Source organism: Bombus vosnesenskii, unplaced genomic scaffold, assembly GCF_011952255.1.
Source record: "Bombus vosnesenskii isolate JDL3184/JDL3185 unplaced genomic scaffold, Bvos_JDL3184-5_v1.1 scf7180000013309, whole genome shotgun sequence".
NCBI classification, from domain to species: Eukaryota; Metazoa; Arthropoda; class Insecta; order Hymenoptera; family Apidae; genus Bombus; species Bombus vosnesenskii.
In genome coordinates, this window is record NW_022882958.1 from 16,761 (window position 1) to 156,742 (window position 139,982).

General features: G+C 35.3%; 8 protein-coding genes across 14 annotated transcripts; 5 read left to right on the top strand and 3 right to left on the bottom strand.

The window, feature by feature from the left end:
- The first annotated feature begins 579 nt into the window (after positions 1 to 579).
- On the top strand, positions 580 to 92,731 carry LOC117234793 (synaptotagmin-6). Its single transcript, XM_033496332.1, has 10 exons — positions 580 to 1,028; positions 26,584 to 26,939; positions 82,079 to 82,142; positions 82,855 to 83,098; positions 83,990 to 84,226; positions 84,567 to 84,662; positions 86,044 to 86,317; positions 86,945 to 87,178; positions 87,519 to 87,683; positions 90,832 to 92,731. The coding sequence occupies exons 2-10, from the start codon at positions 26,673 to 26,675 to the stop codon at positions 91,015 to 91,017; spliced, it is 1,767 nt and encodes a 588-aa protein (XP_033352223.1). The 5' UTR covers positions 580 to 1,028; positions 26,584 to 26,672; the 3' UTR covers positions 91,018 to 92,731.
- Positions 92,732 to 93,892: 1,161 nt separating this feature from the next.
- Positions 93,893 to 97,058, bottom strand: LOC117234803 (caseinolytic peptidase B protein homolog). Its single transcript, XM_033496344.1, has 10 exons — positions 96,429 to 97,058; positions 96,293 to 96,345; positions 96,044 to 96,233; positions 95,693 to 95,943; positions 95,523 to 95,613; positions 95,229 to 95,436; positions 95,002 to 95,134; positions 94,709 to 94,921; positions 94,331 to 94,628; positions 93,893 to 94,255 (listed from the first exon to the last, which is right to left on the bottom strand). Exons 1-10 carry the CDS (start codon positions 96,778 to 96,780, stop codon positions 94,113 to 94,115), a joined length of 1,932 nt encoding a protein of 643 aa, XP_033352235.1. The 5' UTR covers positions 96,781 to 97,058; the 3' UTR covers positions 93,893 to 94,112.
- Positions 97,059 to 97,766: 708 nt separating this feature from the next.
- On the top strand, positions 97,767 to 107,160 carry LOC117234768 (97 kDa heat shock protein). Of its 2 annotated transcripts, XM_033496296.1 has the most exons (12): positions 97,767 to 98,110; positions 99,246 to 99,444; positions 99,840 to 100,196; positions 100,331 to 100,652; positions 100,754 to 101,009; positions 101,097 to 101,227; positions 101,311 to 101,576; positions 101,954 to 102,061; positions 103,325 to 103,450; positions 104,543 to 104,782; positions 104,869 to 105,159; positions 105,248 to 107,160. In XM_033496296.1, exons 1-12 carry the CDS (start codon positions 97,995 to 97,997, stop codon positions 105,434 to 105,436), a joined length of 2,601 nt encoding a protein of 866 aa, XP_033352187.1. In that variant the 5' UTR covers positions 97,767 to 97,994; the 3' UTR covers positions 105,437 to 107,160. The 2 variants fall into 2 exon arrangements, with proteins under 2 accessions (XP_033352187.1, XP_033352188.1); XM_033496297.1 differs by lacking the exon at positions 101,954 to 102,061 and having other exon boundaries at positions 97,768 to 98,110.
- A 98-nt stretch (positions 107,161 to 107,258) lies between these two features.
- LOC117234770 (vacuolar ATPase assembly integral membrane protein VMA21 homolog) lies at positions 107,259 to 108,516 on the bottom strand. Its single transcript, XM_033496299.1, has 4 exons — positions 108,375 to 108,516; positions 108,116 to 108,276; positions 107,920 to 108,025; positions 107,259 to 107,485 (listed from the first exon to the last, which is right to left on the bottom strand). The coding sequence occupies exons 2-4, from the start codon at positions 108,128 to 108,130 to the stop codon at positions 107,346 to 107,348; spliced, it is 261 nt and encodes an 86-aa protein (XP_033352190.1). The 5' UTR covers positions 108,131 to 108,276; positions 108,375 to 108,516; the 3' UTR covers positions 107,259 to 107,345.
- A 236-nt stretch (positions 108,517 to 108,752) lies between these two features.
- On the top strand, positions 108,753 to 110,738 carry LOC117234769 (ragulator complex protein LAMTOR1). Its single transcript, XM_033496298.1, has 5 exons — positions 108,753 to 108,895; positions 109,137 to 109,213; positions 109,290 to 109,379; positions 109,513 to 109,711; positions 109,789 to 110,738. The coding sequence occupies exons 1-5, from the start codon at positions 108,851 to 108,853 to the stop codon at positions 109,876 to 109,878; spliced, it is 501 nt and encodes a 166-aa protein (XP_033352189.1). The 5' UTR covers positions 108,753 to 108,850; the 3' UTR covers positions 109,879 to 110,738.
- A 962-nt stretch (positions 110,739 to 111,700) lies between these two features.
- On the top strand, positions 111,701 to 114,668 carry LOC117234804 (nuclear transcription factor Y subunit alpha). 6 transcript variants are annotated; one of them, XM_033496345.1, is made up of 7 exons: positions 111,701 to 111,856; positions 112,624 to 112,933; positions 113,006 to 113,142; positions 113,351 to 113,524; positions 113,610 to 113,701; positions 113,812 to 113,956; positions 114,029 to 114,668. In XM_033496345.1, exons 2-7 carry the CDS (start codon positions 112,642 to 112,644, stop codon positions 114,098 to 114,100), a joined length of 912 nt encoding a protein of 303 aa, XP_033352236.1. In that variant the 5' UTR covers positions 111,701 to 111,856; positions 112,624 to 112,641; the 3' UTR covers positions 114,101 to 114,668. The 6 variants fall into 6 exon arrangements, with proteins under 6 accessions (XP_033352236.1, XP_033352240.1, XP_033352241.1 ...); XM_033496349.1 differs by having other exon boundaries at positions 113,815 to 113,956; XM_033496350.1 differs by having other exon boundaries at positions 113,006 to 113,124.
- Positions 114,669 to 115,607: 939 nt separating this feature from the next.
- Positions 115,608 to 117,727, bottom strand: LOC117234788. Its single transcript, XM_033496324.1, has 4 exons — positions 117,500 to 117,727; positions 117,174 to 117,294; positions 116,895 to 117,102; positions 115,608 to 115,817 (listed from the first exon to the last, which is right to left on the bottom strand). Exons 1-4 carry the CDS (start codon positions 117,725 to 117,727, stop codon positions 115,631 to 115,633), a joined length of 744 nt encoding a protein of 247 aa, XP_033352215.1. The 3' UTR covers positions 115,608 to 115,630.
- A 4,387-nt stretch (positions 117,728 to 122,114) lies between these two features.
- On the top strand, positions 122,115 to 130,365 carry LOC117234862 (U8-agatoxin-Ao1a-like). The gene is made up of 3 exons (XM_033496444.1): positions 122,115 to 122,330; positions 126,978 to 127,056; positions 128,391 to 130,365. The coding sequence occupies exons 1-3, from the start codon at positions 122,249 to 122,251 to the stop codon at positions 128,551 to 128,553; spliced, it is 324 nt and encodes a 107-aa protein (XP_033352335.1). The 5' UTR covers positions 122,115 to 122,248; the 3' UTR covers positions 128,554 to 130,365.
- Positions 130,366 to 139,982: the final 9,617 nt, after the last annotated feature.

Below are 139,982 nucleotides of genomic sequence, written 5' to 3' on the forward strand. Positions count from 1 at the left end.
AGGCTTTTGTGTATTAAACAATTTTTCAAAATTCTTGAATACTTTTTCAGTTTCTAAAATATGATCCGATAGTTCTTATTTGCCACAGGTCAGCTTGATCTTTTTAACTAAATTGAAAAGAAAAGGAAAATATGAGAAAAATGAGAAATTGTTTAAAATTACTAGTTAAAAACGAACCAGTATGCAGATGGCAAGTTAAATATATTGAAATACTATATTACGTGAAATACTATATACACGTGTAATCTGTTTGTGATTCTGTTTGTGAGCGATGATGTTCAATTAGTTTGAACTAGCACAAGACGTCTGTGAAGGATTTTAAAACGATAGTGTATTCTATATGAGTATAAATAATTTATCAAAATTCTGTAAAATAATACATAAAATAAGTCTTATTCGTATGTGTATAATTGAACAACGTGCAATTAAAAATCATTTTTGTTCGGTTAACGATTAATTTATTTATATTATATTTTATATCTATATTCTATATTAATATATTAATCTAAACCCCACTCGTTTTCCTTCCACCGACCTCTAGCGAATCCGCAGCGTCGAAAGGTGTTCAGTTATCGGCGCGCCGTGATGCGAGCAGCAACTGTTTCGCATTTCGAGTAACTCGCTAGCTCGTTTATCGATACGGTTAATAAATTTTTCGCAAATTCACAAAATCAATCTATAAACTGTTCTCATTTCAATTCGTTTCAAAGTAAACAAGTCGGAAGAACTTTTTTATTAATTAATTTTACTCGTGATTAAAAGACGTGTTTATTATTTCTCTTTTTACTTTTCATTTGTTTCTTCTTTTATTCCTCTTTTCTGAGAAATTGAACGACCGAGTGGGAACTAATTGTGAAATCGTAGAATAGTGTTTGGGATTTCCTTACTGAAAGAGTTGCCTAGGACTCAATTTTCGTAAAAGGATTTATATGCGCGTTCGTGCACATTGACAAACGGATTCAACATCGGCGCGTTCCTGCGATTTCGTTAACCATTTGCCGCCCCTGGAGTCTCTACGAATTGTAACTGTGGGTATAATTCATTTTTAAAACGTACAAGCCGTTTGAAATAATTGTAAACTAGCGACATAGTAGATAAAATTCTTATAAATCATACTCAATCACGCAATGTATAATCAATACAACGCATTGTATAACGATCAACCTTCGATTGTTTCGATTTGTAGTCTATTTATTACGTAAAATTAAGAAACCATACAATCTCTAAGACTGGCATTACATTAAATAAAAGTTGTAATTATTAAACATACACGAAGTGGACTTTGTTTCTTATAATTCCTATAATTTCGTTTCATAAATAAAATTTGTCTGTTTTTCAAGAACGTATCTCTTCTACAGTTCTTCAAGCATAAACATCCAAGTATGTCGTTGTTGTTGTTGTTATGTCCTGAGGCAATTCTCGCGCGATCGTATGAACTACGCAAGTAATTGCGCTCGAGAGTGGCAGCTGTATTTTGAAATACAAGCACTAGTTGGTTACCTCTCTCAATCATCCGATCGTTATAGGAAATAGCAATGCGTTGTGAAGATAGCCGATACCGATGGCACAAAAGCTTACCAAGTTGAACTGGGCGATATTCCGATAACAAACCGTGGTTTGAGGAAAATTTTCACGCGAATCAATACTGCTTATCGAGCTCGCTGTGTAAACGGTTCTAATCGCAAGTCACAGCTTTCCGAAGGGTAAATTCTAGGGTAAATTCTAATACGCGGGAAAAAAGTGTTATTGTCCCATTGAGGCGTTCATGTTTTTTTAAATTGTTTTCACTTATCACGTAAAATTTCTCTTTTTGTCATGCATGCAGACAGTTTATAACAACATTTCAATTTGTCTCACTCTATTTGTAATTTCGTAGCACACAGTACCTATATAAAACGGGGGTGAATATTTGGAAATTTTAATATTGGCGAGATAACAGGATACGATTCAGATATCGCACATTTTTATGAAATTCTTCGAGGTTTTCGGCGTGCCATTGCTATGTAATGAGATCAATAAAATGCTTTCTAAAGTCATTATTAGATTTTGAGAATTAATATTGAATTTCGGGTAAATAACTTTTGCGAATGCTGAAATATTTATTTATGATGATACAATTTAAATTATTTTATTGAAATAATTTGGGCAGATTAGAATTTTAATATTTTAATTGTTTGTAAATGTTTATCTTTTTTATTATTTCATTTGTTTAGAAAACAAACGTAGGCATCACCGCAAAGGAAAAATATTTCGTCATAAAATGAGATAATTCATGAAACATGTTGATCGCGATGACAGTATTACTAATTTCCTTATCGACATTTAATACTTTTACTATGCAAAATAAATATATTACATTCGAAAGCAAAATAATATAAAATTCAAATAATAAAGATTGCCAGTAGTTTATATTATTTTATCTTGAATGCTCGGCAAAAGCTTTCACTATCGTGAAAGATAGAACGGTAATATGTAGAATATGTCGAAATGTCAACGAAGTTGCATAACAGATAATTTGCATATTGTATTTCCGCGGATTTTAATTTCTGATGTTTCTAGAGCAAATGTAAACTTCGCGAAGCCCAAAGATTCTGGAATTTATCATCGTGAAATTCCATAAAAAAGTAACTAACGACTAATGCAAATTGAATTTTTTCACAACTGACATATTAACATCATTTTAGATTTGTTCGTCGCTGCGAAACCTTTTCCCCTTTTTTTTTCCTAGTTCAGGCCCTACAGATATTGGACAGATTTTCAACGAAATATTAAGTAAACCATTGCCATTCCACGAGAAATTTAATACTGAAATTCTGAAGTTATTTCATGAATCTATTAAAGTCAAGATACTCGTTACTTCATTGTGCACTGTGTTATTAATATAGAATTGTTTTAAAGCGAAATATTGTTATAAAGTGAAAATACTATGACAAAGACAAATCTCGATACGCATTTTGTGGAGAAACAGCATGTACAGAGAGGAAATAAAATTTGAAGAAGCTATGATAAATTAGTTTACGTTGCGAGTTTCCAACGCAATTATAAGTTTTTGAATATGGGTATATAAAAATCTAGTTTGACGTTATTTCTTTCTTTCTGTTTTGCTTCCTCTCTGTTTAATATAATATTTAATACGCATTACTTTGAAACACGACATCGTTTCATAAATCATTATTTTCACCGACAAAGTTATTAATCAGGAAATTTTCTTTGATTTTATTTTAACAACTCTGATTTTTCTCCCTTCTTTCCTTTTCTTATAAACTGAAGTTAGATTTTCCAATCACGTTAGATGAAATTTGAAATTACGTATCTCAGAATTAGAAATTTCTCGCGGGAAATATTTCTTGTGAAGATGAAATCATAAAATCAGTGTCCCTTCTGGCACACATACAATATTCTTCTCTCAACAGTGATTTATCACCGACTCTAGTCATTTGTCACAGTCTAGTCATTCTGATATAACGACAAAATATAAGGACGTAAATGGTTCGAAGGCCGGTTTAACGTTTCAAGTGACGGAAGGAAAATCAGATTGTATTTGTTATCTCACGATATGTAAAGCTGTATAATATTAAACACAAAATATCTCAAATTGTATCGTACCGGTGTTAAATTTCTCAAATGTTTTGGACACCTTTATCACATTTCGTATTTCCAATTTTACTTCTATATTGAATATAGATAGGTCTAATAGCTTTTTCTTTATTGTGGCAATAACATGTACGTTGAGTGAAAAAAAAAAGAAAATTCTTCAACATCGTGTCTTTTTATTGCATAAAATGAAAGATGGCTTTATGGAGCATTCGACTGTTCATACGATAAATTCCTTTATTTACAACGTAGAATGTATCTGACTTTTTATTACGTTGTAATTAATGATTAATTAAGATGATTAATTAAGTGATTCGTGGACATACATGTTTAGATAAAGAATAGGTATAATATTCGCATAAATATTATACAGGTTTTACATCAACAAATTTATGAATATTTCCGTGCTATTTATTTGAAAATAAATTCGGGAATAAGGAATTTCGTGAATTAACAGAATTCCGCCAATTTTATGAGATCTCTTTACGAGGAATAAAAATAGGGCGCTAATAAGTATTGATCTCTGTGATTAATCAATCAAATTATCGAGAAATGCAGCAAAATTAAATTTGCACTCACTTTTATCTCGTCGTTCACAGAATTCGCAATTAGAAATTTCAATAAACCTCGTTAAAAAACATTATCGAATAACAGTCTCGTTATAAGTTGCTTCAACAGTTATTGCCATTTCTGTTAACGGCGCAACAAGGGCCGGTCTCCTCTATTTTATTGCTCCTTTTTTATGCTTTTAATTTACAAAAGTTAAATGCCAATGTAATTTCACTATAAAATCACTTTAATAACAATTGTTAAATCGAAAGATTATAGAAATGTTTCGTATAAAAGCGTTCAAGTTTAAAATTATTACGTAATTATCTTTTACGCCAACTCTAGCAACGTTTTCACATTTTTTTCACCATCCATGGATGAGCAATGATCTGTGTAATTGATGTACGTCATGTACAGCGTGAGTTGCAGTTGACACCGGAAAAAAAACGAGCGGTATTGGTCATATAAAAGAGAAAATGAAAAAAAAAAAGATACATTTTATTTCTCTTCTTTTTCATGTCTGTGAATCAAATCTTGTTTCCATTTTCAGGTGAATTTTCGTGGAAAGATCAAACGCATAATTACCACATGGAACGACGGACTATCGAGAAGAAACAATATCTACAAATTGATTTGCTCGATTTGTTAATACGATTGCGTGAAATGATTTAATTAAACCCGAACGATTGACGGGTAAATGTCAGATAATTTCGTGTCATTCAGATTTTATAGCCCGCCTGTTTCGAACTGTTTCATAGCTGATTGCGGTTATTTGTTACATCAGTGATTATTTACAACAAGAGCATTATTACTGCGAATTAACAACAATAAAATTTGTCTTTTGAAGTCGATATCAATTTTATGAAATTAATTAATTATTTAATTAATTTTACTTCTTAACTTTATTATTTAGATGTCAGTGAAGTAGAAGTTAGAGAGTTAGAGAGTGAAGTATGAAAGAAACAGTGACGATCAAATTGACTGTAATAATGGCTTAGTTGTTATGTTCAATTCTTCTCACTTAAGTATTTCTCTTCTGGGCAAAGAACTTTTTCTCTGTAATTTAACTCTCATAATTACTGGCTATGTCGACCCTTTAACCATAAAATATTGGATGTTTAAGCATAAAGTGAACTTATACTAGGTTCTCCATCAAAGAAAACCGCCTATTTTTATCAATCACTTGGAAAGCAACGAGCAGAAGTATTGCCGGAGTTACTTTTATTTCTTTTCATTTTTGGCAAAGTTCCGATATTTTATCAGAGAACAGAATGGTTTTGCTTGAATTCAATAAGAGTCGCTTGAGAATTTTCGACATCGAAAAAATCGGAATAGGTTCGACTTGATAGGAAATATCGAAGGGTAGAAAAATGAGCAGAATTAGTTAAAAAAAATTAATCAAATTCCTTACTATTGGTTTATTCCTTAAGTCCGAAATCCGGCGAAGTTATATTTTAAATATTAGACAAATTTTATCGAAGAAAAGATTATTTCACGGCATCAGCTTTCTTTATAAGATAGATACTTTTAGGGATTGTTTTTTTTTTTTTTTTTTCTTAAAGATTACTCTCCTTTTGAATTTCAATTGGATTCTTACACGTGTGATATTTTAACCTTTGTCTGATCATAAAAATGTCATGTTTATTCTAAAAGACGAGCAAAGGATGCAGTTTATATTCCTACGTTGATTTTAACCGATGAAACTTTAACTTCAACCGATAATTTTAGAACGCTTAGGCAGCATCCCGAAGTGTTCCTAAACATATTACGTTTTATTTAGCCAAGACCTCCTTTGGGAGCAGGTTGCCCTCTAGCAATCTCGAGTAGTTTATAATCGTCGCTAAGCATCCATATTTGTCATTTAGCATCGTTACATGAAACTAACGTAACCTATAATAAATATGAAGGAGTGTGTGAATTTTTCTGTAATTCTGGATTCGAGTGCCGTATTTACATTTTCTACGTATGCATATGACAAGAGTAAGGTTTGTCTTGTTTACATTTAAAGATTATAAATACGAGAATCGAGTTATTTGACATTAACTATGCCAACTCAAAAAAAAAAAAGATCATTTTTAAAGCTTTAAATTAACAGTTTTCTTTTTACTTAAGTTGAAAAATGATCGGTTTCTTATAGAATTTTTTGTTTCTTGAAAAATCGAAGTACTTGCGAGACACATCGTATAGTAGTTCGCTCCATTTTTCATGCAATTCGAAATTCATCGTTGCTCATAAATGAATAAGGCTTTGCATCGAATATTATGAAAATGAGAGAATTATCGAAAAAGCTAAGTGAAATGAACAATTGGCGGTGAATTTAATGGGCTTCCATTCCTGGTACACGGAGTTCGCGTTAATGGCACGGCGTTGGTAAAAATTCGTTGTCGTTATCCAGAATTGCATGGTCACGATCGTATCAATTTTGCATAAAAAGCACAATTTCGCCTCTCTTTCTATTGCTATTATACGCTGTGGCAAATTAATTTTGAAATTGCAGTAACATTTAATTATTTCCTTAAAAATTGTTACGTGTATAATACCGTATAAATACAAAATGCGAGAAGAAATCAACGTTGATGTAAAAGTAGTTTGAAGCGCACGTTACGAATAATTAAAATTTAAGAGAACGTTTTATTTCACTTGGGTGACATACAGCACACGTGCAATGCTGACTTTAGCTCGTATCTCTAGTCGTGACTCGAATTAGCTGGTAGGTATCGCCTAGAGATTATGTGAGATTATGTGATGCAAAGTAAAATATTAAAGACATGCACGGATAAGGCAAATTCTAAAACAACGATCCATGTCATTTGCAAGCTGCAAAAGAGAGTTCTTACGAGGCAAGTCGCGTTGAATGAAAGTTTCATCGAATACGTTCAGGTTCAGCGTTTAACGATTCGTTTGTTCCATTTGAACGCAGTAATACTGTAAAGCAGAACAAAGGTTATGTAAAATATGATTTTTTCGCGAGAGGAAACGAATCTACATATTGTCAAATTCAGTTAAGTAAAATACGATTCGATTTAAATTGAAAACGGACGAATCTGAACGTCTTCTGCGAACCTGTTTGTGATACAATTGAAACAAAAAGAGGTTAAAGAAGTTCGTTTATAAGAGAAATCCGGCAGTTTAGCTTTTTTCGGAATTATCAGTAGAAAGAATAATTGGAACGATCACGGGATCAAGTGCAGAGGTGGAAACATTAATAACTCGAATACTTTTACAACAGTTGATACATATATTGGAAGTCAATCGTTGCGATAGATACGTACTTACACGTAGACGTATTTTAGTGTGGGATTGAATTTCATCGTAACCGTTGTCAAGCTCGAGAACATCGGTCAATCTTACGAACCACGGCACTTTGGCAAACGATACGGTTGTTCTTCGGAGACAATATGTTGTCAACGTCGTCTAAAATTGATACATGATATGATACATACACAATGTGATACACAATATGATACATGTAACTGTCGAGAAAATTAAAAGCTAGTGGAATAGCTAGATTAATATGTTTAACCAACAAGTAGATGTTCAGTATCATCTTTATGGGAATTAAGATATTATCACCGGCATTATTAACGTCGAGGATCGATAAGGCTTAAATGTCTGACAGTTTCCTGCCTCTTTCCCTTTCATTCTTCTTACTTTTTCAGTCACCGATCTTGCGAGTATCAGCGATGAGTGTTGGGCAAAATTTTATTTACGTATTAAATAATAAATAACAAATTAAATAACAAATTAAATTTCAGCTGCGAATAAGAATTTAATTTCTTATTTAAATAAAAATCATTTAAACTATGCCAAAAATAATTTATTTATTATTTCTTACTCGGAAATGAAATTTTATTTTTCATTTGGTTTTATCTTATCTATTTTACTTTGTACACTGAAAAAATCGCGAAATTAATATAGTCATTTTTTATTTTATTTTATTTTAATTTAGTTATTTTGATTTTAATATTACTTGCTTTTCGAACAAGTTGTCCGGAAGTTTATTTGATTTTGGGTGCATTCATCATAGCTAAATGTTAACGCTATTTAAATATTAACGCTATAAACCGCATAAGTGCGTGAGCACCTTGTGGAAGTGGAGTCCTTTTATTCTTCTTTATTCTAATTTATTATTAAATATACAACGACAATAACTCAAAACGTAATTGATACGAGGTTGAAACGTGATAGTTTAGAGTTTGGACGTTTGATTTTTCTTAACTTTCTTAATAACGTCGTGTTACGAGGGTGCGTTCGACTTCTATTACTGAACATTTGGCAGATTGTCGTGTTGTTGCAAACTTGCAAATTTCGCCCAACCACAGATATTGTAGTCTAGAAATCGACAGTAACTACTGTTAACAACATCAAGTATAGCGATTTATGATGTTATTAATGGGATTTGTACTATTGTTCAGTTGACAAAGTTGTAGGCAATGTTTCTCTAAAGTCTGTGTAGATTTTGGGGGTTTAATATCGAGAAAGCTCGACTAATGCAATTAACAAGCAAAATATATTTTAGTCGTTTTATTTTCCATGAAATGTAAATAAGTCGTATTTTCCTTAGCCGAAGCTCGAGCTGTTAAACTAAAAAAAAAATAATAAATTTTATTAATATCTAGTCTGTACGTAATTACATATTTATTACATTAAGAGAAAGGAAGATCGTGCTTCGAACTACAATGCGCGTTTTTTTTTTTGCATTGATATTTCGATACAACAGATAATTATATTTAGAATAATACAAAATAAAACGGCTTACCGAAGAACTATTACGGAAATTTGTTGTACCACGTTGAACGAATAGTTTTGAATCGAAGTAAAAAGAATAACGATGCTCGATACTGTCCTCTCATTTCCGAAGTACATAATTCTTATTCGGGAAGTTTCATCCGCTCTGCACACTTTCGTGTTCTTTGTCGGCGAGAGATACGTAGTTAGGAAGGCACTTCAATTTCTTGAAACTTTCCCAAGGGTAAAGTATACGATGTATTCTATTCGTTCTCAGTTCTTGTGGTAATCCTTCTGAAATAGTACTTAATCCCACTGTGCAGTTGCTCGCATAACTTGCAACTTTATGCAAGAACCTCCCTGTGGCTTTTGTTATTTACAATGATGAAATCGCCATAAATGCCATTTTCCCGCCATAAATCCCGCTTTGAATGAATTAACCATTTAGAAGACATTTTGTTAAATAATTATATTTCCAACATGTGTATCCACAATTACAATAAGTAAATAGTTGCTTCTGCTATATCTTTTTATTTAAAATAGGATATTCTTAATGCTAATTGATAGAACTATTTATGAGTTTCATTACAGCCTTCGTTTCATATTAGAACAAAGGTATGAAAACAATTCTAAGAAATATTAAAATTAAGAAATTTTGCGATTAAAAGTATTTTTTTCTTAATATTCAATCCAGTCGTTTCATCATTTTCAAAGATTCGTTATATATCTTAGTTTATAAATCCACTCATTAATTACCCTTCATATCAAAGATCTTATTTACTCGTTGGAATATTGCGATTAAACATACATCAACGTTCATGATTAAGTCGCAAGTTTCCGTTTTTCTTTAATTGGCGAATTTTATCGATTGATATAAAGGCATAAACTATCATACAGGAACGTCTTTCTTATTTCGCTGTACAAACAAATGTATTTTAATAACTCGTTATCGCAGTTTCTTTTTACAATCAAGTCGATTAAGCGACACAAAAGAAAAACCGATAAACTCGATTAAGGGACCGTTGTGCTATTTCCGGGCCAGAGTGGATGAACTATCCGAAAATAGAATGTTGTAAAAGCTTTTATAATTTTGTAATACTCTGACTAAATCTTCCATTGTCTCGTCCAATTAATATCTGGGCAAAATTTGTCGTTCCAATTTTAAAACGGAAAAATATAAAATCGAAAGTCTGATAAAAAATATGTGCAAGCGTCACGTTTATGTCAAAAGAATCATAGAATTTTATACTTTTTTCACATTTTTAATATACATATCCGTGTATACCTATATTAAAAAGATTCCATCTCGTGGAAGTAGACAATTGAGTATACAAACAATTTTTTAACGCAAATATTAAAATACAGCTGTTAAAAACATAAATGCACAGCAATGGATTTTTTGTTAGATTTTCTACACTTGTTAGATTTTCTACATGACTCGGAAAATATTTTCATAAAAACGCTGCAGAACATTTTAATTCGAGGAGAAGATATGTAGTTCGTACATTCTAAACCGATTACGTGCAGTACTTTCATAAGTTTACGGTATCTCGATTTATATTGAGAGTGCCAAATGCAGTCGAAGCAACTCTGAACGTTAATCGGTGTGCGACAGTCACGTCCAAATTCTCAACGATCGATATGCAAATCAAAGATGCAAAAACCACACATAAACGTTATTCTTAATATTCTTCGGTATTATCCCAAAATCTGTGTCCCTTAGATTCCTATCCGAATCTATTAGCTTATTACACATCCTACGGTTGGTTTTCGTGTATAATTAGATCTGATCCTTCTATAGTGCCTCTAATTACGTGTTATACTTTAACGTCATTTGCAGGGCAAACTCTAAGCCACGTGTTAGCTCAAAAGCTGTTCCTTACAGAAGTTAATCTATCATGCTTGTCGTAAACAATGCAAATAGAAATTGTCGATTCCATCCTCGTCCTTGCCTAGACCATCCATTAATTTTTCGTAACTTCGATCGAGTCGAGGAGGCTGTTTACAGGAGCAGGACTATTTACACAGCCTGCCTCATTGGTATTCAATGATCACAGTCGTAGAAGCTGTCGCCCACACGTTATCCATCCACTATTGTTGTGATACTCGTTTCTTTCAAATCGGTAAAAATATATCTGGCAAAAGAAACTTTCTTATTAGCAAAAATTCATTTTATTTCTTCTACATATACGACAAGCTGGAAATCATTGCGGCGTAAATTAAAATTTTGAGAAAATTTTTTTATTTAATCACGTAGTACCGTAGTACCGTAGTACCTTTTCATGATGTGATGAAATATAAGGAATTGTTTATAACGATAAGTACAGAATACTATTTTATAAAAGATAAACGTAAAAATGGAACGATTTAAATCACTATGATTCTCAGCCAACCATGTAACATATAGATATTTATATATATTTTTCGATGACGGGATCTAAAATTTACAATTAATTAGTTCGTTACACGAGCATGAAACGAATTGGCAGTTCGGTTGAATATCGCATTTGGTCGAATCGTCGTCTCGTTTTTGCCCCTTGTAACTGTCTAAGTTACACTTGAGAGACAAAGGAAAGGGAGAAATTTCACGTATATACGCGGGTGATTTCAAATTGGATCGAAGTTCATTCACCTGGTTCTTATAATTAAACTGTTAACGACAGTAACTTATGGATTAATGAAAATGATTATAGCAAATTTGAATCACATTAACAGGTATCGATGCGACGAATATCGATTAGAGTGACGGATTTAGACTGCAAATTCCCAAATGCCAAGAAGTTACCGAATTAACTTAACGGGTTGATTGGTTTAATCAGCTACTGATAGACTGATACGCCTCTGATCGATATCTTATTCCACGGAACTACTTGTAGGTTTATTCGATGAATTAGATGACAGAAATAAGCTAAAATGATGTCCGATGTATCCTGTTATAACAATTGTTTGTATTGATTTCTGTATATTCTCAAGCGGTCGAGAGATTTTGCGCTTTTTTTTATTTTTTATGTCCATCTATGCTATATGTAAAATATGTAATTTATTAAATATAATTAATGGCAATCTATTAATTAAATTAACGAAGTTTATTTGGTTTTGATTGAATTAGGAAAGGCATGGCTTTGAGGATTTTCAATATCGAAGAAAAATCTGGAAAACGATTTCGTCTTCAACTATTATGAACGATTTTTGTTACAAGTCATTCGAGTCGGTTCAGAAACTTCTAATTTTTTTTTTTTTTTTTTTTTGAAGATAATTTATGGCATGTTATTGATTAAATTCACTAAGTATTGCAGGATTTTGATTGAAGTAGAGAGAACATGGCCTTGAGGATTAATTTCTTAATTTTAATTGAGAAAAGAGGTAGGAAAATTGTTTCATTCTTAACTATTTCAAATAAATTTTTAGGATAAGTCATTGAATTTGTTTTAAGAATTTCCAACATACTCTTTGATGTGTGTACGATAAATAATCAATACATTCTAATTAACGTCTTGCATATTCGGTATACTTACTCCCAATAGTAGATGTTTGTATTATAACTTGCGAATTGATAGCAGACTATCGATCGAGGTATTTACAGATTTAATTGGTTTCAAGGAAACCAACGTACTGATTTTATTAACGTTACCAACAACGTAATTCGATATTTAAACACTTATCAATGTGTAAATATGTGTTTCCAACGAAATAGTTAATTTTCAAAGTAGTGTAATTACCTGTGCAATTAAAATTCGTGTTAATAGTTTGAGAGCAAGTGGAAATTCCGTCTATTAGCAATTAAGTCAAACTTAGATCCGATGAGAATACACAAAATTCGTGGAAAGAAAGGCTCTTAAAGTATTTCTTTCAATGAAACATGCTTTGAATAAAATGAAAAAAATGTCGATTTCGTCCCTTGACTTTTACGTAGTATCAGTTATACATCATATATTTTTTCGTTTCATATTCTTACGCTCGTATTTTTTCCTACGACCATTTCCCATCATGTTCCATGAGAGAAACGTCTTGTTATTTCATCTTTCTAAACATATTAAAGCTAAATAGCTAGAAAATTCTCTTTTCAGATAGTTGAACTGTATATGGATTTAATTACAAAAGTATTACAATTTCAGTGAAATTTAGTATACCTTTGTCGAGTACTTTTAATTTATTTAACATTTCATATTTGAGACAGAATTAGAAGCCAATGAATGTAAAATAGAAGAATTTTTATTCGCATCATAGTGAACATCGTGTTTGATCACTTTCTATGTATCTGTTTTTTGGGGGTTGTTCGTATTCGGCGCGCATCCAGTTTGTTCTCTATCGGGAAACTGATTACACAACGCGTTAATTACAGAGTGATAACAGTGAACGAACTTTCGATGTATTCGACTGAAACGTACCCGAGACACATCGATGCTTGATTACCTGTCTTTGTGTTTGTAGACGGCTGATAGTTCGTTTCGTAAGTTCATCTGCCGAATACCGTAATTGCATTAATTATATCTCGCGAACACCTCACTGATAACGCGTCGCTCGTTAAGAGTAAAATATTGTAATACGTTTGATACAATAGCTGTACATACAATAAAAGCGAAGACTCTAATTAGGACAAACTTAGACATCTGAGTCTTGAGACATCACTGTCTCGTATTCGCTTTCATTACGTCATTTGCTTAGAGAATGGTTTCTAGGAAAAAGGACGATAAAGAGGAGGAAAGAAAAGAAGTTCCAAAGGATAAGAAAAGAGAATAAAGGAGAGAAAGAGAGTTGATGACAAGACGAGTATGAAGAATGGGAACGTAAAAATGAAGAAGAGAAAGGATAATAAGCAAGGAGAGAGGATAATGAAAATATGGAAAAATTAAAAAATAATAGAACAAGGAAATTGATATCTTTGAAAATAATAAAGATATAACAGAAGATAGAAGATAGATAAAGTTGAAATCTATAAAAAGTCTATGTCAAATGTCAACTGAAATCTGTAATTTCATCTGCAGATCAATTAGCGTCGTGTTTTACTCGCAAATTTCTAATTTTCGAAGTTCGTGTTTCTTCTTATTCGATTACAGTCGTCGGCTTTCAACCCCTCGCCACGGTTCGTTTTCTGGGAATCAAACTCGGTTATTCGGAATTGAAACGTGTCCTCCATTCTTTTGCCTCTTTTTCGTGTAACGAGGCGGCGCATGTTCACCCTGAAAAGTCCTTGTTAAACGACAACACAGAAATACCGATTTGATTGATTGCTCGGCTTGATTAATTGATTACAAAATCGATCAACTCTGGCTAGAACAACAAACAAAAGTTATTTGCCGCGTTAACGCGTAGTATTTCGTCAGATGACTTACTTTATCAAGATATAAAAATTCGGCATAACAGTATCGTTAAGTGCGCGAATTATATTGGACACAAAAGATGATTTTCTAGTTTTTCTTGATGCTTTCCTTAAAAGAAATATCTGCTGTATCGCGTACTAGGGTTAGATGTTCGCCTACATTTTCAGTTTTTGAAATAAAGTGAAAAATGTAAGCAACAAATGGTGCGTCTTAGGTGTCCTTTTCACTTTCATCGTTCTTCAAACATATTTAAATGTTTAGAATGCAATAACAATACATATCATTTTATTCGGGGCAGTATATTGTATCGATAGCTGTTACTGTAAAAGCACAAAACATCCGCAAAGTTGAGAACTTGCAATTTCTTTTTCAGAATTGATTTTTTCGGAAATTGTTGGTTCTGGGGAAAAAACGTTTCGCAAATTTGTGTTTGATTCACAAAAGTCTACAAAAATTGTCTATCGGAGGTTGCAAAATTAGATACGTTGTGAACAGTGTAATTATTCATCGAGCCAATTCAGGTTTCAAGGATTCTGGTTCTGGTTTCAAGGGTTGAAACGGATTTTTACATTTCTCTGCATATATCGAACGAGTGAAACATATCTGGCAAAGAATATTTGAATAATAAAAAGAAAATTTGAAAAAAGGTAAAAATGAACAAAGATAATTAAATTATAGTTTCCGTTACAAATAAAATTAAAGTACGCAAGTTCGAGGATGCATGTGACGAGATCAATTGCACGTCATGATTAGATCAAAAATCAAATTAGTCTCGTAGTTTGTTGTCGCTTATCATTGTTTGTCGCGGTTTTGATGGGACAGATAGCCTGGAATTTCGGCGACGAGAGACAGCTGAGGTGATTGATATATTGCTAAATCGATTAATGCACTTGGGCAGCAGGCGTGTTAGCCCAGGTTTATCCTTCATGAAGTTCCAAGAGAAACGGCTAAGTGGATAGGTACATACTCAGTGTAGCTATCGGCTCGACACTTATGATGGAGATAAACTCCCCGTTCTGAAACACCATTAATCCGAGGAAGAGAATGATCTGGCATCTCGCGAATGAGCCGCGGTATTTCGAAGACATTCTGTATGAAGCGTATTCCATGACACACGGAATATCAGTATTCCACCTTTTGCAATTCTAATTTGAAAATTTCCTTATATCATTTTTATGTTGTATAAATTATAGTCGCGAAGAAGTTAATGCGCTCAACAAGAAATTAATGTCTGCTAACGTAATGCGCCGTGAAAGCATCAGAGAACATTTTATCGATTTTTAAACAATTTCCTAGAAATCCTTAACGGGATGAAAAAGGTTAAAGTTCGAATATCACCGATGAAATCTTCGAATTCCATTTACGAAGCTTTAAGCGCATAGATGAATCTTGAAGAAGAATTCCGCTTTTATTATTCTATCATACGTTTATTATAATGTCAAAACGAAACAAATTTTAATTAAGGAACGAAGACACTATTCGTAATACCAATAGTTAAGACAATAATAAAAAGATTCTAATTTGATTTTAACGCTATCCTTCGTACTCTCAATCGTGCTACGCTACAATCGTGCGACATTTGCCAATAGATTCTCCTGTTCACGCAGGAGTTGCGTTTTTAAGATGTCCTTAAAACGTTCCATTTCCTTCGGATTCTTCATTGTACAACGTATGAAAAGGGCTTGAAAGTCGAAGGAATTTTCTTCAACATCATTGCACAGTCGCCCAAAAATTTACTACTTTATTTGCTGCGATAGATTCTTTTTCTCTACAAAGCTCAGTCTATCGAAAATTTAGAAATACGTATCGTTTCTAGTTATTCTAATTTTGTCGAAACCGATATCTTCGATACCGGCGAAAGACCGGGAATTTACTTGTTTCTTTGGTCGTCCGAAAGTTTCGTCCTTAGTTTGGTATACGTGTATAGGTATTCCACGAGGGATGGATTTCGGAATGGATGGTCTTACTTGTAAAAGAATCGTTCTCTTTTCGTCGTAGTAAGAAACTTTTCGACTTTACGGATTCATCACGGTGCAGGATTAAGGCGGGATTAAAAAAATATTCAGCGTAGAAAGTTTGTATAACGTAAGAAATTATGTTGACGACGAATGATGAAATATTTAGCATATTTAAAATTGATAATTTAAACTCTAACGTAGTCGAAATGATTAACTTCGTTTACATTTCAATTGAGAAAATATATGGAGGAAATAATGTAATGCTAGTCGTTGCTTGGAAGATCGTTTCGTCTTTTGTCATTAAACGATTTCTTAAGTTTGAAGAAAAATATGAAATAATCTTTATTAATATATAACACACGATTTATTGTTTCATATGTTGTTATCTATCGAAAGAGGGGCGAAAGTGGGATATGAAAATTGGATTTAAAATTAATTTTAAATTTAATTATTACATAATAATTAATCTCACTTTGCATCAGAAACCTCTGCACACACATGTCGGCAGAATTTCTTCGTTTCGAGATTGAGTTACGAGATAAAGTGTGGCTGGGATATCCAGAAAGAAATTAGATTTACTTCGTCGTGTACACACGAGTCTCATATCTTTAGAAATCCGTAACTTTTGATAAATCAAGAACTTTCTACCCTCGTACCCATAGCTCTGATTTTTCTCATCATTTGCTTTCAAGACACGCTATCGAAACGATCAGACCCGCTATCGATCGCCGAATTACCGATGGAAATGATATTGTTCTTTCTAGAATTCTTCAGAACCCAGCCACTCCTACATTCTAACGAATTTTGCTATTGAAACGAACAAATCGTGCCTCTGTTTCTCATCTCAAATAGTCTGTTCTTTGGAACAAGAAAAGAAAGAGGAAGAAAAAGGTTAAAGGAAGTTTTATGATAAAACTGCAAGGAATATCATATGTAAGAATATCAAGAAATATTTTCCATTTTTTAACAGAATATAAAGTAGAGATAAATGATATTGATACATCCTTTTTTAAATGCCTTTGCATACTGTAATGGTCTTTTTTTAATGCATACTGATTTTTCGATGCATCAACTACTAACTGTTTAATTACTGTGCTGTAACTTTGAATAGGAAATGCGGCAAATTTCAGTTTGATTTTTTCTTCCATTTAATTAGCAAAAACCTTAAAATTCACTAACATAGAGACTTGGCATGTTGGAACGAAGAAATTTGAATTTAAAGCTCAAAATTCGTTCGGGGAATTTTAAAAGTCTCAAGTAGGAAGAATTCGATTTTGCCTTGTTTGTTTAAAAAGCAAGTACCTTATATGACATACGTTAGAATGATTCGGACGTAACTTTAACTTTTGAAGATATAATATACGGAAGACGCTATGGAGAAGCTATGTGTTTTCGAGTTATAAATAATTTTACTTTCAAGTGGTGGAAAGGAAAGGAAATAAAGCCAAAGGAAATAACGAGATCAATGAAATCTCTATTTAAATCTCTCGAGAAACTTCTTGTCGATACTTCTTGTCAAAGTAGGCGAAAGCTGGTCACTAGAATACAAAAGAAATTGAAATAAAATAACAAAATGAAGTCGAATAAACGCCTAACAAAATACAAACGAATAACAAACTCTATTTTTGTATCTATAATAATTTCTGTGCAACATCTCAGTTGTATAGAAAATTGATTATAGTTGAACGTTGGTCGTCTTCCGATGAGATATCCCGTCTTTGAGTTTCATCAGTTCGTGAGTTTCTTTAAATAACGCTAATGCTCGGACAACTGTCGAGAAATCCTCTAATCTTGGTATCTTCTGACAGAGAATCCCGTGCTCGAGAGTACCTTTCTCATCCTCCATCTTGATTTTCAGTCACGTTGCGAATACGTAATGAGTCGATCCCTCTTAATAAGTAGTTTCCCGGTGCAAAATTGAGCGGTGTATAGCGACTGTGATATCGAAATTAAATTCTCCGGAGGAATATTAATATTTTGAATATTTTTGTAACTGTAGTTATTCAGTCACCACGGCGTTCCGTGATCCAACTCCAGTGGCGAGCGAGAGGCGGCAGTCCCTGTTCGTGCTAGATTTCGACATCTCCAATTGATGAAAGTGCAATCTTGGTTTGTAAATTGGTTCCTTAGCTCTTTGTGTTCTTTGTTAGGAAGTGTAAAGTAGTTAGACTTTAAAATGAAGATAAAATATTTAATCCCATATCACTGCGAAACTATGGTTCTGACAACGTCTCCAACGTTAGTCCGGATTCGACTATCATGGCAAAAGTATTATAGTTTGGAAACCATAAAAAAATAGTTTTCGGAAGTGAAATTAGCTCAAATGAAGATTAACTTGATTTTGAACTGTTGAAAAATGAGGTGAATTATATTCAAGAATGCATATTGGTGAATGCTTTATAAATTATCATACAAAAAGAAATACAGAAATTAATATTATAAAATCATATTTTCAAATATTAAAAAATATTATATTCCAATAATTTATCTATATTTACAATTGTTTTTTTACTTTTTGTAAGTTAATTTGAATATAAAATCATTTTACGCTAGCTGTAAGACACGCGTCACGTATAAGCTAAATCACCCGGAGTAGCTGCTACGCCCGACCGAAAAAGTCCTCGAGTGCAAAGAGTTAAGTTATCTTTCCCGTCGATCATTTCTTAAGAATATAGAGTATGATAAAAACATGAAGTACGTGTACGTTATATTGAGAAATCATATAAATTATATAAGTATTACTGTATCGGCACATAAAAACATCCATTCTAACTCTTGTCGTTTTTAAATCTTCTCTTTTTTCTGAAAAATAGTATATTTTGTATGTAGTATATTTTTAATTTTATTCCGGTCTTATAGTTGTTCTAGTAATACAATATCTTATATATATGTAGTAAATTAATAATAATTTTAATAATGCAACAAAAGGGTTCATTTTAGGATTCATTTAGGGTTCTTTGAAGATTGTCATTAGAATCGCAGATACCACTGAATTAAAGTTACGTATGTTTGTAGAAGATCCGTGTCACGATCCGTTATATTATACTACTCTGAACATGCTCCTGTCAGAGTAGATGTTATAAACCCATGATCCGGGCAGTGTTTCGTACGTTAGGTACGTGTTTTGATTCAGAGATGTTCCTTGCTCAAATTTTCTTTTATGCACAAGTCGTCGCACATGCAATTCTATAACGACACTTGCACAAGTTAAATACATGTACAATATAGACATTTACGTTCCCTATAACCGCGTCTTTACATTTCTCAGAATAATAAATTTCTCATCAATTCGCTTCATCTCTTAACGTTATTACTTCTTGAAATAATTTCTTCCGTTCAAATTGTTTAATTACTTTAAATCTAATATAATCTCGGTGATTGGATATTCTGTCCTCCCAATCAATTCCACATCGGTACTATTTTTCCACTTAATTTGGGACTTGAATGAAAAGTATTGATAACATTAGTTATATATCAAATTTCAGTCGTGCGGACAAAATTTTAGTTAATTTGCGCACACCATATAGCAGCGCCAATGTTAATTATCATCCACTAAGTTTCTTCCTTGGTGTAATTTTTTAATTTCTCGAGATGTTTAATCGGGGGAATTGAACCGGGGGAAGACAGAGGGGATCCAGCCTTCGGAATGGATTATTCGAGATCGAAGGACCGGGCGTGAGCGGCCACAGTAATTAACGAAGGATCAATACATCTTACTTTACGCGCTTGCAGATACCACCTCGACGAGGCAAGGACGGAAATCTCGAGGGAGTAATCATTTCTTTCGCGGACGATTAAATATCTGAATGGAGTAGAACGTGGAATCGAGATTAGGCAAAATAATCAAAGACGGCTGTCCCTCTGTTCCCAGCTTCCATGCTTCCATTAATTTTACTCTGTTTGGCTCGTTTACTCTCGCTCAGAAACTCACTTGCGTCACGCGAAAATCATACCTTTTCCCTAGCACTTGGCTTGTTAAAATACTTCTAATCGGTAATTATAGAGAAATCCTAAAATAGCAAATGGCAAGTTCCCCTAATTAATCCCATAATACCGATTACCGTGGCATAGTTAACACGAAGCCAAATTTTAGGATAGTAATTTTCATAATTAAGAAAAAAATGAGAAATTCTTTACCCCTTGATAATAATAGAAATGCCCATTTCCTTAGGGTCATTGACTCTATTATAGAATTAGATATAATTAGTCTATCTGTATCTACTTCAGCTATGAGAAAACATAATATTACACGAACAGCCGTGAACAGAACTGAATATCACGATTATTGTCCACCGCAAAGTAAACATCCACTCTAAATTGTGACTGCGGTTTGTGGCAACGATACAATGAATTTCAATTTACGACAACACGACAATTGATTCGTGTTGGTAGTACGATAGTTAATTCAATATCATTAACGCAGAAGGCAATGGAATCTTTATTTGCATAATTTATTTTTCTCCAGTTATTATATACGTCGAATTTTTACAAACAATCGTTAAACCATTGTAATTAAAAATAGCTTTAAAACAGCAATCGCGCGATAATTTAATTGGACGAATGGAAAAAATCTGTAAAAGTTTTAACTCGTATCGACAGTCTTTTCCTGTGCATATTTCCACGATCCAAAATACCGTTTGGGAAGCCTTTCATCGAAACAATTTCGTGATTGTTTCCATAACTTTGTAACGATGTGAATTTCAACTTGCCGCGTATTTTCCGCGAACACATTTTATTCTAACTGGTGCGTGTTACGTTTCCTACACTTTTAATTTTCAATTTATTCGTATCAGACGCGATCGATTTATTGGCTTCATCCATTTCATGTAGGAAGAACACGTTTATTTATATATGTTAGGAAATCTGAAACTTTGAATTAGCCACTCTCGTCCGCGAAACGCAAGTTCGGTTATCCCTCGCTATAAAAGCAGCTTTATGATCGAACTGCGTAAATATCAAGCTAAATTGGTTTTGATTACCCTCGCGATAAAATTGACATTGACGTCGAAGCCTCGGAGAAAACGTTAGAAACGTCGGTGACAGAAACGATTCATCGCCTGACATAATCGGCCATTGATAAATTAATGTTTCAAACATTTCTCGATTAGCGCCTTTAGTCTTTTTCTCGTGTTTAACTTGTAAGCCGTTAATTCGTAGTTGGTGCAACTTTTCTTTCTAGATTTGTGTATCTATTTGTGTGTCTGTTGTTACTTTCACGTTGACCTGTATGAATTCGATTGCGATGCAATCGACCGTGCAAATCGTTATTTCCGTGACGGTTCAATTTCCAACAAGGATGAACGTTTTTTGTGACGATGAACAAATCTCGTCTGCTTTTCCCTGATGGAGCGAAATCACACGTTATTGTGCACTACCGAACACGTGTACGTGATTTTATTCGCGGAATTACATTTTAGAGAATAATTGTGATATTTAGTTCTTTTGTTCGCGCTCGTATGGAGTTACACAATAATAAATACAATAAACAAAAAATATAAATAGATAAATTACTCGTATTAATGAATTAAACCAAACAAGAATGAACTTTACTCAACGCTCTAATTACCAAACAAATAATTTTCATACAGAGCTTATTGCTATATCATTAAAATTTTACATATGTGCTACACATAGATTACTATAAAATTTTATACCAAACTCGCTCGGTTTTTTAGTAGTATGTAAATCAATATCAAATGTGTATCGTCGAAAATTTCTAGGTTCAAGATTTTCTAATATTCTATCAATGATAAGGATATCATTATTAAGGATAATAATCGTGCGTTTATTTTGTGAAATATTTTTTCGTGGTTTATTCACATGCGATTTCTTCAAAGAGAATCTAATAAATATATAGATGCTTTTAAATGAAAGGCTTGCAATATGCAGACACGTGGAATTATTTTCTTCGTACAACAGAGTTACACTCACGTTCGTATATATTATTCATAAAAGAAGAAATCTAATGAATATGGATGATGCATTTGGGAAATAAAATTCTTTTCCCACAGAAAAATGAAATGTTCGCCTATTTGTGAATAGCCAAAGACAAAAGAAGTTAAGAATATCGCCATATTATCCCTGAACAATAACCTTCTCACTTTTCGTCTCCACTCGGTGCATTTACTTTCACCGTTGTCTTATTGCATTTTTAATTATCACAGGCCACCTCGTGTTGTTTGAATATTACGTTGGCGTCGAACAAAGAAACGACTGATGGAAAATTTTTATTTCGCGCTTCAAAGTACACATATTCAGTTTCAAATGAAATTTAACATTTCAGATATATTCTATGTGGGCAATTAATTATGCCACTCAATCATTTAAAATCTAATCCAATAAATGCTTATATGATTATTTAAATACACTTTTTAATTATTATAAAACCCTATTAAGTATTACTTCAATAAAGAGCTCATTCCGACATTTAAAGAGGAATGAAAGACGGAAAGAAATTAACACGAAGCGAAACAGTTGGGTATTTTATAAATCTTACAAGAAAAAGATTATGTTTCTTCGATGATTATCTTGAACGTTTACGTCTCCTGATTCTTTCTTCATCTCCATCCTTTTTCCACGTTGTAATTCCTGTTTGTGATATGTATCGTAATAAATGTTCTTGCAAATATTTTGCCATCAAAGTTGGCAAGAACCTCGACCATTCTTTTTCATTAAGTCGAGAATCTCGTTGATGCTCAATTTCGACCAATCCCTTTCGATCACGTTTCTCCAATTTCTCCCCTGAAGAAATTGTCTTCAGAAAGAACGTGTCTTGCGCAATCGCGTGTATACATTTCTTTATTTCTTGCAATTCTAACAAGATTATAATCCGATAGGCATCGTCTGCATGGTACGCGTATCTAAATTCAAACGAATCTCATGAATTTGTTAAAACTGTCTTAAAACTGTCAGGAATATCGAGCTTCGATTAATCGCCGCTCTTGCGCAGTGAATATTAATCACGTTTATGAAAACGCAGAGGAGAAGGTAGATTAAAATTCACATACTCTATCAAAAGAAGAGGAGAACGCAGATAAGATAGATTAAAATTCACATATTCTAGCAAAATTGATCGTTCTTAGTGTAATTCTATCTTTGAAAAGATTAAGCCATATGGCTATGTCGGCACTATACGGTGAAACTGCATTTATATGATCGAAGGTCATATACATATGGCAGGAATCTATGTTCAAACTGATTATTCTCGCTATCTATATTTTCTCTTTCAAATAATAGGATTTATAGTTATGTTCAGACAAACATTTTCATCAGCAAGAATTAGCCTAATTCCGATGAATTACTGTCCTGATTCTACTGTCCATTTTTACTGTATTTTTACTATATTTTTAAAAGACAGTAGCTTTTTGCTATCTATATTTTCTGGGAACATTTTGACATGGAAAGATTCGAGTTATTCGATAGCATCCAAACTCAATTTCCACTTACTTTCATAACACAGTGATAGAGTCGCATATCCATAGATATAGTTTAATTTGGCGTATCATAAATGACATTGAACTTCTCTTGCAGCCCCTATGCAATAATTTCCCTTGCTTGGCCTTAAAAATAGAGAGTTGAGCACATTCGAAAATATGCATATTAACAACTGAAAATAGGTCAGCCCGTATTTGTGTAGCCCCACATCCTATCGATTTCACCAGCTTCTCATTTGTTAACAATTTGCATCCGTGTGTATCACAAATACTGAAGTTATCTCACCGCGTAAAATATTTCACTTTTGGAGAACAATATTTTGGAAAATCGAAACGTGTTTTGATCAATCAATCAACAGCTTTACGTGACAAGTGAAAAGGTAGGATGATTGCGTACGATTCATTGATCATGTTAGCATTGTAATATGCTTCGCGATAGCGAAGAAGTGACTATGTAATCACCGCCTCGATGTAAACGTGAAAACGCGGCCAATTAAAGGATTAATCGATGAGAGGACTCTATGGATCGTACGATCGACGCTATTGCATATGCATGTTAGTCGATCGGATCGTGCACGTCAACAGTCCGTACAATTGACTTAATGAATTTTTATTCACTTTTAAATAACGCTCAGTTGTTTGTTTCTATCGTTAAAAAAGTTCTTCTAAAATTGGAATTTTTTTTTTTTTTTTTGTTTCGTTCAAAGCTAGATAAGACATTTTATATGTCCTGCTCGAGTGTCTCCTATGTTCTTCGATCAGTTTTTAAATTTTTCCTCTATTCCAGTCTATTTTATTCTTTCCTTCTATATCTTCCTAGATTCCACGATCTTCTTATTCACGAGATGCACCATTTTCCTTTTTATTATCATACGTTGATTCAGACTAGGCGCCACAGTAAGATAAGCCATCGCCATAGCAACTGAATAGATTAATCCACGGTATACGCATCGTGATGCAGGAGCAAGATGTCAACTTGAAAGTTCAACGAGCTTGCCAAAATCCCTGCGTTGTCGAATTGTGCATGTGCGTGCTGGACGAAGCTGTTGGTTCTACTCGACTGGGAAATTGCACGATGAGCGTCACGATTCAATGACGAAAATATATGGTACGAGATAGAAGCTCAGATCCCTGAAGTTCGAACGATAACGAGGACACGCTAATTTCCACGCTAGTCCCATAACTTTTAACCATTTATACGATAATTAAATTCATACAATGATCGTGAAATGAACGGCTAGTCAAAGACATATATATATATATATATGTATGTATATGCAAATGTATATGTCATATACATATATATACATACACATATCATTATAGACGTCTGTATAAAATTCAACAAAATTTTTCTCTCGCGAAGAATTTTCCACGTCTGTCATTCGGTTTCAGTTTTCATAGGTTTTCATAGGAGAGAGAGAAGAAAGACACCTAAGGGTGTCTCCTTCATTCTTTATCGAACCGTCGACTCAAGCGAGCATCGAAAGAATATATGTATACGTATACATACACTAACAATATTAAGCCTAAAGAAATTCTTATTAACATTATTGCGCGTTTACAGTTGTTTTAGAGGATTTAACTAAGCCGTAATTGAAATATCAAAACTCCAGAAAAATGGATGATATTTAAAATTGAATTACCTTCGCTAATATAGCGCATCAATTAACGCATAAAGGGCTGTTCTCATAAACCAATGAGCAGCGTATTGAGACAAACAATGATACTATATCACGAAATCTATTAAACATCTCGAAACTCTTCTTCAGTCGCAATTTATTCGCGCAATTTGTATCACTCTCCCCGATTATGATCTTATTAATAACACCGTAAAACAACGACATAATTCTGTTCTTCCTTCCCTTCTCGTTGCCTCCTCGACGCGCAAATTCGGTTTGCGTGGCAAATAAAAGCAAACAAAGAAAGGACGGTTCATAAGATTCCTGTCCAAATCGACAGGGTCGGGAATTCACAGATCCGTTGTCTGCGCACCGTTCGTCGTTTTCCTCCATTCGCGTTAAATGGTCGGCCGCGCATAGAAGACCCTCGTAAACGCGATCGTAACGCAAAGATTACGGCGAAATGTATAATATGTTGGCAAGCGTATTAAACTTTTTTCATCGTTCTTGCTTCTTTCTTTTTTCCTCACGTAGTTGATGTTGACCAATAAACTTTGACCTTTGGAGCCTCGGCACGCTTCGGTAATTCCCATTCTATGTTCATTCTTCCCCGAAGCAAGTTAGTAAAATGAACGCCGATCATTCGGACGATTCCAGGAACAACATGGAATAAATATGCATGAGATTGAAAAGTTTAAAAAGAAATATATACCTGAATACGTGTGGAGAGCAGTAAAGTAGCTGGGAATATTTTACAGTGATTTAATTCATAGCTGCTTAATGATAATTTTAAGTGGGAAACCGTGTTCCACCCTCTTTATCCTTTTATTATCCGAAGCTTCGGATACTCTTGCTAAATACACAATGTGACGCGAAGAACGCGTGGTGCAAAATCAGTTAAAAATGTAGAGCATAATTTTTTAATTGATCCCTCGTTTCCGCGAAAATTGAACGTGAAGATTAATTCTTGGCAAAATACCTATGAATTCGTTCAGACTTTAAGTGAAAGAATTTTATCGTAGATTTCCAATTTGTATTTGGACATAAAATAACTTTCTATTCGCTAATGCTATATATCATATCGTACTATTCAAACCGTATAAATATAAAACTTTAGTATCCATTCAAATGATCCCAAATCATTCTCGAATAAATAGACTTTCATCTTTAAAATTGCAAGAGGCAGGAACACGACGCCGCACGTGTCACGTAACCTCACAGAAAAATCTCTTAAAAATGTAGTATGTTTCGGTTGCAATAATGCCAACGAATTTCCAGAAGGAAAAATAGGGAAAGTATAACGTGACAACGAGTACGATCCAATCAAACTAATCTTGGAAGCTTCCTTTTTTGTTCTAATGGGACCAACCTTTTTCAGATCTCAGGCTGAAGAGAATCTAACTGGCGGCAACGGTTCAGAAAGGAGGAAAAATCGAGCGAAAAGTGCGATAAGAAAAGAGGGAGGATATGGTTTCCTCGGCGATCTTCGGGGCAGCCGCTGGAACTGGCTTGGCCCTGTTCGTCGCAATGACGATAGTGGTGTATCGATATTACGCGGTGAGACGAAAGGGTAAATATTGGAGCAGTCTGGATCGTTGGCCAGATCCACCGGGCACGAAGAAGTCGGAAACACGACAAGAAGGCTGTTCCGAGCATTGTCACGACGCCTCCGCGTCACACGTGCTCAATTGTTGGCGAAAACAGCAGAAGAATTACCATGCAGTGCAGACTACGGTATGTAAGATATGCTTCTCTATATGAATCGCTATACGTGCCTCGAATAAAAATTACGAAGTTGCCTTATCATATAGGAAAATAGAAATTTTTTTCCAACTCTTTTATTTCATAAGTTTTATAAATCGTATGTTTGATTTTATAAATATTTTTATCGCGGGATATTCGTTCGTAGATTAACGCAATAAATTAAAAAAGATGTTGCGCACATTCTTCCGATTTGAATCATAGTTTGTTACAATATTAAAATTTTGTAGTAATTCGCTCTTGTAAAATTTAGAATTTCGGACAGTTTTATAATTTCCTTTTGCTTAAGATTGATATTTTTTTTTTAGAATGTTCAGTGAAAAATATCGAATTATTAATCGATATGAAAAAGTATAATTTGTTTCGAATATTTAATTCTAATATCTGCGAAATTATTAGTGAGTAGTTAATTGAAGCAGCTAATTTTTATAACCGTCTATTCCGCTTGATTAAGATTTATTCTGATCACATGTCGAGGTATTATAGGTTAGCTATACTCTATATGTAAGTTTGATGCGATCTAGCAGGTTAAATACCACGCACAAGTTTCCCCTAACTTATATCTATGCCACAAAATTGCGTGGGATAGTTTTATAACTATGTAGATGCTATATCGCGTAATTTGAAATATTACTTCAAGTAATGCGAAATTTCATGCCCTTGAGACAAAACTTAGCTTAACAAAAGGATCGAAAAGTATCTCTCCCTTTTTTTTTCTTTTTTGTTTTTAATAAGAAATAAGAAATTTTACTTCTTTATATTATTGTATGATAAATTTCCGAGAATATTTGTCAATTATATTTTTATATAATTCTCGTAATTTTGTAAAAGAAAGTTTTAAAATACCACGTAAACTTTCAAGTTGATAAATCTCGTGACCAGCCAGACACAGAGCTTCATTAGTACAATTCTTCTTAATCTTATTTTCCACTGCTTACGTTAAGTCTTAAGTAGCCTGACGCGAAGCTTCGTTAATACAATTCTACTGTAAGTAGATAAGCTTGTGATTAGTCAGACACGGCGTTTCGTACAATGGTACAATTCATTTTAATTTCAGTTTCTACTTACTGCTTTAGGTAGACAAATTTTATGGCTAATTAGACAGAAATACTTTGTGAAATAGTTTTCTCTTCTCCGCCCAATCTGCAGCGAATCAATAATCATAAAGTACCGTTAATAAACATTATAAAAATCAATTAGTTCTAAATGATAGCATTAAATTGGTATTTTTCCATATCCAATTTTATATTCTTTTTAATTTCTTCTTTAAATTTAAAATATAAATCGCGCTGACTTAATTAGATATAGAAAGATGACTGAAAGTTTCGTCAACTTATCGACCGATCGATGAGTAATAGATCCTTAATGACACTGTCCTTAATTCACTTGCAGTTAGATCACTCGACGTGCAAAAAAGTTAGCCATTAATTAATGGTCTCGGTATTATTTGACCAACGTCAACATACTTGGAGCCGTCCTGAACCGTTGCGTAATTACCCAATTGTTTATATTAGCTTAATAGCGTGAACCGTTACTTTCAGCGCAGTAATACAACCGTATATTCTTTGTCCGGAACACATACACATCATTACATGTGCATTATAGTTTGCCATATTCTCAAACGCTAACACATCGATCGACTAACATACTGGATGTATGAAAAATTAGCTTGTATCCATAACATTCTAATTAAGTTTTTCCCGTTTCTACAGAAAAATGGGAAAACGTTTAATTTGTAAATTCTTCCAATTCTTTGTACATTAAATTTTACGATTGTGTTATTTTTTACTTTTATTTAAACATTTATATATATGCAGTGGAATAATTCACGACTCGATAAGAAATTATTACCTATGCGAATTTGATAATAATGATTCGTTGCATAGCGCGTACCATAACTGTTCGAAATCCTATTAGTAACTGCTATCAGTTGGAACTACATGCTCTGCTAATTACTTAACAGTCGGCTATTAATTTAAGGAAAATTGATTGTTTCCGCGATGCGAAGGTATAATTGTTTCAATGCCATGCCGTGCGCGTTCCATTTTAAGATCAAAGGTATCCAGGATAACACTTGCTCTTTAAAAATCGCTGTGTTTGATTGATGCCGGATGGTTTCTCGTATTCGTACAATTTATTCGTGAAATAATTTTTTAATTATTTATTGTTGTTAGTTATAAATTGATAAAAGTGTCTTCGCTTTTAATATAAACAAACATTTAATTTAATATCGTCGATATTGTATAATATAAAATTAAATGATATAAAGGTACCAATATTTTGATCTATTATGGAAAAGTATGCTTAAAAAAGAGAAAAATAGAAAAATATTTTACTAAACTGCAACTATATTATGTTTCTATAAAATAATGATGAAAAAGGAAAACGATCGTGTAATAAAATAAACGTGCGTATGTCAATTGATTTATAAAACTCGCAAAGAACGTTTTTCCGAGACAGCGCGTACGGAGGTCACTCGTCAAAAATAATTTTTAGACTCGTTAGTAACAGCCACGTGGCTGTTGTGCACGTGTCAGCTTGTTAGCATGTAGTTTCGTTATTACAGAGAAATCCACGTATGTGTCAGCGGAAAATCTCGCTTGTAGAGCATATTTATCTTAATCAGTATGTACATACAGAAATGTAATTGAAAAGAGCATCGCGAATGCTTTAATTGTGATACGTATTTAAATATGAAATTTTTAGTAGAATTATATCACCTTTGATTCTAGGCATTCCGATAATTTTTAGTTTTTCAATGTTTATAGAATTCTTGATAAACAATCAATGTTTAATTATTTTAATTTGATTTGTATCCTTTAATTCTGTTTTAATTTTCGTTTCATTTTTAAAATTTAATTTTCATTTCATTTTATTTCATTCTTCGTTTTATTCTGTGGATAAAGTACAGGCCTATAAACCTGTTTAGAAAAATACCGACAAAGCAGAGTCGGTAAAAATTTTAAGTAATCGATAAGTTCTTAGAGAGAACTAGTCGTTTCGATGTAGGTAAAACAGATTGTCAGTATTTTATGTTGTTTCTCTAGTGATAACGTTGATATCCTTCTTATCACTTATTGGTTACAAAGTCTACCACTGTGAGAGAGGACTGTCTTGAGGATCGAAGGCACAGACGAGGTAGAAAGTATGGACTTACCATCTTATGGAACTTTATATTTACCATTGACTATCTAGCCTGTGTTTTGTATTCCATGTTCTAAAATACCAACGATGAATAAGAAACACATATTCCTCATCTTCCCTTCTCCCTTTATCGATGATCGATATTTATTTTTCGACTCTGGATAAATTTTATCACGATGGGTATATTACAACAGAATTTCTTTATACAATTTAACTCAAAATACATAAATTCTCCATCTATCATTCTACTTGTTGTTAATTATTAAAAATACCATACATTTCTCATATATTTGAAATGGATAAATTTAACGGAAGATTGAAATTAAATTTTCTTCTGCTACCTTAAACTCTCCGCAGCTTAAAATTCTGCTAATAATTCTACATTCAAACTAACAAATCATTATAATTCATAATAATAATAATAATAATAATAATAATAATAATAATAACACAAAATTCATATAATAATAGGAAATAAATAATTATACAGGAATTTCAATAATAACTAACACCTTTTAATTGCTTCTTATCGCATAAGGATTATTTTCTCATCGAATCTGAACGAAAAATGATACTCCTTGCCGTGAGACAAACGAAGTTTCTGTTCGAACGATCGATCAAACGACAGTTGTTCACGGCATTTAATGGCACACCAAGGAAATCCATGTTCTCGAGGCAGTGAGAAACAGAGCAACAATTTACTGCTCGCGTTGCGTCCATCAGTTTGACGCTGAAACTTCTCGCGAAAATCTATTAACTTACGCTATATTGCGCTCAATTCATGGAAATTTCGCACGATAAACCGATTAAGACTCGGTCGCTCGTGCGCAGTTTACGTATGACCTTCCGCTTTTCGATTCGACAAAGTCCGCTTACAAGTACCGATCGTTGCGAATGTAACTCGCGAGAATGGACTCGGCAGAGATACAGAAAGATAAGCGCGGGGAAACATAGTATATCGCCATTGCTTTTATTTTTCCCTGGCTTTAAAATTCACCCGGTTCGCTGTAGAATTTAACGAAATTCGTAATCTCCTTTATCGTGTCTACTACCTGTACGCGCGCAGATACAGAAACTGGCCGTTCCAACCGGGAATCCAGAATATGGAATGTGGATCGATACAGCGCTCCACAACGATAGATATCGTGCCTTCGAAACGCCGCGTACACAGTACAAATGGCGAAAAGGCGGCACACAGGGATTCGCCTGGCTCGAATAGATTCCGAAATTTTTATTATTTCCTCGATAGCTCCATCCGTGATATTGCCTTTTGACAAAAAACAAGGAGAAAATTTGTCAAAAATATATAGTCTTGCAGAGCTTAGTCTAGCAAATAGCAGATTCTAGGTTTCTATGCTACGAAACTAACGGAAGTAACGGTATTTCACGTTTCATGGAAATAGACTCTCGATATGCTGATTTGTACGAAATGCAAAAGAAGATACAAAAGGAATATCGTTACGTTAATTTAATTTTCTTCTTCTACGAATCTTCACCATATCTATACGTAATCGAAATATGTATCAACGTGAACGTGTTTCAGCTTAAGTCAATGGAAATTTGAATTTCGCCCAATGGTGTATTGGTAGATGTATTGGATTGGCAACTAAGTGATTGTGGATTTTGTCATTAGATGGTATTGACAAAATCCGCAGTCACTTAGTTGCCAACCTAATACATCCATTGGAGGATGTTGCGTTTAAAAAATTGACGCGTGTAGGTAGCCGGCGTATCTCGTGGAATTTGTATCGTCGAAGCTGCCATGTTTCCAGGTATTAATAAAGAATCGCGGCCAGAAGCATATCACGTACGGGTGCTCGTACACAGACATGGTTTTATCGGGCGTAATATTTTTTCTTTTTTCTTTTTTCTTTTTTTTTTTTTTTTATCGTTGTATGATTCTGATCGTAACTCTGTTTCTGTAGTAATACGTTTACAGTTTCTTGATAGCACGTGGCAATTCTACGTTCTCGTTTCACAAGCTGACACAGATGATCAGAGATATTTTAAAGTTGGCTCGGTTAGATAGAAAAATTACAATTTCTTTACTTTTTTACTAATCTTTGCATTGATAATTTTATAGCTGTACGACGAAAAAATCAAACAAACTCGGTATACGATATTTCAAAATAGACAAGCATTTCTTCCGCTCTTATTTACGTTACATCTTATTATATATTATTTACATCTTATTTGCAACACACATTACAGTTATGATAACAAGGTCTATTTCGATACCTACGATGTTGTAAAAATTTTACGACGTGTAGAAAGAAATAAAGTGGCTGAAGAGCATTTTACATGTGCCTGAAAGAGGTAATCGAAATATCGATATCTTAGTGTCTATAGTCGTTTCAAGGCTATAATGCCATAGGTCATCATAGGTCGTCTTGTATCGAAGATAAATGAAATGTTCCAATTTAATCGAGACGCCCTGTCTATCTCGTAACAATTAACATTGTATAGAACTGGCTGTTGTATACCGATAATATCAATAACCTAATATCGTAAAAATATGTTTATTAAAAAATAGTTGAATGTATAATTGGGCAACATGATTGCAAGATGATCATTTGGGAAGCGTGAATCGTATAATTAAAACAGAATATACGGTTTTATATCGTGCGGTTTATTCCATGAATTTCACTTCATAATCAGGTTAATGTTTCGCGTAATCTGGCGCTACCACTAATAAGAAATTACTTGATCCTTGCTACACCAAGGAACCTCGATTCACTGGAATTTGCATTTTAATCGGACCCGGTGCTTTTTCTTAATCGGCAGAGAACAACACAATAAACCTTGTATAAGCCAGATTTTAGCTATATATACTCCTATATACACGTATATATAGTTGATATACGAGTAATTCGAAATACCGAATGAAATATCTTGTTTGTATTATAACTTAAATGATGCTTATCATTAAATCATTAAACCAGCAAATGTACGTACGTGTACTTTTATGTAGTTTCTGCGTCTTAATTTTTGCTTCATAATCTGTTTGCAAATTATAACTACCGATTAAAAGAAAAAAAAAGAATAATCTTCACCATGGTTGCTTCATATCAATTAGACTAGGAAAAAAAACAAATTAATTGATTTTTTTTGATATTTTATTAATTAAGCAAATAGAATATGAAAATAGAATAAGAATTCGTCCAATGAAAATAATTAAAGTGAGAATTTATTTACTTTTTTAATGTTATTTATAGAAATAATTTAATTATTTTATTATTATTATTATCAAGGATAATTATATTATGAAATTATAGATATAGAAAACATGTTCGAATATTATTTAAAAGATTATTTAAATTATTTATCATTTTATAAAAATGAATAATAAAACAGGTCACACGTTGCATTGCTATTGAAAATGATATATTAATAAATAATGTTGAAATTCCTTTAAGAACCAGTGAAACGTTTCTTGTTTTAGAATCAGTGGGAATAGTAAGTAGTACGGTTCTTTTCGTAGAAAAACATTTTTCATTTATGATCTGCTCGTTCAAACACGTACTGGACTCTCTTCTCGCGCTCTTGTAACTCCACTAGTTGCTTCTCGCAACGAACGTTCCGATAGCAAAGCACGCAAATCGTAGCCTGAAACGTTTCGATGCGGAGATGTAAAAGAAGCAGTGGAAATGAAAGCGAAGTGAAAAGGAATTGCACGGTGAACTTGTTTCCACGTGTTCGTATTTACTTTTCTGGTGGTCGTAACCACAGGTCATTCAACGCGTTTTTTACCGATTTCTTTTTTTTTTTTTTTTTGCCATTTATTACCACAGCATCAGAGAGACAAACAGAGTCGTTTCCTCATAAATCTTTTATAAATGAACGATTCTTATATTCTATAAATGAAAATGAAAGAAAAATTGTTTGACGAAATCAAGCTACTTTTACGATGAACAAGGAAGGAATAACGATATAATAAGATAGCAAAGATAAACAGAGTTAATCGAGTGGATAGTTGATATAAATATATATGTCGAGTTCTCATTGATGATATTTAACGATTATTGCAGCATTTGACAAGCAACCGTGGCGATTAGATACTCGAGATGCTAATGACAGTGATCTTAGGTTCAATACCGAATCCACGGTCAACGGGATAGCAAATGCGTTTTCTTCCAAAGTCTAAGTCGAACTGAACTTACTTGTCCACGATTCAAGTGTAACTCAACTTACTTGTCCACGGTACAAGTAGAACTTAACAAACTGCCCTCACTGTCCAAATGGAACTGCACTTATATACTCTTCTCTGTACCTCTCTATACCCCCCGGGTCAACTATATTTTTAGGGAGAGCTATACAACTCTACTCCATACTTGTGTTTGTTAAAAACGTCCATCCCGCGACCGTGGCTATGTTCAGCGACCAGATGTGTCACCTCGAGCCCAAGCCTACTGTCATATATCTCGGGCAAACATAATCGGATTAAATCATAAACAACTACTTCTAAGTTTTATTATTCAAGTACAGCTACAATAAAAAGTCTAGGCGAATGTATTGAGGATTCTCCCAAAATTTCAAAAGAAAAGCCCCGATGTTCTTTCATCTCCGACATATATATAGATTAGGAATCGATTCTCATTTGCTATGAAAATATGTGTTCGCCAAAGTTGGACTAAGTTTGCAACAAAAGGAAACGCTGTTAGCGTCTAATGAGATTGAAGAAACAGACAAAAGTATCCTTTTGTAGATTCCTTTTATAAATATATATTACGAAAGAATCTTTATATTCTACAAGAAAAGGAAAGAAAGAAAAGAACGATGCCAATAAAATTCAATTACCTTCACCAAGAAAACAAATACAAAGAAAAAAAATTATTAAGCCGATATATAATTTATCATAAAAAAAAAGTCATCGACCAAAATCAGTGGATTCTTTTCGCAAGAAAACGACATTTATTTAATAAAATGGCAAGTATCGATTAAAGACTGTCGTTCGTTCTTCTAAAAGTAATGAAATTTTCCAGTTTACGTAAAGAACCTGACCAGGGATAACAACATATCACGTGCATGCAACACGATCGTCTATCAAGAACCGAGTGGATCCGCCGGGAACTGAAGCAAACTTCGCTCTAAATTATTATTATTATTATTATTATTATTACTTATATATTTATTTTTTACGTAGGATCAGTCGTCGCAGTATCCGGCGAAATTTATTTATATATTAGGATGTTCGAAAAGTGTTTTTCTTTTACAGCACATCTTTTACAACGACGCATATCTGTAGAAGCATGAAACCTAATCTGTAGAACGTTGTGATTTTTATCTCGATAGAACATACGAATGGATCATACGTAATTCGATGAAATAATGTAAAACGAAAAATGTGCATCCATTATTTCCTTATAAAAAGCGAAAGAAACTTATCTCTAAACGTCGCATCGATAAGAAAAATTGACAATTCCGAAACCGTCTACTTTGCTTCTTCTACATCTTCCGCTATCGATCGATGAAAAGTTGAAAATGCAGATTACGACAGGGCCGTGTGACGGAAGTTTCTCGTTTAAAATTCCACACAACAGAGTAAGTACGACGAGACACGATGATCTATAATGCAAAAGCGTAGTTGGGAATGAGGCGCGAAAGAATCGAGACACGGCATACCACGCGTAAGCATGCACAGGTTACACGTGAAGCGCATACATTGTGTTGCGCACCGGAGCGGAACGATTCCGACTGAGAGCAGGATCTTTCTTTTTCTGTTTGCCGTAGAATCGATCGAAGAAATTCCTGGTCTTTCGATCGCAATCGTGAAAATCAAGGAAACAGGGTCGTTCGATCTTAGCGTAGTCGATTTTAGCAAGTCCGCGAAGTCTCAAGGAGGATTGAAAAGTTGTCCGGTGGAAAGATTGGTCGGATATATGGCGTATTTATTACGGAAGATTCCTTCGCTGTAATCTGCCATTGACGTACTATAATTCCAGCAAGGAAGCCAAAGTGATTTTTATACGCGTGGATTTTTATTCCGATGAATGCTATTGGATGTTCACGTGTTTCGCTAAATTTAATATTGATTCCTAGTGAAGTAGAAGTAAATTACCCACCTTAATAAAACTTGTCGTTTATTGGGAAGAAAATTTCAGGCTTTTTGCCAGAGCGTTTAATTCGTCGCGACCGGTCTCTGGATTATCATTGAACAGTATACTCGCGAAGAATTAAAACGTACATTTTTTCTGTTAAGTACGTGTAAAGGAAACTCGACTGCGATCAAATAATATATGCGCTCCATGCGAGGAGTAATTGTTACAGAAAGTTATTTCTTTATTGAATGTCGTTGTTTGAAATTTTTCGTTTTCATGTACCGATTATGTCACCGGTTGAAGTACGCGGAACGTTTCAAGCGGTGTTTCGCGTGCAAGTTAATTTCAGTAGGAAGATTAAAAACGTAGAAATTCAATGGTAATTTCTTTCGAGTTTCTCAAGTAACACCTTCTTCTACCGTTTCAACAGAGTCATTATGTTTCCGCATAATACTGAAAACATGTTAATACCGTGAACTTTAACAAGACAATGTTAATAATAAGCCAGATTGGAATACAAACTTTGGCTGTGCGAAACTTGGATTACGTTGAATATTTTGTCGAATTTCCCAGCTGTAGTTTCGAGTTCTTTATTGCGAGCCATAAAATAATTAATAAAAAATATATTTAGTCAATGCCATACGTTCATGCAAAGATTTATATATTTTAAACTTTTCGAAAAAAAGCATAAATCCCTCATGAAACAGATTATGATTATAATTAATATTACAGGAAATGTAGTTAATTTAACAAGTAGTAAAATAAAAAGTAATCGATCAATTTTGCCAAAAGGGCCATTCGAATACCTTCAATAATTGCAAAAGCAGAAGATGAAAAATCAATTTGCCATTCTGACGAGTTAAAAGAAAGTTAAACTCTCCGAAAGCATATACTTAATACGTAGAAAGTTAGAGAAACTTTTTCCAACTTATAGAATTAGTAAATCAGAGTTGCCCCGCTACAACAAACATCATCCCCGTGTCAAGAATTTCCAGAGTGGCAGGATTTTGCATGATACCTCTTAATCACTCTATCGCAACTGTTTCCAACTTCGTAATTGAAACGAGAATGTTTTGAGCGATACAGTTCCGGGTAAAAGGACGCACGGGGGCCGATTATAAAATTACCAGACGAACTACCTATCTACGTTCCGTTACTCTCGACTGCTTCGTCAAAAGTGTTGTCGTTCGAGCGGAACACAGTTGCGAACACGTTTACGGATTGCCGCGATGTTGCTTGAAAAATCGTTTAAACTGATCGTTGCCAGCCAGATAAGTGGCTCGCGAAATTAGTGATAACTTCTGCGAAGAAATTTTCGAGTCGCCGGTATTGCGGCCTCCCTCTGTAATTTCCCGCGAGGTTTAATAACTTTATCCTCTGTTGTAAACGAAGCCGGAACGAGCCGAAGAGAGGACACGACCTTGACGCGCTACTTTGCTCGAGCAGGAAAGGATGGTTGACTCGGTCCCTTGACCTTCGGATCAATCTTTGCTGGAAAAATGAAATTTTCTTCCTGGTACCGCGGCACGAAGATTGAAAGTCACGAGAAGGGCTTGTGTGTTCATTGTTCGTATTAAAACATTCAATATGCGACCCGACTCTGTTATTGCTTCTCAAAGCCATCCAGAACCGGTGTGATATTCATTAGGGAAAATTGGTTTACCAGGCAAACTTGGGCTGATTTTCGAAATAAAGTTATTTTTCGAAATATTCCGTATAAACTCGGATAATTATAATTAATTTGTTAGACCGTTTCGTAAGCTCCATCGTTCGTTTCATTATCTAGCTTCGGTGAAGCATCGTTCCTTTGTACTTGTCGAAACCATATCGTTTGTTAGTTGTCCATTCTCTTAATTGATATTTAATTCTAATTCTTTGATAGCGTGATGATAAAATAACAAAGAATAAATTCTTATTCTTCTTATTATTATTATTATTGTTATTGTTATTAATCTAAAGACTAAGCGATTTAGGAAATTATCGTTTATTTATCGCCAAAATTTCTCGCGTTCCTCGTATCAGATATATAAGATACATAATTTGAACTCCTTGTGGAAAATAAATATGATGACATTGAGATGTGAAATTTATGGTACTGTATTTGATACAGTTTGATAGTTGCCCTGAAATCTGTCTCGCGTTGCACAATGAGATTTAAAAAATGACAGGATGGTAGTCGAAAGCTCGAATTAAGAACACCATACGCTTTACGAATTTCGTAAAAAATTCGTTGAACGGGGACATTCGTTGTTCGTTTCTGTTACATCTAACTTTATTTACAGATCGTTTTATCTCTTCTTCTTAAAATAATTTTTCTTTTTCATTAGATGATTTTAGGTGATTTTTCATTAGATGATTTCGTGCACTCGCAACAGGAGAAAATAAACTTTCGTTATTTTCGTAATAATTAATACGGCGTCGTCGGTGATAAACGAACGAACATAAGCATACGTAATTAAACGTGCATTGTGAGCGCAGTAATGCTTGGTAAATTATGAAACTTTCAGCAGGGCGAAGCATTCGACAAGGCGAATGTTTATTAATCGATGATAGATCTGGCAAGATCGACGTACGATAGTTTTTTCAACTCTGGAATTACCAGAACTCTTCTATATTTACAACGATGCATTTTTAGAAATTTTATAGTAAGTCATTTTTATAAGATATATGGACAGAAGTCCGTTTTTCCTGTTTCATATATTTATCGTCCATTTTGATTCCTGTCATACAAATCTCGTACTTTATAGATTCCAGTAGTTTAAATAATATAACGTAATTCTTCATCTTCCACTCTCGATAAAATAAAATAAAAAGCTTCATCGTTCTAATTATGCTCCCAATATATATTAGATATATATATATTATATATTAGATATATATATATATATAAATCATATTTATATCATATATATATAAATAAACTGTATACGCTTCAAGTACAAGACGTTAAAGGATTGATCGTCGCTCAGATCTTACGCAGTGATTCGTGTAAACTGAAACGTAGAAACGACCGACATTTCGCACTTATGTATACGTTTCGACTTAAGCGGATTATACAGCGTAATAAACATTCATAAAGGCGAAGTGCTACGGAGGGAAATCTTCGACGACGGAAGTCGAGGTGCTCGTATGAAAATTCAGATGCGAATTAAGCTTAATGATCAACTGGAAAATTGGGTTACGAGGTTGGGTTACGTGAAAAGACGTTCATCAGCCAGTAGAGTAATAAATGCCCATACAAATTCTCGTCAAGTTCGTTATCCAGCGATAGTTGGATCGATATACGCGTATTCCAGGACGATGATGTTCGATATTCAATGAACAGAAAGTCAAATTTCTCGATCGCCATGTATCTTCGTCCTCGTCGTCGAGAGGAGATTCAAGAAAGAAATTAGAAAAATCAGACTGATTTTATATCAGGCTCTACCGATCGATCTTGGTCTTTATCAAAATTTAACACGAGAAGCATGTAAACAAAAATTCAAGAAGAAACAGCTAGTAGACGTAAACTAAGAGCGGATTATTTAGTTTACTTGGATACTTTACTTGGATAGTTTACTTGGATTGTAAAATATTTTTCAGAAATTGCATTTGGGTTACTTCGTATTCCTATAATAGATCGTGTTTAAACAAACGTATTAATCGTTGTATGCCTCGACATATGTCGCGGCTAAAGCTGATGCTTTCAAGCTTGCCGGTGTTCCGTGTACGTTAAAATTTCCAGAGTCGTCGTGAGATCGAAGCACACGCACGAGCACAAAGGCAAGTAGGCTAAGGGTGAGAGAAACCGTGGGGTAGATAAATAAATAGACGAAAACGTAGAGAACAACTTGCGGGGATATGTAATCCGGAACGAGGGTGGTTGAAAGGAGGAAGAAAGAAAGCCAAGGGATGAAAAGAGAAGGAGGCGTTAAGGGTGGAATTTGAAGGGGATTGGACGAACGGGTGGAACGGCGAAGCGATAGCAACTGGTGAAAGAGAAGGATGGAACAAGGATACAGCGAGAATACGAGGAGAGAAGGTCGAAGAAAAGGCGCGGTGATAGAGAGGGAAAAAGGGTCGAGGAGGATTCCAGGAGCGTATCGAAGGGGAGAGTAACCTGTTGCGACGCACGCATACTCGCTCTCTGTCCTTCTTCGTTTAACCTCGCGGTTCACCCATTACACGTACACGCGAGAACGCACACAATGTTACTGATGGCGAACACTCGTACATACCCGATAGCTTTGTCTTCGTCTATCGTTGGAAAAACGGAATAGATAGCTCTCCGTCTTGCTTGTCGATGAGCGACTCCGTTCACCCTACCAACGGGATTCGACCACCACCCTCTGTCTCTGGCTACGATCCACGAATCGCCGTTTTCTGGTGGCAGACGAACCCTGGCGTAGGGAGCGCATACACGGTCGAGAGTAGTTTAGTCGCAGCCAGGCCACTACGCCAGTAGAATCGAGACGACGAGACTACGACTACGCACGATAAAAGAACGTTTAGAACACGCTTAGAACACGGTTAGAGTGGCGATATATCGGAAAACAGAGACAAGTAGTACGTGGTGAACGACGCACGTATCAAGCGCACGAAGGAGGAGACACACACACACACGCTTTCCGTCAGATAGAAGAAGATCCAGTCGCTATACCACCGGTTGATATCGAATCCAGCTGACCCGGTAAATTGTTTCTCAATAGTTGTTTATGGTTTGTCGGCGTTCGATCGCGTGATTTCAACATGTCCCGATCTTATTCGAAGAAGGCAACTCGCGAAGTAGTACGGCTGGACGTTTGGTCGGACGAAGTGGCCGCGAGCTGCTTTGATCGGATTCGCGGAACATTCTGAATTGGATTTCCGTCTCTTTGTTGGAAGTTTCTAAAATGGATATTGATATTGATTCTAAAATGAATTTCTGGATATTGTCGATTTGCTGCGTCGTATCGTTTCATCAGTGATGGCTTTTCCTTAAGTGCGTGAAACAGTTTTATACGCGGATAGGCGTTTTAGTAGAAGGAGACGTGCCCGGGCGGACAGAAGGTCGAACGTTTCGGCAGGATGTCGAATCAGCAGAGGGTTACCGAACCTCGTGAATCTGGTCGGTGACTGTGCTCGATTCGATATAACGCGTTATAGTTGTTCAATGTAATGCGAGGACGTTTTATTCAGTTACGCTCGACGCGTCGAATTAATTGTGATTTCCGCTCGGCAGCAGAGAGAGTCGGCTGAGAGGAACGCGGCGTTCATTCGTCCGCGAAATATACACGTATACGCGAGATGCGCCGATAAAATTCTGAATCGAGCTTCGTCCCAACCGAATCTACCGAAATTCTAACTTGGATCGAGTATCAAACGGAATTGTTACCACGGCTTGTTGTTCCAATTGTTTCCATGGTTTTATTCCAAATTCATCGTAGCTTTTTCGTTCTTTCTGTGCTCTAAAAAGTCTCTCCCTATCGTTCCGTATATATTTATCGTATCCTTTGATGGACGGAGAACCAAATAGTGTAGCATTGTGAATTGTTAGGCTATTTAACCTGTTAACCGGATCCTTCTTTGACCAGAAACTTCTACAGTCAAGAGGTCGAGAAGACGAGAGAAACGAAACGAAACGAAACGAAAACAGAATAACGTAATTGAATAAAGAGATTACTATGTACAAATGATTGACAATTCGAGTGGTGAATTCCTCGGTTAACAAATTATTTGATCGATTAATTGTAAGTTACGTTAGATGTATACTCGTGCAACATACTCATACGTGGCAATCATATTTGTCGAAATTTTTATTTAGATCGAACATCAAATAGAAATGTTTGGGTGGTTTTCTGTGGCCTATCTATCATCAAAAAACGTCAGTACTCGACGATATATAAATTTATTGTATCCCCTGGTGTAAAGAAAAGCAGCCTTGTCAATTGTACAGGCATGATTGAGCCACATAATTAATCGATTAATCGTGAATTATTTTCTTCCTACGTTCCAGTGGTGTCACGCGCGATCGATCACTCTTATCAGGTTTCTTTTTGCTCTGGAACAATCGCTTCTTCCATTGGGACGCTTGCCAACCTGGAACATTGATTGTACACGAGATTATCGATGGTTATTAAGGAACATGCACGTACAGGTGCGAGATGACGACTTCGCTAGGAAAGTCGGTAGATAGAACAGAAGCAACAATTGAGAGTAAATATCGATTGTGACCAGGTGGTGTGATCGGCCTGGCCATTTTTTACTCCGACTCTCCAGTAGGAAAACAATTCAGCGTTGTTTGACATTTCTCTTTCCGTCTTTGATACTTCCATTTCTGTTTCACCGATCGATTAATCCTTTTCGTTGTACACGCCACGACATATACACAGTGTCTTCCGTTTCTGCCAATAAGCGGAAATTATCAGTGAAGAGGGGAGAAAAATACTAATTTGACTATAAGCATAACGATGAATTTTGTTTTATTTTTTATTTTTCTTATGATCGATTACAGTGATCGATTATAGCGATAGCGATAGATTATCGTATCGTATTCCTTCTGTTGAAATAATTCTCGTAATAAATCCATCTTTCGTGTATTCCGCTATGAAATATTTCCATATCAATTTCGAAACAAAACTGTTACAGTTAATCGGTGGATAGAAATTTCACGTAAAATATCTTTTGTATTTATATTTGTGAATCATGCTACTATTATTCATCGAAGGAACTAAAAGAGCACCTTGTATATTTGACAAATTATCGATTGGTAATATCTTCCCGTAGAACATTTTAGAAGAAACGAAGGGAACTATTATACTTGAGCGTTAATTTCATACATCGTTTCCTTCAGAAAGGATCAAGTGCTCAAACTTAAACTCAAAGTAGAATTTGCTTGATTAATTTTGCAAATAGCTTTCGACGCAGGTGTAGTCTTTGAAGCTGTCGACGAATGAATTTTTTCTCGAAAGTTCCCTTTCTCCTGAGGTTACGTACTGCTCCTTACATTCTCCATTCTTCAGCCGCTTATAAGTTGCAAATTTCATCTAAAATTTAACGTGCACCGCCTTATATCATGTAGTGTATGGTGACGCGAATAACGAAATTAATCGGTATAAAACTGGCAAATCCGATAAAGTGCAAGCACGATATAACGTGTTGTAACTGGTATAAAAGAAAATTGCTAGAAATTTTGCACATTTCATTGATATTAATGGCTGGAATTACGGAAATATTAGACAGTTTAACGAACATCAACGGATAGCTGAAATTTTATTTCAAGTCTTGCAATTAAAGAATAACAGTGTACAATTTCTCGTTAAAATATCTAACTTTTTTTTTTTATATACCGAAGATATGATAAAAATTAGAGGAACTCGTAAATTATAGATTTATCACCTTATATAAAAGGTGGAAGAAAAGTATTGGTAATAAAAATTACACAAATTTATACATCTTTCTATAGACAGTTTATATGCTTCTTACATTAAAGAAACTTGAAAAAATTTCCCGTAAAGAGATTATTTTCTTTTTGAAAAATCACTCGCTGCACGGGAAAATCATTGATTACCGACTACTCGGAAAAGAATCGCCTTTACCCTACGTTCAGCTTTCGTTTGGAGCATCAACGAAGATATTCGTTCTTCTGTCGATTATTCGAAAAATTTATAAAACCTACAAAAAAAAAAAAGAAAAAATCTACATTCCTCCAGTGTAAAGAACTCGACTAGAACGGTTTAGCCTGACGAATCGATATCAATAGGCAAAGGAAAACGTAGCAAGTTATCAGCTGCGTCCTTGGTGACTCTACAGCGATTCAGTGGCAGGTTCGCTTAAGTAATTAAGGAATTTTGTTTGTAATTTGCTCGTTGGGAAGGTGCAAGGTTGTATGGAAAGTGTATCTTCAAGCCTGTTTCAACTTGGCCAACTTTAAAGTATCGTCATCTCCACCCTCGTTTCTCCACGTTTCCTTGCAAATTCATCCGCTTTAAGTTTAACCTGGACGCATCAAAGGACACTGTTATCCTTCCATTAAAAAGCTAACGCTATGAAACTCGAACAAACAGAGGGACAGAGGAAGAGTCATATGGAGAAAAAATTGTAAGGAACAAATGTTCCTCTTCTTCTGGGTCATCATTTACTTTCGAACATACACAGTGGCTTACGAAATTATTTGGACACCTTAGACGTAGAATATGTACTTTTACATATACATGCATATACAGTATATACAGGGTGTACAGTCTGATATACCATTTTTCTGGCCAATAACCTTACAAAAAACAATGTTCGATATGAAAGTTAATTAGTCTTTGATTTGACACTACGTATTTCTGACTTGATAGGATAGTAACTGACGCCAAGGCGAATTTTACGACTTACTACACTATTACTATTACTATGACTGATCTTTACTATATGTGTGTTACGTAATATACACACAGACACGCATTTGGAAATTCCATTGGCACTGTAATGAGACACTACAGTCGTGATTGTATCGATAAAATTTGAAATCGATGTGAAAATGGATACAAAAGTTGCAGAACATTTACACGTGTCTCGTTCGTTAAGCTAATTAAGACATTTTGCTTGCATGTTCTCGATGGATGCACAAAAGCATTCGAGCGAGAATTTATGGACGAACGCTCGATCTTCGTTTCAAATACAACACGAGGCTATGTCGTTGTTTTCATCTCGTCTTTGAATCCTTTTGCCATCGGTGTCCTTCGAAGTTTGTCACTGAGACTAATAAAAACCGAAGGCTAACGTCGCCAACTTTCCAAATCGCAATTTCACCCCTCGGCCCTCGTGTTTAGCGAAACGAATCTTAATTTCTCAACTTAGCAAGCGTCGAGGAGATCGATGGCTATCGTTGTTTTGAAGCGGCGCGTTATCTCTTCTTTTCTTTATTTTCTTCTTCTTGGGGCGAGGGGCGGTGGGTTAGATTGGGGTTAGCGACGGGGGACGGCGAATAAACCAAATTTGACAATACTCTGTGTCGAGGTAGCGTATTTAAAACATTTTTTATTCGAAAGCCAAATTTGTTAAAAATTTCTATAATTGAAGACGAAATAGTTTCATCGTATCGCTATAAATACTTAAACTTGTTCATCTAGAGGCAAGAATTCCATAAGCAAGACATTAAAAAACCTAAAAAAAATTTCATAAAAAAGATTTCGAATCTTCGAATTTTGAAATTGACAGATTCCAAGATCTCAGAATAGTTTAGTGGAAATACGTAGTTGTTGACAATAATCGGAAAATTTGTCGGTATTATCCAACGAAGAGAAAGTTACAACGCGATCAATTTTTATATAGAAGAAAAATTCACGCACGTCTGCATTCGGTTGTTCTTCGGACATCTTCTTTCATCAGCCGAATTAATCTCGCGTTTAATCTCGTCAAGTAAAGAAAACGGCGGTCGATAAAAATTCTACGCTTGCGATTCGATACGCGTTACGTTCCGTAAAATGCCAGCGTGGCTGATCAGAGAAAAATCATTAGGAAAATTCTCGCTAAATCTCTCTGCTAAACGCATCGAAGAATAGGATCGCTTAAAGCTGTTTCGACATCATAGAATCCATTGCTCTGTCTCCGCCGCGTTCAAGCTCAAGGCAGATGGAAATCCGAATGGAACTTGGACCTTCGTTTGAACAGAGTCCCTTCATTGGTGGTATTTTCTTCTCGTCTCGGGATAAAATCGTTTATTCCACGAAATCGTATCGAATGCATCCGACAGCTCTACCAACGAGAGTCCTTCTAGTCCTTAAACTCGTCAGACAGCCTAGTAGAATGATCCAGGCGAGAATTTCGATGCCGCTTTTCCCCAAGAGATCTCGAACGATGCCATTAAAGGCTTCCATTTAATATTCGAAAGCCTAGCAACTCGTCGATTCTCTCGAGATATCCCTCGCGTCCTGTTCGCGTCGAAGACCAAGCAAACGATCCTGTGGCGCGATATCATGACATTTGCTTCCTGGCAAATGTCACGGTACGTTATCCGCACGGGCAAATTTCGACGATGGAACAGTGAACGCAAAACACACGGACAAACAAGGTCTGCATTTTATCGCCGCGGTGACCTTACGTTCACGTTAGTCCAGGTTGAACGTCGGCTGTCGCTTGGTTGTACCTAAACTGATCGATCTCTGGCACGAAAGCGGATTGTTTCTTCGCCTCGAGACCGCGGCGAACACGCGAGGACCGAGCGGCCGTCGTCGCAAGTGGAATTACCGTGACCTTTATCGAAGCGAACACGCGGGAAGAAGAAGAAGAAGAAGAAGAAGAAGAAGAAAGCGCGGGGAAGAAGACGAAGAGGGGTCCCGGAGGACCCCGACGTCTTTTATTCTCGGCAAGTGGTATTGGACACCTTCGTCAAGGTGCCGGGAAAATTGTCAGAAGTACTGGGCGATGTCCTGGAGCTAGCATGTGGAGGGGGAGGCGGAGGAGGAGGCGGCGGTGGAAGCAGCGGAGGCGGAAGCGGCAGAGGCAGCGAGGCTGGCGGGAAATCTGGCAACTCGTCGATCGGAAACGCGGCGAACAGGTTTGGGGTTGTCACCGGTGTGGCGACCATAAGAGACAAATGGGCTCAAAGGAGTCACAGATCACCGCTATCCTCCGTGGCCAATACCGACAGCGCCGACAGCACCACTTCCACCAGCTCGGAGGTCAGTACTTTTGTTTCGAATACTTTTTTTTAGGGACAATGGAGCAGCTTTAAATTAGAGAATAGAATTTTTTTTTTTTATCGGAAATTCGTTGATCGGAAAAGTTGTTGACTGACTTTTCGTATACAAAGCTGTTGTTCAAATTCTGTCACTAAGAATTTAGTCGAACTTTTAACGTGTTACGCGACATTCTTTATACATAATTCGAATTGAAATATACATTTTCAAGATAGGATATACAGTGTCAGACTCTCGTTACAGCATCGATGAAATTTCACGGTGTTACACGCGATACGTATCTATAGAGAATTTGCGGCAGTTATTTGAAAGAGTAGTAAACGGTAAAAAATTGTTCATCGGTTATAATGAAAAGAAATTGTTGCGTTTTGAGATGGCATCTCTGCCGAGTTCCCGTTTTATTATAATTTCTTTCGTTGTCCTCGCATATTCGTTGATCTCGTTAAACGTAACTTTTTCCAAAGCTACACGAGAAACCTCTTAGCGTATAAAAAGCGGTAACAATGCTGTTTGTCATTATTAATCTAACAAAAGGAGAGGGAAGAACGAAGAGAAAAGGAAGAAAATCGAGATAAGAATTTGCATCGTCCGTCGTTCGGGGATTAAATATCGACACTTTTCGACGAATAGTTAACGACATCGTGCTCTCGTATTAGGAAAAAGACAAATCAGCGTCACGGACGAAAAATAACTCGCCAAGAAGCCTTAGAAATTTCTCTAACGCTTCTTTCTGGATTTAATTTCGTTAAAAGCGTGGCAGGTAAATATTTCGCAGGACCTAATTTCGTATCTCGTAAAATGCATTTTAGAAGAATATATAAATATATTACGAAACACGTATGGGTCAGTGATGTCGTGCTTTGTGCGAGAATTTGCTGGGATTTATGCATAATTGGGGAGAAATTAACGAGGAAACGATAGCACTGGGAAATCACATGAATGTCCCACTTAAAAAAGACATTTAATTAAAATGTATAAATATTTACGATGAAAACGAGACCTTTTCGAACAGATTTCATTTTTAATAATCAATACAAGAATACAATAGTAGGAATTTTAATATACTGAAATTCAAGAAAATTCAATGCGGGCTATATAATCCTATGAATTAATATAATGAAATTACGTGTTGCAGTATGTGATTTAGTGGCGGCGGAAAAAATATAACAAATTCCTTCTTTGTAATAGAGCCTTTATTACCTTGAAACGTATTATGCCGACATTCACGCGAGAAAGATTAACTCAACCACTAAATTAAGATGTTATGAATATCTGCAACGCTGAATTTCTATATAATTGTCGTCAGTTCTCGAATTCTGAAACCAATTTTTGATCTCGGCGTATCACTTGCAACATCGACCTGTTATACGTTCACCTGATCGTAAAAGCAAACTGAATTGAACGAACCTTTAACTGTTAACCTTATTAACGAATCTTAATAAAACATTAATAAATCAAGCACGCATATAAATTAATAACTTATTAATAACGCCATTGGATATCATGAAAAATATAGGGGTGAACAATAGAAAGTGAAATGTTGTTACTCGCGCGTGTGAGTAATAGTAACTTTTTTACTGAATATTTTTTTATCCTGTTGGTGAAGCGTAATTTTGTAAAATTATGATGCTATTCTACGCCACTTACACTTTAAGCTTTTCTACCTATCGCGACATATTAAACATCAACTAAATAGACGTATCTATTCCTGGAAGAATTCAGGTCTCGAACCGCGTAGAAGGGATCATGTGCAATTTCCATCAAAGAACGCACATGTCTGTGTTTCAATAAAATATTATTTTACAGACGCGTCGTCGTCGGATAATCGAATCGCGGAATTTATTTTCTCCTTTGAATACACCCGGGAGGTTTCGATAAATTGAAAGCTTTGAAGTCGATCGCATCTAACGGGAATAGAATGGAAACGAAAAATCGACGTACATATTTAAAAACAACGAGGCGTGCTTCGAAGTTTGTACGCGCTCCATGTTCCGCTGCTGCTTTTATCTTTTCTTCAATTTTTATCCCTCGTTCCCGCTCGTAAATGGACTTTACACATATCGGATATCACGTCGTTATTTGTTATTTAAAAGCGAAGTACGCGACGCTTTGCCGGCCGATATCGAAGAAGGAGAACGCGCAAAAATCGTCGTCGGGGAGAAAAACAAGGGGAAAGATATAAAAATATCCAATTACGTTTCCCGATAACAAGTAACAAGTTTCAAGATCGGATAACGGAATATAACTATACTAGTCCGGCGTTATAATTTGTCTTCCCAGGTTAGAGTAAACACGCTATTCCGGGATGGCGCTCTGTTTCTGCCAGTGTATCACTTCTTCCTTCGTATGAAGTGCGTTTATACATCCGCCGATATTTACGGAAATTGCATTCGAAGAAAACGTATTATTAGCCAACGATGTAGCGCTTTATTTTCCACTATCTCGTTCCCTCTTCTCTTCTATTCTCATTTCATCGACGATTAAAAGAAATTGATATTTCTTTCAGAGTTGTTTCGAAACTGTACGATGCAATGACGTTAAGAACATTATCCGATATTTTTAAACAATACGAAGGAGAACTAGAGACGTAATTGCTCTAAGCGAGCATTCGAATGAAGTCAAAGTTATTGTTGAACTTTTGCGAAAAATCTCGTGCAGGGTGTCCTATACGAACGATCCAATTTTCCGAAATGAAAAATTTAATTCTAAGAAGAATCGTGAGAATGTAGATGTAGACATCGTACATAGTGAGCCAGGATGAAGTGCAGTACGATATTGGGGAAAACAGTGTAGAGAGAGTTGCTAAAGGTCATTCAGGTTTCAATATGACCAATAACTGGGTTAGAGAAAAATGGATCAGGGATAACATCATATCACTTCGGATTTGAAATTCTCATAGGAAAAGTACAAAACTAATGGAATTACGAAACCTGATGGTTATAGTAACAGATAAAATATACGTACTAGTACGTACAGTGAGGGACAAAAAGTATTCGTACACCCTTTAAAACAGAATTGCTTTTCTAAAATTAGATCAAACGAGTTGAATTTTTTGGCGAAATTAAATGAATTAGTTTACTGGATTATGCATAGAAAAAATTCTAAAATTTTTTATTCCAGTCTGTAATGAAAATTTTCAAAGTATTAGATTTTCCAGATTTATGTTAGTTGTATACCGGGCTGAAAATTTGATTGACTGGTGCGGAAACAAGGGGCAAGCATCGAAAGACCTAAGAATCCTTAGATTTCTTATAATTATAGACTCAAATTTTTAAACATGCTGCGATTTTCATCATTTTTAACCATTTGTAGCTCGTAGCAAGGTTAAACAATTTCGATAAAATTTCAGTGTGTACATAGCTGACATAAATTTACAAAATGCGTTCTTGAAATTTTTATCACTGGCTCGAATAGAAAGAATTGTAAAAAGGATCTTTGTTCTCTATTTTGTTCACGATTCCGATCAATTGCAATTTTTTCAAAATTTTGTCTACGCGTCGTCTGATGAGCCAGTTCATCTAACATTAGAAAAAATACTCTATTCGTTTGTTTCAATTTTTAAAAAAGGGCTTTTTACAATTTTAAAAAACTTTTATCTGTTTCAATCTCGTAGGGTGTACGAATAATTTTGTCCCCTGCTGTAAAATACGGAACATTTACTTCCAAAAAGAAACCTTCGTTCTCCGTTTGTTCGAGATTCTAAAAGAGCGAATTTCAGCAAATTTTCAAAAATGTATTCTCCTAAATATGCCGTGTATGTAAATTCGGTAATCTGACATGACGTTCAGGATACAATATGTTTTCATAAACATTGCAGTTCCCCGGCGGAAATTTCTTGTAAAATGCTCCATGGCATTCCACATTAAAAAGCAGGTGGTTGTTGTCTGAGCTGTAGACGCACTTGTTGCATCGATCTTGCTGCGGTCATTGCATTTAAACATATCGTGAATTTGAATGCGATATTTGACGAGAAACACAAACGTATCGATGATCGACGACAGTTGATCGCGTTTAAAACATAGCTATTGTTGCTTCCAATCTAGCAAAGATTACATACGATACGCTTGATTCTATTGTATTCGGTTGCTTGTGGGTTACGTGACATATTTTATTCAATACATCTAAGAGATTTTAAAATACGTTTAATTAAACTAATTAAGAATACAAATACACAGAATGGTAATTATATGAAATATTTATTTATATTTCAACATCGATATACAAAAGATTATTTTAATAATTCTGATATTGAAAAACTGTGAAAATTAAGTTGCTTAAAATGCAGATATACCAAAAAAAAAAAAAGAAAATTATAGAAAATTTGATTTTAATATTGAAAATAATTGTTACGATTTAAATCAAGTAATAAATATAATAAATGTAATTCAACTTGAACATAGTATAATAAGTATAACTCCAAAAAGATAACCAAGTCGTTATTCAATAAAAGTTTATTCAATGAAATGTTGTATTAAGTAGCGATTGGTTTTTCTCCGCATAAAAAGATTCGAATGGATTCTTGTTAGATCGATACCTTCCGTATGACACATTGACGTTACTTTGAAATCAAATTCCGTCAATCGCATTCTACATAAAGGCCACGAGATGCATAAGTAGTATACCTACCAGCGGAACAGTTATATATATAAAACGAATATTTATAGTCAGTTACAACACAGTTGGTACATAATAATAAGAATTTCTCAAGTTAGCGTCCAAAGGAAGTAAATTTTCTTCCTCTGTTTCCTTTGTCCTTTTACAAATTTAAAGTTAAAGAGTTTAAAGCGATAATGAACCTTGTTTGCAGTTGAAATTTATTTCTCGGCACTCTTTGTACTTGGTTTGAAAATTAGAAAAGTCCTAAACAACTTGAAATTAGGTCACATTCCTCGTACAGATGGATATCAGCCTGCACGTAAGTTAGCGTCCTTTTTAAAATAAAAAAAATGTCTGTCTACTCTGATATACTTAAAATACCATTTGACCTGTTTTCTACAGAGTTTCGAATTTCTTTTATATCTTCCAAGTGGCAAAATCTCTCTTATCAATACGGTTGAGGCTATTGGCATAGATCGCCGTTCCAGTTTCAATCAAACAGCCAATTGGTAACTGATTTCTCTGTCACAATCAACAGCCTTTCATTCGTGTATAGGACTCCCTTATTCGTTTACAGGGGAACGCGATGCAACCCGTTGAAACGATACAGATCAGAAAAAATTCACGTTAGTCTGAAATCGGCTTCGGTCGATAAAATCTCGACTAGCGATCGTAAATCATATGACGATAATGAGGGAGAGGGAAAAGAGAGGAACTCTGGTTACATCGTACGATCACGATAACGAAGTCTGTAGTATGATTTATTTCTCTTCTCCTTTTCGCCTCGGCGCGAACATTTCTTCTCGCGGTGCTTGTGCAATTGGCATAACGAAGCGTTCACGTCGCCAAATAAAGCGTAAGAAAAGTACGTCTCCAAGGAAAACTCTGCAAGTAGTTCGATTGCTCGTAGTAACGCGATTTGCAGTTATCACGGGCTGTTTATTGGTCCTCGTTCTTCGAACGAGTTATCAGCTTTCGTAGAGTTTATTCATCAATGGGAATTAACGGCTACAAAGGTATACGATTTCCTTCGCTCTCGTTCTTTTTCCTTGAGAAAACACACGGTTATAGATTGAAAATCGTAAATAATAAAAGATTGGCTAGAATTCTCTGTGCTGCAATTGAAAGAAAAATCAGTGAACAAAAAATAGTACTCGTTAAATAGTTGAAATGGTGAAATATTTTAGTAAAATGAAGAGCATAGATACAATATGTTTAAATTTCAAATCGAGAATCTCGATTCATATATATATATAGATAGATATGTCATAGATTGGCACAACAATGATCAAGTTTTACGCTCTTTATTAAAAATTAAACTTGAAAATCATGTAATCCAAACCTTTGACGCAAATCGTATCGTTCATAATCTAACAATACTATTGTAGTTAAGAATCGAATACAATGGAATGGAATGGAATGGAATCGAATAGAAAAGGATAGAGGATGAGAAATCCTGCATACAGAAGGAATTGAGAAAAGCTAGAAAAGGAAGAAACGAGATTATCTTTGTCGTATTATATTTATTTCAACATCGTAGGATATTTAAAAGCCCATCGTATTCGATCTATTCCAAGTGCTTGCATCAACGCATTAATTTTACATTCTCGTGGTTTGACGCAAAACAACGTTTCTTCGATTACGTATCCTTGGACTTTTGACTTTTAATCCTCCATACAAGGATTCGATTCGTGGTTCCTCGTGCTGGATCATACCGACCCTGACCGTGATGCTGCTAATTGTGAAAACTTTCGTTTCAGAGATCCAAGGTCGCTTCGATTCAATTAACAAGGAACGTCAATTCTCTTTGTCGACAGAAACATCTTTAACGTCAGAAACATTTTAACGACAGAAACGCTCTAAAGCTGCGGTGTCGATAACACTCGTTCGGACAAGGCCTTGTCAATTCTTATTTTCGATGTCGTTCTCGCGACGCGATTGCGATCGTTCCTACAGCCGTTTATCCCGCGACATGACGTCAAAGCAAGACGAAAGAGAAAAACCAAGGAAAAATATATAAAACGGCTGGAAAATCCTAGACTTTGTCGTAAATCCGATAAATATACGTTTGATCGATCCCTTTGTGTAGTATCAATCTGGACTTTTCTCGGTTACATTTTACATCCAAGTTTTATTATTTATTATTATTATAAATTATTTTAAATTATAGAATTTACCTGATACGAGATATCTTTTCAAGTTTCTACACTCATCGTCGTCTCATTCATCGTCAAGTCGCTCGACTTCGAACGAATCGAGGCCACTTTATTAACGTTGGCCTGTTGTTTTGCTTGACTCGAAACATCCCTTCAAGCGCAGCTGAGTATCTATCGAGTATTTCTTGAAAATAATGATAATCGTTAGGGTAATGATCCCTCTATTATTTAATAAAGTAAGAAGGTTTGGCTATACGGAAACAAATATGCTATTCGTCTACCGCACTAGGGGCTTGAAACCACCAAATACTATCGTTTTACGTAAAACAAGTGCTACGTGACCTATTGGCTTCGGTTTCGCATGCAGTGAGAAAACTGAGCTACAGCGGCATGATAAGTGCGTCCGTTCTCGTCTTCTCGTTTCGATGTAAACCGAGCGTGTCACTCTGTTAAACGCAGAGGGAAGCGCAGCGAACGTTAACTGGAATTCGCATCGTTTCCGTAAAACGACGTAACGGTCGCGCTCTAAAGAGCAATCAGCTATGGTAGTTACAGATAGTTGGTGAAAATTTCCCGGCATACAGCGTGTCTCGATTAGACGGCAGACGTTGAAGTGGACGGAGCAGTTGCAAATATAAATGGTCGCTCGAGAGCTGTTCGCTTCCCATATACATGTAAATTAGTTTTGAACGCCGGACCCGCCTCGACAAAGATTAAATCCAAGATAACGAAGCCGAAATTAGATTAATCCGATATTTTTACGGCAACGTCGAAATTGCTTTTTAATTGGCTCCTTTGCTCTGGCGGCTTCCAACCACCGACTCCCTATTCGCCATCGATCTCCTATCTTCGTCCTCGATTACATTTAGTAGTTTGTTAACGAAGCCTACGAACGTGATTCGTGAGAAACGTGCGTCTGGAAATTCTGCGAACCGATACGGACAATCGTCCTCGATCCTTGTAACTTGACCTTTATCTATGATAAAGCTTCGTTATCTTGTAGATTTTAGAAATTGACTATTCCGCAGTATAATGGAAATTGGCTTGTTATATTAATATGGAAGAAAATATGGCGAGATATCTATTTATGCTTCTGGTATAAGTATTCATTTATCAAGCCTGGACAAAGTTGTTTTAGATAAGTTTCGTAGTCGATTTTGAATATTGTTGCGAAATTGTCGCGCGTTTAGAATAATCAGCTTAGTAAGGAAATGACCAAGTTCTGTCTGTATTCTTTAAGCAACATTTCCACTCACGGAAAGTTCCATCGTTACGAGAGGCTGTTGTCGCTAGAAGAACACACCACACGCCCTACAATCTCTATGTCTACATATCTCTATACTCAGTCTCACGTTGCTGCACATACATTTTCTCTTGAAATTGTCCAAACTTCGAATTTCGCAAGACCATAGTTTGCAAGGAGCATTTTTATTAAACAGATTTCTATTACAATTTCTTTTCCAAAAAAATTGCTTGTCTTTTGAATGAAAAAGCTGTTGTGATGTTAATTTTACGCGATGCAACAGAAAAAATCCAAAGATTATTAAACAGGCAACAAAGACCTTGGATAAATTTATTATAAGAAAGATGTGCGCAAAATGCATTTAATAATATCACCAACACCGACATGCTCTCACACGTAATTTTCTCCCGCCTACGATTAATCGCGTATTAATTGCATTCGCCAATATTAAATGACAGACAAAGGCAGACATGGATCATTGAGAAGAATACACGGATCATAGACAATTTGCAGAGAAGAGGTCGCGATTTACGTACGAAACAGTTGCATATGCCGGGCAAATTGGCCACTGTGCAAACAGAGAGCAACGTTTTATGTTATTTTTGAAAGCGTGTACAAGTGTGCGCGTCATGCTTGTTTGCGTGCTAATTAAGAAACGCATCGGTCACTTCTTGTCCACGATCGTTTTATCGAGTCTATTCGCTGCACTGGTAAATCTGAAATTTATTGTACGCGGCTGTACGGTCATTCGGTGTCTGATTGATATTTATAAGCTCGTAACCCGCGTGCTTGAATATCCTACGTGAAATCGAAGCTTGCAACTCGATTATAGCCGCTGTATCATCTTCAAACGCGTGTTCGGTTTACGGTGATAACGATCTCTTTTAAGATTGCTATTTGAGATAAATTGTATTTCGTTAGGAGTTCGTGCTAACTATATACGTGTATGTATATATATTATAAGATAACGTAATGTTTATCACGATTTAGAATATTATGCTTATAATAAATAATAATAAATAATATTTATGCATTTAGGAAAAATTTGAACTCGCAAAGATAGTACAAATATCCAAAGTAAAATGTTTACTATAGAGAACGAAACGAATCCCTGCAATTGCGTTTCTTACGTTCTGATTATAAGAATATAAATTGATCTAAATTGGCGTAGTCCAGTAACGAATCAAAGTTAGAAAAATTTATATAAGAAAGAATATTTGACTTTATATGGAAATTGGTCTAAACGTTCGAAATACAAGCCTGATTATAACGTCTGGAAGCTCGGGCGACGTGATAACAACAGGCAAAATGGTGAAATTGCTTGAGACATCGTTTACCAGTGGACAGGAAAGAAGATGCGATTTCCGTGGCCCCTACGATTGTTACGCTGCTAACTTTAACGTTGCACAAACAAAGTCCCTCTTATGTAGTTAGGTCTCCCTCGATACATCGTTATTAGAAGAAAAAAAGAGTTGAAAAAGAGGTCAACAGATTTGGCATGACCCGTGACCTTTCTATCGTTCTCAAAATATTCTCAAAAGGAAGAGGATATAACGGAGCAAATGAAGTTTATTTTATTCGCGAGTGAAACTCGAACAATAGAATATATGTATTAGAAACTGTCGTTTGAAAGAATATTTGAAGAGCTCAGGGAGAAAATTAAACGGCGGAAGACTAAATGACTGAGAAGATTTTTAATGCGAGAAGGTATCCGATCGTGAATATTTCCAAATATCGAAGAATAATATTATAGATGCTCACAGAGGCATGAAAATTTTAAACAAAATTAAAGACGTACAGAGTATCCAATTTATCTGGAAATACGTGAATATCTCGACAACGTTATTTCCTCTACTTATCTTATTCCCGAGGAAAAATACAATATTTCGAGGAAACGTACTCGTACAATTTTTGCCACCGAGCCCTCCATTCTAATCTAAACAAGATCTTAATTTCAGCTTTCGTACGTTTCTCTTTATTATTTGACCAATTGTATCGTGTTTCCGACCATTTCCGTAATTCGAACGATTCTATTTCCAGCACAGTTCGTTGAATACGCAAACTAAACATCAATTTCATTGCAAGGTGCATATGCAACCTGGATAATTGTTTTGGTTTTTAGATGTTATAAAGCGCATGTATCGTCGCGATCCTCGATTGTCTGAGGAAATGGGCTTCTACGGATCGGAAGGGAATAGATTGAAGGAAAATGCACAGCAGAGATAAACGAAACCGCGAGCAGCAACGAAACGAGTTTCAACGATCGGTGTACGTAATGGGCCTGATACGTACGAACGAATCGCGATAGTGAAACTTGATTTGAATTTTTCATGTTGCTCCGAGAGAGTTGACGCTGAAAATCAGGAGTAATTGGATTGACGGAATTTTTGGCCTGGCACGAAATGAATATTAAAGTAGACAGTTGCTGAATGATATTGGTGGAACGACGACCTGACTTTATGGCCGTACTTTTTGACAAATTGAATAAATGTTTCATACAGATTGAACTGTACCTTAACAGATTTCTATGTATTCTGCTCTGTATACTCTCTGTATATATCGTCGTTCGATACCTGGGGCCGCTACATTCTATGAAAAACTAATAAACGTACGATACGTTCGAAGAAATAAAAAATCCTAAACGTAAGCGAGTGGCTGTTGATATATTACTGAGATATAAATATACAAATAGGAAAAATAAGGAAAAGCTAGGAAAAGCAATTAACCTCGTTGCAATTATAGATGAGATACATATTTCACGACGCAATGTTCTTCGCGCAGTGTTTCGAATTACCTCGTGACAAAATCTCATTCGATCGAGTTATCTTTTTTCATTTACTTTTCAGTTAGATATTTGCAGCTGAATATCGTTGCTTGTAAAGAAAAAATTATTATACTCGTGTATAGCGTATATTGTATTTTTCATACACGTCATTGAAATACAAAAAGATCGTAAACTCATTGTTACGCCCCGAGGCTCAATATAGGCCGTGTTCCTAACCGTTTCCCTTGATACTGCGACAGTGTCGCAGACAGATCGTTTTACATGGCTAAAAGACATGGATTCGCCTTCGGTCCTACTTATTTTACCTACGCAAAAAAGGCGGCATATGTGATCATAGACGCGAACGATTGCGAGACCCGAGCGTGATGGGGATCGCTCTCCAAGAGAAGACGAAGGAAAAAATCGGAGGGCAATCAGTACGAGGACACGAGGATTCAAACTGAATGCATCAGAGAAATAAGAGAGAGAGAGAGGTTCAGAGAAATAAAATCAAGGTTGCTTAGTCAAACGAATACGTGAAGAAATATTATAAAGTCGAGTCGAATTATAATAATAAACTGGTTGTATCATCGTTAAATCATTTGTAACGTGTTAATTATTTTAAATATTGTTGAAAATTATATTAATCCTGTTAATTCAGTGTTACAATCATTTAAACTATCTCTGTTATCCTAATCGAAAAAGGGGAACGACTGGTTCACGGCGTCGACAGAATCAGAATCGCAGCGAGAATTTACGCCTCTCGCTGACGCGTTTCCTCGCGATCGAGTCTCTTCGCGAACGGTCGTGACACTCATATTTGACCCACTTATAAAGTTTCAATTTCAAAGTCAATCGATAGGTTGTTGCTAGTTCTATTAAATATTCTGCCTCGCTGATAACAACACGCTTCGACAAATTAGATCCATAGTGCATCTTATAAACCTTATAAAATCATGGGAAATGTCGATTCGCTAGAATCTAATTTATGCCGAAATCTTCAAGGCGATAGAAAATTCTCAATTTATGCAAACGCGATCTTTTTTCTTCTTCTGTTTGTTGAACAGGTACCGCGATCTTTAATCGAGGATTTGGATAGATCGAAGTGAAGTTTGGATCGTGATAAACACAGCACTGCAAGTTGCCAAGTGGTTATCACGAAAGTAACAGCCGCTTTACCGATCCAGCGACAACTAATAGTTCCGAATGTTTCGAATTTGGAATTTAGTCTTGAAAACAAGTTCTATATAAGCGAGAAAGATGGTAGAAAATGTGAAGAATCGAAATTTCAATAATATGCCGGTCACTTTATCCTTCGACGTAACAGAGCACATAGAAAACTACATAAACGTGCACAAAAGGGATAATTAAAGAAAAACGTAGTATTCTACGCGTTATACTTGCTTTACTTCAAACGAAAATCAACAGACTTTTTCTCTTACAAACGCTTTATGCTTTAATTAATGGAGAATCCGTTTTAAAGCCATAAAGAATTGTCTACAATTTCAAAGATAACTGAAATCCTTCGAACTTTCCACGTGTAGATCAACTCTTTTTTTTTCTTTTTTTTAACCATTTCTCGGTACTTCTGTCGTGATGGAAAGAAACTTTGTTTCGCGCAAAGCAAGTGTTGGGACAGCTAATACCCAGTTAATGAAATAGATGGACGGAAAATCGATTATCAAGGTTCGATCGAAAGTCGTTGAGAGTTGTCTTCGCCGATCGGGCTAAAGCGCGCCCTCCGGGCTCCAACTTAAGAACGACAGGCAATGATTGTCACGCGCGATTAATTAAAGACCGGCAAGCAGCCTCCTAGCCGGCGATGCACTCGGTATTCGTGCCGCGGATCGATGCTTTCCACTCGGTGAGAAACGGAAGAGCGGTTAATTGGCATTGAAGTAGCTGACAGAAACACGATCGTCCACGGTACGTTTATGATCGAGCTGTGAGCCCTGACGTACATTCGTGCCCAACTTTCTGCTTTTATTATTTCCTTCTTCCCGTTTCCATTCCCTTTTCCTCTCCTCTTGCGCTTTCTCTTTTCCCTTTTACTTGATCTTTTTTTACCCTGTTTTTTTTTCGCCCGTTTTCTATCGATATTTTCGAACGATACTCTTGTTAAATAACGATCTATCGTAACATTCGTAGTTTTTCTGAACGTCATACTAGCAGTGGAAATGTTTCGTTTCTATTCCTCAGTGAACCGATCTTTGCCTCTGCCAAAGTTTCTTCCGACCTAGCAAATTCCTTGTCCTCTCCTCTTTCGCGTCATTCCAAATTTTTCAAATCTCAAAAGCCCAGTTCTCATCTATTCTTGCCGTTTATATGTAAGTTTAATTAATTTAAGAAAGATTGTTAATAATAGAAAACTATTAAAAATAAAATAATTAAATAAAATACAAAAATTAGATAACGCAATTTGCCTTGCGCTCATACGACTCAAGAACGAGTTTGATCTCTAACAAAGTATTCTCTCGTTTCCTAAGAAATAACAATCTACAGCCTCCGAACAGATCCATCACAACCAACAAATTTTCTGCACCATCCTTAATTTCTCACCTCATCGCGTAGCTTACGTCGTGAAACACAACGAAAACGCAGTTTCCGCGAGCGAACGACCGATATTCTAAACGTAACGGCTGTAACAACTCTGTCACGCACCATTAGCTCGCAATTTTGAGCTTCCTCCTTGAAACAAAGCAACGGAACTGGCGTCCCTGTTAATGGAATTCCGGACATTAGGAAATTGCAAACACGGTAACGACACTGTGTCGTCTAAAACGAATTCCGAAATTTTCTTCTCCACAATTTCTTTCATACTTTCAACGTCTTACATTAAAACGATCGTGCAATTTTATGTATCGAGTAAAATTGCCAGCCCTGGATTGATAATTTCGATCGATTGGATCGCATCGATAACTGGCATATATTAAAACGTCAGGATAGTCAGAAGAAAATACGAGCGAAACGTCTTAAGAGGCAGAACCACATTACCTTGCTGCTGGATAAATATGTCTAGCTCGATCGAGCGATTACTATGTATCGTATTTGCTTGGTAAGTACAACAGGATTGCGAGAAATACGCGATAAACTTGTTACAAAGTACTCGATCGTTTAGCGTAAGCGGTTCTCCCGTGTTCATCTGATTCTGATCCTGATCGATCGATGTTATTTGAAAAAAGATGAATAATCGTTCTGAAAATAATGTGCGATTTGCTATGATATAAATTAGAAATGCAAAAGCACGTTAGAAATGATAAAAATCAGTTTCTTATATAATTATATAGACTGGAAGTTGAAAAATAATCAGATTTACATTGTTGCAACGAGAATATCCTCGAAGAAGGATTTTAAAAGTTACTAATTCTTTTTCGATTTTAAATACCTATCAGATATCTTCGATGGAATGACTTTTGTATAACTATGAATGCAACTTACCTTTTGTGTGATTATGAATTTTAACAACGATGAAAAATCGTTATGATTGATATGAAAAATAAGACAAAAGGAAATTCGAATTCTCCTCGCTTCGAGTAATAAGGCAAGGAAGCGTGAAATAAATTTTTATACTCACGATCAGGAGATGAAACATAACTTTTTCGATGCTCAAACGAGTCCAGGATTTATATTCATTTAAATATATATCCATTTAAATTCGTACAACATAGAACAAACGCAGTCAGGGCTGTTTAAGAATTCAGAAAAAGAACAGACATGATCCGCTTTGAAGCTCCATGGATCGAGGATTCTCTAGATTCTTGATAAATAATGCCAATGATAAGTTGTCATCGGTACGAGGAAATAGCCATCGCTTTCAGAAATTTTTGTTCGAAAGCAAAGAGAACAATTTAGTCGAAGACAAAAGGCTACAGCCAACGGTGAAACAGTAAAGCATCGAAACCGGTTATTGTATACTGGCTTTTGATGTGAATCGCATGATCTGGATAGGTCAGAACCTGCAGAAGAGGCAGATGGTCTTTTGTGTCAGTGTTTGCGTTAGTGTGTGTGATAGAGTAATGATAGGATGATTGCTATTCTTAAGAAGTAGACTCTATGTTTTCCATCATTTGGATTTCACTCGTATAATACGTAGCTTGAATATAAAATCTGCATATATATATATATATATATGCTTCTTCGTTTCCAACAAATACAATTTAAATATAAAGTTACTTGCTTATTATCGCAAACCTTTCGAACATATTACATATTACGAACGTATTACGAACTCCATGCTTCACTTTTAATGCAAAATTGATAATATCTGAACCTTCATAGGCAACCATCGCATTTTGTCTGAATTGTTTCTCTATGGACATTCGTTTTCCATATCGATTATACGAATAAGCTGTCGCCTTTCAAGCAGCCCCGTCTTTTATGCAGAAACCGCTTTTGAGAGTGGCGCGCGAGGTGATAAGCAATCACTCTGACGTCACGAGTAGAGAGAGAGAGAGAGAGAGAGAGAGAGGGAAGGAGAGAGAGAGGGTGAGAACGTTAGCTCTATCATTCGATGCCTTTATCGTGCATATCATTGTTGGAACCACTTGAAGGCGCGATGGTAAAGTGCATTTGCGTTTTTGTTATCGTCCTCGCTCGATGATATCTCGTGTACTTTGAAACGAGGGGAAAAACTTCGCTTACGTTTACCAGCTGAACAGAAAATAGAGTTCGAGCGAAGGGGGCGGGTAATTGATACAGAATCGATCGAGAAACAACAGACTGGAGAGCGTATTATTGTGGCAGGGAATGGAACCGGTGTTTACCTACCAGCAGACGCGTCATTGCTCCTCCAGTTACTCGTTAACAGGTGAAACGTCTTGCCGGCCCCTCGAGTCGTCTATTTGATGCCGTAATGAACAACAACTAATCTTCAAGTGACAGAGAATCTTCGTAATGAAAGTGAAAGATTTGCGAAATGATAATATTCCTACGTTTAACGAGTATAGTAACATTTTTATGATATTTACATACAACTAGACTGTCGATTTTGATTTATAAAAAATTATAAAAAATGTAAAAATACAAAGATACATATATATATATATAAAACATAATATAAAATATCCAAAGTAGAATATTTGTTGTAATATTTAATAAATGAAACAAGTTACTATTTGGATTCCATTCTTTTTTTCTTTTTTTTTTTTATTAGACTCATAAAAATATGAAATAGAATAAAATGATAGGTTTGTCTATTGGTTATTAAATTCCATATCAGAGATAAACTATAAAAGTTTCATAAATAAAATGAAAACGATACTGATAGAATTGTTGAAAGTGAAAATGCATAGTGAGAGAAAGACCTTGCATAACGAGGCAGACACAACCCTGACACATTTAAAATAATAGGTTTCCTCGTGGTTTCCACGTCGATCGTTCAATTTTCTATACCCATAGGAATATAGACTTTTCTCTCCCTTTTCTCGAAAACTTTTTTATGCATTATCATGGACGAGCATGACATGATAGGTATTCCTCGTTGACGTCAATCGCGACACCTGCGATTCTCCTGATTCATTTTATTATCCAATCAAATCATATCAACTTGTAGGATATAGAATCTGTCGACAAGGTTCATCTGCGAGGGTCTTCGTTTTCTCGGGAGGAGGATACTGAAAAATGAAAGTTCCACTCTCTCACATATGCATCGAATGTGTTTGAAGTGTGAAATATGTATGTATTTTTGTAACGAAGTTGACGGAGAATATCGTTCGTCTAAGAATCTCGATGATTAAAAAACAGTTGTTTAAAAAATGCCTATTTTAAATTCCACTATTAACCAAACGCCACGATGCAATAGTCGAAAAATAGAAATAAAATAATGTACATGTTGTTTCTAAGCCACTAAAGACTCATTAGATTTTTAGAGTCTTTTCCAAAATTACAATATTATTATTATATTATTATAACGCACCGGACCATAATATAGCGTAGCGGCAGATTATTTTAAAAATTTCCTATTAATTTGAAAATGCCACATTTATATGTTAATAATTGGTACCAAATAAATTACAAATTTAACCGTTCTATATTTTTTACGCAAGCGACTTACGTTTACCCTCCATAAATATAATATCCGAGACAGCAACTACCACCCACGTAAATCCACCGCAAGGCTCTTTCACATTTTCTCTCCTGGAGTTAAATCTCGATCCCAATAACTCCGGACAATTAATTCCATTTCTGTCGAGCGACGACGAGCTCCCTGGGCACTTGAACTAGACCCCGTAGAAACGCGTCCTTAGTTTCGAGTGACCTTAACCGACAGATTGCTCGATTAGTACGTCACTTCCTAATCTTCATAATCAGATTATTAGGCAGACGCGTTACACTTTGAATTAGATACTGGGTTGGCTAGGTTAAGCTTACGGCTGATTTTCCAGACGCAAGGTCGCGATAACGGAGGGGGGGGGGGCGTATCCTTGCTAACACCCACGAAACACAACGTTTGGGTGTCGTTTTTATGAGAATTGTTACGAAATTCTCACGAATCGTGATTCTTGAAACGTGTATACGTGTACGTATTGTATGTTATAGATATTAATTATTTATATAATTAGACAAACAGAAAGAAATTGGATAGTATATTAGGATGAGATGATTGACGTGTAGACTTGTTTGATAAAAGAACGAGTGAATGAATTCGTAATAACAAGATATATTGAAACAAGTATATGTATAGAGATAGTGTATATCTCAATACAATAATACCAAAATATTATATTTACATGAAAGAATATTCTTGTGTAACTCTAGCTGAAGATTAGAAGAAACAGCAATAACAATCTAGACATTGTAACTCAAAACAACGTTAGTATTCAAGGGTACAATAATGTGGATCTATCTCTCCCAGTGTTGAATTTTTTCCGTTTCAATTTAAACTTTTTCTACGGCCATGGGCCGTACTACATCTTCCCCCTTACCAGTGACAACACGTTTTAGGTAGATTTTACATACCAAGCTTATTCCATTGACTTATCTAAATTCTACCTGAACTCTCTCAGAAAAGCGGACTTTCTTGGCCGCACGCGCGACGTTCTTATTTCTCGCAGTTTCCTCCTTCGTAATTGTCCGCCCTTCGTTTCGATCGTTTCGGATTTCCGGCAGGATTAACGCGCTGCGGATTTCGGTTCTATCTTCGTGTTGTTGTTGGTGCTCGATACTGTCTGGTACAACAAAAGCGAATTTTACACGATTTATGGAAACTGTTACGTTTTTCTTATTCATTTCAATGATACAATTTTTACCTCCGCGTTGTTTATTGCTCGGGTTTGCGCATAAGTTGGCACCGGTGTCCACGTGGAAGGAGATCCTCGTACTCCTGTCTGTTACGGAGGATCTGCAGCGGCGGGATACTGAACCGTCTCGTTCCCTCTGGTTCCAGTTGCAAGGGGCACGGCAATTTCTTGCTTGGTCTTGAAAGGTCTCATGGTAGTAGCATAGCCTGTCCAGCTGGTCTCTTTTAGTGGAACGCGATCCGCGGCGTCTCGAGCGTAATCTTGGTTGGCGCCGATTGTCGAGGCTCAGCGAGTCAATTCGCGCCTCTATTTGACTTAGCCTGTCTTCGATGCTTAAGGCGCGAGTTCGTTGTTCGCTGTTCGTTGCATTTCTTGCTAACATTCGTTCGGCACGGCACCGTATATCGTGCATCTCGTCGGCTACCCTCGTCAGGGTCGTCGCCTCATTTACGCTCACGGCGGTTAGGACATATTGCATATTTTCTGGAAGGCGATTCTTCCAGATCGCCAACACGAAGTCGTCCGAGACCGACTTGGGGGCGAGCTTCCTCAGGTCCCAGTAGAACTGGGACGGCGTCCTATCGCCAATTTTTTCGTCGTCGACGAACTTTTGCATTCTCGTACTGTCCGAATCGGTGAATTTTTTAATAAGTTCTCTTTTCAGCCATTCATATCGTTCTTTCGACGGCAGATCGCCAAATATGTCAAGAACTTGGTCTAAATATTGTAACTCGATGTTCGCGACAGTCATAGAAAATTTTTTCTCGTCGCCAGTAATGCGAGCGAGCTCGAACTGGTTTTCTAACAGGACGAACCATAGCTCGATTTCTTGGGGCCAGAATGGCGGAGCGCATACGGAAAATACGGATCCCACAGTGTCCGTGGCATCCGTCGCGCTAACTTCTTTGTTGGCACTTGTTATTTCGACCACAGCACGTTCACCACTGTCGTTTTCCATCGCGTGTCGGGGTCACCACTTTGAATGTGCAATAACAAGATATATTGAAACAAGTGTATGTTCAGAGATGGTGTATGCCGATTTTGATCGTCGCTCATTCAATGCTACAATACCAAAAATAATATCATAGGGAGCACGTTCATATATTTATATCAACGAATGTTACCAGAAAAAGTTAACCTTCTTATGTATCTCTAGCTGAAGATTGCAAGAAACGGTAGTAACAATGTAGACCTTGTAACCTAAAACAAGGTTAGTATTCAAAGGCACAATAATATTGATCTCTCCCAGTTTTGAATTTTTTCCGTTTCAACTTGAAACTGAAGTGGATAGGTCGTGATAGGTATTGAACAAGTACTACAGTATAATTAACACTATATTTACTAACAACACTCTCAATGTACACTTTACGTAAAACTCTTTTTTTCGATTGCACTTAGCGGTTCGCGGTTGTAAGTTCGACCTCTAGACGATGCGTTACGATAGCGATTCAGCAGAGTTCGGATGATGATTGCTCAAGATGCGTCGAGGAACTCTAGTCAACTATCGACTGACTAGTCGACTAGTCAACTGACTTTCCGTCAAGATGATGCTGCAGAGGGAAACCATGATGGGGTGTGTCTAAGGATACGAGATCGTCGGATTCGTCGAGGAAAACCTTCGTTAGGAAAATGTAGGGAAATGGACGTTGCTGTTTATTGGTTAATCTCTAGGTTGGTGGTTGAGGAAGGATGCTAACCGCTCTCGAGAGAAAATTGCTAGCGGGAAGCATCGTACCTGAGAAAAAGCAGATTTCCCGTATCTTTCCGTAGTTGATAATAGAAGATTTAGGGAATGCTAAGACAAAGACTATTTGTTCGTTTGAAGAACCTTTGCTAGAGAAATCCAAAGATTTATAGCGGGTACTTAGGCTAGTTAAAAATATGCTATGAAAATGTTTCGACATCATTGGCAATCATCTTGTCCGAAGAATAGAGAGAGTTGAGCGGATACGGAGTGTGAGTCGACGTGCGACGATATTGTAGTCGGTCCTTTTGTTATTAAATATCACTTACTAAAATACATTAAACTTTAAACTCTACCATCATCACTTGTCCTTACTCTATGAATCCATCAGTTACTACATAAATATAAGTAATATATATAAATAATATAGTATAAATAAAGGAAAAAATGTTGTGGTTCTATTATTTCCTTATAAAACAAGAAAAGCTTTTGGGACAATCTAACACGCACTGTCTAATAAGCTGTAAAAGTTCATGTCGATTCGCTACAGGCTAATTGTTAAACAAATATCTATTCATCTCAGTGCATTCGTGTAATTATGGACAAAAGATTTTCATGCTTAAACTGTTAAAACGCTGCTTTTCCTTTCATCGTGACAATTACTCTTTCCAAGGTTTCGCGTGTTCCTGAAGTAAAATCCTGATGCCGCCATTCTGATAGGATTTCACGCATCGAACGCTGTTTGACACGGTAGATATTACGCCGGTCTCCATTGATTCGGTCTACAGGGATTTTACTCGAAAGAGCGACATTTGCATTTTCACGAATGTAATATCTATGATTTGTACGAACTACTGGGATTTAATTTTCCGTCGTTTTTTATTTTACGAGTAGGCTTAAAGAACGTTCTTAAATCATGGTGATTGTATTAGTTATTATATGAACTTCAAATATATGTCACATTATTTATTCATTTATTATTCCATATTTCACGAGGAAGACAGAAAGGTGTTTTGTTGCTAGCTGACCTTTAGCAGCACAACATTTCCGAAAAATGTCGCATTAAAAAACGCTAATAATAAATTTGTTGAAATTACATTATATCTGTCTTTATCTATTATGTAGTGTCTTGAATAGAATTTTCTCTTACCGGTGCTAATATTCTAAAATATGCAACGAACGAGTCGATTTCAAGTTTGACGTGCAACTATCGCTGATGCTTCTGGAAACGACCATGTTTCCAAAGTGGAACACACAGATTGGTTATTTACTAGAGCTGGATAGGCCAATTGCCGGAGAAATCGTTCGGAAAAGCGAAAAATCCTCGTGGAAAAAGGTGGAAAAAACTTCATGCTAACAATTCGATAGACCAATTTCTCTTCTTTCTTTTTTCTCAAGAATGCTTTTCACGGAGACGTGGAATAAATTTTAATGTAAAAAATTTCAAAGATTCTATAAACTTCTCGTTTATCGTTTGAATCGCGCGGCGAAACGAAATCAAAATTGCTATTTACGTATGCAGATCTGCGCTATCTGAATTGGAGCATGTATAATCGCTGGATATGTGTGCCATAATACGAGTTGATGTGAATCCGATTTGCATGTTCATTTAGTAATAATTGGTCGGATAATCGTATCCTTGTCGTTGGGCGGTAGCCGGCCGAGTTATTACGTGTTATTCTATTCATGTTACGTTCGTCCCTTTTCATTGGATACTTTACATCTAAATCGATACCATTCCCTTATATTTATTTCATTTATTCCCTTTTCTCCTGCTTCGTTAGGATGTTTTCAGAATTGAAATTGAATTATTTTTATTTTCAGTAAAGAGTTCATTTTTTGAGGTCTCGATATTATAGCGGGAAAGACATATACGATTGAAAGTTTATATTCCAATTATACGTTAATGCAGTACACAAGCAAAAAGTATGTAATATATTAGATTTTTCTTTTCTTTTCTTTGTTTGGAATTTATTTGAAATTTTATTAGAATCAATTCTCATTGAGAATTATAAGTAAATGATTCTGGCGTGGTACTATGTCGTGTTTAATAAGTGTTCATCGTATGTTTGATTCTAGATAATTTATTAGACGAATTAAAATTTAAGGTGAAGAGAATTGAAAATTTAATCGAAGAAATTCCTTTTTTGAAATTAGAAAACATTGGTAAAAGGATATCGAATTAAAAGAAGTGTGTACTGTAACGTGAATCACAAGCAAATTGGTATCTCAGTCTCTTGAATTACATGCAAATTACTAAATTACAGGTATACTACGTTTTGGTTAATTATAGACTCTTGCAAGCAAGATTAGCTATGGACAATATGCAAATGCGTTCGACACATTCGAATTAGTTGTACGCTTATAGCGAGCAAACAAGTACGACGATTCACGATGCTAAAAGTATGAAACACGCAGCAACAGGAATATTAATGAACCATCGATCGATATCGGTACGACGGGTACATTCTACCGATAAGTGTGGCTTAATCAAAGATGCGATTGTTAATGAAGCTTAAATGCAATGAATTTGAAATAAAATAAATTGAACATCTCTTCAAACATATTTCCCTTGGATCATCAATTAGCAGAATAATACCTATATTATAATTATGATTAATATTCTTTGTCTTTTACAAGGAAATAATTTTTAAATTTAACAAGCTCGTTCCCTTTTCCAACTACGTTATGTTGCTCGCTTTTAGCTAACGGAATTATTATCAAAATTAGGAAGTCAAAAAATCATAACTTATTACTTATTCGTTTATTAAAAATCTTATAGTATACGAGTAATATATAACTATACTGTGTGATACCTTACGCACGAATAGCATCATACTGCACCAATATGATATTTACATGTAAATCGATCATTAGACGAACTTGCTTCTCGCAATTGTTTGGCTTTTTTGTTTTTTTTTTTCAACGTGATTTGTTTGAACTGAACAAAATTAGATCGTAAAATATGTTAAACGTCCTTGCGTTGTAAATTGAAGCGAGTATCGAGAGTGCGTCAGATACTATGTCTCTGGAGGGTAGAATTTTGGCTCGCCTCTTCTCGAAGTAACGTGCACACAATGTAATTTCCATTATTACACACACGAAATGTATTGCCACTTTCAATTAGGCACGCTGAAAGCATCATTGCTATTGTAGGCTTAGGGCAGCATGTTGCAGTCGCAGTGGCACCGACCCACCGGTCGTTGATCCCAAACTTCGTTATTTGCCTACCTGTGGCCTGAATTCACTTGAACAATATTAACGGGCCCGCATGATTATTGCAATATTTACGCGACGTCCTGAATTAATTAGTAAGAAACGATTCGGCCGTCGATACGTAATTAAACGGTGGCGTGAATTTCGTTGCCCGTTGTCCACCGATTATTTCGAATATCCGGTAATTCTGGTTTTGCGGTAACTCGTGGTTGGACTATACGTTGGCATATACCTAAAGTGACCAAAAGTTTTCAGCTTGCAAACGCTGTATGTTTCGTTATATGATATGTTGGGGTTTTGACAGAATATAAAAACCTATCAACTCAACAGACAAAAACCTATGGAAATGAGAAAAATTGCTGTGTTGATGCCTGTGACATTGACACTGTTACGTATGTTGTTAGGACATTGAAGTATGCGATTGCCGATTCCAATTACGTGATTTTCTTAAGATATTCAAAATCCTCTTTCCATTGAAGCGAAAGCAAGATCGAGACATAACAAATTTAGATCGCAGAATTAGCCATTAGTGAAAAAGTAGAAATTAATTTAAATAAAAGATGGATGGTCTATATGTAAAAAATTGGAGAAAGTTTGATTCACGTTCTACGCGTTAGCAAAGTTCCAATAATCTAATTTGACAGCAATAATCTTGGAAATAGTTGCTAATACAAATAATCTGCTTAAGGAAACGACTAGTTTGTCTTGGAAATTCCAATCTGTTTTAACTCATTCTATAGCGCAATAATCGAAATGTTTCACTTTCCCTTTCTTCGTACCTTGCATAACTGTAACCGTCTAATACTATCTTAATCTTGCTCGAACAATAATTTTTACTTGTTTGATGTTTCTCTATCGCCATGTTTCTAGTTCTAAGAAGACGCTCACGCGATTATTGGGAGGTTTAATTTTGATCAAACAGTGAAGATCAAAAGAGAGTATAAGAGTGACAGACAAACAGACAGACAGAGACAGAAAGGGGACAGGAATAGCAGTAATCAAGTCTGAAATTAAACCAAGATGCTCCATAGTCATTGTAGCTGCTAATTGCTCTAGAGCCTATGTCTACTATGGAGCAGAAGCTTTCAGCGTACCAAACTGGTGATACGTTTCGTGATATAATGATGTAAATTGCATTCTCGACCGATGCGATGCTTTTCGATACACAAGACATTGTACACGTTGAACTTTCTTGTATGCATTTCGTGTATACTGTATATGCGTGAGGAGAAATTTCATCATGTTACGTGGAAGAATTAAAATTGATACGTGAATTTGAGATGAGAGTTTGAGCTCAAACTTATAATACATCGCTATGTACATCCATGATCCTAAATAGTTATGATAACAAATAAAATGCGGCGATGTTTGATGTAAGGTGCCCAAGGAATACTCTCGATGTTCAACGATATAATTTATTTAACAATCAACAGTCAACAACCAACAATCAACAATCCCCGCTTCTCGACTATGTTTGTGTCACGTAGAAGATCGAAGATGAAAATAGAAAAAAGAGAGATTTTATTTACTAACATCTTGGCTACAATAATGATAGTTTACTTCCGTGCTGCAGCCGTGACTTTCCAAGACTGAAGCTCTTACAACTCGGTCGCATCCCTATACAAGTGGTTATCTTATGAAATAGAGGGGTGGAAGGGGAAAGGGGGGACGCCCGGGTATCGGGTCTGGGCCTGGGACCTCCTGTTGCCGCGTGTACTCCCTTGCCGTTTGGTGGGTTCCGTCATCAGCCTATCGGTTTTGAAGCCGATTTGAAGGATCGGTTGACCCTTCGCACTTCGTTCAAAAGATTCTTTTCTTTTGTTGCCCCTCGATATCATACCCACTACGCACACGTTCGTTGGACGTCCGCGACCGTTGCCGCGTATGCATTCTTCCGAATATTCGGCAGAAGGACCGTAGAGATATCGATGGTACATTAGGCATATCGGCCTTACGCTTTGATGGTATAGCGCTTTGTGTCGCGAAGCCGTCGGAGAGTTCCGTCGTCGAGTGTCGCCACAAAAATAAAGAATGCAACTTTTCTTGACACGAAGACATTTCCATTTTCTAGGTTCTAGGAAACCAATTTGAATTTCCAAGGATTTATTTTCTCATACGTACTCAAGACGACTAGACGACTACTTACAATCAATTCTCATCGAGAATTATAAGTAAATTATTTTGCCGTGGTATTGTAACTTGGATTGTAGCAGTTTATAGTATGTTTGATTCTAATTGAATCTAATGCTTAAATCTAAAGGGTATTGTTTTTTTAGTCTGCGGATCTGACCCGTCGTGTCAAGTAATTGGGTAACTAATAGGTTTTGGTGGTTGTTAACTCTTGTATTGTATCTGTTACTGAATTTGGATATTTCTTCTTTAACCGTGGGTATCTTAAGGTCGCGTTAAGGTGTATTGTTTCGTTGGTAACGTAGCAAGGTGCACCTATTAAGGATCTTGGAGTTTTTGATTGGAATCGTTGGAGAATCTCTATGTTGGAATTACTCGCTGTTCCCCATAGTTGGATCCCATTATTTAACCAAAAATTTATGCAAGCGCAAATTTTCTCGCTTTGAAAAATACCGACATTATTCTTATTTCCGGGCGTCAGAATCTTAATAGATTCCTGGATTTCTCGATTCTCAGGTGTCTAGATTCCTAAATTCCTAGATTTCTAAAAGCCGAGATTCACAAATTTGTAGGATTTGCGGACGAATAAGACGGAGATGCTTCCTCGAAAAGTACAAGGGCACAAGCACATCTCTCGTTTAAAAATTACAAAGTCTAAGTGATTTGGCAACGCTTCGATGAACGCAAAAGCGTTGATCAACATTTATGATAGATTTAGATCGAGCGAACAAAATAGAAAATTGTTACATTGTTTTCGTTCAAGCCGTCTTATATGCAAGTAGGCATGCACTATGCTCAAGCATGATTCGATGCAACGTAACGTAATTACATGGTCGGGCGTAATGAATGTTCGTTAATTGTCACTTGTCTTTTGATTCGTGTTTTTCAAGCGAATAATTACGCGGGTTTTCAAAATCACCTACGAGTTATTCCGCTCGAGAAACGCGTGTAACAGGTACCGTGTACCATGGACAAGTTCGTGTCTCGTCGAAGAACTCGTGTATTAAAAACATGTGGATAACGTGATTTAACATAAAAAATAATTTAAATTTTGTTTCAACGAGTGGTTCAATTGCGGATGCAGACGAACGAGGATTTAATTAAGCGGTAGAAAAATTTGTTCCCATCGATTACATCTACATGGCCGAATAGAGTGTGCTTTTTTAATTACGTAACATCGCTCTTGCTGAATGCAGAAATCATTCGGCACGGATGAAATACGCTGTTAAAACAGAAAGTACGCCCGTCACGTTGTACGCAGCTACATTATTGAAATCGTAGCTTTTTCGAGTTTCGCATCAGCAATTCGATGTTTCAACCATATCGGATATTTTAACGTTGTATACGTTATTTATATTTGTAGAATTGTCAAAACAGAAATTTCAGTCGCTTCGCAGGATTCCCCCTGTCCGTTGGATTTTCTATCTAAAAAGCTGGTATTTCAAATACTTATTAAAATTAACTTCAATTAGAATGAGAATTTACTTTGTGGATTTCGTTAAATATATTTACAGGTATTTTAAAATGTACAATACAAAGTTAATCGCAAATGTTGTCCGCTCGATGACATTCGGTTATAAGATTGCGCGATACTGCGGTACCGATACTAACTGTTGCGCTGATTCGCCAGACTCATTCGTTATACTTATTCGGCCGACTGATGATCTCGATGACTCGATATTGATATTGATTCGCGCGACTGATTGACTATGTCTAGAGAACATGGTCGTTTGTTTATACTGGTCGAGGGAGATACCGGAACGTTTAAACTTGTCACTGGTTGTCGGTTGCACGTAGCAGCGAAATTGCTTTGTCCGGAGTTTGTTTATCACATTATGCGCGTCGTACAGTGTTAAATCTCTGTGGCAAAACAACTACGTGAGGCATCTTCGAATCGAAACGTCCTAAGACGCATATGCCGCGTCCTGTGAAATACCTGATGGAGTACGCTTCTTCTGACTGTAAGAACTATTAACGAGGCGATGTCGAGCAGAAGAAGTAGTTGAAAAAATCGAGAAAAAGTTATTCAACTTCACGATAATATTTTTCAGTATTTTTACTTCGCTGTTATTTACCCCTTTTTTTTGGTTTCATATATATATTTACTTATCCTTCGAACTTTTCTTAAATTTCTACTTATGCAGAATGTTTCAAAATATCGATGGGAGATCAACATTTTTCTGTCGGTACGATCCAAATTTAATATTGAATTTCGTAAAATACATACGCGAATTTTTGTAAAATTTCGGTAATAACGAAATAACGGGGAATTTTCAGTCAAAAAATTAGTCATAAAATTTTGATCATAAAGGAAATTGAAATTAAACAAAGTTGAACGACGTAACTTTATAAAGTATAAAATATTGCATTAACCGCGATAATAAAAAATAATGGCCGATTTTAAAAACAATGTTGAGGTAACGCTTTATTCTCGCACACGAGCGCGAATGTCGACAACTGATAGGGATTGTTTTTACTGGCGGAAGAAATAGTACGAAACTGTGCGAACAGCCACCCGTGCAACCGCCAACTGGAACAATGAAGATTTACTCGGTACCTTTGGAAACGTTATTCCTTATTCCAGCAAGAAATACAGCGATAGAGGACGTATTCGAGAAAGGTAATAGCTGGCGTAAACCAATTTAACAGGTGATTTCAATTCACGAAGATTTCGAGAAAAGGAAAATTGAATGGAAATCGAGAAACTGCAGAAAGACTAACAAACAACACCGAGTTGTTTTCACCTTTTACCATTCACCAAAAACTATTGATTAATTCTAATCAAAACAATGGAAGAGCAATGATATTTTTATGAAGATCAAAAGTTAAACTTGTGCTATTAGAATTTTAAAGAAATAGCAGTATTCTTTTCGAATTATTATTTATGGTCGAGTTCCGTTTGAATCCAAACGAGAGCAAGAAATTATTAGGTTGTCCGAAATTTGTTTGTTGTTTCTTTCGTTTTATAAGTAAATAATAGACGCACAATGTTTTTTCTTTTATATTAGTTTGTTGAATTATGCACGAACATAATAATGGAAATAGAACGAAATGGATCATAGCTAATGCAATAAGATAATATAAAAGAGAAATTGTTGTTTATCTATTGTCACTTTATGAAGCGAAAGAAACTTTTCGGGCAATATATTAATATATACTAATATATTATTGTAACGATGAAAAGAAGCGCTTTCAACGATTGATCTTTCCTAACAGTAGGACCATTAAAATAAATAAACAAATATGATGCAATTTTAAAATTCATCGCGAAAAGTAGTTCCTCGAACAACTGATTACACTGTAACGTCTGTTCTACCGTGTGCGAAAGTAACGACAGTCGTGCAGCATGTTCGAAAAGAGCATTCTTAAGCACTCTAGCTTGCGAGTAAGAGATTCTTCTGTCAAGAAAATACGACAGGAGCTGGAGAAACTACTGGAATTGTCTCATGCCCGGTTTATAACTGAGCTTGCCGTTTCGCTGTCGTCACCTACGGTAAATTTTAATGTTTATTTAAACGCTCTATGTAAAACGACTTTTACTTTATCACCTTTGAAGAAGATTCAAAATTCCTACGCGCCTTATTATGCCAATGTGAATGCTTTACTTCGCTTTATTTTATTTCTTTTATTCGACATAAAATTTGTCAGGATATGGTCTGATTCTTAAAATGGAAGGTCCGAAAAGAGCAATACTTGGTGTTCAAATATATTAATGAATATCACATTACTAAACTTAGCCACTCATTCATCTATTTCTTTTGTTCTTTAAAGTACCATTTTAATGATCAACTGCTTAGTTACCCTAATTACCTAATTATATATATTCTATTTTTCGAACTTTTGATTTCCATCCATTTTGCCACATTTGTCTCATTCTTCTTGTTCTTCTCCATACTTCTACACCGTCGTTCCTCATACACATCTCTAATTGCTTAAAATCGATCGATGCATTTAGATGAAATGTTATAGTTCAATCTTTTATCACTTTTCCTATCGATAAAAATGGTGACCATTTTGAAACGTGCAGTATCGATTGCGAATCTATTGAGCATACGAAGCTTGCCACAAGCTTGCACAACGTTCATGAGCATCACTTTGAAAGAACTAACAGAGATAATTTTACATTCACTCTATCAAGCTTGTCTGCGTATTTTTATTGACAATGGCGGATAGTTTTCTCGTACGTCTGAATTGTTTGAAACGTAAACGAAGAAACGACGCTTCCGAATGTTGCTGAAATCGAGGGGATTGGAACGGGCATCTCCGTGCTTTTAATATTATTCTCTTTCGCTGCACGAGTTCGCTTCTACTCGATCTTGCCTCGATTCATTGTTAGTAGGAGGAAGCGTTATTTCCTATTTCCTATTCCTCCTATTTCCTTGCGAGCTCGCTGCAACACAGAACGATGGTGGGACAGTTAGACAAGAATCAGCGGTGTCTGAATATAAGGCAGCCTCGGAATGTTTTCCTTTAAGTTTTGAGAATGAAAGAATAATGAACATAACGTTAAATCGTAGCAAAAGCTCAGTAGACAAATATGAGTGACGAAACAATGTTTTATTTTTCGAATATTTGGAAGGAAAAGTCAATATCTGTAAATATTTTTAAGTATTAAAATATCAAAATTTCTTTGTTACGATACGTTTAATAGGTGTTGATTCAATACGGATTTGAATATGTTAAACTTAAATATATAGAAATTAGAAATTAATATTTTATAAAACGTTCTTAGATTGGTTGAAGAAGGAAGTATCTCTAATTTTGCTTTAATATAAAAAGGTAGTTCCAATTATCACTGATCTATAGGATATTCCGCAATATGACTATCGTAATTTTCGCGACGTTCGTTCCGAATATCTAAATAAAATTTCTTTAATCTCAGCCGCCGTTTTTCACGGTTCTTTGGATAATGAAGAGATCTAAGGGGAGAATCAAACTGAAAATGACAATTCTCTGTTGAATGCACAGAAATATGCCTTGGCCGTTGTATCGTCGCAATCATATTGAAATAATCACAGATATCCTAGTCCAAATCAAATAAAAAAAAGGGGGGGCGGAGGGAAATAACGTAAATCTAATGATAGAAATTAAATGATAAAAATTAATACTAATGTGAATTCAACGATATTCGTCGTATAAATTCGCTAATCGCTGTATAAACTGACGATTAAACCACACAGATATTGTGTTCGATTCGTGGCTATCGCGGTGTTCAAAAAATTGTCATTGACCTTCGAGGCGAGAAACATGAAAAATGCGTAATTATGCGTACTTAATTAATTGATTTTAATGAATCTTAACCAATGTGCCAGGTATTTCTAGGAATTTCTGAAATTCATGAAAATGAAAATGTTTCTTCTAAGTGTAAAGGGACAATAAATTCGACGTGTGAAATACTGTGAAATAATGCGAGGAATGATTTTTCGTTGCAAGACTCGTTATCGAAGCGAAAGCTCGCTGGGGGCGTGCGCATAGTCGAACAAGTAGAATAAACAGGGTACATTGAGGATTCAGGAAAATCGTAGATTACGTTTTCAATGTTACACGTATGTGTAGCCATAGTAATGAAATAAACGAGTTTCACGACTGAACGTGTTGCTAGTTTCGTGTCATACTCTATGTTGCGAAATAAAAGTACATATTTAAATAAGTAATATGGATGAAGTAACCCATTATGCCTAGCCAGGTCGATAGTGTAGTGTAGACAAGCGCCACTTAAAGATATGCCTAATCAGGTAAGTAGTTTAAGCCGAACAGAGGGCGTTGTTTTTAAATCAGCCAAATAGTGTAGATCAACTATGACCGTTGTGTCGGTAGATATAAGTATAGATAGACAAGTAGAATAGGTCGAGCGGCCATTATGCCTTGTCAGACAAGTAGTGTAAATCAGCTAGAAACGGTGTGCCTATTTAGACAAGTAGAGTAGACCGAGCGAGTGCTCTGCCTAGTCAGACAAGTAGAATGTAGCGGATAGTTGCCGCGCCTAGTCAGACAAGTAGCGTAGCGAGTGTTATACCTAACCTTATATAACCTGTTTTATTATTACATTATTATTATCATTATTGTTGTTTTTGTTGTTGTTGTTTGTGTTATTATGTTATTGTATGTGTATTCTTATAAACACGCTTTAATCTTGTTGATGACGAATTGATCCTGATTTGATTCACCGTTACAACAGGTGAATGCATAAGATTGTATGTGTATTCCATTACTTGTAGCGCGGTCTCCCTCTAAATTCGGATCGCAACTCAGTGGAATCGAGAGCATCGTAAAATCGGTAGAATTTTGAACGGTTATCAGTGGATTTTCAGTAAGAGATCATGAATGAAGATACAATATACATGACATACGATAACTTGAAGGAATCAAGCTCCGGTTTATTTATCACGCATCAAGGAAGTTATAAACTTCATTTGAAACTCGTCGTACGATAAAATTTTCAAGTTCTGTCTGTCTAACTTCGTGTTTATGTATGAAAATATTTTCTATACGCGCGTACAGGACGTTTAATTTACGGTTGAAAATTATTTGTACGACGACCTAATTTCATTTTCATATATGTTTGCTGGCGCTCGTTATCGCGACGATTAAAAAGAAGCAGTATTGCCAGAATTTCACAGGGAAAAAGAAACTTGAAAGCAACTCTCCTTTTCCGCTCTAAAACATTCGTTCCATTATCATAGAAACTTATAACCTTTCTCGCGATGAACCAAACAGCCAAAGTATTTCTATACTTACTTACCTTAACTGGATCATTTCTTAGTTACAAATTCCTTCAAACATGAAATGAAACATTTTATCTAAAGAACGCTAAACTTTAAGTAAGTTAAATTTAATTTTACTATATGCAAATATTGTACTTCGTACAAGTATAACGATATAGTAAAAGTCGATGAATCCTTGTACAAATAAATCATTAGAAAAATATCTATAATTCAATCAATGAACAACATTATTTAACTACTCTTCCAATTAAGAAATAAAACCCTATGTCAATTGGCAAAATAGTAGAGTCAAAGTATTACAGTATCGTGCGACGTGCTCAATGACAATATTTACCAAGAAACCATTTATACATTGAGTATACGTAAAAGCGATGATTCTCCGCCATGCTCTGGGAATTGAACGATTTTTCTTGTTACCTTTTAGCCCCGAGCAGACAGAAATATCCTTCGCGAAACGGTATCTCGATGCGAATTAAAGCGTCGATTCGCAAGTAGATTTCGCGTTCTCGGAGAATTTTATCAAACGATTCAACGATCCAATATTCTCCAATCTGGCAATCGTTTCACCGTGATAATCTCTGAACAGCAACGTCCTTCGGTAGCGTTTCGAAATGGCAAAACAATTTAATTAACGCATCGATAGACCAGGACGTCTCTTCGCACTTCGCAACTGTTGAACCTGTGCGCCTTTGTGGAGAAATTGGAGCAAGGTTAAACGACGAAGAAAAGCGGAAAACGAGGAAAAAGATGGGAAAGGTGAACAAATAGGTGAAACAGTGTGGTATGAAAATATGATAAGTGGTAGTCAGCTGGCAGAGAAGTAATTAACGAAGCTATCCTATATTTCTCGGATCGTTAGAAGTCGTAGAAAGTGAGACGGGCTCGCCATTGAAAAACACGAAGCTCGACCGATGAATCGTGACAACGGGAATGAAATTAGCTTGTATCCTCGACCTCGTTAAAATTGCTCGGCGATCGCGGTCTGTTTGCTACCTCGTAAGAGTTAAAGGACGGTTATAAAGATTAGCGCGAGGATAACTTATAGAGAAGATCTACGATGTTTCCCGAAACGCCCAGATAAGGAATATTAATTAACCGTGCGACATTTATTCGTCGATAACGTTTTTTAAAGGTCGCTTAAAAAAGACGAGGTAACACGTTTTAGCGAGTTGACAGAAAGACAGATCACTTGTTCTTAGAAATTAGTTAATAAATCTGTTAGTCTTGCTTCTGATCAAAATAGAGTCTCCCCGTTCTATAGTTGACAGTAAAATAAAAACGCTTTAACGAAAAATGATTTCTCTTTTAGAAATTTATCTGATAAGCCTTTATTATTATAAACGAAGCGATGAAAAGAGTATTTGTTTCTGGTTTTTATCAAAGCTGAAAGACTTCCCTCTCGTAAGTTATATTCACGGAAATACAGAAAGATTTCACGAGCAGAATATTCGGATTTTTACGAGTTTTCTGTAGCGTTCACAGACCGGTTCTACAGTCTCAATTCTTTCAATTTTTTGGATTCGGAGTTTCCTGGATTCGGTCCATAACGAAACAACCGGAAAACATTTCCTTTGGGCGCACGAATATCGATAGGAATTAGAAAGTGGTAATAAAAAAAAATTGAACGAGGAACGAACAAAAAAGGACTTTGTCTCGTTCAGCCACGCGCGTGACGTTATACATTGTACGCATTATACATTATCTATTTAAGTCTGGATGAAAAGCAGAGAACGCACGATATCTCACGCGATCTTCTCGCGTTGTATAAACTTTTTTTCCAAAACTGTTGCTAAGCTAAAGAATAAATGGTAGGACAAACGGCAGGATATTAGGTTGACCGATCAACTTTTAATTCTTTATTCTTTAATTCGCAACATTTTTTAGCTCCATCCATGATATTTTTTATCGTTAAATGCAAAGAACTTTTGATTTGTCATTGATATCGTTTTATGTTTTGGAAAATATTCAATTCTTTACTTCGCTATTTTATCCACGTTAGTGTTTAGATAACATTTGCAGAAGATATAACAAAACTTATTTAGCGAGTATTTTAAGGAAACCGTCTTCCGTAATTTCTTTTATTGCAATTTCTCAGCAACTTATTCGAACAACTTTCAACATACGCAATTCTATTTGCTTACCTTCCATGTGTACACAGATTTGCTATCGGCGAATTTGAAAGATCGAACGAACGTCTCGATATTTACCTGGTATAGAGGTTGCAAAATTGGTAGCAGAATTGTGTGGAAATATTTACGTAACCACGGAAATGCTTGCTTAGATGCCTGCCCGTTTCAAAACCAAATAGAATACCGCAATATGTAGCGAAACGATTTTCTTACTATTTCTTTATCGACTGATATTTAACATCAACCTGTAAAACTTACTTAAACGTATTGAAACAATTTTGTTTGTAAAAAATTGATTCGATGAAAAATTAATATTCGATATAAAAAAAAACAGCTTCGAAATTCTCCACTAAAAACACACGGCACGTGTTTCAGACCTTTCTCAACTCTCCAAAAAGATTTTATGAATACAGACAAACAAAAAAAGTAGACATTTCTGCATTAAAAAAACAAAGAGAAAGAAAGAAAGAAATTTCTTTGCCAAGAAAATTTTTTACACGTTTTTCTAAAAATAGATCGATGACTGTGCCCAATCAGCGAACGATTAATTTCCATGTTTTCTTGGGCCCGGCGTCGAGTGTGTCCGTTGCCAATATCCAAAAACACAGACGAGTCGTAGACCTCCTCTGGTTTGCCGATGTATTCGTGTTACAATTATTAGTTACGGATGCAGGAATAAACAGGATCTCTTGGAACGGGAACACGATTCGTTCGGGAACAGGGAAAAAAGGTGGGAAATTGTGCGAAGAAATTGTGTCGAATATTTCGAGGAAATTGAACGAATCGTTGGAAATTTTGTGGCTCCTTCGGACGATATTACGCAACATCGAAACACAGACATTCTGCTGCATTTCGTCGTGCTCCTCCTTCTCTCCCATTTTTCCATCCCAATATTTTTTTCGTTTTCGATATTTTTCTTCTTTTTACGCTGACCCAGATTGTATGGCGCACACGTAACACGAACGCGTTTGATAGCACGTACGTACGCGTAATTTAACTTTGAAATCGAAATTCATTTTTTTGCATGTTGGGGGGTAAACGTTCCGCTGGCTGGTTAAAGGGAACTGTTGGCTTTGTTTCTCTTTTAAATTCGAGTTATCACTGGACGGGTTTACGAGTGAAAAAATGGTCAATTAATTTAGAAGACCGTTGCGATAGAAAGGAAAGGTGAAAAGAAAAAAGTGTAGCATATTGGATAAGTGACAGCGATGGGATATTGCGTTGTTTCGTGGCAAGAGGCATCATTTTTTCTATAGAAACTTCTTTTACATGCGTGTAATACACATACGTGTATTTTGAAAAAGTCCGTTTTATCCAGGAACGGAGAAACAAAACGACAGGTGGATGAAATCGAATAAATTCTACTCCAACGATGCTTCTAACGAATAGAAATTCTGTTTCAGGAGTTTAACGTTGCCAAGGAACAACACGCAGTGCAGCCATGCTCCTCCGTGGTCATTGAATCAGGTAAGATTCTTCGCTAGAAAATTGGTATAACACAAACCTTTTCATCTTCGACGATCTCGCTATATCGCAACAGTCTCTTGCATCCTTACATTGAAAATTACCAATCGACAAGAGATACCAGTTCTTCTATCGCGCTCTAAAATTATGAAGGACCTTAGCCAGAGAAATCCTACGATTTATAGCGGGTCTTTAGGCTAGTTAAAAATATGCTATAAAGATATTTCGACATCATTGGCTATCGTCTTGTCCGAAGGATAGGGTGTTTGCGTAGACAGACAGAACGTTACAGAACACGGGACAGAAACCGTTAGAAAGTTTTCTGTCGAGTGCCGCTACAAAATTTGATTCTTTTCGTGTGATTCGTTTCATGTGATTTCTGTCATTTCAGAATAGAAATACGACAATTATAATAAAAATACATGTAAATTTGTCAAATCACACAGTGTCACCAATATAAACTCACAACAACGCTTGTATCAGACCTCAACGCTTCACGTTCTACCGGTCCACCGCGCTTCGACCACATTTTTGGTCATAAAAAAATATCACTGCGAGAATACTGAAATTTCTGATCAATGGTGTTAGAGAGTCTTCGAAAGGTTAAGTGGAACGTAATAATAGAGTAGACGGGGACTCATTGATCGTCGCTTCGTTACCAGCTTCGTCAATATTGCCTGTAAACGACATTACATCTAATTACCATCTGAAACAGGGAGCTTGCCGCATCAAAGTCGAAGCTATCCTGGCGGCGGTGGCGGATCCGGAAGCATGGGACGATTGTTCACGAGAAATTCGTCGGTGAGCTCGCAGAGCTCGTTGGAAGGTGCGCCTGGACCGTCCATCCATCGCACTGGAACTTCGACCCAGATTCGACCATTTGGCCCTGATGGACGGTACCACCATCATCGGGACCCTTTGCACGCTGCTTCTTCTTATCCACCCAGCAGGAGTTCCAGGTATGATTTAATTAAAGATATAATCGAATAACTTGACAACACAAAAGAGCTTTTTTCTGCCAATCTCTATCAAGCCCGGTACTCTGCATACGAGAGACTATTTATAAAATGTAAAGCGATTTTGAAGTGAAATGATTGAACAAAGTTGCACGACGAAATCTTTCCTGCATATGGTTATATTCTACATGAAAGATTCGTTTCGCGTTATTTGTTTCTTTCTTGACAGACGAATAATTATAAGCGGTAGACGTTCTGCGTTATATAATGCATCGAAATTAAACGTTTCCATTAGAATTATTAAACGACACTGGACGAATGTCCGAGTTTTCGTTGAATCCATGAAATCTTGTTAATTACTCGGGCATAGCCGAGGCATGACGGGTCGAGGCATAACGAATGTTTAATGAACTCTTAATCTGACAAAGCGATCCTCGAGAAAAGTTTGGCCAGCTAGCATTTTCGGCTACTCTCGATTAAGCGAGACAGATTTTTCAAGAAATATATTGACGGCGTTCAAGAACTTCTTAATTAACCGTATAGTACAGTAATATCGGAGTTGATTAAATTTTATCATATCGTAAAATATTAAACAGGGGTATATTTATAAATTGAGTTGCCACGATAAAATTAATAAAAATAAGTCTTTAATTTACCACAAGGGATCGATCTTTGTATTATTGCTCGTTATCGTTATCGTTATCGTTATCGTTATCGTTATCGTTATCGTTATCGGTACCACTGTTTCAAAGTACATGTCGTTAAACATCGATTTTTTATTAGTCGTTCATTGGCCATTCACTGCACCCGTCATCTTCGTCTATATTATTCGTAATTGATTATATAACGAAGAAGAATTGACACGCACCTTGCACTCGATTGCGAAACGCACAGATCACCATCACCTGGACGTGCAGCATCGTTAGATGCACGCTGTGGGAGTCCAGCCAGTTGTTCGGGAAGTCTTCTGAGCAACAATGCGTCACCATCTCAGAGCTCTTTGTCGTCTCTGGCAACAGGTGTGAGCTCCTCGTGTGGTGGTTCCTCGATAAGCGTTGCCCACGTAGCTTCCAGATCAGCTGGTCGAAGTCTTTCACCTCTTCTTATTCCACCATCACGCATTTCTGCAAGGTGAGGTATTCCCCGATCATTCCCCGATCATTCCGTGATCAGACGATGATCGTTATTTGTCATTTAAAATCTATGCGATGTAATCTTGAACGTAATCGATTAAAGTCAATTTGTAGTAGATAACGAATGAAGAATTACATGGACGTTAAGTTCCATTGACACACAGATCCAAGATCACAGTTTGATCGTGCATGGCTGAATAAATTATTGATTTTTATTTTGCTTCTCGCAATCATTTCCCACCTATATAATCTTTTTATCCGAAAAAGAAATCTCCGTTATAAGGATTACCTTTGATCTATAATCTTGAAACGTAATATGTACTCCTTTTATGCAACAGCGAAGGTGGACCACCTCCTCCAGCGTCACCACTCGGTTCCATACAACCTGATCTTTACCAACGAAGAGATGGACCTATTTATCTTAAGGCTCGAGGGTACGTGTAAAAGATTTTATCATCCAACGCGTAAATATTCGCTTTCCTTCTTTATTTCTACATAAGAGAGCACGGTTAACACGAATAAAATTTATTAAACGTTCAACCAACAAAGTCTATCGATATTAAATTAATTTTATTCGATGATTAAATCAATAGAATTCACAGTATATATGTATACGTATAAAAATCTAAAGGTCGCAACTTTAAAACGATATTAACATCCTGTGCGTGCTCGTAACACGCCAATTCACGTCGCTACAGTTGTTCCAGAAACCAGTTGAAGAAAACATGGAGTATAATCGGATCACGATCGTATTCCCGTTAAATCATTCGATACCATTGAAACGTTATGCTTCTATTATTACGCGCCATCATTTATCGTGGACGTTTAATATTTTCATACGATCGGAACACAACGCAACTTTAGCCCACTTTACAGATACGCATATTATATTTGCATATACGCACGACCTACATGTCCATCTATTCCTGCCCGGAACATGCAAAGCACCTAAAAGGATTGAGTTACCGGATATACTGCAATCTGATACGAAAGTCAGCTGTTTTATTTGACTTGAACGCGAGACACGCGAATGATCAATCCCCTGGTCAATAGGCAAAGAACGCGTTAATGCTTCTTCGTATTACCGCGTCTGCTAATTGGAACGTGTACCACGTATACGACTAAGCAATGTGCGCACGTAGATCCGTGTTTATCGTTAAATACGATGCAACCTATTCGACGCCGAGTGAAAATAACTGATTGATAAGTATTTCGAGCTTGATTCGATATATATATATCGAATAGAAACAAATATTTAGAATTTTATGTTCCATTTGATTGTGATACGTTGTTCCGATTAAATCCAACGTATGGAATTTTACATAATTTGTACGACATCGATCGGTACGAGCTGGAACAATTTGAAATCACTTTGCCCCTATCGGACCTTGTTCAGATTAATTGGCTTACTCGAGATCAAGCGATCTAAGAACGTTTGGTCTGCCGGAATTTGTTATTTACTTCAAGAAAAATATATGCTCTCAAACTCTCTTATTACTCTCGTTCGAACTCTGCCTCGTTTCAATTCAAGCACCGGAATTCGCTAATTTAAACGAGGCTCTTTAGAGCGCCAAAGTTCGTTCAATTATATATTGCGTAACTTAAGGAAAACAACGATCGTCGTGTATAATATCATCTTCGGTTTTATGCTTGTTAATATTGGTTCTCCAACTCGAGTCAACTTGACATACATCCACGATACATTTCCACGAGAACACGTGTCATTCGAATTCAGATCACTCGATACAGATACGTTCGATAAGAAACGAATAGAAGTGGAAATAACGCGCGTCTTCGTGCTGGCTGTCATTTTAGAAATGGAAAGAGTTTAGGCCGGCTGCATTTGCGATTCAAATACGACTTCGATCGATCGGACCTGCATGTACACCTGATCGAGGCTCACGACCTGGCTGGAAGTGATCAAGGAGGATTCAACGATCCTTACGTGAAGCTGACGCTCAGCCCTGAAGTGGATTCGAGAAAACGACAGACACAGATATACCGTAACGAGGCGAATCCGTTCTTCGACCAACAATTCAAGTTCCCCGTCAGCAACGACGAACTTCAGGACAGGACCCTAGTTTTACAGGCAATTGACACATTATTACCGTGTTAGCTATTAAGTTCTATCATCGATAAATATCGCAAGTACTTTTTTTCCATTTTACTTTTACTTTTATTCGATATATCAAAATCAAACAACAATGCGGCAATTATCTTCGTTTGTGTGTTATTTCGTTGGAAAAAGTGGAATCTGTTACGTTTGTTTCATTGGTTTGATAACATTCGTAATGCAATAAATTATCTCGATATAGCAAAAACATCGGGTTTCTACGAAATTGAAATCAATAGATTTATGTAAATGGAGAAACAGACGTATCAAATTCGGATGGTTCTTACTTTGTTTCAAAACCTTTATCTTCGATTAAATTGTACTGGTATTATTCGTTTCTCTTTGGCGCAAACACAGTTCTATTTAAACACTATATTTTTTGACATTTAATTTTTTCTTAATTTTCCTTTCGGCATATGAAAAGATTTTTTGTAATATGGGTCATCGACCCTAATATAGCAGAAATATTAGCAGAACCTTCGATCAACGAAGGCTAATGTTTCGTTAACATTTATTACGATACGAGTTATAAATTACATTTTTCACGTTACGCGCACCAGAAAATCGGTGATTTAATCGAGTCAAACTTTTTCTGTCTGATAGGTGCTCGATTACGATCGTTTCTCCAGGAATGACATAGTAGGTTCTGTCAAAGTGCCGCTAAATATTTTACGATTAGATTCTCCTACCTCGACCGAAGAAGTTTGGGGAGACATTGAACGTGAACGGAAGCCACCCGAACAAATTCAAGAAGTTCTACTGTCGCTCTCTTATCTGCCCAGTGCCGAACGATTAACAGTACAGATATTGAAGGCGCGAAATCTGTTTCCACCACAGGTAACTCGATCGAATTTACCAAATTTCCTTGTTACTTTATTTACATATTTTAGTAATATTTTAGTTCTACTTTTCGTTCTCTAATTTTCCCATCAACTTTTGTCACTTAACTTTGGTTCGTGCGACTATTAAAACGTTAATCATTTTCGTTTCGTTTCGTTTCGTTTCGTTTCGTTTCGTTTCGTTTCGTTTCGTTTCGTTTCGTTTGATTGCTGATTCCGTTTTTAATCGATGTCTGAAATTGACGTCTCTTCTTGCTGTCGTTCGTTTGCGTCACGAAAGATATCGACAATTTGAGCATTTTCATATTCCACTTGACGCGCCTGATTGTGTTACGCAGGACAAAGAAACCTTAGATTCCTTCGTGAAAGTAAATCTCCTTTGCGGAGAGAAGAGGGTGAAGAAGAAGAAAACTGCTGTAAGAAAAGCGACCACCAGTCCCGTTTGGAACGAGGCAATGTCCTTTAATGTTCCTGCCAACTATCTTGCATCGTCAGCCATCGAGGTAGATATACGTGCAACGTGTTTAATCAAGCTTTTCTAGTTCCACCGTAATGCAGGCTCTCGTATCGTCGAGTAAATAAAACCATTGTCCTGGTGAGAAGCAATTTCAAAGTGTTTTACACGAAGATCATATCGATTTCATATCGGAGGAATAATTTAAATCAAACTGATTCAAAGATATAATGTCCGTCGCCTTTCGTAAATTTCGTTGTATCTATGACATTTTATAAAAAGCTACTCCATTAAGCCAAAAATCGGAGCAAATTTTGGTGAACTAAAAGGGAAATACGACTGAAATTTTCTTGTTTTCTTTCACAAAACCTTGGAGATTTGTTCGAAACAAAATCCTATACATTTAATAAGTACAGATTTTATGAATCGTCTCCTCGATTATCTTATCTTATTGTTGGAAAATAATACGATTATATCGATCTTCCATTAAAGTTTTCACATACTTGCAATTTCGCATAGAATAATCTATTATTACACATGGTGAATAAAAGATGTATTAAATATATTAAAAAGATATTAATTAATTCGAAAAAGATTTATCTTCTGGACCACTGTCAGATGTCGGTGGGTTGTCCCATTGAAAATATTATTTAAATCAACGGTTCGTGTATTGATATGCGTAACAAAATTCCACGAGGCTGAGCGTTCCAACTATATTATACGGTTCTGTAACAAGAGAGAAAAATCACATTTTCAGCAGCATGGGAAAAATTTAATTTTCAATTTTTATGTTGCGAAACGTAGCTCGCCGTTTTTTTCCTTCTCGTCAAAGATCGTGCGAAAATTAAAATAAAAATCGTATTAACGAAAAAATTCAACACACTTTGCAACTTTGTTTAGTAGCTCGAGATATTAAAATTGTTCGATAATCGACGTACGTATTGGCATAGTACGTGTATACGTTCGATTTTTCTGTAATTCGAGTGTGATAAAAAAAACAAAAAAAAAACAAAAAAAAAAGAAAGGAACAAAGTTACAATATAGTCACATGTATGTATCATCTATTTCTATTTTGACATTATTTGTCCTGTGCATTTCGAACAATTTTCCAATAACATCTGTTTCGTTTAATATCGACGAATCTATCTTAAATTAAGTATAGAAGAATAAAAAATGACCATCCTTTTTTGACCTTAATAAGGCTATCGCTATAGATATCGATATAGTTAACTAAAAGTATCGAATTCCATTAAAATTAAATGATATTCAAAGGATATAAAAATTAAAATGATATTCAGAAATTTCTATGTATGTGCGTACTTTTGTAAAATACAGTCAAGTTATTTTACATGCGATAGACACCATCTGCTTTGCATGGAATATTTCAAAAGCAATACCTCCGCAGCCATTTCCACGAAACGTAAAACTCTGCAGTATTGTTCTCGGGATCACGCAACCTTGCCAACTATAAACGAGTTCCGTCGATTACAAGTTATTGATTTACATCATAGGGTCGCCTACAAAACCTAGCAACAATTTAGAAAACACCAGATCCCCGTAGAGTTGAATTCCGATCAATTCTCGCAACTTCGGTCGTGAACAATTTTCATCGATACGCTTTTATTTGTTACTCGGCGGATATAGACTTTGAACGTGAGTCGTTAGTGAAATTTTGCAGCAGTGACAAATTTGTATCTTAGATCCTGCAAAACTACAAGATCGTATTGAAACGTATACACAAGCCGATAATCATAAATAAAGAAATTTCATTAGTCTAACAATTATGAGAAACTAATTAACTTGCCACTCGAATTGATCTCACCGATCTTTCAAATACTGAATAACGATTGCTTTATTTAGGGATCTCTTATTTTTTTATATGTCGTTCTATAATCATAATAGTACTCTCTGCAAGATGATGATTTTGTCAAAAGATGATCTGTTAACAAACGTATACGTACGTATAACAATCACGTTGAGCAAACGTAGCGCAACGGTTAAATAGTTTTTTCATGCAAAAGAAGAAAAAGAGAAAGAAAGACAATCAGGAAGCATCCGTAGAACCGACCAGTCGTCTCTTAAAACTATACAGAGAGAAAAAAAATAAGTAGAGAATGTAGACTAGACCTACTATTGTACTTAGACAGGATTAACAATGGTAAATTGAACGGTCGAATGTGTGATTTACAAAACCGCAGCGATATCGCGTCTCTCGTCTACGCTAAACGCTACGCTAGTAATAACGAAAAACAGAAGTTCCTGCTTATACTATCCTTGTGGAAACCTGTACTAGTTGAATAGAGAATTTATTTGCTTTGTGAAATCGCGTGTTTACATAGCGAGTTGGCGAAATGTCGGTCGCGATTATCGACGAGCGTTCTGTCGCGTCCGGAAAAAGGCCTCGAAGAAAAAAAGAGCAAACAAGAAAGAGGCGACCTTCGTAGTCGTACGACGAGTCTAGACTGAATATCGATGAACTTCCGTGGTTTTTTGTAAAAGTCCTCAACGATGATTCTCGAGTCAAGCGACCGATCCAACGTTGCAAAATGGGCAATTCCAGCCGATTGGAAACTTCAGAATAGTCTTATAGACACGCTATCTTTTCTTTCGCGTGATCACGTTTTGCTCTAAAATTTTGAAGCTCGTGGAATATGCATGATCAGATATATATCGTACAACGATAGTAAAGATTTATAGATCTTTAGGAGGCTATTCATAGATGAAAGAAAATTTGTTGTTCACTGAAACTTTTACGATGGAACCGAGAGTACATTTTCAAACACTTGTCACAAATCTGTAAATATTTTCTCAAGTAAAACGAAATGTAATGGTATAGGAAGTATAGGATGTATAGGATGTATAGGATGTATAGGATGTATAGGATGTATAGGATGTATAGGATGTATAGGAAGAAAGTTAAATGGGGGAAATAAATTTGCAAAAGTAGTCTTTGCGACTCTAACATGCAAGTCTCTATATTACGAACAAATAGCGATTCATCGTTCATCAAACGAAACATCATTATTGGAAACGGATTGAACCCAGTGACGAGATATCGATAGATCTAATTGCTACATCCATCGATTTTGATACCCAGAGTATATTCCTGAAAAACATTTTCATCGTATGTAAAAAAAGAAAAGAAAAAATGGGAAAGATTCAAATTGATAAAATAATTGAACTAATTGTTTCGCAAGGTATGTGTGATGGACTCGAGCAACGAGTTTATCGGAGGGAACGTGATCGTCGGTTCCTGTATCGTTGGTCCAGCCACAGGAGTGATTCGGGGAGTGGAAGGAAGCGGAAGTCAAGGAAGAGAGCACTGGCTTCATATGACTCAATCACCGAGGAAAACCATCGACATGTGGCACACGTTACACTAAAAGAAACAGAAGAAGAGAAAGGAGTAGAAAAGCAAAAGAATCGATCGATGTTACGTTCGTCGCGTACCGTTTTCTAAAAAAAAAAAAAACAAAACGTGGCCATTTTATGGGAACGTGGACACAATTTCTTCTTTATTCCTTTTTGTTTCGCTTCCTTGCCGGATTGCGAAGGGAAGAGTACAATCAAAAAGCATAGGATAAATAATCGGTAAATGGTATATGTAAACGACAGTAGCAGTGTTATATATGTGAAACCGCTTTTATGGATGTACTCGAGACCACTAACGAATAAGAAAACCGCGAAAAAGATACATCGTTATTGTCCGTTTCAGCGAATCGCAAGGATCGATGTCCCTCGATCCTCGAGAATCTATTAATACGATATTTCACTGTACCAGATTTTCCGTAGGTTTACTATGACCTTCGAGATTGAATCGTCTAACCTAGAGGAAATGGTACGTATTGTGAGATAAACAGTTCGTTTATTCATAAACAGGGAATCGTGTCACAGCAAGTGGATGGGAGAATATTTTGAAGGAAGGAAGAAGGAGAAAAATTTGCGTATGGAGGAGACAATCGTTTCGTATATACACACTACGTATTTGTATTTGGTATTTGTATAATTTGTTTCTACTGGCGGCTAAATGTACCTTACACAATCAGCAAGATAATTATTCTATTCGTGGTAACGAATATGAGTGATAGTAGATAATCGTGCTTCAAATGATAAGAAACACATCACCGTACTTTCCGTTACACAGTACAGTAATGAAATTATTTGCTCGAGGTAATTTCAAGATAAGACGTTCGAAGGGTGATTTCAACTATAGGTAAATAAGATGGTGATAGGATAAAAGGTAAAAATGAACAAAAAGAAAAAAAAACTAAAAGACAGGAGAGAAAAGGATGAATAATTTGGTAAATGATATGTTTTTCTAGTCCTAATGTGATTTTTATTATAGTCTGAAACCACTCCGGTGATTTCAGACTATAATAGTATACATACATATGTACTTCCTAGGCCTAAGTTTGTACTATGCAACAAAACTGACCTCAGAGAAGTACAAGGCGTGCGTGGATGCGCCATTGAATAATTACAAACGAACCGAAAGCCTAATGAAAACGATTCTCCTCCGATAAATATAGTATAATCGCGTTATCGTTGTTAATGTCGTAATTATTTACGAGTACATAAGCAGCAACAGAAAATGCAAAAAATTGTCGCGTGTACTATTATCGTGTAACGTTCGTTCAGACACAAGTCTTAAATACGGATCTTCTGAAATACTACTGAATAATAGAATATATATTTCTCGATTTATTACGTTCCTTTCTCACACTTTTGCTAGGCATACAACACCGCTAAAGAGTTCAAGAGAAATAGATAAATACAGAAACAAGAAATCAAGTTCTATGTATTTAATAACGAAGTCTGATTTATACGAAAGATAACGAGGAAGGACAAACAAATAAAGAAAACCAAATGAAAATGTGAACATTTCCGACCAAAGTTTATCATATCATATATACCGATAATTTTGAAAATTTCAGAGCTTATATCTACTTATTGTTAATTTAAGAGAGTTCGACTAAGGAACCTGCCGTACTTATAAATATTTTAGGCTCGTACATACGTGTATTACAGCGATTAAAATGTTTTTGATTCGTTGGCTGCGAGAATACTAATAATGTGACAAACGTTACCTGGTGAAAAGAAAAAATTAAAATTCGTTAAGTATGTTGTAAGTAAATATAAATATATGTTATATAAAAACATATATATATATATATATATATATATATATATATATATATATATATATATATATATATATATAATATATATATATAAACATATATATATATATATATACACACATGTAATGGTATATGATTACGTAACACGTAATAGTTGGTGAAAATGAAAAAAAGGTTTGTTGGGAAGAAACGCTTAGCTAATTATGAGCGTGGTCCGAATCGTACGCTTAACTTATACTTAACAGTATTTCTATTATATTCCACATACATGGTATTTATATTAAAAAAAAAAAAAAAAAGACATATATGTACACATATATTCATATTTTATTTATATACACATTTAAGATATATATATATATATATTATATATTTATATATCTTATATGTATATATTATATACATATAAAAATGTTCTTGTACGTATACCGTATAATAAAACAATCATTTTGGGTGTCTAATACAATACGCGCGTCTAACATTCCGAATATACTTGTAATAGCTGTGACGGCATGTAACGACTACATGAATTTCGTGTTTCCGCATTCATCATAAATGATGAAACAGAATCTCCGTAAACGCTACTTTTTTATCGTATTTCTACCATTAACTTTCATGCGCCTATTTCAAGAACGATCTCATGCGTCGATTATTTCTTGCTACTTTTCAATACAATACATAGATAGACACCCCCTTGTCGGACCTGAATTTGCCTTGCACGATAATATTTAAACCAAATAAAAATGCTCGCATCTATCGCGATTCCCAGTGGTTAAAACTACTATTTGGATTATGATCGTTGTACAAATAATAATTGATGAAAGAAATAAGGTTTATGGTATTGCGGGGCGATCGATAAGCAAGGCAGAGAAACAGTTTCCACAACTGATTTTCTGCACGTTTCGAAAATGTCTCTAGTCTTACTAACGTCGTAAAGAATGTGCAATGTGTCCTAAATGTGAAGTGTAATCGATATTTTCTTGTAATGTATCCTCGTGATTCGATTTAAAATAAAGAACTACTAATATCCATCAGAATCGTATATTTCATTTCATCTATATATTAGAAACGAAGTGTAGGGTGTAATAGAAAGAAATTGTAAAAATTTGTACGGATATGATGGATTTTATCATTTTTATTTACATTTTGTTTCGTTATGGATCTCAAAATTATCGCGCATCATTAAACATATATTATTATTACAAACATTGTTTCATCTCTACAATAAATAATACAAAACATCCCAAATTTTTTTATTTATACGCACTATGAGATCAAGCTATAATACATTTTCTACAGTTGTTGAAATTATACACCTGCAATAATCTTTTATGCTATTAAAATGTCGAATTTACATTTGTTGTCAAATTCTCTGTTGAAAGATCGACAAAATCTTTTGCACCTTTGCGTCGTATTGATAACGCTATATTCGCACCATTTTTATACCATTTGACTTTAAGTAATACGCAACATCCCTTTTCTATAAAAACACAGAAACAATATTTCATTAAAATTTGAAAAAGTTGTTTTTAAATATTAGTAATAATTTACATACCTAATTGGCCTCGTTCATGAGCAGCAGCTAATTGGTTAACAACGCGTCTTTCAATTTCGTACTTAATAGAGCGTGCTCCGTAATGAGTGTCGTATCCTTCGGCTAAAAGTGACAGAACTTCTCTATTCCATTTCAATTCTATTTTATGCCTTTTCTTCGCACGATCTGCCCAAGTTTCCAATTCTTTTACAACTAACGATATAAGTTCAGATTGAGAAAATGGTAAAAAGTATACGATTTCATTTATTCTACCCAAAAACTCGTCTCTACCAAAGTGTGACTTCAATATCGGCCTCACCTGTAAAGAGGACATTTTTTTTTTTTTTTAAATTCGTTCTAAAAACGTTAAAAAAATATCTTAAAGAAATCAATACATACTACTTCGTCTTTAAATTTACGAGATATTTCAATGTGTTCTGGATCTTCCTCTGTGTCAACATTCTTATCCAGTTTTTGCTCCATTACACGTTGAGCTTCTTCTCTAAGGTGTACCGCGTGATCAGCGATTACTTCGCTTGCCAAATTTGATGTCATTATAAAAATTGCATTTTTGCATTCGATTGTTTTACCTTTACCGTCAGTGAGTCTTCCCTAAACAAACATCTAGATTTTCATTTTGATCTAATATTTTAATGTCATATATTCGATAAAACACACAGAAGTAATCATACTTCATCGAACAATTGTAACAAAACGGTAAGTACATCGGGGTGTGCTTTATCAACCTCGTCAAATAATACAACAGCATTTGGACATTTCCTTAAAAGTTTTGTTAATTGTCCACCGTCATCATGGCCAACATATCTAATCGATACAATAAAAAAGAAGAATAACTGGTAGGTTATGTTTATAATATCTGAAATATACATATAGCGTGATAAATAGGAATAAAATTCACCCTGGTGGCGCACCAATCAGTTTAGCAACTTCATGTTTCTCTTGATACTCTGACATATCCAATCGAATAAATCCTTCCTGTTTATTTTTATGTATATATGCAGCTAATTGCTTAGCCAATTCGGTTTTTCCAATTCCTGATGAACCTAAGAAAAGAAATACTAAGGGGTGTTTTTCATCTATCCATCCATTCTCTTTCCTTCTAATAGCTGCAATTACACAGAGTATTACAAAAAGTATTATACACGCCTTATGTTTATATATAAATTTATTAAGCGTATAAAATAAATCTTACTAGATGCAACGATAGATATTGCTCCAGTTTGTCCAACGATATACTGTCTCAAACGTTGCTCTAGTGGAAATCTACGACGTTCTTCTAATTCCTGTTTACAATATTAAGCAAAAAAATGGATCAAAAATAGCACTACATAAAAATCAAAGCTTGATTTTAATCATATGTACTTTTTCCTTCGTTATTTCATCATATTTTATCGCACGTTTTATAAGCATTTCTTTGAGTTCTCCATCTTTAGCATATTCTACTGCTCTATGTCCTGATTCATTTTTCATTGTTGGATCGGCTCCTGCTTCTAATAATGCTTGTACGCAAGGCTTAGAGTCTGCTAAAACAGCATAATGTAATGCTGTAAAACCTTTGAAAGTGGCCCTACTATTCAAATGATCGCAAAATTCTTCCTCCCTTATCATGAGCACTGGAAATTTGGAAATTTATGCAATATCTTGTAAGATATGAATAATACATACAACTATGCCATTTTTATTTAATTATTGTAATTTGTTTCAATCTTGTACCATCCAAAGTATGTAATCCTTTTTCTATAGCAGTTCCATAAACGTTAATGAATTCATCTTGAAGATTAGCATCTGCTCCGTGTTTCAATAAAAGTTTCACAACCTCTGGTTTTGCATTAATAGCAGCAAGATGCAATGCTGTCCAACCTAATGGATGGCGCATATTTACATCAATACCTTCTTTTATAATCTACAAACCAACAGTTTCTTAGCAATTGATACAATGATGAAATATCTGTTTATACTCACATTCGTTAACTCTCGAATATTGCCATATTTTGCAGCCAGAAAAAACTGTTTATCTAGTAAAAAATATTGATAGTAAATGGATGTTTATTCCATGTAATTACATATACAAAGACATATCTTCTTTAATAATATATACCTCTGTGATTTTTGGCTTCGCAAAGAGCTATGGTTATACCAATACCACCCAGTATAAATCCTATGTTTCTGAAATTTTTTTTTTCATCATTAATGTCATATTTATTTCGTAAGACTTTCATTCTTCTTAATAAAGGACGAATTTCCTTCGATTTAAGTATATCCAAAAATTTATATAATGGATACATGTGTTCCTGAAGTTTCCAATAGAGCTGGGCATAACCTTTACCATTTTGATGGAATACACTTTTTATTTCATTTGCTGTCCATAAATTTCCTTTATTCATCAGAGTCGTTGAATTTTTATTCCTTTTTATAATTGAACAAAATCGTAAATTAAACAGACGCGACATTTTACAGATGTGGATATCATGTACTTATGCGTTTGGACCGTATGATTTTTATATTACACGATTATATCTACTATTTATTACTAGTATATCGATATATGAATTCATTGAATAACTGCCAATAATTCATATAATAATGCAGTAATACAAATCGCACTATATTTACGTTTTTGACCGCTTTATTTCAAGACTGCTTTAAATCACGCTCTTGTACACAAGCGCGACATATCATGCAACATTTTATGAAATTGAACTGACGTATAATATAATATATACATACTTAAGGAAGCAACTTTTTCTCTTGATTATATACGTAAATATAGTCGGCATAAGTAATTTTATTAGAACATAACACACAGTTTGCACATACATATAAAATTTTTATTATTACATATAAAATATAACATATACATATAATGTTTACAATTAGAATTCTATGTAATAGTAATAATTGTAATATATGTGTGTGATATATATATATATATATATATATATATATATATATATATATATATATATGTGATATATATATATATCACCCGAAATATCACCCATTAATTCCACGTATAACTTTACTATAATCAAAAAATTGTAACGGTGTAAAAATTTGTAAAATGACGTTGTTTAACATATTCAATTACAGTAATTCAAAATTTGTTTCACAACAGGCATACCGTCGTGCAAACCAATCATACTCGTGCGCAAAATTTGCTATATATAAATTCAAAATCTGCGAGAAACGATACGCGGGGAGAAAGAAAATGTAATAGCATAAATTCTTCTAATCGATTATTTGTATATAGACATGGTAATTTGTAGCAAAATAATGTTGTATATCGATCCATTATTTTCGATCCTTCGAGAAATGAAACTGACTATGTCTAAGAGGAAAATTCCAATGGCGCATAATTCCAGAATGTTCCAGAGCAGCCGACTGACCAATAGGAATCGTATACCGCAGCGCCATGATTGGTGAATTTTCAGCAGAAGTTAGCAGAAAGAAGTAATCACAGTTACCGTGCGGAGAGCATTTCATTCAGACTATTGCGTGAGTGTAGAGCGAGAATTTATCCACCGTACACGATAATTATTAACGCGAAATCTAAACGACTATCAATCAATCGTCCATCCTTGTCCAGGATCAACGTTTAATCTTTGATTTACGCAAGATAGTATTATTCAGTGTCGTAAAGAAAACGTCGTACCCAGTCTCAGCCATGGCTGCTATGTCCGTGATCGGAATTGACTTTGGTAACGAAAGCTGTTATGTGGCTGTAGCACGGGCGGGAGGCATTGAAACTATAGCTAATGATTACAGTCTTCGAAATACACCGTAAGTTTCTTTTATTATAATAATCGATACCTAATTTTTTCTCTTATGTAGAAAGATACCGGTGCTCACCCGGTATCTCCGAGTATTTCTCTTGTTTCGCTGATTTACGTGAAAATTTTACGTAAAAATAGTAGAACAATTTAAAAGTAGTAATACATAATTCATTTCTGTACAAGTAGTATGTAAAGTAGATGATGCGGTATTCGATCATTGCCATTTATGTTCAAATCGTTTTATCTACTTAAGCATACCCGCTTACTTTCACATGACTAAGAAGTACAAAAAAGTCCATAATGTTAGTTATGGTCCACGAGCTATTTTTTCTTTATTTGAATTTGACGTAGTCATGTAAAACGGAATCAACAATCGATTTAAGTCAGAATAAATGTAATGAATACGTTACTACTTGACGTTACTACTTACTACTACTACTATTACTACTACTACTACTACTACTACTACTATTACTTTCCCAGTTTCTTTGTGTACAAAATGTATACGAACTGTTATTTTTTTACGCTTGAGTTATCGAAATTTATATCCGAACATGACGAATTTATATGTATTACTTGTTTGTAGATCGATAGTATTTGATAATTGTATTACTACATAAATAAATTGTTATGATATTTGTTATATATTTTTTTTTATCTAATATTAATATCTAATAAAATATGAAAAAGAAATATCTGTAAAAATAAAGATATTAAAGTGTATGTAATAATTTGATATTTTCATTATTAATTGTTAAAACATTAAATATAACTTATTTTTATTAATTCTGTTCTTATATAAATGTCATGTTATTAAAATTTACGTTTTTAAAGTAAAAAAAACTGATATTTTTCATGCATGTATATAGGTGTTTTATTATTAATTTCTCCTCTCATAATTTTATAATCTGTAATATTTTATTAGATTTTTTACTGAGAGAATTAATAAATTGAAAATTGAAAATTTTTGTGTTCTTTAACATATATATACTTCAGTATGAAAAGCAGACTTCCAGGATGATTAGATTATTCTAGAAATTATGTAGAATATTGTATGATGTACACATGCTTGTTCAATATTATGTGAATTTTATGCATGCTGTGGTAGGTGAAATTTGTATTTATATAAATATTGATTTTAGATCATGTGTAGCATTCAGTGGGAAAAATCGAATTCTTGGTGTAGCTGCTAAGAATCAGATGGTGACCAATATGAAAAATACCATTCATGGATTTAAAAGATTATTGGGTAGAAAATATAATGACCCACAGGTACAAAGAGAGCTTCAGACATTACCTTTTAAGGTAACTCATCAGTCAGATGGAAGTATTGGTATACATGTAAGTTGTTTTTAGATATGGAATTATTTCCTTTCTATTATATTTCAGCAATAAAATTGAATGATTTATGGTTATGTTACTAATATTTCATAACATATATAGCTATTTTATAAAATTGTAATAATTATTGTATTAACATGTCAAAATGTTATGGGAAAATAATATGATTTTTTGTAATTATTTAATGTGATATTAGACGTTACTTAGATTCAATCTGGGCATTGTGCCAGATTTCTCACATTTATAGGGACTCATATCTTATTTATATCTCTTTAGAGCAGTTAAAACACGATGAATCATATTATATATAATTTGTACAATAAAAACTATAATGATAAAAGTAATTATGTAACAAGTACAAAGCAAAGATATTTATACTTATTTCTAAATTTTAGGTACAATATTTAGGAGAGGAACACATTTTCTCACCTGAGCAAATAACTGCAATGTTATTTACAAAATTAAAAGATATATCTGAAACTGCTCTTCAAACTGTTGTTAATGACTGCGTTATTTCTGTTCCATCATATTACACGCAAGCTGAACGTCAGGCATTGCTTGATGCTGCACGAATTGCTGGTTTAAATGTTCTTAGATTATTTAATGAAACAACAGCTACTGCTTTGTGCTATGGCATCTATAAGCAAGATTTACCAGCACCTGATGCACCTCCGAGAAATGTAGTCTTTGTTGATTGCGGCTATGCAAGCTTACAAGTAAGCATTTGTGCATTCCACAAAGGAAAACTAAAGGTATGTAATGATTTTTATTACCTTAGTAGTAATTATCTTAACTGGTATTAATAGTTATATACTTGCAAAAACATATCATAAAATTATTATGATATAGTCGTACATATTATATAAATGTTATATTTTATTTCTAGATGATAGCTAGTACTTTTGATAGTCAATTGGGTGGAAGGAATATAGATTCTATTTTAGCAGAACATTTTTGTAAGGAATTTCAATCACGTTATAATATTGATCCGCATAACAATCCACGTGCATATATAAGACTACTAGCAGAAGTAGAGAAATTGAAAAAACAAATGTCAGCCAATTCAACGATGCTTCCCCTTAATATTGAATGTTTTATGGATGAGAAGGATGTACATGGTGAAATGAAACGAGCAGACATGGAAGCAATGTGTGCACATTTATTTAAACGCGTTGAATCCACTTTACGTCGATGCCTTGAAGATTCTAGTATGTTTTATTTTGCATTTAATGTTGTTACACACGTAGTTTAATTTTGCATAAAATATATTTTCCGTTAATTATATATTAATCTGCAATACCTTTTGTAGAATTAAAGTTGGAAGACATTCATTCAGTTGAATTAGCGGGTGGTTCTAGTCGTGTTCCTGCTATCAAACGGTTGGTTGAAGAAGTGTTTGGTCGTACTGTATCTATGACATTAAATCAAGATGAGGCGGTTTCACGAGGATGCGCACTTCAGTGTGCGATGTTGAGTCCCGCTGTTAGAGTTCGTGATTTCTCGGTAACCGATATTCAACCGTATCCCTTGAAATTAACGTGGGATCCTACTCAAGGGGAAGACGGGTACATTAAAATATTCGCATTTTATGTATAATATTAAGGATATTTAAATAAGGACACATTTTTCTGATTTTTGTGCTATTATTTTAGTGAAATGGAGATCTTTGGACACAATCATTCTGTACCATTCTCGAAAACGTTGACATTTTATCGATCAAATCCATTTACGCTCACTGCAAGTTATACTATGCCATTAGCATCATATCCTCGAACTCACGTTGGTAAGCATTTAATTCTTTTTATTATTTAATAATTCTTTCTTATTACTTAACAGTAGCTTACTATATAAACAACATTTTTACAGGTACATACACAATAAAGAATGTAAAGCCAACGCCAGAAGGTGAATTGTCGAAAGTAAAAGTAAAAGTGAGGATAAACTTGAATGGAATTCTTACTATTGTATCGGCTTCGTTGATCGAGAAACGTGAACTCACACAACAAGAAAAAGAAGAAGAAGAGAAACAGCAACAGCAGCAACAGCAAAATAACATGGACGTTGATCAGCAGCAAGATAGGAAAGATAAATCTGATCAAGAAGCACAGGCAAATGAACCACCAGCACCTGAAGTATGTATATTCATTGTTACTTCACCTTTCATTCAAATTATATGTATTCAAGGTCGTTTTTTATCAACTTATGTGTAATAATATTAACATTTAGTATAACATTTACTTTGTAATACATTCATAAAAAAATTTTATTAACTTAGGGTTAGGTTTATCTAACTGTTTGTTGAGCTAAATAATAATGGTATGTCCAATAAAATAATACTTAAAAAAAAAAAAAAAAAAAGGTATATTGCATAAATAACAATTATACTACAACGAAGTGTAAATTAAATGGAAACTCATTAAATTCATTCTTTGGTATACACTTTTGTAGAAGAACAGTATTCATGCTTTGAATGTCTGATGCATGACTATGTGAGTTTGTTGTGGTTTAGGTGAGCATGGATAAAACGCGACGGAACTCAGATGCTGATGATGGTGGAAGAGGTGCGGGGGGTTCTGCCCCTTCCTACTCCTCCAGGATTCTCTCTTGGCTCAGCTCGGTACGCGACACACTATCATTACTTGGACCCATATGTTAACTGAAACATGTGCAATAATTTATGACTTTTGCTTAGGTTGTTTTATTATTATAAGTCATCGATGGTTACACGAATACCTTGTCGCGTGTAAAAGTGGCATAAGACTTTTATTTCTTTCATCACGTCAGCATCGTCAATTACTTGTTATAAGATCATTGTAATCATAAAATGAAATGTCCTGCATGATATGAGATTCGCGTGCTACTACGTATTATATATGTTACTATTCACTGTCTCAAAAAGGGAAAGAAAAAAAAAAGAAAAACATTTTTTTAAGCACATTTTATCATTTTAAAAGAACTAAGATCTGAAAATGTTAGGTTCGTTTGCAATGTAATTGCTTGTGATATGTCTCTATACTTATTTAATATTTCGAATACATTGATAAATTAATCAAATTCTATTGATTCGTGTATATCTAATATAAATTATTTATGACCTAGAAGTTTCCTACACATTGTAGTTTCTTTAGTGCATGATATTTAGTTATATTCAAAGGTTTTAAGTCTGTGTCGATTTCTTCTGCAAACTCGGTTAATAATAGCAACGTATAAGAGAAAATAACGCAGTCAGAATATTTAATTTGAAAACGATTATCAATATAAACATATGCATATTATAATCTCGTGCAAAGTGTTACGATGCATATGGGTCCAAGATACAGCTGTGTCACGCCGTGCTGTCTGTCTTTGCTCAGTTACTTTTCTACTGGGTCGCAGAAGGAAAAGAGACAGTAACTTTTTATAATGCAATAGCTATCAATGTGCTAAAATTGTGAAGGCAGGCAATGCGGTTCGGTTTTCGATTCGCATATTTTATGTGAATGTTCTTTTCTATATAACTACATAATATATCTTGAAGTTGAAGTAAGACGAATTGAAAACTGTTCGCATAAGTATAATGCCCCTCTTTATCCTCTACTCATTTCTATCATCACCTGACTTCCAGTTTGTGTGCCTTGGTTTAAAATGTTTCAGTTTTATTATGACATTATTATATTTATTTTATCTATTGTGTGTGATTACGAATTATTACATTAAGAATAAGAAATCATTTTTAATATTCTTATGAATGCTAGATAAAAGAATTAACATAGAATGTTTTATATGTATTTCTTTCGTTAGTATTTATAATAATAAAAAAATAAATTTTAATATAAATTTTATTGTAGATATGTATAGATAGATAAAAATATTTCATTTGGATATCTTATGATTTTTGCAGGGCGACGATAAAAATGACGAAAGTAAGGGTAAAAAGAAAGTTCCTATTCGTACCATTGATTTACCGGTGGATATGTGTGAATACGGACTTTCTCAGCGTGATTTAGATGCCGCATTGGAAAAAGAGGTAAATTATGTTTATTACGTTTATTTAATTGTTAGTACATTTTTTATAATTCGTATATTCTATATTAATATGTCGGAGATGAAAGGACATCGCCTTCCCTTCCCTTTGGAACTTCGGGAAAAGCCCCTAACACCGTAATCTAGATTCTATCGTAGGCGTAATTAAACAATTGTCGTCTTTCGATCCGATTGTAATCGTTCGAGAGTTGTGATAATAAGCTTGGGCTCGAGGCGACAGTCAGTCGTCGAACGTAGCCGCGGTCACGGGATGAACGCTTTGTCTAACAAAGGCATGGAATAATTCTATAGCTCTCCTTAAAAAGGAAATAGTTGTAACACTCGACAGTAAACATTCCAACGGTTTCTGTCCCGTAGCTCGCCACACGCAGACCCTATTCTTCGAGTATGATGGTTACCAGATGCCACAGTACGTGATCAGCTAGCCCGAGGGCCGTTATAAACACTAAGATCTGATTACCTAAAGTCCTTCAAACAGACAAACAGTTTTTGTCCCAACTACGGGAAGATAGGGGAGATCTATTTTTTTTTTCAACGAATGACGTCTCCCACTAGCAACTTTCCCTCGAGGGCGGCTAGCATCTTTTTCTAACCACCGATATGGAGATTGACCAATTTTAACAGCAACGTCAATTTCTGAACGAAGGCTATCCTCGACGAATTCGATGATCTCGTGCCCTTAGACACACCCCATCATAGTTTTCCTCCGCAGCATCATCGCGACGGAAAGTCATTCTCTAGTGAGGTCGTATTAGCGAGTTACTTAGTGCCTGTACGCTCGGTGGATATTCCACGTTTTAACCAAGAATCCGACTTAGATTTTGTGAGCATGTTCATCTATCATCCCGTTGACCGTGGATTCGTTATTGAACCTAGGATCATTGTCATTAGTTTCTCGAGTATCTAATTACCACGGTTGTACTTGTCCAATTCTATAATAATCGTATTTGCACTAGTCAATGTCTTCTCTATTGCATAACGACAATGTGTAATCCAAACGAAGTTTCGTCTCACGTCCCTAACCCTAGCCCTAACTTTAATGTAAACCCGACAAATATATATTTTTACATCCAAGTCCAAGATGATCGCTGAAGATAAACAGGAAAAGGAACGTGTTGATGCCCGTAACGCATTAGAAGAATATGTTTACGATTTACGTGCTAAGCTGTCGGAGGAGGATCAATTGTCCACATTTGTTACGGAAGATGACAAAGAAACACTTTATTGTACATTAGATGAAACTGAAAATTGGCTGTACGAAGAAGGCGAAGATTGCCAGCGACAAGTTTATTCAGAACGGTTAACACGCCTTAAGGTAAGTTACATTTATACTTTTTATTAGATACCAAATAAACATTTTCGTTTTAAAATTGAAAATTGTATGTTTTTTTTTTTTTTTAGTCACAAGGTGAACCAATTAAAGAAAGACGAATGGAATTTGAAGGCAGAGGCTATGCTCTTGATGAATTAGCAGGAGCTTTGCAACTTGCTAAAAAAGGGATAGATCTCATTAGATCGTCCAATGGAAAGGATGATAAATATTCCCACCTAACAGAAGAAGAGGTAAAGAAGGTTGAAAAAGTAGTGCAAGAAAAATGGACGTGGCTAGAAGAAAAACGCATGCTTCTTGCCAGTACACCTCGCACACAACAACCGCCAGTTACTGTAGCTCAAATTCGTGCAGAGAAACAGGTATTTGAAGCATATATCTAATTTAATGTATAACTGATAATACGTTTATATATATTGCCTTTTACATATCTTCTTTGTGTTTTAACAGTCACTGGATAGTGTTGTAGTACCAATTTTAAATAAACCAAAACCTAAAGTCGATCCACCAAAAGAAGAGAAACCTAAAGACAAAGCTTCTGAAAATCATCAGAAAAATAATCAAAATAGTCAAGGTGATGCTCACTCTCAAACCAATCAACAACAACAACCCCAGGAAGAGAAAATGGATGTTGAGTAACGGTCATCCAATTTTATGTGTGTTTAATATTATTAAATCTACCATGATTAAAATAACGAAAATATGTCATTACACAAGTCATTTTTATCATGTCACAAAAGCGCCTGATATGTTCTTAGTTAGCAGATGCGATTGTTTTTTCTTTTCTTTACCCATCACAATTTATTGCTAAGTTTGCTGCAATTTATTGATAAGTTAACCTATTTAAGAACAACTATCATTAATCTAAGTATATTGAAATTTGAAGAATTTTTTTTCTGTAAATCACTTAAACAAAGTTGTATGTATATTTTACGTTCAATTAATTTAACTAATATATCATTATAAAATTATTTCATTCAAGTAAATTTCTATAAAAATAGAGGTGAACACGGAATAAATAATGATAGGCGCTGACATTTTTAAATTTCGTTTTATATTAATAAAAACGTATAAAAAAAATTTTCTTTTTTGACACGTGTATATGTATCCACTGTATTCGTTTATGAAAAATAATCAATTCAGTTAAAAGTACACGATATTTGTAACGATCTTTTTATTTCTTAGGACGTTACAGGAATATTATTTTTGTAGTGTAATTACGAAATTCTTCAAGCTTTAATATGCTTTTAGGAAAGCATAACAAAATTTTTATCAGTGGAACACTCTAAAGAGATCCCTGATTTCATTGCCAGTAAGATTTAATACATTGTGTCCTATAATGTATAGAACAAGTATTAAGTTAGAGCTAATGACTAAATTAAATTGTGAAGTAGTTAATATCGCAGGCGATTTTATGTATTTAATTACAATAAGCATTCATTCCAATACTTCCCAGGCCGACAGCAAAATATTCTGTCACACAAACTTTTGTTGCATTTAAGATACTTAAATAAATTAATATTTCATTAAAGAAGTTTATTAAGCTTGTTCTAGGATTTGCTTACAGCTTTGTATGTTTGAAAGGGCTGCTAACTTGAATCGTGTATATTTTATGATATTTCAACATTGTCAAAGCTTTGATGACATGAAATTACGAGAAATGAAATTATAGTTAGGTATATTGTACATAATTCATAGTTTTTCATAAAAGTAAAATATTTTGCCTTTCAAATTGTGTTCTAATTAATTTGATAAATATCTTTTTTTATAGTTGTTGCAACGGTACTGTTCATTGGTACTAAAAAGGAATCAGTAGTATATTGTGTTGCATTGTATATTGATCACCATTTATTTTGTTATTTATTCTTCCTTAAAGGTAGAAATAAAGTACATGACTACTATTCAGCGTTATTAGGGGCGGATTTGTACTGAAATTTTGTAATAATCTTCTGTATTTTATTCCCCTTTCTAAAAATTCGTACTTGTAGCTTTTTAAGTAGCTGTTTCGAAATTATCAGCCTAAATACTACAAAGGATTATAAATTCGCCCCTGATCTAGTACTGTGATCGGTAAAGTGCACTACAATTAATTTATGTATCTGATGTGATTTATTGAGGCACTAGAAATTACAAACTAATCTACTACAAGGTTTCTCAAATATAAAAGCAAAATATATGTAATGGAATCATATTCCATATAGATATATGTATATTGTAAAGTTTGTGCTGTACAATATGCAAATATTGTGTAGGAATGTCACTGCTTCTTTTTATTTAATAATTACGTTTCATTAATTGGTACAAGTATAGTTATATTCGTCCTTCATGCAATTTCACATCACTAAACAAAAAAAAAAAAAAAAAAAAAAGGAGAAAATAAGAGAAAAATATCGAAACATTAACAAAAAAGTATGCAATTGCAGAATGTAACGCAATACAATGTAACATGTTTTTTTTTTTTCAATGATTATACGCGAATAAATGTGTTATCAAAAAAGTGTACTTAATCACATATGTGTTTCAAATACAAAAAAAAAAAAAAAAGTGATTAATCTCGTTTCGTCTGTGTCTTCGATTGATCATCGAAGTATGCGCGATATATAAAAGCGCCCAAAGCTACGTGTAAGACAAGGATTGCAACTCCAGCTGAATACACGTTGCTTGGCACTTGATCGAGCCCCAATAATCCTAAAATGTATAAAAATTTGTTTAAAATATTGATACGATGTCAAAATTATATTCGTAAATATATGTATATCATATTTTGATTATTACACAATTAATGTATAATAATCAAAAGTATATATTGTGATGTACTGTATTAAGTAATTTATGTATATGTAACATTCCAATTCATAAAGTTTGTACATAAAAGGTATAAAATATTGGCTACTAGATTAAAAAATATGCAAAAAATATTCTCAAATATTCTCAAGAATTATTTACTACTCATGTTTATGTTAAACTATTTTATTATTAGATACTTCCCCTAAATATTGAATTAATATATATATATATATATATATATATATATAATTTTATTAAATATCATCAACAAAATATAATTTTTTAAATGTACGTAAAAAAGTTAAACATTCTAATAGCATTGTTTGTTTCCATACCATCAAAAATAAAAATCTTGCTAGCAAAAAATGAAAATACAGGTAAGGCTATTATCACCATACAGTGGAATAATACTGTTTTAAAGACTTCTAATTCTGGTAATTCCTGGAAATAAAACTACGTATTAAAGATATTATTATATTTAAATGCATATATACAATATATCAATGAATTAAAATGTAAAAATGAACACACCTTGATACTTGCCATGATGTAGATGTATTTTTAATTAAAATTTCCTTAATACTATTCAGTTACCAGTTACAATACCAATTTTATTAGATTTAAAGATATATATAATATTATCATTATATTACTAATTTAGAAAAATATAATTCAACAGTTTTTATTAATGTCTAAGAAAAAATTGGAAATGAATATGTATTATTTATATAGAAAGTTGAAAAATCATTTCCTTTTCTATTTTAGTATACTATTTTGTTGAATGACATACATGTATAAATCTGTATATAGAACTTATACGATATTATATAGTAAAAAGATAAGTCTGATATTTTGATGGATAATAATTTAGACAACAACGTAATACGATAAATTCGTACACTCGTTATCTTGTGAATATTTAAGGTTATGTTATTCGATTTAGTACGTTATAAATCCCACCAGAGGAAGGTTGTATCTCGCATGTCCATATCCTTTTTGTTAGCGTTTTCGTATCTGGTTTAAAAAGGTTGTCACACGTTGCACTTTGTATAATTGGCCAGTTTCTTTTAGTCATAAATCCATCTCAATAAATCACTTTAGTTGTCACTCTTCTCGCAGTATATTGCATTTCTGGACAGTGATTGAAGCGCAGTATCGGCACGTCCAGAGCTGATTCACTTGATTGTATACAGGAATGAAGATTAAAAATAATACGTTGTAGCAATACGTCACTGGTTATAAAGTGTTAACAATTCATTTATAAGTATGGGATGTTGTTACAGTTTTTGCAAAGAAGACAGCGATCCGCAGGTAATAAATTAAATTATTTTAGTCAAGTGGGATGTTTTGAAAGCTCGATTTATTGTATAACATAAAAGATACATATAAACTTTTATCGCAATTTCACTTATTCGGATTACGTATATAAGACTGAAATAGTCAAAATGTATATTATATTCTTATATGATTCACATCTATAAAATTGAAATAAAATTCAAAGACTAGAATTTAAATTAATTAAAACATGTAATTTATCTGTTTATCTTTGTAGAGTGGAGAAGCAAATGAAAGGACACATTTGTTGGTAGATCCTGTCAGTAATAACACAAATATACCTAGAGTACACAGGTGTGTTCTTTTTATATATATTTATATATGATATAGATAAAAGTTGTTCAAGCTTTTTCATTTCTTTTCCTTTCAGTGATGATTATGTTAACCAATATGCAAGTTCAGCGCCCAAAAAAACAGATGAACAAAGTGCATTAAATAGAATTTTACATGAAACAGCTGCGTGAGTGTTTGCTTCTACCTTTCTTAGTCCTTATGTTTATGTTGCCTTTTCTTTTTTTTTTTTCTTTTTTACAGTTATTTGGTAGAATATCATAATAAGGATCAATTAATTATGTTGATATATTTAATTTCAGTAATGTAATAGATGTTGGAGCACTAGATTCACACAACTTAGAACAGCACGAATATATGGATAGATCACGTGCATATTCTAAACGTATAGAAGCTGGAGGTATTAAAGTACCTGATAGTACATCTTGCTTACTCAAAGATGTTCCTGCCCCAGAAAAGATATTGGCAGCAGAACCTCTTGATGCTGAAGATCATGGACTGGTAAACATATATTATATGCAATATAACATCCTACTATTTAAATATTTATTAATTTTTATATATGTTTTTATTTATAGATAACAGAAATGCTCCATAAGGCTGTGACAGCATTAGAGGATGTTAATGTTGAACACAAGGAAGATTTAGTAGTTCCTTTTTTATCGTGATCTTTTGGCATTTCCTCAGCAGGATTACATCTTGCTTGAGTGAAATCATTGTACTACACAACACTGAAAACATTATACATCTTTCCAAAATGAATTTTCGATAAGTTAATCTGAATTTACTTCAGATTTTAGAATAGAGTGGGGCTAAACGTCCGACGGGTAAAATGCCCCGAATTTTAAATCTCCGTTTGTAAACAGTCGGTTGAATATCGCATAATGTTATTTAGACAGCGAGCGTTCGTCGCCATTCGCACACGAGCGTTCGTCTCGAGCGAGTCTTTGTCATACGAAGATCATAAATTTGGGACTTTTTATACCCTGGACTTTTAGCTCCATCCTATCTTACTTGAATTTGAATATCGATGAAGCATTATAATCTGGTGTATCGTAGACAAAAGTTCAGGTACTACTTCTTAATAACAAAATGTTAAAATGGCTTGACAGTTTTTCTGAATATACATAATTATTTTAAGATGTTACAAGTTAATATATTCCCAAACGACCAGTCTTTAATGAAAAAGCTGCATTTGGTAGTGCTTTTCCATAATTTATATACGATATTGTAAAAAGATAAAACCACTGTTATTAATCTCCACTAAGATGTATATCGAGAAACAATATAAAAGGGCTATTTTGTCATAATTTAATAAACGCAATCATATATTATAAATTGATCATTTTTCGCATTAAAATTTGCAAAATTAAGTTTTATCAAGCGAATAACTAACTTTTTTTTTGTTAACGTTCTATCAGCGTTAAAAATATTTCATATACGTAAACGGCATTATATGAAACACGGTAGTTAATATGTAGATTCAGTAACAATTAATATTCACGAATGCGACTGGAATATATTTCGTTACTCATATTAAAGTGTATATTTTAATTACCATGCAAATCTTTGTCTTTTTTATATTGTACGTTTATATTGTTCTTGTTTTATATTTGCTACAGTGTTGCAAAAAGTATGTACAATTTCAAGCGAGAAGGAGTTCTTAACTTAAACATACACATGTGATATTTATATAAATTAGTACTATTGCTAATATTATATCCTTTACTCATTGCCACTTTTCTTATATGTATTTCGTTCATCAAAATTTGTTAATTTTATATTTTATTAAAATTATAAGAGTTATTACTCCGCTATCATCTCTTATTTAATTGATATGATATTATTATTATCTTATTAATTGATGAATTGCGATATGATAAATAAACAATATAAATTGTGAAATTATATATTGTTTCGTGAATAACAGTCGTATTAGATAAACTTAATTATAGTCAACAATAAACGATGATTAAACAAACGTTGTATAAGCCGCACTTGTTACATTATTAATTACATTTATTGAAAATTGTAAGAATTAATTTGTTATCAAAGCTATATGCACAAACGCATAAAGACCGTCAATACTGGTTATTTATTATTTCGTAAAATATATTTATAAAAATACTTTCTTTTCGTATTTAAATGCTCCACCTTTTACACATTGAATGCTACCATTCCACTACTCTAATACTATTTCAAGATTTAGAAACTTCGACTTCGAACAGAATTATTCAGTATATAGAGCATTTATTTTTAAATATCGTAGGATTGAATTACGTAATTCGTTATAAAATTTTATTCGGTAAATGAATGCGGGAATAATGAAAATGTGGAGAAGTGATCACTACGGATAGTACATCGGTAAATCGATTTAAAAGGAAGCGGGAAATGAGCTGTTAGGAACGCGCGAAGTTTGACGAGAGCGCGGGAAGTAGGTGGTGGGGATAAGTCAAGCCAGTAGATTGGTTGGGCGCGTCGAGGCGCGGAGGGGCATCGACCGGTCTGGCATCGGGCTGCTATCGGACTGGCAGGTCCCCCCGTTCAGTACCACCAATACACAAGAGCCGAGGACTCTCTATCGCCGACCATTGGTCCTCAATTTGCCGACCAATCATTGGGAAAGTGCCCACGAAAATATCCAATGTAAGTCCACAAATTATCAAACATCAACGGGGTACGCGTACGGCCGCGCATCGTTGTACGATTAACCGCGTTTTCGTTTTGTGACTTGTTCGAATTGCGAACCCGTGTCTTCTTGTGCTTGAAAAAGTCTTTCCGCACGGCCATGTTTGTCGAGACGAGCGTTTCTCGTCCGAAATTCGCGTCGTTCCATACATTCCGAATACCATCCAGCAGACTTGGTCTTCGTTTCGTACGTCGACGTTCGCTGCGTGTTAAGGATCACGAAAATACGACGTTGATCATGCCACCGAGAACAGGATGCAATATCCTTCGGAACCGATTTCTGCCCGATAGAAGGTGATGATTGCTGGCTGGCCTCGATTCTCTTTCCTACGTATCTAACATTCTGCACGTGGGCTCTTTAGACCTCAATGTGTTCGCCACGTTGGCGATCTTTATCAATGCGTACGAGACAAAATTGTGCCCGACAGAATGAAAGAAATCATCGAGATTCTAACCTTTCTACGCATTCCATTTATTTATTTTCAGTTTGATACAACAAACACGAAAGTTCCCCTGCATGATTCATGGAACTTTCGTATATACGAGTTCACGTGTATACACAAATTTTGTCTTTGTGTATGTACATACATGCATGTAGTGATCTTTGTCGCGTTAAACCTATCTTTTTCCATCGGAGAATTTATACTTGGCTTTCTATTAATTTACTTTCCAATATAATTGCATTCTGTCTTTGTTTTGTTGTGAGGTCAATGTCTTCTGTTTAGCGATAGGAGTAATCTACAATGGAACAACTGGGTGAAGGGCAGGCGGTTGTGGTTGGTAGTGCCGGAGGAACCGTCCAGGTTGTTCAGATGGGCCAAGGAGGTCAAGCAATGATGTTACCACAAGCTATACAAATGGCAGCACCAAATGGACAAATACAAGTTGTTCCTGTGTCTAGTTTAACTAGTACAGGCCAACAAATAGTAATTCAACAGCCACAAACACCTCAAATCATTCAAACTCCAGATGGACAAACATACATTTATCAGCCAGTACAATTAGAGGGTCAAGTTCAGCAAGCACAGCCAACAGGTATAAAAGTATATGATTAACGTAGTTGTTAAATTGTAAAATTTATATACTAATTTCATATTTTTTGAGTAGTAATTAATATCAATGGGAATCTTATGCAAATTGCTGGAGCAACGTCGCAACCGGCAACTACCGCAGCAACCACAACACCAGTACAACCCTTAGCAAGTCCTACAGCAGCAGCGACTCAGGCAGGAAATGTTTTCATGGTGATTACTATTAAAGTGTCTCTTTCACTTACATAGTCTGTGTATTATATATTATACCGACTTGTAGTGATTATGGAGCGACAAGGACAGCATAATGTCTTTTCTTTTCTATATAATTTCTTTAGTTCAAAATTTAAGTATATAGTTAGTTTAATATGAACTAGGTATCGTCGAGACACTTAAACATACGTGGCTTTTAATGTTTCAGATGGTACCAGGAAATAGCGGACAAACGCAATTTCAAAGGGTGGCATTGCCAAATGCAGAAGTTTTTGAGGAAGAACCTTTATATGTAAATGCTAAGCAATATAGGCGTATATTAAAACGTCGTCAAGCACGGGCTAAATTAGAAGCTGAGGGGAAGATACCTAAAGAAAGACCTGTAAATATATGTTTAGTTACGGTTAATTTTATATTATATGTTTTGTTGCTTATGCATTTTACATGAAATTAGCATTTTCTTACAGAAATACCTCCACGAATCTCGTCATCGACATGCAATGAATAGAATTCGTGGCGAGGGCGGTCGTTTTCATTCCGGTCAAGTAAAGAAACGAAAGTAAGTCTCTATATATGTATATATATCTGTTTCTTATTATAGTTCTTTATGCGAAACAAACACAGTGTCTCATTCATTATTTTACGCATATAAGAGTGTAATGGTTCCAGTAGAGCAAACGAAAACGCCATGATTACCCAGCACATCACAACTTCGACCAGCACCAATACCGTTCGTACTATAGCAATAACAGCAGCAAATGTAGGTGTACAATATCACGACACAGATAATATGGCATCGACGATTGTCATTGAAGTAAATATAAATGTTTTTCTGAACGAAGTACAAAAATTTTGAAGTAAGTTTAAGTCTGGACATTTGTTACAGAAACAAGGTATTCCTCTTCAGGAAATGATTTCTCAAGATGATATTGTTACCTCGAACAACTGCTTGATGTAAATAAATGTTTAAACTAGAAGTTGAGGCGATGCATGAACAATTAATCAGTCAAAAACGAAAAATGTGTTAGTGATGACATTCTACGTATGTTTGCATTAATCTCCAAAAGTATAATTTGTAAATAATCAACTTGGTGCGAGATATAATGCAAACAGTTTCTGAAAACAAGATGCTGTGAAGAATCATCAAAACTGTATATACTATGAAAAGGTTACGAAAAGGTTTACTTATATTTTTTTAATTTGTGCGTAGTCTGGCATAGATTTGATTAACACTATTGCTACTAGTATTGTGCCACGGTATAACGGAAAATTGGATTCAAAATTAGATCAACTTTCATTATAGTGAAATTGATGAAAGATATGTGGTACTACTTTGTGTACATAAAAAAATGCTTGCAGTGTTACATATCAAATTTATAATTTCAAAACGTGTAAATTTTTCTACAAATCATATCGCCACGTTCAATCGAGAGACTGAACTATATAATTTATTGTTACGTGCTGGGTACTATTTTTAGATTAGATTTTATAAATGAATTAATCTTAGCTTCCATTATAACGATGAATGAACAAAATACAAAAAATGTGTACATCGATAAGACTTTTTGTACAATTTTACGTGCGAGTACAATTAATTTAATCAGATAAAAAGCTTTATGGAATATAGTTAATTGTTAAGAATATATTATAAGAAGTTACTCATATCTTTTGCAGTGGCTTATGTAAATAACATGTTTAATCTTGAAATGTTGGATATTGTGGCTGAACAAGGGAGGCTACGTAACGTGTAATTTATCTGAATGGTTTTGGAATCTTTGAAAATTTATTAAAAAATTAATTCAACTTTACATTTAAGATCGGATTTGCGTTCGAAACTTTTAAAAAATTATTTTATTTCGAAACTTTTATAAAATTATATTATTTTATTTATATGCAGATAAATATAACATTATCGTAATAATTCTGTAGTATTTAGGTTATTATTTGCTTTTTCCTACATATATCTCTTACATATTATTAAAATGGTATTTTTCTAAAGTTCAAATGTTAGTTTTTGAAAGGGGAAATTACGATAATTAATTTCTCTTGATATGTGATGAAATACATATTAAGATACAGCACCCTTCTTTTTTTACAGACGTAAAGAAATTGAAATAAAAGGAGATGAAATGTTTCACCTTCGTACATAAATATTTTGTTAAATGATCTTAAAGTTGGGTAGAATTGTAAATAACTTGTACGAATATAATGTAAGAAAGATTTACGTGGAATGTGATACTGTGTGTTCAGTGTGAATGCGAACTATTGTAAATGAATAATTAAGTTGAGTGAAAATAGGAAATAATATATTTGTAAAGTGGCTATGTACAAGCAAAACAACATGGGTTGTGTTTTGTAATAATTCGTGTCTGATGATTTCATTAACGTAATCCTTCGCCAATAGCTTATCTTTAATTTTAATAAGTGATTACTGAAAATAATTTTCTTCTGGTGAAAATGGGAGATAACGGGAAGATCGGACAAAAGATTAGATTATGTTGGAAGGAAGTACAAATTTCTTGTCTGCCAGAATTTCCGAGCATTCAGACGGTGGACTGTCGGGTCCTTTAGTGTATATTTGCGGTTCAATAGGTAACGGTGGACCGAACAAACATTCTTTTGCTACTCGATTTCCGGTAGCACCTATCTTTGCATCGTATTCTGAATCTCCAGTTCTAGAAAGAATAGATTGTAACAACCTATAGAATTAATGGCGGATACTTTTTTTTTTTTTTTTACTACAGAATTATGTATATAAGTAGGAAAGTTTTATAAAAGACAAATGATAATAATCGTTGCTCGGGACATTTTAATCCTTATTGGATTTACTACGAATTTACTAGTGGATAAGTTGTTACGTCGGGCGACCGTTTAGACCTAGACCAGGTCATATACCGCGGGCCAACCGGACACCAGATGTCCGCTCATCCTTACGACGTACCTTCAATAGGCTTAAGTACCCGTCATAAATCCCACTAATTTGCTTGCTAAGGTCCTTCAGACCGAACAAATATCTTTTCTAAATCACTTTTTAAAGACTATTGTCTACCACGGCTTAACCAGGGAAAGCTGGGTTTTCCCACGTACGATGCTTCCTAATAGCAACTTTCTATCGCGGGCGGCTAAGACCCTTCCTAGTCCAACAACCTACGTTTATCCAATCAGAAGCAATGTATACTGTCCTCACTTCCTGACCAAAAATGTCGTGAACAAATCCGATGGACCTCCATCGTTAGCTGTCCTACGACACAGCATCGTCACTGTAACTTACTGCTCCTACGACCTCAGGAGAGTCAAGTCAAACTTGTTCTACATCGCTGGAAAAGTCAACTACTTCTTCTACACCGCTAGAAAAGACAGCAACTAAGTACAATTCTAAGGTCTAAGTCCAAGTACGAACAACCACTTGCTCTATTAAGTATCCTCTAGTGCTACGTCCACTAACATACGAAGTTCGATTAAAAGAGCCTTGCTCTAGCGTGCATATCTATCTTACCTAACTTGAGCGTTGAAAATAAACCTTATAATTCTATGAATCACAGTGTTATACTAACTCAATCACCCCTATTATCTTAACGGAAATCAGGAGATCGATCAACTCGTGGTGTCGATTATTATAATCGTAACGATTATAACAATTTACGACTGCCGTTGACGTCTCTCCTCGCGATTGCGTCCCTCCGCGATTGGTCGTGAAAACATAAGTAATATTTATCTATGCCAACAGAACTGTCGTAATCTTGCCTTCTTACCTTATACGAAGAATTTCTCTTTCTTTTCTATTGGGTACTAAATTGTCTGGAGGTTTCTTTGCTTTCTTTAGCCGTATCAAGTCTTCCGTTGCAATTTTCCATGGGTTTCTGTAGAAGTTGGTTTGAGTGGTTTCCGATATGATCCAGTCTTCCGGTAAACGAATGTCTTTCCATTTTCCATATGTTTTCGCACGAGGTGAATAATCTCCTAATATTATAAAATGTTCATTTTAAAATATATATGTAAATGAAATTGTAGTTTCGTTTATAAAATAAAACCTTTTGAATATTCCATTTGATACACAGTTTGTTTAAGTTTGTTGTCCTCTCTTTCGATTAAATCCTCATCCGGTACAACTTTGGAAAGAAATTCTTTTAAATGCCGGTATTTCTTGCGAATCTAAATATTTTAAAGTTATATCAACACTGTTACATGTTTAAAGTGTGCTTTGAAAATCCACGCGATGTACTTTAACTCCACAACGAGCTACATTAAAAGAATTTAACGGTTTTCAATTCTAATGCAACATGGTAATAGAAAAATATTTATTACGAGGTATTGCTCATATACTAATTGTTAATAGCAAATATCGTTGCTTGTTTACTCTGTTTAAAGCTTGTTGTGGATCCTCGGTTTGTTCGTTTAAGGTAAGAGCAGCATTTTGTCGTTGTGTGTTCAAACACTTTCTGTAAGGGCCATTTAAATTATTCAAAGGCGGAGGGTACTCGGGTTGTGGTCTGTATTCCTTTGGTCTACCAGTTTTCTTCGATGGGAAATCCTTTTTATATATCGTTGTAAAATCACGTGCTTCGTCTTCCACTTCTAGAAGCATGGTTTCTCTTTATTTATAATACGAACGTTATACAAATTTCTCGCAACGATCAACGTTTACAACGATCATGCCTGGTAAAATTCAACGAAAAGGTTACAAAAACCTTGAAGTTGCCCATCTTACTAACTTACTATACTGTTGACAATGAGTTGAGAAAAGAAAAGGAAGGTTAGGTGTAGTAGGTACGAGACTTTTTGTTTAGAAGATTTCCGATCTGTTATCGATATTACTTTAATTCTTGATAATAAGCAATATTAATCGTAAAGGAAAATTGATTGTGAAAAAGTTGAGAAATTTGTGAAGTAAATGAACGATAAAGGGATACGAAAGGAAGGCTTCTCGACGTCTAATAATTCTCCGATTTCTCGCGATCCATTATAGAGGACGATATAACAAGAGGTGAGGCATGGTACCCTTGTGTACTATAAACGCCAATTAGGACATGACATCGAATTTCCCTGTTATAGGTACGTCCTTGTTGATGCGAGTCGCCTACGCTTTCTTTCCTCTCGCTTCCCTTCTTTTTTGCTTCTCTTGTCGTTTAAGGTTGGAAAAATAGATATCCATGTTCTATTTTAACCTCGGTAACGATTCAATATCGACATGCGAAGTTTCGTTAAGATTAATCGAATATCTTGAAGGATAAAGGGTATAATAGTATAAATTCTCGTATTATTAAAGTTAGTTTATTTGCGATACGCTCTAAGTTTTATTAACGATACGTTCTATTTGATCGATAAATATTAAATTCTTTCGAACGAATTCTTCGCTTAAACGATTCTAAGAAGACAAATTATCCAAATGAGCTCCAATTATGAGGAGATAATCTCGAGGATCTGTAGCAGGGCCGTATACACGTACCATCGTGTGCTGTAACAAGATAGGCATAATTAAAATCTTACGCTGTTTGTAATGACGCGGAGTAATTAATTTTCGTCAAGTAACCAGAACTGTCTGAGCAATATTTTCGCCTCGTTACTCGCAAGAGGCAATTCGTACCTTATAGGTATCCTTTAACGTCTACAGCCCTCTTGCTATTCTGCCCACGCTCCTATCCTGCGAACCCTCCTCAAAAGACAAACGAGGCTTCTTCGGTGCGCCTGTCTTTTTTGCTGCTGTTTCCGGAATTCAGAGGACGAACGAGTTTATTCTGTTCATTTTCACCAAGTTCCTCCCGAGGTCATCTTTCGTTATTTTGTAGCATAGAGTTTCTAGGGTCGGTTTAGGATGGCCGATCGAGTGGGTGGAAGTTACGTAAGTGATTCATCGATGACGAATCACGGGAAATAACGTGAGAAAAAGAAAGAAAGAAAGAAAGAAAGAAAGAAAGAAAGAAAGAAAGAAAGAAAGAAAGAAAGAAAGAAGAAAAGAAAAAAGAAAAAAAGAAAAAAAGAAAAGAAGAAGAAGAAGAAAGGTGGAAGCTCTTAAATCTTATGGATTCGCTACTTTGAATTGGCATCTTTCGTTTCTGAGGAATTAAATTGGAACTTGAAATTCCGGAAAGTTAAATTTAATGTCGTAATTTGCAAAATGTTTAACTTACAAATGTCAGATTTTGCAAGATTCAATCTCGAAACACATTTAATTTAACGTAGAATGATTAGAAAAATTTCATTTCAAGTGTTTGTTCGACCGATAACGATACCTATCATTTTTTATTTCCAAACGTAAGCTCTTGAGAAGCTTTTAACGGTAAAATTCCGACTGCAATCAAATCGGGAGATTTCGATAATTCAAACAGCAATCTATAAAGCATCGATTTCAAGCAACTTTTAAAATAACTATTACGTAAATCCACGCTAAAGGTTGATTCGTTCGGTCAATTTCGTTCAACGATGTCAGCCGTACGATACGTCACTGGAAACGTACGTTGCAACCCACGGTATCGGATACGATATCGGAAGTTCGCAACACTTCTTGCACGTATTCGTTGCAGTTATTTCGTAAAAAATATTTTTTTTACACAGAGTGGCCTTCGTGCAAAAAATACCACCGACAGTCTTAATTTAGTTTCACAATATTGTATCGATAATATGGCAAACGGTTATTCTATTACGAGTACATACGAACATCGAATAGGAAAAAGTATGTAAATTTGAGGTTTCGTTGTGCCGACAACAAACGTAAAAGACCTTGCATTTTCTTTTTCTTTGTCGTAATGGATACCGTTTCTTGCAGGAATTTACGCGCAGAAGAGAATGTCGTTCTGTGACTCGTATACATTTCCGAGTAGAAGCGCTAGGAAGCGCTAGCAAGTATTGCGCATACTGAATTTCTTTTGAAACTTTTATCAATACGTTAATACACATCGAGATTAAATTAGCGTTAAATTAGTATTAACGAATGTAAAATTTCGGTATTTAACGGTAATTGAAACATTGTTCGAAACTGCGATTATGGAACGTAAATGATACAAAGTCTGAGTCAACCGAATCGCATTCAATTCCAATCGTCGCAGTGCGACGGAGCGAACCAATGCGTTTTCAGAATTAAACGGCCGAATTAACTGGAAATTCGACGGTGAAACGGAATTATAAGCCATTTTATTCTTTGGAAGAAAAAATGCGAAGAAGAGTGGAGAAAATCTCGATGTTTCATTTCCAACTTTTAAAATAAACTTTTGCGATAAATAAATTTTTCTTAGTTTTGCTGATTGATATTGATTAAATTTACTGAAAAGACTACTTCGAAATTAACAACCATTCTCGATACATTTTTTAACGGCAAATTAAAGAAGAACGTCTCTGGATTGCTCGCTACGAAGCTAACGATAATCGGTATATAATACAAATTTCATTTAACCGAGATTCGTTTTTCGCCCGAAGCTACTAGCTACGCAAGCAGAAGGACGGAACAATGTGAAAATAATTTTTCATTGCGCGGATGGATATACGCGGAGAAGTATAAAATATAGTCTCTCTAATCCCTGCCACTAACATCCATTGTACCACTGTTTGGTATACAGGAAGATTAATGTGCTATAACAAGCAACCAGCTTATTAAAAAGGGCCAGATAACCACGGTTTCGTAACTGACTGGCTAGATGGAATGATACATTATGAGAGATAACGAACGAAAGGAGGAAAGATATTCGCGTGGGGCGGTTTTTCGAAACTGCTATAAACTTGCCCGTTAATTAAAAATAAACAGGTGTCTGTATCTCGTGGATTAATGTTACCGTAGATGCGTAGACGATATGACTACGAGTATAATAGACGATATTTAAACCAATGATAGTTAAAACAAGCACAATTTTATCCACTGAAAACGGGAATGTATAAATGAAAGCAGACACGGTGCTGAAGCTGCGAATACAACGGAACGTAAATTGAATTTTGGAACGAGGGAAGATCAGATTCGAGGGAGGAAATTTAACGATACACGTGTCTCATAACTGCAGGATTATCTAGGTAAATTTTAGGTATTTCATCTTTCGGTTCATTTTCACTTTTAGTTATAATCGTACTGTTCGCCTTACATTAATTCTTCGCGTATCGATATTCAAACAGTTAATTGTTATTTATTTCATTTATTACTCTCCATTGAAGTTTGTATTACGCATATCGGTGAGATATTTTGTATCGTAGGTGGAGCTATGAAACTTGCCCTATGAACTTTTATCAAATATTAACTTTGCCGTTCACCGAGATCAAAAATTTTCCCAACCCTTTTCGTGTCCCTTTACCGTGCCGATTCAACCCTCGCCTAACATCAAAATAACACCACGGAACGGGAACGTAAAATCCTCGTAAAAAGGCCATCGCATCGAACTTTCTCTATAAAAAAAAAAAAAAGAAAAAAGAAGAAAAAAAAGAAAAAGGAAAAAACCCTCGATATTTCATGTTGCGTGGTCTGATCCTTCCTTCTTCTCTTTGCCAACGCTTTCAAACTCGCCTTCGACACCAGCATCTTAAAACGTTCTTTCCGCAATCTTATTTCAGGATAGATACATCCGAAGAAAAGTGGACGCAGAAATAAGTAGATGCAAAATAAATAAAGCGATGGAAGGTAAGCCGGATGGGAAACGTGACGGAAACGTAAATCGTATTACGGGCGGCATAATCGGACCGATAGGCACACAGCGATTGTACCAGTTGCTTCGCAACCAGTTGCTTGTTCAAAGGGTGGTGGCCACCCTAAGCTCACTGTGGCATTCCCTCGAAAAAGCACCACCCCCTGCCCCTTTCACCTCTCCACTTTCTAACTTTGCCTGGGTTTACGAACCTTCCGCCAACCTGGTTCGTAAAAAGCAGCGAGTACAACGTTGTCTAGACATCGCGGAACGAGCGCGTGGAACCTCGAACCGAAGTTTTATCCACGGTCTCACCCTCCGCAAAGAGATCCTCGTGGGGGCGAGATCGCCACGCCTCCCGCGTCTATATAAGCTACCGGTCCGACGTGGAAACCTCACTTGCAACTCGACCACGGTCAGGAAAGGGTACGAATCCTTCCACGAGTACGAGTCAGCTAGCCCGGTACACGTATCAATCGATCCTTGATTACTCTATCCGAGAGGAAGACATGAAGTTCAGCCTGTTCTTGTTGTTTTGCTTGTTCGTCGTTTTCACTGACAAGACTATCGGTAGCCCCTACATCGACGACGGTGAGTAACTCTTTCGCCTCCTCTTACTCTTCGTTTCATTTTATTTCCTTCTTCGATTTAATTTTCTGCACTGCGTCCGAGTGTGATTCGCAAAGCAATTGGAAAAGTATGGCGAATGAATTGGAGGTACGCGAGGGATTGGATGCGGTGGTAAAGACGACGATCGGCGTGGTGACTGTGGGGTGAATCGTAGATGGAAAATTGAAACGAAGCTTGTTTGTCTTTAGATGGTAGAGATTTTGGGGAGTGACGCTATTCGCAAAATCTTGGTCAATTTAGAAATTTTATAGCAAAGCGTAGATATTGTTTCCTGTTGGGCGTTGAAACTCATTGGTCGTAGAAATTTAACTTGAAATTCAGTTTGTTTAAATTTCGATCGAACGATATTTAGATGTTAAATTCTTTCGAGTTTTGACATTTCTAGTTTAGGTCGTTTTCAAGTGAACTTGGATAGACGTAATTCGAGCTTCGCGTGGCTGATAAAATTGGAAGAAAATATAATATCGCTTATTTTTCGAGCCTCGTTCGACTTTCCATTCGTATTCAAAGCTTTTCGTAACGTAACCAGTTAAACTGGTTTAACCAGCGTGTTTCAAAGATCGACATATCCTAATCGCATTAGTACGCTAATCATTATTTGTCGTGACGATCACGAAGCGTTCAATTGCAACGATAATGATATTTAAATGTCAATTGCACTCTAAATTGTCGAGACTAAATAGTTAAATGGAATTAAATGGAGTATGAATTTACATCTCAAATATCGAGAGCAGAAAAGCAATTTTTCGTTGTAAATTTTGCTTCCTTCCCAAAATATTCTCTCATTTTTCGTTTTCTCGTACAAATCTCTTACGACATTTCGATAGAAATGATGTTGTATGATTTTTCGAAATTTGTTAAACTTTAAATCTTCTATACTAGATATTTAAAAGAAAATCAACAAAGTTTAGTTTATCGCGATACGTTGTATTTAACTGGATAGAGCAGAGTGCGACTAGTAGTAATAGTAGTAGTATAAACCCGTATGAAATCGGACGCTCGAGTAGCGATTACTTACACATTATGCCTTCTCTGAAGAGTCGATATATCGTAACCAATGCTCGTCAATTTTGCTTTCCTTCTATGTATATTTATAGTATATATACAGTATATGTATATATATATAGTTTCTTTCGTTCTATGTATATTTAGATGTTTAAAAATTTGAAGCAGTGAAAAGATTACGGTGTGAAAAGTCGTTGACACAAAAATTTGTTTATTTCAATTTCGATGAATCTTGTTAAGCGTTTGGAGGAAAGCTGGAATAATAAATGGAATATAATTTTTCGATTTGAATATCTCGATAGAAATAATAGGTTTTCAAGGTAACATTATATTTATCATGGTAACTAATCGACGCGAACGAAACAGTATCCGATGGATGCGCGTTACGCAACAATCGTTGATTGAAAAGAAAATGAAATCAACGTCGATCTGGCTAACCGCTTTAAGCGATACTTTAATTGAACGTGCGGATAATTAGATTCGATGGCTTCGCCCGGAAATCTTACGTAACACGCGTACAGTACGATACGAAATTTAACATGGAGTGTATTAGTCGGTCGATTTTAATGTGGAAGATTTTACGCGAATTTAAACGAACCTTGCGAAATACAATTTTCCGATATATTGGAAATTCCTGTGAAACGAATACATTTTTTTCGTATTAACTTTACCTTCGCTTACTACCACGGTGTGATACATATGGTATACATTCGATAAACACATACGTGAAGTTTTGTAAATTCCATTCTCTCCTCTGTTAATCATATTGCTGTGTAAATTACAAAATTTCCAGCTCGGTCGAATAAAATTTAATAATAAATCATCCAATATCGAATCGTTGGTTTTATTATTACGATTTATTAAATTTAACTTATCTGAATTTTTAACGTATCTGAAATGGAAATATTACTAAATAGATACAATAGTACAATGATTTACTACGCGTGTAATTTCTCTATCGAATGAATAACTTTGCTCGCGTATTACGACTATCGATCGAAAAATCTAGCAAACACTGGATGCTCGGTTCGCTTCCGAATCGTTCCAACAAACGACCATAATTTTCCAGTGGAAAAACTTTGTAAAATTTGGCAAAATCTCTTGACCAAAGAAAGAAGAAATTTCCTAAGAAATTCCTCAATTTCGCGGTTGTTTCGTCGTTTTTACGTATCGCGAGAATACCGAAACATCGACAGCATTGTTGTGCGCGACCGGAGATAAAGACGAGAGGCAAAGGCATTACCTTAATCCTGTTTTAAGGCTGTTGATGAGAATACAGACGACGAAGAAAACGAGGAAACCAATTTCGGGTAACCAATTTGCTATTGCGCGTTTACCACGCGATCCGTTTCCGTTAGAATTCAGAGTTGCTCTTATTCCCGACGAATTAACGAATTCCCTTTGGTGGATCGACTTCTAATATCAGCCGCCTTGTTCGGATCGGAACTCGAGCCAACTGATTTTTCCATTCGATCAAAGGATTACTCTGGTAAATGGAACATTGGAATTGGAATTGGAATTGGAACTTCAAAGTGGATTATTCGTTGAACCTAACCGAAGGAAGAGTAATTCAAATGATTACATTTGAAGAAAGTTGAATGGAAAATCGGTTGATCTTGTAGGTATCCGTACCGGTGCTATTACTTTCCCTTTTTTATTTTGTTTTAATGGTAATTTTATGGAAATTGGACAGGACTTAACGTGGGAATTTATGATAAGAGTTCGTGGATAAATATTTAGCGTTTGAGAAAGAGACTGGAAGGGTAGAGTAGGGTTTTTTCGGCCGATTAACCACGTCGATGGAAGAGAGTAAGGACCGGGTTTGTGCAGAATATAAAATTTCCTTTAAAATATAATATTAGGATGGTGGTTAAAATGAATTATTTGGGAAATTTTCGAGGTGCTTCTACGATGAACTTGACGAACTCGATGATACAGCAGATACGTATCAGATTGTTTAAATAATCGTCTAAATTATTTCTTATCGTATAAATAAAATTTCTCCAAATTTCTTCAAATTTCTTCAAATTACTAAATTGAATCTTCCAATAATTACAAATTTTCATTGGAAATTTTAACAAACCACGGTTTTTTCACCACAGTTTTAATATGCTAATTTCAAACAATATGTTTACGAAGGATGACGATGCTGTTTGACTTTCGGCGAGGAAAGTAGAAAATGAGATTCTATTAAGATCTTTGCAAACCTTGATACTTTCCCTGTGAAGGACGATGGTTTACGTGATCCGCTTTGCAAAGTGTCTTCATAAAGTAACGCGTATCAAGTATTCTACCGAATTAACATCTCTACGCGAAGATTTCAAGCATAGCATATTGTAAAATTGCATACATTTAGAAACGAAAGAAATATTACGTACGGTAGCATAGCGTTCGTTAATTCGCTAGAATCATTATTTCGTCGCATCCAATCAATGAATATAAGAAAGGATATAATTATCGCTTTAAACAAAGATAAACGTTCTTTCGTGTTTCGTTTAGGATAATGACAAATTATGCTTGAACGATTGTTTCTAAGGATAACAACACTGCACGCAATATGAATATCTGACTTTAATAATACATAAATATACCAATTTTCACAGATTAATGTAAATAGTCACGATTGAAAGATATTTTAAGAAAAATTTCTCAAAAATTGCAAACCTGTTACGATATATTTCTTTCTCTACAAATATCTTTTTCATCCTCTTAAATTATTTCCTCTCGGAATTTACGAATATTATTTGCACAATTTCTCACACGTTTCTTGATTAATTGGCTGTAACTTTTCAAACAAATAAAACGAAGCTATTGTTCCGATTTCGCCAGGTGCACGTGTTACACCTGGTAATCCTCTTTACATTGTCGTAAAATACGAGCCAATAATTCCGAGCTGGATGTCGTTATTCGCGAAACGAGTGTCGTCGAAAGAAGCGGACCAATTTGCATGAAATATAAGTAGAGAAGAACGTAGGCGACCACGCCGACTAAATATATATATCCGTTGAGAGGGTTTGCCGAGGAAATGCTCCTATTTTTATTTTTTCTCTTCTTCGCGATACAATTTACCCTTTTATGAACTCTGTTAATGGACGCCGCCGCCGCCGCCGCTTTCTTTTTCCTTTCGTTAGGAAACCGATTTTTCCAAAGACCAGACCACTCTACGGTTCGGAAAGCAATCCTCGATTATTCAAAGTGTCCTCTTTCTTAGTAATTTTATGTAATCGTTGATGTATTCTTTTGTAAAGGTACTTATTTTACAATTCATGCAGTGTAGCTGTTGTAAAAGTTTGCACAGTGAAATGTTTCACCGACAGAAAGAATTCTTTCTTATCGAGCGATTTCTCTATGAAAATTTAACTTGATCGCGGATTCCTTCGATTATACCATTTTTCTTCTGTATCGTTCGATGTTTCTCTGACTAATGCGATTCGTCGTGATCCGTATTAAAAGCTGCTGTTGTTACTGTTAGTGGGGAAAAAGTGGGCAAAAGTATTTTCGAATAAAAGTTTTCATTTTTACGATTTCTACTTTCTGTAATTATCTCTTGTTCAACTGACAGCGTAATTACGGTGTTAACGACTCTTTCAATGTGCGTTACAGAGGAAGATTCGCTGCAGGTTGCGGATTCGGATTATACAGACAACGCATTGGAGAATCTGATGAGAGCGGCTCAACAAAAGTGGGTATTTACTGTATCACTGTACCCAATTTTTATTCTTTCCCATCCTCTTGCAAATACCATTTCTCGAATTTTTATATTTTCATCAAATAGATTTGCATGTATTTCTTATAATCGTTAAATAGAAAATCAACCTTTAAGATCTTTAAGAGCTCTGGTAATTTTGTTATTTTTCCAATTAACCTTTGCGCTGCGATATTCGAATTAAAACACCGTTGCACATCCTCATTCGCGTTAAGATTGCACTTTAATCTGCATATCATTAAAATATACTTTCATTCGCTGATTCGACGGCAAAATTGCAACAAGCTTAAAGATCAAACTCTTTAGCGGTAAAGCAGTTGGAGAAAATAATTAAACAAAATTTGAATCTCCTCTATCCACTATGAATTTCATTTGCAACGATTAATATATCTCTTATTCTTTTAATTATATTAAAATTCTTTTAATTTCTATCCTGCTATCCACGGAATAGTTATATGGAAAAAATAATTTTTCCATTCGAGAGAAACGGTTAATAATAATTAATTAACACCTTGACTGCCACGCCGAAATCACGTGTTTCTCTGAGGACGCCACGAGAGTATTTTTATTATTCAAAGCATATAATGGCAAAATAATAATAAATCGACGATGTAAGACAACATTCTTCCCCGATGGACCGTTTATCTTATTGGTGGTCACGGGTGACCACCGTGGCGCCTTGCTAACAGTTGACAGGGACATGTTATAACAAGGCTTGGTTTATTTCAACCAACCATTCGCATTTTATTTTGTCGTTATTTTGTCGTAAGCGAACTGTGCAGAATGTATCGTTGAAACGTGTACAAGATATTAGTAAACGTTATTTGCTCATTGTATATATAATGGTAAGCTATGTGCACACTTCTAACTTCGATCATATGATTATAAGGCAGCATTTACGATTATTATTTTCTAATGTAATATTTTCTAATAATATTCGTAGATTGCCGTTCAAAGATATGGATGCAAACACAGTGCACCGTTAGATGCAAAATTTGTTCTCATTTTTTTTTTTATCGATGTTCTATTAAAAATGGCCTAACTTTTCGTGCAATTTTCATGTCAATTTTCGTACAATTTTTACAATTGTAAGAAAAGTTGAAGCGCTCCGTTCGCCGATAACCACCGTGGCGTGACAGGAGAAACCGTGGCCGGTCATATACGACCAAGGTGGCAGTCAAAGCGTTAACGGATCATGCAGCTCGAAGGTTGGACAACAAAGTTGACAAATATTTTTACACGCATCCTTCTCCCGTCGTTGTCTCGATGTCTCTGCAACGTATTATTCAGATATCCCTAATCTCGAGTAGACGTACCTCGTTGATCTACTTGTTCAGGCGAGCCTGCATAAGACGGGGTGGAAACTGTGATCATCGACCAAAAGACTGCTGCTACAGTTCCAGTTGCAGATGCAATTTGTGGGGCTCAAACTGTCAGTGCCAACGAATGGGTCTGTTTCAGAAATGGGGCTAAACGGCTCGTCCGTTTTCCCTTTTCTTTCGGCGAGAACGTTTCTCCTTTTAGCACGCGACGCGATTATCCGCACCACTCGTACGATTCCATTTCAAGATTTCGTTTCGTCTCTCCATATTTTTCCTCTTACTATACTACTATCATACTATTATCCTTTTCACCATCTGCCAATGCTTTGCAGTTTTAAGCGGTTTTCTTATACAAATTTTTTACCGTTGTCCGCTGTTCACGGTCTAAAAGTTCCACGTGTTATCGATTAGATTCCGATAGAACTTCATTTGCGGCGTACGATGGAAGAAAAACAGCGATCGAGAAAAACCTATCGATAAAATAGCGAGCTACCGAATGTGTGCATCGCGGAGAGGCTGAGTTTTTATGGTATTTTTCCCTGTTGCTTCCTTTGCCTCAATTTTTTTCAATTATCGTCGAAAATACTCGACCAAGTCTATGTATCTCTTTGGTTGGTATCTTTTTTTGCTTATATTTTCAGCGCACATCTCGTATCTACCTCTCTATTGTACTCGATTTGTACTCCCCTATTGTACTCGAACGATAAACTTCATCCACAGCCAGTTCTTCATTTTCTTTCATTCTTTTTTATTACATATTTATATATTTTCCCGTTACATTCTTTAAATGAAATTATTACGTTTTGCGCCCTTTCGTTTCTTTATTCTTATTATTAATTAAGATGGACTTGGTGGCCTTGCGCAATCTCAAACCCCATCGAGACGTAGCGGGAAGTAAGGGAATAAAGTCTGACTGATCGTTTTACTACATTCCTATAGGTGGTTTTTTAGTTTCTCTAAGAGGCGAATGGAACTATCGAGTAGCATGTAAAAAAGGAATACGAAGCGGTTCGTACGTTAAGGAAACCGATTCTTCCCCTTGAACGACGATAATAAGTTTTTGAACGAACGATGCAACAATAATTGTAAGTCTGTATCTAGCGCAAGGAGATGTACGTTTTAAGTTAAAACTCGCCTACATTCTGTCAGCCTTCGATTACTTCATGCTCCATAATTATTTTCGAAGAAAACTCAATTAAATGGTATTAACTTAAAACGGTACAAAATGGACAAAAATTAGCGAACAGGCGTTTTGCTTTGTGATAGATTTCCGCATTGCCAATATACTTGCTATGAATCCCTCGAAACTTTCTGTTCCTCGTAAGACACTTATCGCGTAATCGAGAATCGTGCCTGTTATCTTCATAAAATAATTATCACCAAGAACAGAAAAAAAGAAAGAGATTATATAAAACTAGCATACAGAGAGGATGAACGACTAATAGCGAATAAAACATTTCATCAGGCTCGATTCTCTGATGTTTCAGGCCGTCATCTTGTTCGATCGGCGATAGATGATCAAAAATTGAACGATTCGATGAATTTTCAACGAAATAGAAAAATCCTATGGGTCTTTTACTGTCTTCTGATTGGTGTTTCCTCTAGTCACTTTTAACAATCAGACGTCGGTGTCCTATGGATTTATCGCTGACGAGGATGATCACGGCCGATTCGTAGAATAATCGATCGAAGCTATTTAATAAAATTGATTCCTGAGATGTAGAGAGAGAGAGAGAGAGAGAGAGAGAGAGAGAGAGAAAGAGAGAGAGAGAGAGAGAGAAAGAGAGAAACTCGCGTTCTCATGACACGAGATCAAACATCTCTCTTATTTAAATTTTAAACGCACGTGTATGCATTACTAATTATTAATGAAAAATACAATAATGGATGTTATCGTATCGTATCGGAAGGTGGATGTACATGTACCGATATATTATATGGAAATATAATATATATTATATATGTAACGACAAAGTAATTTTCTCTCCTGAAATCCCGTTTATGTTAATCATATTTTATATAACTACCAGCCAAGCATTTTGCAATTTTCGAATCACTTTTCAATCGTATCCGCGTTCTATCGGCTGTTAATTTTATCATTAATTCAAATAATAATATTAAAATAGTTTCGTAAGATAGCAGAATTCTAAATTAACTTTTGTTTTTTAAATTCTTGGTTTTCATGAAATACGTAGTGAGTGCAAACTTTTGACCGATGTTGGTGTACATAGGGCTTTATTCCTTTTGTATTTGTTCATATTTCATTTTATTAATAAACTTACCTTTGAAGAAGATCACGAGGAAAGTTTTACGTTCGAGAGACACGAACTTGAAACGACATGGAAGACCAAAGCTTGTTAAATCCTCTCACGTATCAAGGTCGTCTGACAAAAAATAACTTTGTACAGACGACGAAACACAACTCTACGATAGAATCTCTACTTAAAACTTTGAGAAGCGTAATCCCCTTATGCGCGTAACTTCCCTCTCTTTGCCTGACGTCTGCATCCATAATCCGTGTTCTAGAAACGTACGTTTCGACTTGCTAAAATTCCAACACATAGTCTGCGAACGAATCTATCAAACGAAATAAAGAAAGCAGAGAAACCATAACACAAAGGGATTATAGCAGCAATTTCCAGAAATATCGACGACAATTCTGAGTTAAAAATCCGTTTTTAAGAAGCAGGAACGAAAATATCCAAAAGAAGAGACAGAAAAACTACGATAACTGAAAATTTCCGAAACGAGCAAACGATCGAAAGCCAATTGTCTTTGACTACTAAAACTTTGACGTTCCAAAAAGAAACAAATACGCGAAAGAATGCTGGGAAAAAGTGTCAATAAATTTCCTATTAGCCAAATATCGCGTCTAGTAGAGAAAGGCTTGATACACGGGGAACGAAGCAATTCGTAAGGCACGAGCGTCGGCGTGAAGCGACAAGACGAGCTGTCCAGCTAGCTGGTCACGAGTTGAAACTCGGCCAGAACACGAAACGAAGCGAACGAGACGTTGTCCGAGACGAGTACAGTACCGGATCGAATGGGTCGACCAACTGGATCGTGACGTACGTTTCGCTTATATCTTGCTGTGCTTGCGAGATATCGCGATCCACGCGAGGATCCGCGTCCTCGAAACACGAGGAAGTCGAGGATCGAACGGAGACGAATCGCGGATCGGTCAGACCTTCTTATCTCTCTTACGCTGTTTCTTGGCACACGAGCAGTAGGAGAAGGTCAAACGAGTTAACCTCGAGGAACCACGACGACCTACGGGCCACCCGTCGACTCCGTATAGTAAATAATCTTTACATCATGGTAATGGAAGAGACACGGCGGATGTTGGGGATTTTTCGGTATGACGAAAGGTAGGTGTTTGACAGTTTTACGGGACAGTTTTACGGGGTGTCGATCTTCGTTTATGGGACGGCAGAGAAAATTTGGCAACAGGGATTTCGTGCAATTTCTTTTCGCAATTTATGAGCTATTTTATCGAGGGAATTCTCCGCTTGCTTTAAACGCTACTTGTTCGGTGTATCGTTATGGTTTCGGTGTATCGTTCGATAGCGAGTGTTTTTCATTCTTTCGCATTGGAACCGACACCTCGTTCGGACAGACAGATTTCGTGTAATTGGTTTCTGGCGATTTAAATGATCGATTAAACTCTGACGTTGATGCAAGGAATGTTCATTGATTCTGGCGATAAGAATACCTGATCAATTTGAGACGATACTTGGAAACGGTAAATTAACAGATCACCTGGAAATTTGTGTCACCAGCTACGCGACGTAGTTGATAGATCCTGTTGACGGGTCGTGTCATACTTTTCGTCACGCACGTGTCAACGTTTTATTGGACTTGGGTCAATTGGTTTTCCAGGTCGTGTCGCCCCGTGTAATTGCACTGGCTAATGTAATCTAGTTAAGGAAAAATAGAGCGCTCCCCAGGATGATGAAATCATAACAACCTCTTAATCTATATCTCACGTGTATTATAGCGAAATTCTGCGGCTTATTTGGAACGAGTAAACATAGCAGCAGCAGCAGCAGCAGCAACAGCAGCAGTATTTCAAGATTACATGGAACGAGTCATCTAAGTATTTATTACACGCTGTCATGTGTCGTTCGTTTCATCATTGGCATCAATGGCATCATTGGATGCATGGTGTCCTATGCTATTTCCCGTGGTAAATTGTTTCATGGATATACGAAAATAGCTTGTTGATTCGACTATGCTATACTAGAGTGATTAAAATTTTACAGAATATACGTAGAACGAAGCCTAATGATTTTTTAATATACTTTAACGATTATAATTAAAAAGAGAATCGTTGCGTATTGTTAGGCGTTAACTTTCTCCATGGAATAATTATTAAGTTACTTTTCATCTAATAATTAATACGATTACTTAGGTATATATACGTTAGTTTCCGTGAAATAATTGTTTCTGCTGTTAGGAGACTGTTAGGAGAAAAATTTGTTTGGAAGCGTTTGCAGCGAACTGTTAGATTGTCCGAAAAGTGTCTGTCTTTTACAGACCCGTCTTTTACAACGATGCATCTTTATACAAACGTGAAACCTAATCCGTCGAACGTCGTGATCTTCATTTTGATAGGACAAAATGGATCGTACGTAATTCGATGAAACAATATAAAACGAAAAACGTTGTAAAACGAAAGAAGCTTTTCGGACGACGTAATAAATGTTTTGAAACAATTCTTGCGGATTAGAAAATATTCTGCAGTGAAAGCGAGGGAATCGAGGCCGGAATCTCTATCACGGAGTTCGATGACACGGACACAAGAAGGAACCACGATCTCTGGATCACGTTTTGCACGAGGTTCGAGTTCAACGAACCACGGTTCGATTTCCTACGACTTCTATCGTTTTTGATGTTCGTTCTCGAGATAGCGAAACGTTAGAGGGAGAACCGCTGCGAGAGAAGATAAGATTCGCAAGAGGACGAAGTAACATATACGTAATTGCCTAACAGTTTGCTTCATATCGGAATATTTCACAATTGTTCTAAGAAAGAGTAGAGAAGCGATGGAATTTCAAAGAATTCGGATGTTGCTGAATAATCGTAATAACGTAGCAATCACGAAACTACAACGAATCTCGAATTTTACGCTTTCCATTCAAATATATCTCGGAAAATTTGAAACGAGTAAAGTTTCGTATAAACAGCTATGCCACTTTGTTTAAATAACGATAAGAGAATCTAAATACTATGTGTCAATCGTGAAGACATAAATTCTCATTTTCTCTTCGTATCTCTACATCGCAAATACCTACAGCTGCAACTAACGAGAAATAATAGCCGACTATGCCATCGAAACGCATATTTACCGATCAATACGTGACATCCGACCGATGTTGAACTCGTAAAACTGGCGAAACTCTGTCGAAGCACGTTATAACTGTTAATAAACGCGTGCATGGTTAATTATTTGAAGGAAGAGCTGTTTCCATATAGAAGATCGATGTACAACTAGTTCGATAATCAAGCTTCTCGTCGAAATTCCCTCCGCTTTGTAACAAGCGGCTTAATTACATTCCTTTGTTCCTGCCGATATTTCGTTTTAATCGCGCTGATAATTCTCGACGTTCAAGTTACAAGTTCGTTGACCCGATCGAAGCGAAATCAAAGTCATTCGTTCTTTCGATCGAACAGGTAACGCCGTGTTACGCGGATGAAAACCTCCAAATCCCGGATCTTTAATTTCCTTGAAATTTACTCCGACGTTATTGCACGCGTGCCTCAATTTCAGTCGTGAAAATCCAACTAGATGAGATGATAGGTGGATCGTGTACACCGGAAAACGGAAAGGTTGTACGCAGTTTTAGCGTAATTTCGAGAGGCACGCTTTCGTGGGAAGTTCGTGCGTATTCTCGTTCTCCAGTGAAATAACAGCAACTTCTTAATGAAGCAAAGTTGCTTTTATTAAACCTACCAACTAGCCGCTTGATAGGAGGATCCGGGGTTGTTAAGAAAAGTACAGCGTATTTTTATTTTCTCGTAGTGCTCTGCGAGTACGATAAATCTGGAGTGAAAATATGTAAATTAAAATAGCAATGATTTTGTTCATAATGGAGAAAGATGTAATTACCTTGTACTTTTATCGCGTAATTATCTGCGTTTCGCAAGTTGAGCGAGAAAACAGGACAAATAGGGGCGAGCCAGGAAGTAATATCACGGAACATGAAAATCCAACGCGAGGGATAATAGAGGGAGGCTGTAGAAAGCTCGTGTAGAAAAGTAACTGGAAAGCAAGACTCTAAGCTATGATTTGATATTAAAAACAACCCTTAAGTGAATAGGCGCAACTTCCTAAGGAAACAATTCGTTAAATCTTATTCGTTACACCTGTTTTTACTAGAACAGATAGGATGCCGGTGATGGAGATGCCGACGTAAAGAGAATTCGACCTTTTGCGTCTAAAAATCTTGGCAACTGGATTTTACGCTAATCTATCAGTGAGACGTTTGAACCTTGAAAGTTGAACGTTTAATCTTCAGTATGTAGAACTATTTGTCGTTTGGAGTAGAAAAGATTTTTAAAGAACGTGTTTGCAAAAGATTTTCAAACTCCTTTCTTTCGTACGAAACGTCCTAACGTGTCCTACATTTAGTATCGTTAACTCACCGCATCCGCACAGAAGATATCTCGCGAACTAATTTTTACCTGAATCTATGAGCGATATATTTGCCACTTTACGCGTTACTTTACGAAAGAGCTTCGAAGCCGTAGGTCTATGGGTATTTATACAATTACTAATAATTATTAAAATAATTAATACTAAATAATTAATTAAAAACTAGCTTGTCTGTACCCCGCTGTATCATCTGTGCGAGGCATATAAGGTTCCTAGAAAAGGCTATGAGGCTGAGAGGCCCTTCAAATTGATTTATTGCTAAAGAATACTCAATGGCTTCGAGGACCAAGAAAACTAAACATCGGACAAAATGTAGAGTTTTCCTGGAAGCGGGACCAACTTCAACGCATTGCAAGATATTTCTACCATTAGGAAAGGGCAGAAGGATTAATCACGAGAATACGTTTCTCATACGAAGCTTATAAACGTTGGAATTTCACGTCCCCTTTCTTTTTTTTTTTTTTGAGATCCGAAATATCCCCTTCCCTTAAAATATAACCTCGCGTAAGCTGCAATGCATCAAAAGATATTTCCTGCGCACACGCAAAATGATCAATCGAACGCAAAATACACATTAAACGGACGCGCCGTAAATAATCGAGAACTGTATGCATAACAACGCCAGTTTCCTTTGCATAATCGTACGCTCGTTTTACGATCACGTTTGATATCCGTGACGGATTCCACGGGATTCATCTTCCGCGAATCCGTTCGACCTTTATCGGCCGATCGATCGACTCTGCCGCCTCTTGAACACGTGCTGCAGAACCGTACGGCACCGGTGCGATGGTTAACGGTGATTCGCTTTCGAACGAGCGCGGCGTGCTCGTAAAAGTCGCGACCTTCGATAAATCAACCTTGAACGCAGGGATGCGGACAGAGCTTGCACGCTTGCCCGAGGCTCACGCTCGTCCTCGCGACACCCCTCAACGAACCACCCAGCCCTCTGCGTGCTATTGCGTAAGATTACTATGTGAGAGCGTGCATAGCAACCTTGAAGGGCCTGCGCTACTAGTTGCCTCGACAACGATCCATCGAGACTCTACCAGAGGAGTAACAGCGTTCTATGTTCTGTGTTTGTCGCGTCTTTCAATGTGGAATGTGAAGTTCGGGCCAGACGACGAAATTGATGGCGAACTGATATGCGGATCGAGGTGACTGGACATTTGCCAGATACTCTTCTCCGAGGATTTTGAAGCGGATGGTACACGGAGACACGTAGCATATGCGCTCTTCTTTGTATCGAGAATTTCGATCTTCGTCATCGAAGTTACGGGTTTTTGTAGAATTTAAGGATCAAGAGGACAAAATTAAAGTCATTAATACTTGCGCGATAAATCATTTTAATAATAGTGGTGGATTTGTAAGTTGAAAGTTACAGGTTGTAGATTTTCTCTGTACGTATAATTCATTAGCGGCTTGAATTGCTTGATGCGCAGGGCGGATGTATGTGAATTATTAATAGCGTGAAACATGTCAAGTTTATATTGTATTACATTTATGTATAAATAAACGAATATTTTCTTCGATCGATAACAAATTATAGTCGTCGGTATCTATCGTCTGTTGACGATACGCAAGTCACGGAACGTGTTAATTATAAAATGAACTAGAAAAAGTGCTAATTGCAGTTATTATGTGGTACGAACTTGTTAATTTCTAATTCAAGCGCTGCTGTTCTTCGAATTAAATAAAGTAACAACACGTTAGGTATAATTGATACTATTATTTTTTATTCGATTGGGAAGGTATAATTGACTTACTTAATAAGTCATGATCATAGTAAAGATAGCATAAGAAGATCATTGTGGTAGCAAACAATTATCGCGATGGACTTTTGTGCGAAACTTTCTACGCTGATTAGAAATAGGAATAAGGAGATCGACCAACAAGTTAGAAGTTTCTCTGTTCTAGTAGTTAACAAGAAGACGAATGTTGTACATTCTTCTATATAGTAAATGTGAAATGTACGCGAGAGAAGATGCGAGAGATGCATTGTCGAAACTTCCATTGTCTCATGGACGAAGGAAAGTTAAATTGGATCCTGAACAAGTAAAGAAACAGTTCAGTTAGAACGGATCAGTTTGCACATTAATGATATCAATATGTTTTGTTTCAAATCCATTACTAAATGTTACGTTATTACGAATGAGATGAATGAAATGATATTCCAAGAATTTATAACCAAACAATTGCTTATTTCTTATTCTGCCGTAATGGCTTGATATCGCTTATCGTGTGATACGTATTGTAGTACTATTTAACGAGTTTCTTCTTTAAGAATTTTTATGAGTTCTATGTTATTAATGGATTTGAAACTAAGTATGTAGGTAACAGGTATGTAGCTACATGTAGATATTAATCAGATCGTGGGATTGTGGAATATTCGTAATTGATACAATTTTAAAAAGGAATAGTCACGATATTAATTTTAGACGATAATGATACATTAAAACTCTATCATTTAAAAAAATAGTTAATATCCTAAAAGCATCGATTAACTATATATATATATATATACTCTTCAGTTATTCACTAAGCAAAGACATTACTATATTAAACGGGCAGTGTTCCTTCCACTGCCAATATTTGATTCGTTCGTCTAAATTGTTTAGAAATATAATCCTTTTGTTATATCGATCAACGTATTGAAAGTATCGCTAATAGCATAATATTAATCAATCGACCCACAATTGGAAAGAATATGAAAGGATAGGAAAAGCACCAAAACATTTATTTCATTGTATAAAACTGACTCAAAATATTACCAATAAGAATATTAGTTTTCATTTTTCAAAGTGGAAGATTCGAGAACTTTTGGTGCGAAATGTTTCGCCTCAACGCATAAGACGGAAGGTTTTAAACGATCAGCGATGGACATCGGCATTTTCATGAATCGCATCCGCAATTCATCGGTCGTGAAATAACGAGTTTCGCGTAATGTTTCCCTCGCAGGTCTGCAAGTTTATTATCCTGAAACATCGTTGTTGCCAAGGAAACCATAATTTGAAAGCGAGGACGATGCTACGTTTCACCAAGCCTTCGACATGCCAATGAATGGACGTTGTTATTAGTTAATTTGTTGCGAGCGTACGAAGAATAATCCGTGCAAAGGTATGACGTAGCATACCTTGTTCGTGAGAAAATATTAATTACTTTATCCGCAATGAAACACGTACTTTGCGTTACTATTACATATTTAGTATCGTGTATTACAATAGCGTACGAATGTTGCCGAGATTAATTAACTTTTGGTAAATCATAATTAAATTTGCTCTGTATTGGAATTTTGTTAAATATTTTGCAAATATTTGTGTAATATACAATATAAATATATTCAATTGACAGATTATCTTGAATATATAACATCAAGGGATCAATGAAAACTAAAAGATTAACAAGTTCTTATATCGTTGGAACTGGTCAATGAGTATTAGAGAATTATAAAGTTTCTACGTTAGTGGTTACTTTATTGCACGAAGGATCGCGTAGTTAGCACATTATATGATAATATTAATTACGCTTAAAGTCGAACGGAAATACCTGGAGGTGCACATACAGGATGAGAAAGAGGATCAAGATTATGGTTGACGCATTAAATCAAATACGTTTAAGGCGATGCCCGACTAATGGCCCTGGTATTTAATAACGATGCCACCACGTATTTTGCTCACGTTGACTTCTTATAACAGTTCGCATGACACACGCATGCGAGTGCGTTTCCTTTTTATTGTGTGTAAAACATATGGGATATTGTTACACTTCCGCAATTATATAGTCCTACGTCATAACATCTTGATATTTGTCAGTGTTCGTGCAAGAATGTAAGAATCTTTGACACAACCAGTTCTTTGTCAATTTACAATACCAAAATCATATCATGTATGTATATGTATACGTTAACAATTTTTACTATTTTCTTTGTTCTGCAAACAAAAAAACAACAAGTATACATTTTTTATCAACTTGATCATTTCGTTCTGTACTAATTGCAACTTTAACCAATTTTTCTTTCTTAATTTCTTTATCTTAAACGAGTCAGCTGTTTCAATAATAATCGATGCGATATAAAAGTACTGTATCTTGTTTCTGCTTTATAAAATGTTACGAATATTTAGGTTATGAATATAAATTGAACGTACGATGAAATAAATAATTTTTTTCGAATGACGACCGTGAATTCCTAAAGCAATAAATTTTTCAAGCTTGGAGCAACTGGAACAACTGTCTCTTATCTCAAATAAGTAATGCGCAAACTAATTTACTGGCGACGACAGCTTTATTGTCTTGAAAAGACATATAGCGTTACATACACATCATAGCGTCTTCTCCTCGTATATTAGAGATATAAATTCGCAATATCAAGCCTTCAGAACCTAAAATTCTAAGATTAATGTCATGAGAAGGTTTTGCGTCATTTGCAGACATAATGTAAATACGTGTGCATCAAAACTTCAAGGTGCAAAAGATACGTATCATGTGGTCCATTTTTAAATTCAACGTTCCAAGACTTCGGTGTCTACATCTTTATAGTGTTAAATAAAACAGGCGAGAAAACGAGAATACTTAAGTAGATTACGTCAACAGAACTGCTGTTAAAAGACATTTACAAAAAAAAAAAAACAAATAAAATACAAGTGTCTCACTTTTCTTTAATTTAATGTTAATTCAATTAATCACTGATAAAATCACCCGGAATCAACGATGACGTAAATTTAATAAGTTACAGCCTTTTGATGCTTTACAGTAAGCAGAAATACATCAGCAGCGGACTTGTTAACGATCGATTAACACCAATTAAATTAACGTTAACACTCCATTTATCACAATGCTGAAGACCCGTGAATTATCGACTAATTTACTTTTTCAACCGGATGCTCGAGTTGAAGCCGCGATGAAAAAAAAGATGCATACTTGGGGAGCAT

Coding starts and splice junctions, on each gene's coding strand:
- LOC117234770 (XM_033496299.1), bottom strand. Junction 107,486..107,919: donor CAAGATTTTTATTTTTGATG/GTATGGAAACAA, acceptor TATACATTTTAG/GATTATTGGGGCTCGATCAA.
- LOC117234768 (XM_033496296.1), top strand. CDS start 97,995: ATGGCTGCTATGTCCGTGATCGGAATTGACTTTGGTAACGAAAGCTGT. Junction 98,111..99,245: donor TACAGTCTTCGAAATACACC/GTAAGTTTCTTT, acceptor TATTGATTTTAG/ATCATGTGTAGCATTCAGTG. Junction 101,577..101,953: donor ATGAACCACCAGCACCTGAA/GTATGTATATTC, acceptor GTTGTGGTTTAG/GTGAGCATGGATAAAACGCG.
- LOC117234793 (XM_033496332.1), top strand. CDS start 26,673: ATGGTTTCCTCGGCGATCTTCGGGGCAGCCGCTGGAACTGGCTTGGCC. Junction 82,143..82,854: donor CTCCGTGGTCATTGAATCAG/GTAAGATTCTTC, acceptor CATCTGAAACAG/GGAGCTTGCCGCATCAAAGT. Junction 86,318..86,944: donor ACAGGACCCTAGTTTTACAG/GCAATTGACACA, acceptor TCTGTCTGATAG/GTGCTCGATTACGATCGTTT.
- LOC117234862 (XM_033496444.1), top strand. CDS start 122,249: ATGAAGTTCAGCCTGTTCTTGTTGTTTTGCTTGTTCGTCGTTTTCACT. Junction 122,331..126,977: donor TAGCCCCTACATCGACGACG/GTGAGTAACTCT, acceptor TGTGCGTTACAG/AGGAAGATTCGCTGCAGGTT. Junction 127,057..128,390: donor ATGAGAGCGGCTCAACAAAA/GTGGGTATTTAC, acceptor AATCTCGAGTAG/ACGTACCTCGTTGATCTACT.
- LOC117234804 (XM_033496345.1), top strand. CDS start 112,642: ATGGAACAACTGGGTGAAGGGCAGGCGGTTGTGGTTGGTAGTGCCGGA. Junction 113,143..113,350: donor AGGCAGGAAATGTTTTCATG/GTGATTACTATT, acceptor TTAATGTTTCAG/ATGGTACCAGGAAATAGCGG. Junction 113,525..113,609: donor AGATACCTAAAGAAAGACCT/GTAAATATATGT, acceptor ATTTTCTTACAG/AAATACCTCCACGAATCTCG.
- LOC117234803 (XM_033496344.1), bottom strand. CDS start 96,780: ATGTCGCGTCTGTTTAATTTACGATTTTGTTCAATTATAAAAAGGAAT. Junction 94,922..95,001: donor TGTTACAATTGTTCGATGAA/GTATGATTACTT, acceptor ATGTTTGTTTAG/GGAAGACTCACTGACGGTAA. Junction 94,629..94,708: donor GTAAATTTAAAGACGAAGTA/GTATGTATTGAT, acceptor TCCTCTTTACAG/GTGAGGCCGATATTGAAGTC.
- LOC117234788 (XM_033496324.1), bottom strand. CDS start 117,727: ATGCTTCTAGAAGTGGAAGACGAAGCACGTGATTTTACAACGATATAT. Junction 117,295..117,499: donor CACAACAAGCTTTAAACAGA/GTAAACAAGCAA, acceptor TAAAATATTTAG/ATTCGCAAGAAATACCGGCA. Junction 117,103..117,173: donor TCAAATGGAATATTCAAAAG/GTTTTATTTTAT, acceptor TTATAATATTAG/GAGATTATTCACCTCGTGCG.
- LOC117234769 (XM_033496298.1), top strand. CDS start 108,851: ATGGGATGTTGTTACAGTTTTTGCAAAGAAGACAGCGATCCGCAG. Junction 108,896..109,136: donor AAGAAGACAGCGATCCGCAG/GTAATAAATTAA, acceptor TTATCTTTGTAG/AGTGGAGAAGCAAATGAAAG. Junction 109,380..109,512: donor ATTTTACATGAAACAGCTGC/GTGAGTGTTTGC, acceptor ATTTAATTTCAG/TAATGTAATAGATGTTGGAG.